Source organism: Diadema setosum, chromosome 4 (assembly GCF_964275005.1).
Source record: "Diadema setosum chromosome 4, eeDiaSeto1, whole genome shotgun sequence".
Classification (NCBI taxonomy): domain Eukaryota; kingdom Metazoa; phylum Echinodermata; class Echinoidea; order Diadematoida; family Diadematidae; genus Diadema; species Diadema setosum.
Genome location: NC_092688.1, coordinates 17919348 through 18063526, shown reverse-complemented (window position 1 = coordinate 18063526; position 144179 = coordinate 17919348). Strand labels below are relative to the sequence as shown.

The 144179-nt window shown below is 38.7% G+C and overlaps 2 protein-coding genes across 2 annotated transcripts in view; both read left to right on the top strand.

Moving 5' to 3' along the window:
• Positions 1–27092: 27092 nt before the first annotated feature.
• Positions 27093–84797, top strand: LOC140227661 (uncharacterized). The gene is made up of 20 exons (XM_072308077.1): positions 27093–32206; positions 40829–41084; positions 43266–43343; positions 44269–44381; positions 46361–46520; positions 52126–52296; positions 52768–52893; positions 53507–53821; positions 55113–55208; positions 55678–55779; positions 56508–56690; positions 57380–57511; positions 67037–67266; positions 67805–68003; positions 74849–74911; positions 75458–75654; positions 76811–76886; positions 77375–77548; positions 78466–78630; positions 84659–84797. Exons 1-20 carry the CDS (start codon positions 27093–27095, stop codon positions 84725–84727), a joined length of 8019 nt encoding a protein of 2672 aa, XP_072164178.1. The 3' UTR covers positions 84728–84797.
• Positions 84798–99814: 15017 nt separating this feature from the next.
• The window catches only part of LOC140227660 (uncharacterized), a 332196-nt gene continuing 287831 nt past the window's right edge, over positions 99815–144179 (top strand). The window contains exon 1 of the mRNA XM_072308076.1: positions 99815–100252. Within this exon, the coding sequence (XP_072164177.1) occupies positions 99983–100252 (270 nt within the window). The 5' untranslated portion in view covers positions 99815–99982. The remainder of the gene's footprint in view (positions 100253–144179) is intronic.

Genomic DNA, 144179 nt, shown 5'->3' with positions numbered 1-144179 from the left:
GCTCTATGTATGCATACTGGCAATGACTTGCTATTAGAATCCTGTTAGAATAAAATGTCCTTGTTTGTTTGTTTGTTTATTTGTGTGATTGATTGATTGTTGGTTGGTTTGCATGTTTGTTTGTTTGTTTGTTTTAGGTGTACATCTTATCTTTGCTGGTTAGCAAGAATGATTAGAGTGGCCCCAAACTGACACAAGAAAAAAAAAAAAATCTGCTCCAAACCCCCACCACTTTCTTCACCTTCCATCTTTGGGAATTAATCACAATCAAACGGTCTACCTGCCTAGAAATATCCTAGGTGTAAAAGTTAGCTGAATGTTTTTAAAGTCTTACACTTGGTTGATAACTAAAAAAAAATTTACAGCAATTTTTGTGATGGGCGTTTAACCCGTTCACTATTGTCAGTGACATATATCTGTGTGATGTCAATTGCATAATGAGGGCATGATTTGCTGAGAGTTAAACTTACTTTGGTGTTGTCTTTGTTTTGTTTTTTTTTTCCACTTGGTATGAAGTTTGCATCTAATGAATACTATTTTGAATAGTAGTGCCCTGTAGATAGACAAATAACCTTACCCATGGGATTTTAATTAAGGACTTATGCAAGCCATATAAATTAAAATCTTAAGGATATGACATGAAAAATCTTCTGAATTTTTAGTATCCAAATCTTTTCTCTTGAAGATACAGGGATTATTTTTCTTCAAGTGGTCTAAGAAGGGCAAGCACTGTATGTGTGCATGTCTTGGTAGCTAGTGTAAGAAGCACTTTCATTGGGGAAAGAAAAATACTTATTTCCTGTATAGCCATTCTTGATGCATTGCAGACATTCTTTTCACAACGCAATATGTCATTACTGGAAGATGTTATGAGGGAGTCGTTACTATGGTTACATTTGAATTTTTTTTCCCCCTATTTTTCTTAACCTTTTCTTTGGTTACCGAGAGAAGAAATGTCTGAGTGATGTGTGAAGTGAATTGGAAGATATCATTTAGCGTTTCTTGTACCGTTAGTAACTCTTATTCTGTGCCTCAGATGTGGTTACTAATACTTCAGTGCGTAGAGGTTTCTTACAATGTCAAGCCGTACCAACACTGACTGGTGAAGTAAAATTTAACCTAATTCTTGTTGGAGATGACATGGGAGAAAAGGTTGATGCAAGGTGATACAAACCAGGCAAAAGATATACGCACACAATCACACACATTTACTCACATACACACACATGCACTCCCACACACACATGCACACACGTATAGACATGCAGTCACGCAATGTTTAAATGCTGAAAGTTTCAACCTGGTACGTGTTTTGATGTCAGTTCCCGTGTAATTATTAATTATCACTTTATCAAAGCATATCAAACCACAAGGGAAACAGTAATAGATCTAAGAGCATATCAGAAATAAGAACAATTACAAACTGGTGCTTAAACGACATTGATATAGAGGTGTGAATTTTCTTCTCCCTCTACAAATGAAATTTGTAAGATCGGAACTGATCTATAATTTAACAAACATGTTGGAAAAAAGGAACCATAGAATTTGAACCTGTCATCTACTGCTTTCTGGGCAGCGACACTACCACCAGGCTATCCATGGTTGCCGGCAGTGACACGATGAACTTGGAACAAGCTCCAAGCTTGTTCAAGCTCCAAAATTCCAATATTGTTATGTTACGTAGTCCAAGATGGACAAGGCATCAATGAAAACAAGAGATTATCAGGCGGTGGGGTGAAGATTAAGATGTGAATTTTCTTAGGTTTGTCTCCCTCTACAAATGAAATGTGTAAGATCGCAACTGCTGATCTATACATTGAGGAAAATCCACACCTTCACTTTCACCACTCTGCTTAACTGACATTGATGTTGTTGTGATTACCTTTGCTTCATACCCTGAGCCAATTGCTAATTTCGGCATCCTGTCGATAGAAGCAATCATGATAATTATGATTGCCTGAAACAGCACCAATAGAAATTTGCTAAACAACAAGTCATACTTTACATTCCTAGTTGTGATCTGTTTCCAATCCCCAAAATCAATTACAAGTCTTGCAATTGATCGATTCTGTGGTAAGAAAGTTAGAGTCAATAATTGCAAATCCTCCCTCCCCAAATCAGTTGCAACTTTTAAATGGGGTACCATAGGTATGTGCAACTTTGCAGTCAGTATTTACAGTTGATATTTGAAATCAAATGCAACTTGGCGTACAGTACTTGCAGTGCCCCCTCCCCCCCCCCCAAGTCAGAACCTTCCACCCCCCTCTCTCTGGTGTTTGTTGCTGACCTATTGGAGACTGAAATCAAACATCTATAGACATCAAAAACATATTAAAAATTCTGTTGCCAGTTAAAAACGTAAAAAAAAAAGAATTGTATGGCCTGTGATGAAGTAGACTAAAAACAACAACAGCAACAATAACACCAACAACAGCAACAATAACAACAACAACAGCAACAGGGGCAGTGGCATGAAATAACGCTGTTTCTGATGGATGGGAACACGAAGATACTTTGTAATGACTTTGGTATGAATGTTCTGTGTTCCAGGCAGTACTTAAGATAATACTTCAGAAATCGTACAATGATTGTACATCCCAGCCTGACGATCTATACCACAGGGAGACTGGCTTATAGTGCTGTCTCGGCCGTAGGATACTAATTATGATGAACTCATTACGTAGGATTTGCCTAGAGGAAAACTGGGGAGATTTCAGTACTCTGTGCTAACCTAAGTCTTTCAAGTACTGATTAAACCCAAAGGCAGTGAAAAAAAAAGCAACAAGACATGTTCATTTTTCTTGGCACTGATGCCTGATCCACAACCCTGTTGGATGCTCAAAATGTCAAAGGCTCAATAGAAACATTCATTTAGTGTGATACTATTACGAGGCAGACTGAACTGTGGCAGTCAAGTATAATGACGGTTGTTGTGTGTTGATGTCTGGAAGTAAATGCAATATTTACAATATATTAGAATTGACATACCAATCCACACAGCACACACTGTAAATGTCAACTCATGAATGCATCCGCTCTTGGCTGGCCATACGTACACATGTGTCACCGCAGAGCCCGTGGCTAAAGATAATCACTACAGATTATTTTGAGCCTGATTATTTTTCCCTCGAGAGTCCCCGAGGCAACATAAGAGACATAAAATACTGTGATGACATTACGCTGCAACTCATTCTGGTTTATCTTTCCTCTCTGAAATCATACACTCCACATAAACAGGACATTTATGCTAATTTTTTAATCCATAGCAACGGTCAACACATTAAAGCCCCTTTGCTAACTTTTGCAGATGAAAAGAAAAAATGCTTAAGCGCTTCAAAATAGTTTCAAAATGTGAGTTGAGAATAAAAATAACCAATATGAAAATGTTAATCAGTATAATCAATTAGTGGAAAAGTGAGCAAAGAAAATGGGATTCCATCAATGTTAAATATTGTTGAATACGTAAAATGTGAACAATAGTTTTATTGAAAACTAGAATTTCTAGAATTAACCATCACTGTGGCACATTATTGAGAAAATTTGTGATATCTCCTTTGATTTGTGGCTTTATTGTGATATCTTTGTGTAATAGGGTGTTTTCTTATAAACTGAATTATACATATGCCTTATGTGATAATTTGAACAATTTTTTTTTAATTACTGCTCCAATTTTTTTAAATTACTGCTCCAATTATGTTGAATAGTTGCTTTAATGTGAAATTTGTTGTACATGTTTCTCACTGTGTGATGAGAATAGTTTATGCTTTTGCAATGCATCTATTTACAAAGGTGCCACTTTTTCCTTCTTAAGTTCATAGTTCAGCCACAGACTTACATATCTTCAGTAGATGTCACACAACGGATCTTCACAACACTAACTTTCATATGAGCACATGGCAGAAATGACAACCAATGACTTTATAACAGGGTGTTACGGCTTCTACCGACCTGTAGCTACTTTGTGGCTGAGCTTTCATCCACTCCTGTGGACAATCTCAAGCCAAGTGATAACACTGTTTTTATTTGCTGACTGCTTGTCTGCTCACCCCCCCCCCCACGTTTTCTTTGAATAATACATCAAGAATGCAGAGGGTCTAGCCACTTAGGGACCCAACTTTTTTTTTTACCTCGGAAGTAGCGCCAGAAAAAAAAAAATTGCTTGTCAGCCGAAAAAAAAAATAAAACAAAAACAAAAACAAAAAACAGGAAGTGGCACCAGAAATATAAACTGGCCCCCTCCACTTTTAAAAATGTGGCACCAGTCATGAAGATTGGAGACAAAAATTTTGCCTGAATTCGTGTTGAATGTTGGTTGCATTCTTTTTATCCAAACATACTCTGTCACCTAATGACATTTTTTTCCTCAACAGTCTGCAGTCTGTAGAGTATATGTCTCGATAATAATGCACAGCATATATTTCTCTCTTGCCTCAGTCATTACCATGTTATGGTGCATGCTGTCATAAAGCTTCATTTAATTTTCAAAGTAACAAAGCTAGTTTTGATAGTCGATTTCCTCATCTGCTTGTGCCATTTCTTGTTCTTTTTGCTCCACTATACTTGATACAAGTTTCTTTGTGTTTTCATTGCAACAGAGGTAATGGAAACCATTCATTTTACTTTTTTTTTTTTTGGGGGGGGGAGGGGGTTAGGGAGTTCTTAAAGTTTATAATCACAAGTATGTGGGCATTGGGTCTTGTTTTATTTGTTCTGGAAATTCCTCATAAATTTCTGTCCATCAACATTTTGCTTCCTATTCATCGCTTTGTTTCAAAGTCAAGGATAACATCATGATAACTTATTTTATGCCTGCCTTTGACTGGTAGTGCATTGTATGTTACTGCTGTCTGTGTGTAGTGTTTGATGAGTGCTCATGTTATGATGGCTGCTTTACTGCAGAGCTTGTTGCTGCAACAAAATTCTCATCCATAAAGCATTCAGAACTACTGTTGCGTATTTTTTGGTAACCCAGAGCACAATGTTAAAAAAAAAGAAGATAATTCAACAACATGGTGGATTTCTACTCTGTATCCCAGGGTACCAAAAACCGCATCATATATCACGAACAATTTTAAGAGTTCCAGATTAATTGTCTTTAACCTGTTTAGGATGAGCTAATTTTCCTACAACATGCATTTCCCATCGACATCTGTGTGAGTATACTTGGGACTCGTCTTCAACAGGTTAACTTTAAGGGAGATCTGTTCCAGCTGTGTTTGCATGTGCACATATTCACATGATGGTATAAGTGTTAATGACTCCTCTTTGATGGGGCAGAGGGCATCTATTTCTCTCCTCCTACCCTGTTGCTAGGCAACTGCTCTTTCAGGCTCAATTGATGCACTCCAATTTGCATCCACAGCGAAAAAGACAAACAAACATGTTCCAGTAACCTGTGATGTAATGCCTCTTTCTAGAATGAGACAAGTGAGCTGGCATCTTTACAGAATTAGATTGAATTCACTTGTACTCTGTATTTCAGCCGTTAATCCAGGCTTTAGATGAAACAGGTCCTTGAATAAAATTTTGAATTCCCATGCCGTAGTAGGAGAGCATTACAAATCCTCCCTTACCTTCCCTGCTACATTATTCAAATGCTTGAAAGTAACCATTGTATGTGAAAATGAAATTATCATGAGTTAATCTAAAAATAAATAAAGTGGTGTCTTGGTTCAATGGCTTCTATAAAATTGAAATCGTCAAGTATGTGTAAAGATTGAACATTGCTGAATTGATGCATGGCATTATTGTCATAATCATGTCTGTATGACCTTGTGCAACATGAAGTGTTGTAGCCCTTAGCAGGCAAATCATCACAATGTCAGATGTGAATTACAGCATTCTTGCTGTGAAACTGTCAGCATACACAAATCATGATTTAGGATAGCTGACAGTTCTTCAGTTTCATTTTTTTTTATAGCACAGTTCAATTACCATGTAAGCACTGTGATAAAGTAAAACAGAAAACCTGTACTTTTGATACCATGACCCTCTTTGGTATTTGTTTGTTTAAGAATGTATATTCATGTTTTTGGGATATTTGTTTTTTACCTTTCTTGGTATGAAATTGAATCTAATTATAAAAATGAAGGCTGATAACAAAGCATACAACATTTAACACATTAATTTATGGAAGAGAAACAAATCCTCAGATATCTCTTCTAAAGATATTCCCAAGGTCCACCGCACAAGCCACGCTTTATTTTTTGGCATTTAAAAAACAAACAAACAAACAAAGGAACAGATAAACAAAAAAAAACCCACTAATCTTTAATGCTGCCAGTCATAGCGTATGCGACTGCATTCACAGCAAAGCCTTTGGCAGGTTGATTGCATTGCTGATCAAGTTATAAGTGATGCGCTCACAACAGCTCATGAATGTGTGATTTGTTTTGAAGGGGATTGTGGCTCTAGATGCGGCTTTAGATGGCGATCTCGGCAGTAAAAACATCTCAAATGATGTGGGACTGAAGTGAAGATGGTGGTGGTGGTGGTGAGGGGGGGGGGGTGGTGATAAGGAAGAATCTGCAGAATGCATTCTCTTAGGTTCTTGGTAAGTGTGAGTTGGAAATGTGCAAATTTCATTATGTGTGAAAACAGGCATAGGGCATGGAAGACTAGATATGGAGAAAAAGCTCAATACAGGTGATCACCATTTTAGCAAATGCTTTATGGTTATTAGAGCCAAACATCATTCGAGCTGCATTACGGCACCAAAAAAAAAAAAAAAAGTTGCTAAGACTTTTTATGCAATTATAAAATGTATCAGTAAAATACACTCAGAAACAAGTTAGACCAGATATTAATCTAAATCATTCTCCAGTTCAAATAATCAGAGTCTAATTGTGTGTTGCTCCCTCTCATCAATTATTCATAATTAAATATGACTAGCAGCACCCGTGGAAATCCACGGGTCTGAGGGCCTCATATTTTTTTGAATTTATTCATATTATTCGCCGCATTTTTAGTAGTCAAAAAGAAAGAACTTTACTATTTTCTCTTCTATATACCCATGGCCATCCCCTCCTAACACCTGAGCTGAGGAGCCGGTCCATGGAATGGGACTTTAAAATAACCCCGCTTGCTGTTATCACAGATCAACTTAGCAGCACCCGTAGATTCTTCCCGTCGAAGCACGGGGGGGGGGGGGGGGAGGGGAGGGGAGGGGGTGCCATTGACATTTTGCCCTGCATATCTCCCCCTTCCCCATGCCATTCGCCCTCAGTCTCAAAAAAAAAAAAAAAAAAAAACAATACATGAGCCCTTTCTGGCCCCAACGCACGTACACATCTTTTCTCTTCATGACCCACATTCTTCTTCACAACCCACACAACGACAATATGTTTACATATCCTCGCCCGTTTATCTGCTTCAGACTGTACATTATCATTATTATCATTATTTTATGAATACTATTATTGTATCATCATTTAATAAATATTATTTTGGGAGGGGAGATGATATAGTCATTATAGGTTTAATTAGTAGGCATCCTAGGGTATTTATTCATATTATTTTTTGCCGCGTTTTTAGTAGTCAGAAAGAAAGGACTTTATTTATATTTTCTCCTTCCTTCTTTTGCACCCTCTTCTACCCATGGCCATCCCCTCCTAACACATGAGCTGAGGAGCCGGTCCATGGAATGGGACTTTAAAATAACCCCGCTTGCTGTTATCACATATCAACTTAGCAGCACCCGTGGAAATTCGAGGGTTGTCTTCTTTGCCCGAAGATTCTTCCCGTCGAAGCACGGGGGGAGGGGGTGCCATTGACATTTTGCCCTGCATATCTCCCCTCCTCCATGCCATTTACCCTCAGTCTCGACGCCCGTTGGAAAAAAAAATACATGAGCCCTTTCTGGCCCCAACGCACGTACACATCTTTTCTCTTCATGAAAAAGCTAAAAAATGGCATATGTCATGAATAATATTCATTTTACCACGTACGTCATTAAAAAAAATACAACCCACACAACGACAATATGTTTACATATCCTCGCCCGTTTATCTGGTTCAGACTGTACATTATCATTATTTTATGAATACTATTATTGTATCATCATTTAATAAATATTATTTTGGGAGGGGAGATGATATAGTCATTATAGGTTTAATAAGTAGGCATCCGTGGGTATTTATTCATATTATTTTTCGCCGCGTTTTTAGAAGTCAGAAAGAAAGGACTTTATTTATATTTTCTCCTTCCTTCTTTTGCACCCTCTTCTACCCATGGCCATCCCCTCCTAACACATGAGCTGAGGAGCCGGTCCATGGAATGGGACTTTAAAATAACCCCGCTTGCTGTTATCACATATCAACTTAGCAGCACCCGTGGAAATTCGAGGGTTGTCTTCTTTGCCCGAAGATTCTTCCCGTCGAAGCACGGGGGAAGGGGGTGCCATTGACATTTTGCCCTGCATATCTCCCCTCCTCCATGCCATTTACCCTCAGTCTCGACGCCCGTTGGAAAAAAAAAATACATGAACCCTTTCTGGCCCCAACGCACGTACACATCTTTTCTCTTCATGAAAAAGCTAAAAAATGGCGTATGTCATGAATAATATTTATTTTTTAACACATCATTTAAAAAAAAAAATCCCACACAACGACAATTTGTTTACATAATCCTCACCCGTTTATCTGCTTCAGACTGTACATTATCATTATTGTTATTATTATGAATACTATTATTACATCATCATTTAATAAAATTATTTTGGGAGGGGAGATGATAGTCATTATAGCTTTAATAAGTAGGCATTTGAGCACGCCAATGGCGAACTGTACGTAAATGCCCTTGTATGATCATATATTATGAGAGCCCGCACGGAGATAGTGTTTCGTGTAACCATCGTCAATACATACACAGGCGCAGGCCTGTAGTCTGATATGGAAGGGCACGATCGGCAAGGACAAAACTTAAGTGGCTATTTAGCCGTCGAGATCACTGCTAAACAGTCTGAGTACAATGATACCTGACTTGAGAGTAAACTAAATGACGTAGCTGAGCTGCAGAGGATCCTGCAGTTTCGTGAAATAAAATACGGCATTCGTAGCTTCCCGTGTACCGAGAACACATCATGATATGCAATGCAACACAGCGACAGGTTCAATGCATACACACCATGTCACTCTCCGCGATATTACCCGTACTCATAGTGTGTGTATTATGTCTTCGCGAACGATCAGATGGCTGGGCGAGCGAGAATGTCCACTGTGCTACCACAGATTGTATAGAGTTCTGTGTGTGCGACCCGAGCCTGCGAGCTGTATATAACCCGTATACGTCATGTGCGTGTGTGTGTGTCCAAGAACGATGATAGAGCTTTCGCCACGCACTGACGCGGGATACCAGCGCGCAAACGCTGCATGTCGGTGTTTGTCTTTTGTTTTTCTTTGTTTTTTGTACCGCTCTCGACGTCGACACGGAGGAGGAGCGCGGATGAAACCCGAACGGGAAATAGAAGAGACCCTCCCGCTGCCAACGGCACTGGTCTCGGGGGCCCGGAGTCGGCGGCCTCGGAGGAGATAGCCGCACAAAATAAAGCATGGGAAGGCACGGGGCCAATCCTTACACGATTATAATATAGATGAGGATATCTCTTTGAGAATCTACAAGGTTATGGACGAGGCTGTTGACACAGAAAATGATCTACCACATGACTAACTAACTTCCTAGAACCTGTAAATGCTAATTTTCCCTTCCAATTGAATCCCACTGAAGTAGAATCAGAAGCAAATGACTGGTACTTGAGACATCAAAGGTACTCACTTGTCCATTTTAGAAGCTTAGTCATCTCTTCTCTGTTAGAGCAAAATATCCGAAAATTATGCTTGAAATCATGTACGTGCATGTAGATTTATTTTCATCTATAATGTTCAATGTCCAGCAAGGTTATGGGTAGATCGAGTGCAAAGGTGCTCAGTTCATTATGAAAAGTGTAAACATTTTTATCATGCATCTTCTTCTTATTATCATCTTTCTTTTTCTTCTTTTTTTTTTCTTCTTCTACTGCTACTTCATCTTCTTCTTCTTCTTCTTCTTAATTTTTGGAACCGATGGTGTGGTCAGTCTGTAGTGGTGATCTTTAGCCACCTTCTTGCCCCACCCATGATAGACTCAGAAACAAGTTAGACCAGATATGAATCTAAATCATCATTCTCCAGTCATCAAATAATCAGAGTCCATTGTGTGTCGCCTCTTGCCCTTGAGGAGAGAGCAAATGAAGTAAAAACCTGAACCCTCCAGCAGCTGTCCAGATTAAGAGGGGGGGGGGGGACACTCTCCGACGAGGTAATCAGTCTTCCGTACTTTGCCTCAGTAACAATTCAGCCAGTTTCTGTAATTAGCCTGTAATTGGTATTCTCATTATCGAAGCAAGTAACCATGAGAACAGAGTTGTGATGATATCATTTTCCAAAACAAACTGATTTCCTTGTCTGAGACCAGGATTGACAAAAGATTGCCATCAATACTCACATTTTTTTTCAAAGTTAGTAAAATCAAGGAGGTTCAAGAGTTGGAGTAACCATGGTGTTATTCCCTTTGATCCCATGTTTGATGCCACCACTAAGAAATATTTGAAGTATGTGCTAAACTGGAGCTGCCTCATGGATAGGAAGACAATAGATTCATGTGGCATTGCATCATGACTCGTCACTCTCAATGGAAGATATGTCTTTATGATGGTAATCACTTTTCGCTGTCCCGTCTCATGAAACATGAGTGGTACATAAAGGTACAGGCACAGGGATGTGCGAATAAAAATTCCACAAAAATTGATGAAATAAGAATTTAAATTACCTGACTTTACATGTTTTTACACTGATCTAGCATATAAATCAATAAAGAACTACACTTGAAGTGTTTCATTTGTCGGAAGTGATTGCAAAGATGATAAAATCGACTTTCCAGTAAGGGTGCAGTTCAAATATTTTCACAACGTATGGCTCAGATTTACACTTTTTGACATAATCCTACACAGGAGTTACTTTCTTTTTCATGTGCCTTATCATTAGCTGAAATTTAATTTCCTTTAATACAAAAACAAACAATATATAGCTGACATTATGTTAGCGTTCCGAATGAGTCAACTCTGCTCGGAAAGACGGCGGCATCGAACCCTGATCGTCAAAGTCACAAATGCACCTGTGGAATTCTTTTATACGTCAAAAGAAAACTGACAGCTGTGTGAATGTTTACAGCCAGTTGGAACTCCATTGTTTAAACCTCCTTGGTAAAATATACAAAATTCATACCAAATGTGACCACGATAGAGAAAGCCCAGTTGACCAATAATATCCCATATGATGTTTTGCTTCTAGAATTCCCTCTTCCGTCCATCCATGAATCAAAGGAAACACTTTACTGAAATACCAATACAATTGTGACCCGCTACAACAAAAGGATCCTAAAGTCGCTGACGGCTGAGCCGAGAGAATCGAGTTTGAAGTCACATCATCAAAATTGGTCAAAACAATCGGATTTCTGTTTTTGGCATAATTTTGTAGTCTAGTGTTTTGTCTGTCATCTGCCGAAATTTCGGAGCTTAATAATCAAAGGAAAGGCAAGAAATCAGCGTTTTTCCGACTTTCAATGTAACAGAAACGCGTCTGAAGATTTGGATTTAGCGCTGCAGCTAGACTCCGCCCCTAGCAATGAGGGAGTGAACTTATTGGTCAGTGCGTGGCATCCTAATTACTGATTGGTCGTGCGTAGACCGCTGGCGCTAAGCTTGAATGAACATTGCGTAGGTCGCTAGGAGCACACCTTCTATTGTCAAGCGGTGAAAACTGTCTCGCCTCCCCTTGATCATGATAGTGTCGGAAGGAAAACTTTGAAGGCGTTTTTCTCGAAACTCTGATTTCCTCAACCACTTGACATGCGCTAATAAAATCATCGATATCTCTGCAACCAAGTACTTTTATGAGTTGTGTTATATATGAAATTATAGTAGCAGAGCAAGGGAATAATGTCATGCCATTTTCAGAAAATTGTCCTCCCCCGATTTTCGGATCCTTTTGTTGTAGCGGGTCACAATTTCTTCCATGTCTGCTTCCTGATTAGATTTTACTGAATAGCTGGAGAGTTCAAGAGTTAAAAGAGAGCGAGATGAGTTTGAATCAGGGCGCTGTTCTGAATAATATGCATTTTGCAGGCAGAATTCATCAATTCCCATGGTTACCACCCTAGGGAATACTTGCAGCCTGCAAAGTCGGAGTTTGCATTATACACGACATATTTAGTTCTCTCTCATAGACCGGAATTAACCCATTGACGACGAGCTGATTTTGCTTCAACAAGCTTTTCCCATGGACACCTGCCCGAGTATACTCGGGACCAGTCTTCAACAGGTTGATTGGAATAGAATCCTGGGCTGAGTCAGTGGTGCAAACTGTCATTTGAATATTATACAAATATGGCAGGCCTGAGAGGTTCTAGTTGAAACTATGTGCATGAGGTGACTTCAATAGCGCTGTTTTCTGAGGGGCACAGTCCCGAAGAAAATTGTGCTATTGAAGTCACCGAAGGCATGTAGTTTAACCAGAACCTTGAACAAATGGCCTGGTATATTTGTTTTATATCCCTCCCAATAAAGTTTAAGAGTGACAGCAAAGTAAAGTCAGTTGACTGATCTAAAGTTATCCCTTTTTTTAATGCAGAAAATAACATGTAAAAGCATATGCATCATTTAACTCCCAAAGACTAGACACTGCACGTTTGGTGGAAAACCGGACTAAGACATGATATCACATGCAGTAAAATGAGCGCTTGTGACAAGTGTGGTGCATGTGCGCTTAGCAATTGAAGGGGTCGATGCAATATAGGCCCTAGTGCTAACCCACATAATAGTCATTTTGAGATAATCGCTGTTGAATGTTTGGAAAGTCCATACATTGTACATTAATAAAACACGAATGCATGCATTTTTTACTATCTTATTTGTTGAATTCAAATATGATATCCTCACGGAGATTAGAGTGAAGGGTAAGGATTATGAAAATGCATGTAACTCAATTTTGACAGAAGTGTGGGTTAGCACTATATTGCACCGACCCCTTCAATTATTACCATGGCAGCGTGATATAGTTTTGTTGTTGTTGTTGTTGTTGGATTTTTTTTTTACTATTTCCCTAGAGAAATTGTTTAGAGTTTAGAGAAATAGTCTAGAGAATATGTTTTGTCACTTTCGATGCCCTTGACTAATCAGATGGCAAGAAATGAATTTGTGATGGATATAGTGAGCTTTATTTAGCTTTTTGTTAGGCCGTAAGGGATGTTGTCTACTTTTCCTCTGAAATAAATGTTTTGCCATAGAGAAAGAATGCTGTCATTGTGTTAGACCAATGCTCTGCAGGAAACTGGTGTGTTGTGCATAAACTCTGTGGGTTTTACTCTGAATACAATAAGTCAATTACAGTAAGAAATTGCATTTTCCATCATCTTGTCATGAACATGTAGAGTTTAAGCCTATTGCAAATCATTCTGGTATAGCATAGGGGTAAAGGGGAAAATTAGCATGTTTTGATGTGAAACATTTTCCATAAAACAGTGTGCTGTCTATTGATAATGATAATAATGATAACTAGAAAAGCACTCTGAGAGCGCAGACCTCCGCCAAGCATGCAGCTCATTTCCACCACTGGCGTTATCTTGTTCTTCTATAGAGATATCTGTGATTTCCACCCATACGTACTTATAGCAATGTGTGCTGAAAGTCGCCCGATTTCCCAATATAGAAGCCTTTGTTAGGTCATAAACCCTCAGCTACACGGCGCGCCTCACCCTAGCAGAAACTAGACTACTCACTATAGTGCGCGCACGCAAACCTCAAATACGCGCAGCCTGAACTCCCAAGTTCATTGACCCTACCTGCCAAAATATCAAAATTCCTTCATAAATTCCCCCCAAAATTCTTGGATCACTACCAAAAGTTAATCATTTGTTACTTGTGTCATTCTCAACCTTTCCTGCAAGTTTCATCCCAATCTATTAACTACCGGTACTTTTTTTGCACATTTGCACATGGACAAACAGATGAACGAACAAACAAACCAATGGTAACGAAAACATAACCTCCTCCCTTGGCGGAGGTAATAATAAGATAATAATAGTAATAATAATAATAATAATAATGATGATAATAATAATAATGATAATAATAATGATAGTAATAATAATGGTAATAATAGTAATAATTATAATTATAATAATAGTGATAATAATAATGATAATAATAATAGTAATAGTAATAAAAATAATAATAATAATAATAATAATTATAGTGATAATAATAATGATGATAATAATAGTAATAATAATAATGATGATAATGGTAATAATAATGATGATAATAATAATAACAATAATAATAATAATGATAATAATAATAATAACAATAATAATAATAATGATAATAATAATGATAACAACAATAATAATAATGATAATAATTATAATAGTGGACTCTTACAAAGCACTCATTCTACCTAAAAAGATACTCATGGCACTTCCCAAGCATTGAATATCCCTACCAAATGCCGCAACCATATATTGGGCATAAAAGGAATCCTGATTAAAAAAAACAAAAAAGAGAAAAAATGTCTTCAGATGGAGAGAAAGGCATAAAGAAAAAATTGCCACAAAAAAAAATAATGAAATCCACAGATTCAAGGGCATTTGCTCCTGTTTGAAGCTCTGCCAAAAAAAAAAAAAAAAAAAAAAAAAAAGAAGAATGTGTAGCTCTAGAGGTAGATACAGTCGAGAGGGATTATTTTGCAGTTTAAGACTAAGGTAATGAAAGGTTGTGCCAGCAAGATTGATAGCCGCAACGCAAAAAGGGCATTGCTTTCCATCTCGCATTGCAGAGATTTGCAATGCGTTATGGTCTGCACTTTTGACTCTATTACCCTCCCTTCATCAGCGCTGACAAATGCCTCCCGGCCTTTTCGCATATTAAGTATCATCTCCATGACGATCCACAGATCTGAGCACGCATTCGATCTTGGAGTGAATGATAGAATGACCAAACACGTCGCACGCTCAGATTTTTCATTCTTTTCATTTTTTTTTTTTGTATGTTCTACAGAGAGTCACGATATCATTCTTGATCGATATTTTGGTCTTTCTACTGTCAAGTTACGGCTCTGTGTACAAGTTCTGCAAGTGTTCAGGATGCATTTTGTGTGATTAGATGTAATGATAGCTGTCACACAGTATTGAGTTCTCATTAGAGATAAAACTGCACAGTCTCCAGAATGGTCTAGGAAGATCAGTGGGTGAAAAATCTTGGTCACAAAAGAAAACAAAACAACAACAACAGTGCCTGCCAATGTGAGTACACCATTATCATTGTTCTTACCATTAAAACCACTCATGATTGCTGCATGGTGAGCAGATGTTATCAGGGTTTGAATACTTACACAGGCTGCTACTAGGAGATAAAGTACGACGTAGTACAAGTATGCATGAAAACATTAATTTGCTGCCTATATTTTCTGGCTGGACCACCAGATTAACATCAATGAATTTGGTGGTATGTCTGATGACTTTATTGTGTTTGCTTACTGGCTGAATGTAGGCCTACTGTCTTTCACAGATGGTTTGCATTCTGGTGTAAGGACCACAAACTAAATGTTAGCTTCTGTCAGTTTATGCATGACTGTAAAAGAGACTGTATGTGTGACTGTTAGAACAAGAGGCATTTTGGAGGTGTAGCTATACTATCTCTCTCTTAATTCAGTTTAGAAAAGGTTATGAATTACCTGACATTCTATTTTCATCTGTACAAAAATATCGATTGGTTATAGCAGAAACTGTCTGCTTGTACAGAATATCTGTCACTTCTACCTGAATTCAAAGAATGATATCTTGACTTACTTTTTACCCGTTTATGCCATTTTTATAATATATAATGTATGTATGTCTGTATATGGATATATGTATGCATATATACAGTTGATGCTTACGCTTAAATTTGCTTTTTTGGCTGCCTGTCTGCAAAAACCACCTACATATAAAAGACAGCTTAATCCATCTCTCTTGGATGGTCCTTGTTAACAGGTTTTATTGAAGGTGCATGTGTGTAATGACAGCACCTACCTCTAAAACTGTCATTGATTAACAGGTGGTAATGTTCCACAGTAATTGCCCACTAATTAAAGGAGGGAGCGACAGCATAAGCTGTAATGACGCACATTGCAAAACTGGGTATATTGCCCCCTCCCAAGAATTGCTCGTTAGGACCACATGTGATCACATGTGACATTGTTGATCATCTGCAAACCAGCAAATAGTTACTGTCAATGCCTAGAGTGAGCTGGTACATTGCTGCCGGTGTGAATAGTCTTGTAACAACTCAAACCTATCTCAAAATCCCTCAGTGTAACTTTGTAAAGCTCCACACGTGATTATGTTTTAATTCTGCATACATAACCAGCAATTTACAGTTCTGCTTTGAGGATAGTAGCTTTTGCAACTAGAAAAACAAAAGCAAGAACAAAGGCACCAATGTAATGAAACAGTCTTGCCACACTATTCCCTGTATTTTTTTTTTTATTCAAAATTCTGACACCGCATCTATTTTCCATTAAGCAAGATCACATCATGAAAGTCTTGCAGGCGATCTGGCATTTCAAGGGCTAAATTAAGTTTAACCTGTTGAGGACGAGTCCTGAGTATACTCGGGCAGGTGTCTATGGGAAATGCATGTCATAGCAAAATCAGTCCGTCCTCAACAGGTTAAAGGTTTTGATGTACGTATATATGCAAAGATATATATATGGGTTTGACATCGGCATGCAAGTTTCTTGTTAAGGTTTGATACTTTCCCTTTTCCTTGTTTTTTTTTTTTTCATTTTGAAATCCATTAAAAAAATCCAACATATAACATCATATTATTTTTCTGGGGATAAACAAACATTTATTTCTGTGTTTTTTTTTTTCCAAGGTGAATGATTGACTGTTCATCAAGGATACTGGAATACAAAGATGGAAAACATTATGACTAAATTATTAACTGCTGGCAATACTTGACTTATGTTCTATGATAGACAGCATACACGGGATGAAAACAAATGTGCAATCATTAGGGATCACTTTTTCATTTTTCTCCATTCTATACAAGCATTCTGTGTGCTTGCCAGGGCCAACTTGCAAATATAGTGTGATAGTATCCATATCTATATTTGTCTACACAAGGTCTCCCCACCTCCCAAAAGTGTTGTTGTTTTTGTTGTAGTTGAAGGAAACTATACTTTAGTCCATTTCAATCTAATCTAATGCAGCCTAATTCAATTTAATTTAATTTGATTTAATTTAATTTAATTCAATTTAATTCAATTCAATTTAATTAGATTAAATTAAATTAAATTAAATTTAATTTAATTTGATTTAATTTAATTTAATTTAATTCAATTCAATTTAATTCAGTTCAATTCTATTCAATTCAATTCTATTCAATTCAATTCAATCCAATCCAATCCAGTCCAATCCAATCCAATCCAATCCAATCCAATCCAATCTAATCTAATCTAATCTAATCTAATCTAATCTAATCTAATCTAATCTAATCTAATCTAATCCAATCTAATCCAATCCATTCCAATCCAATCTAGTCTAATCTAATCCAACATTATTCTAACATCACAGAAGATACACTAGCTCTCAATCACAAAGCAAGCGAACAGACCTATATTTGAATTAACAAACTGATGGAGTTTGGGACACTCATTTTGTCTTGAATTTCCTCTTCACTGGGACATTTTCCATTCAAGCAAGTTAATGAAATCTTGCTTAAATGCAGTTATGTCTGGTAATGGTCGATAATGACATTTTTTTTTAAAGCAAATGGTGTGATGATGTTTACAAGATGATCACAGATGGCTAAAATGATGGCTGACGAGTAATTTTCTTTTAAAGCAGTGTAGGAATTAAATGGGAAAAGACTTACAATGTGTGAAAAATATCTTGCTTATATCACATGGTATACATAAATACTGATCGTTGTTTGGTTATAATCCAGTCATGTGACTGATGCAGTGAGGATCATTACGTTATGAGTAGTGACGTTACTTTAGGTCAAATTATTCAAGAATTTGACTGGCTGCCGATGGGGTGAGAGTTACATGATGTGTATTTATGTAGACCATACATTATAGAAAGTATTATTGCCTTGTCTATCATTGTAATAAAACACTAGACAGTCCTTTGGAAGTTATATTTGCCCCAAGAAATTATATCTTCCCCAAAGCGTGCATTGTAACTCCTTCCAATATCTGTTTATATTGCTATTAGGTTAATTAAATTTACTTGTGATGTCATATGTCCACAAAGTAACATGTAACAATATCCAGCATGACTTATAGCATGAATAGGATTTCATGAAAAGAGTACTGGACTTTTCAAAAGGACAAACAAGCAATGTATCCATAAGTTGGCTGATAATTATCAATTGTATTAGTAAATGGGATTTCTTGTTAGATGTACTTTTTTTTGTAGTCAGTACACCCTCAACACACAGGTAGGCCTACATACGCATATGCACATACTTGCGCACGTACACACACACACACACACACACACACACACACATGGTGCACAAAACATACATGCACACACACTATATACTATTGTTCTTGAAACAAAAGTAGTACTGATGTGTAAGGAACCCAGACAAATAATTAATAAGCACAGCTTTAGGTGTAATAGTGACAGCTAACTTTAGATCATACCTGTAAATAAGTGCAGATATTCTGTACAATTGGCGGTTGAAATAAGGAGAAAATAGCCTATTCCGCTAGTTCGCCAGAGAGCGGAAATGTACTTTCTCCCGTCAAAGCTGTTTACAAAATGCCTCTGGTGCTGTGACGTTTGTTGTAGGTGAGACAGAAAAAAAAAAAGGGGGAGACTGATGTACCTATTTGGAGAAGTACTAGATATTTTTAGCACCAAAAAGCATCTGGCAACAGCTTACCCTTGTCTTTTTCCCTGCCGTGATTGAAGCCCGATTTCTTGAGGGTATTTGAATTTACATTTTGTTATCGTTAAGTTTGAACTTAATCTCATTTAGAGGGACCTTAAGGGTATTTCTGCCTGTAAGAACTGAATCATTTCCCCTCAAAATATCATATCCACTGAATTGTGAATTGTGTAAAGTACATTACCTTACTACAGCTTTATACATCTCCACTGTGAATATCATGTGTTTTAACTGTGTTCAGTCCAAGAACAATTTGCCTTACTACTATCCTTGAGATATTTAAAAAGAACGCATTACAGTGTGCCATATACCATTATCAAAATAGTACTATAGCGTAGTGGAAGAACTCTCTCTTTTCTGAATTAGATATGACACACAGGGTTTCTAAATTATGCATTTAGAAATCTTTAGTCTCTGAGCAATATGAAGGATGCATGACTTCCTCTCATAGGTCGGAATAATTAAAAAAAAAACCTGAAATGAAATATTTGGGATGTCTTTTGTGGTCAGGGCTGCCACATTACATGTCCTACAAAACACTTTCTGGTTACAATCTCCTTCAAATTGGCAGGGACATCATTAAAATGTGAGCATGTCCAGCATCTGAAGAGAAGAAGATATATGAGTATGGCCAGTGAGTAAAGGATGCCTAATACACAATTAAGGTGCATACAAACTTTGCTACTAAGTTCTTTTTGTTAGTTTATGTGGGTTATATTTTCTTTGTGAGTCATCATAGAAAAGAAAAGAATAGCATAATGACATTTTCAGCAGCATTTGTAATGTGGTGTAATATTTTCTTCAGATCAAAATGAAATAAAATAAAAAGGGAACCATGGGAAAAGGAAGAGAAAAATGAAAAACAGTGGAAGAAACTATGCTGTCATATTTCAGATAACAAACTTTTGGAATAACAAACTCTTTTATTTTTTGATATCATGAACCTTTGGACATAACAAACCTTTTTTGATTTTGGGATTAACAAACCTTCAAAATAGTGAACCTCATTTCATTTGCAGAATTACGACCCTTTAGAGCAGCAAACCATACCTCCATAACCTGGAAAGTTAGAAGTTAGTTAGAAAGTTCAATTTCACATAAAGTGCTTTGCTTCAATTTCTCAATTTGCTCCATGCCAAAAATAATAGTGCATAGAGTCAAAGTGATAAGAGGCAAAGTGATATGTATGTATTTTGTGTTCTAAAACCATTCAATAATTTTTTAAAAAATAAAAGCATTGTGGTAAGGAATTCTCATAGTGTTTGACCATTTCAGTTGATTTAGACATAAACATACACAAAAAAAAAATGTGATGTGATATGTCAGGCAAGAGATGACATTTTTGTGCAGCAAAAATTTGTAAAGCATTAGCAAGGATCATTAAGCATTTTTTCCTTTTCCATTTTCCCTGTATGTTTGCTTTCTTGTATGAGGTACTGTGTTCTATTCTCCCTGAACCAGCAGTAATTTCAGATCAATAAGATGGTTACCCCTATTGTCCTCCAAGGTGGAATGATACAAAATATCGTGGAGGCAAATATCGTATCAAATTTCTTCTTTAATAATTCATTACCATGTAATCAGTGTATTAGATCTCTGGAACTACATGTGCAGAGGGCCATGTGACCTTCTGATGTTGGTTGCCTCACCACTGTCCATGCATCTTTCTTCTTCTTTTCTTGATTGCCTTTGGGCGAAAACAAAAAGACAAAGCTAGCACAAAAAGTGAATTCATTTATCTTCCCATCTCAAAGCACATACTACTTAGTAAATGTAAGAAATGTTACAATATGACTTCCCAAGAAGGGTTTGGCGAGCCAATTTTCAAAGGTTAGAAGCTAAGATGATGTCAATAAAACAAATTGAAAATTGGAAGATCTTGTTTCAAATTAGAAAAAAAAAAGGTGAAATCTTGTCTAACATTTTATCAGATTTCTTCTGTTATTCCTCCATTACCGTGTTATCGGCATAGTGGATCTCTTGAACTACATGCATGGCTGGGCCACTTGACCTTTTGCAGTCGGTCGCCTTATTTGCCACCCATGCATCTTTCTTCTTTGTTTTTCAATTTTTTGAATTAGGTTTCTGTCAAAAGAAGAAAGACAAAGCTAGAATACAAAGTAGATTGATATATCTTCCTAGAAGTTAAATATGTCATTTTTTAAAGGACATAAACCATGATGTTGGTAAAAAAAAAAACCCAAAAGTGTAAGTTTAAAGTTATCATTTCAAAGCAAGAAAATTAAAAATCAGGGTACATGAAATGCACAAAGTTACAGAGTACAGGTTACTCTGAGGGATATGCAGTTAGCTCATATCATTGATGATCAGTTCTGTAAATGCGCTACTAAATGTCAGCAGAGTGTTAGTCATAGCAACTTTGACACTTGTTGCCAAATTGGCAGCTTTACTCAGGGAAAAGGACACCTAACCGAAGAATGAAATGAGTGACAAACTTTGCATTGTGTGAAAAGCCACATTCATTACGTCTCATCAGCATTTCAATAAACTTGATCTGATCAAGGCTGCAGAAATAATTGTCATTCAATCTGAGATTTTTTTCTTCTTCTTTTTGATCTGGCATTCATTAATGGTTGTAGTTTTCATGAGCCACTTGGTATACAACAAAATGTGAAATTTTACATTTATATTAACAATGCTGTGAATGTGTTGTCTGTAGTAATCTAATGGAATATGCCAACTAATAGAACACTGTTTCCATGCATGCTAGATTACTCTCTACATTTTGTGGAACCAACATGTTAATTTGTTTTTCTCTTTCTCTTTCACACACAAAGCTTTTTTTTTAGCTTATTGTCATGTGTTGTTTTTTTTTTTTGATAACCAGTCATAGGAGGTGTTCTTTGATTGGTCAGCTGAGATGAATAAACGATGCAATTAAAGGCATTATTTACCATTTGCAGATGAAACAAAAACCTAGCTTTATCGCTTCAAAATAGTTCTAAAATATAAGGGATAGAAATAACCAGTGTAAAAATGTTAATCAGTACAATCAATGTTATGTCTTGTTAAAATTACAAAATGTGAACCATAGTTATGATAAAATTGCTCATGGACTAAACCGTCTATTGTCATGGTTTAGTGAGAAAATTAGTGATATGTTCTTATGTTTGTGGCTTTATTGCAAACTTTTTATATGGTATGATGTTTTGTGCTACAACTGACCTACACATATGCATCAAATGTGATAACTTGAACATTTTTTTTAAATCACTGCTCCCAATGGTAAACAGTACCTTTAAGCATGAATGTTAAATGTAGATTTATGTTAAGTGCACGAAACCTATAATCCAAAACCTGCCCATTTGAATACAAAACTATACTGTCATAATTCAGTTTGTATAGATTGTGATTTGTTTTGTTTTAGTCAGTTTGAAATGCTATTCTACATAGATTAGCATGTTTGATGTAGATATAGTGTTATAGTGTTGAAAGCATGGATAATTTTATCCAAATTTAATCCATATCATATAAACAGTACCTTTAAGCATGAATGTTAAATGTAGATTTATGTTAAGTGCACGAAACCTATAATCCAAAACCTGCCCATTTGAATACAAAACTATACTGTCATAATTCAGTTTGTATAGATTGTGATTTGTTTTGTTTTAGTCAGTTTGAAATGCTATTCTACATAGATTAGCATGTTTGATGTAGATATAGTGTTATAGTGTTGAAAGCATGGATAATTTTATCCAAATTTAATCCATATCATATAAGATAACTCCCTTTATCAGACTAATCAATGATGTGGATGTGATGGATGTTAGCTGACATTGACTCTACAAATACCATTGACAGCTTTACCACATGCATTTTGTATGTGTAGTTGATAGCAGTGACATTGAGTGGGTTAACACAGATGCATAAGATGATTGGCCAGATTTCTTGCTGAAGTCTAAAGCCTGAAGTTTCTATGAAGCATATTTTCCTCTGCCAGATCTTTTGTTTTATGTTTATGATAAAATGGCCATGTATAACATTATTAGCTATAGGAGTCTACCATCAAGAGGAAGCATTTTCTGAGGATGATGTTGTTTCATCTTTTTCAATATCAATACCACTTGAATTTGTTGATTTATTCTGTAAAGTATCCATGAAATATCACTCAATTACACTCTGCTTTTTTTTTTCATTTTTTGCTTGCATTGAACTTGAACCATGAATATATTTGTGTTTGGAAATTGAAGACATCAAAGTAAGTAAAGTATAATTATATTACTCAGAAGTAGAAAGAGAAAAGCAGTAACAACAATGCCCCCTCATTGAACAAAGCCTGTAAAATGAAAAGCTGTAAGATCTTGAGAGGGAATTTCCTCATATCTTCCTTCGTCACTGAGTGCCACGAGGCTTGGCTAATTGCTCTGGAGTGCTGGGAGTCACGTTCCTTAGAGCCATCAAACTGGTAATGACCCAACAGGTGGTTGCTAACATGCATGCCTACCGTTATTCCCATGCACAGCATAGGCAGCATCTCTTCTGAAATCGGATAGCAACCAATTGATCATGTCTCTTTTAAGTAATTTTCTTTCCTTTTTTTTTTTTTTGGCATTACATCATGTCAAGTATCAGAAAAGCATGATATGTTCCCATTGATGTAAACCAGCTTATAAAATTCTTCTACACAATGCCAGTGGCAGTTTAATTTGTAATGCCTTTTAACGAACAGGAATAAAAAGGTTTACATCACAGGTAATGAAACAAGAGTGTGTGTATATATTTTTAGATTGATCACATGTTTGTATATTATACTTACTGGAAGTAGCATGTCATTAAATGTAAGGCATTGAACACATATTTTTTATATGCTTCCACAGAGGGCATGAAATCTGAGTCTGAAGTCTTGAAATGCCACCATTTTATTTCCACTTTGTTTCCACTTAGGCCTGAATTCACGAAGGTGGTACAAATGAAACCATGGTTTAAACCATGGACAAAAACCATGGAGCACCAAGTGTCGCACGGAATATTTCGTTACGAAATTTGTCATTTCATCAACAAAATGACCGTTTCACTATCATTTCGTGGACGAAATGTTCATTTAGTTACAAAATAATAATTTCATAGATGGAAATGACTGATTTCGTAACTAAATATTCCATGCGACAATTGGCGCTCCATGGTTTTTGTCCATGGTTTAAACCATGGTTTCATTTGTACCACCTTCGTGAATTTGGGCCTTTGAGTTTAACTCTGGTGTCTGTTGGATGGATGTGCATGGTGTCTATGATGGTCTGTAATATATGACATGTCAAGTCTCCAATCTAAATTTGAGATAAGAAATAGGCCTACATTTAATCAACTGGTCCACATTTTGCCAGCTTTTACAAGTGTATGTGTATGTGTGTGTGTGTGTGCGTGTGTGTGTGTGTGTGTTTGTTCTTACCCATGTTCATCTGTTGTCTGAAAAGGGGATTGACGCAGTGGATGTAATCTTAATAGAGGCTGGAGGGGGAATCTCTGTTGATTTCAAAATGCACTCTTCAATATCATGCATGTAATGTTGGAACATTTTACTCCCGCCACGTAGGATATAAGCTCTCTGTGACAAGTTACATGTATTATTAGAATGATTTCCATTAGCCAGACTTTCTCACCTGGGAGTAGTAATTTCGTAGCACTATTATCACTGAGCGTCGAATTGTTGTGACATTTACGGATCCCCTATCATCTTATCCACCACAATTTTCACAGCTCAATTTCTCGCTTTACATTATATCATGCTGTCCAGTGATATTTTTCTGATGGTGATCACTGAGCAATGTTTGTTTGTTTGTTTGTTTTGTTTGCTTTTTTAAGGGAATATTGGATAGTATGAATGTCTAAATACCTGCTCTTTTTTAAGGGAATATTGGATAGTATGAATTTCTAAATACCTGCTCCTTTTAAGGGAATATTGGATAGTATGAATTTCTAAATACCTGCTCTTTTTGTGGAAAGGTCAATTGACATCTTGAAACTATATCCTCCATGGAGCTTTATATCTTATTATCTTAAAGAAAATGAAAAACTCTACACTACACCAGGCATATCTTGCTATTTGAATTTGTCATGTGATGTCCATCATGATGAAAATGTACATGATTAAATAAACATAAATAAATATAACATAATTGACATTTTTTCCTTATTAATTAGGACTATGTATGTTTTCCTGGTGGGAAAGAAAGGTATGGAATGAATAAGGATGAATAAAGTGTGCGGATGGTCCTGTGGAGACACATGAAAGGCAATATAGAATTGAGTTTTTTGTTTGTTTTTTTTTTTTTTTTGCTTTGAAAAGCAAAAAATGAGGAGAAGTCAGGAATTTTGAAAAAGGCTAGAAAAAATGAAATGCAGAGAGGCTTTGCACCACACTACAGACAGAATGTACAGCAGATGTATGCATGCATTACAAGCACACATAAACTACTTGTACTTTGGGTAATGTTTATTCCATTGAGGATGAGTCCCGAGTATACACGGACAAGGGTCTATGGGAAATGTGTGTTGTAGCAAAATCAGCCTGTCCTCAACGGGTTAACACACTGCAGAATCTCTTGCATTCTTGATGCAGAGTTCTGCTGTGCTAATGGAATCACATGGTTTGATTGACTGAAGTCATGTTTTGATTGATTAATTGGTCAGTTTCACATAGGAAAAAAAAGTACATTTGCTGGGTGTTTGCAGTCAACCAGAAAGCTGAGCACTCTAAGTGACAATAGTTTCAAGAAAATACCCTTCTCCCTCCATTATTGCACACCATATAGCTGTGTATGTCTACCATGCTTCCTCCATCATTCTTTCCCTAGCTTTTACTCTCTCTACTCTGTCACTCTCTTTCTTTCTGATGTTTAGAATGTGATTACAGCATCCAGTGTTCTCCCCTTCTGTCAATCTCTCTTTCTGTCTTTCATTGATCCCAAGGGACAAGCTGTCAATTTTTACATTTTTCTTTGGACATTACTGGTTGTTCGTTGTTGTTTTTTTGCCACCATATATTTCTGTCATTAAAGTCTTGTCTAATCAGCGTGAAATAATTTGAATTATTTCCGGAACATTTCAGATGAATCAAGTTTTACCATCTGCAATGTAATTTTCCACTTCTGTTCGAGCAAGCGACAAAGTCTACCCGTGGTGAATACAGTGGGCTCAAAATGCTCATGGAATATGTTGTATGTATTTCAAAGACTGAAGAGAGAACATTGTATATTATCCCCTAAAATAAATGCCATAATTTCTTATGTCATCTGGGTTTTTCAAAGTGCTTGAGATAAATGCATGTGTGTGTGTGTATGTGTGTGCATCTGTGTGTGTGTGTGTGTGTGTGCGCGCGCATCTGTGTGTGTCTCGTAATATAAGGCAACTAACATATTATGGCAATGTATATGAACATTATGTGTTATGAACAGTGTAGTATAGAAAGGCATGCACCAAGATAGAAATCAAGGATACCACTGTGAATTATCAATGTCTTAGTCAAGGTTTGTGTGTCTCATATTATTGTATTGTCCATCATCATACCAATGCATCACAGTTTTTTTCCCTTAGTCTCATTTGGCCTATTCAGCATAGTTGCTGCCTATTTCACTTTAAAAATAAGTGATATTTTACTAAATGCATACGCATAGTGCTGTTTTTGGCACTTCTGCCTAATAAATACAATCCGAGGCCATTTCACTGCCAATATATGTCTCATCTCTATATGGTGTTGATTATATTGTGTGCATTTAGTAGATATTGCAATTCACAGAAGAACACATTTGTTTCCTTCATGCAACATGTTTTCAAGACATGGAATATTGCAGTTGATTATAGACAATATGTAATGTCTTTAAAATATACCTGTATGTTTGGATTTTTGACCAGACCAAACAAATTCATAGATTTATGACATTACCAGTGTTATCTTGATTATGCATCTTCGCCTTCTAGAATTTGAGGTTAGTTTGACCCGCCAGACCCATTAAGGGAGTTGCACTGTGTTGTCACTATCTTCCTCTTTGATCTCTCCACCTGCTGCAGGGAAAGGGGGTGCAGTGAGTGAAATCTGGTCTTGGGGGATCTGAGAACCTGTTAGCCCTACTGTTACTCCCCCGCCGATCCCTCCATCATGTGGGCGATGCGCAGGCAAGAGTCTGTCTCCACTTACGAGGAGGTAGAGAGCCTGAACAGCCACCAGGTCTCCACCTTCACGTCTCTGGAGGGAAGCAGCTGCCCCAGTCGGCTTGAAAGCTTCGGCGGGAGCTCCACGGGGAGCCTAGACCATGGGCTCACCGTTCAGTATGCCAATAACAACCCACCAGCATTCTCAGCCTACCAGTCACATCCACATCCTCTTGATCCACGGGCCCTGCACCCCGAGCTCCAGTCTCCAGGGTCCACAGATTCTTCATCGAGAGCCACTTCCTACAGCTACCCGCATAGTCCTGGAGATCTTGAGTCACCTGGTCCCCTTGTAGTGGAACATGATGAAAGTGGTCAGGAAGGAGACAAGCCTGGTGGTGTCAATGCCAGTGTGGCAAAGTGGGTCAACCAGTCGTATGTCCAGCCCCCAAACCAAAATACTGAGAAGGATGGAAAGCTGAGACTCTCCCCCAAAACAGAGGGCAGCTCAAAGGCAGACACAGCATCCGTAAGAATGGATAGCATGGATCGTTTGGATGCTGAAACATCCCCAATGACATATCGCAGCATGTCGCCACTCCAGACATTCACACGAACAGCCAGTCTTGATAGTGGATTCCCTCAGTTTCCCGGAGCCGGAGGGTTTGGAATGCCGTGGACTCCTGCAGAGAACATGCTCATGACCCTAGGCTTTGGTGCAGTGGATTTTGGGATTCCAGAACGCTTCATGCAGTCCTGGAGGGACAACATCATCAAACGCAGAATTGGGGAGCTGAATCACATGCTCTCTGGGGGGCAGCGCACCCAAAGAGGTCCAAGCAATGCCTCCCTCAGCCGACAACCTTCAGAAACTGACAGCATGGAGGACTTCAAGATTACCCCCAAGCCGAGGGTGTCACCTCCCTCACCTATCCAGGAGCAGAAGGAACAAGAGTATCAAGCAAATCAAGCAAAACCAAAGCTTGTCGCAGAACCAAAAAGGGATGCAGGCAAAGTGGCCCCTGTTCCTCAGCCTAGTGAGAAGCAGAAACAGTTGGAAAAGTTGAACATGATGAGGAGGAGATTCAAGAAGGCGGCAACTGTTGGCAGCTTCAGCTCTCATCTCTTGAGACAGCATACCTCACAACAGAGTAGTTCAAACTCAAGTCCCTGCAGTACTCCTGAACTTCAGCGGCGCCAGAGTTTGCCCTCTGGGAGAAAGTTCAACCAACTCAGACCAAGCGAGCGTGGCAGCGCCAGGGAACGCCGACGCAAATTCATCAATCGCCAAAGCTCCTTGCCAATCTCCCTGGAAACTTTGCCAGAAGAAGATGAGGGTCAAAGGTCAAAGCCCCAGAGTATTAATGATTCATTCATGACCCAAATGTCGATGAGCATTGATGTTGGAAAAGACTGTCCATCGGTACCACCTCTCAAGATAGTCACTGAACAAGCCAGTCTGGAACTGGCCGAGGCAAAGTCCTACAACATGCACAAGCAGCAGTCAAAGGATGATGCTATAGCTGACCTGCAAGAGGCAAAGAAAAATCTGCTCAATATGGAACAGTATTTGAATGTAATTAAAACTATGATAGACTCCAAGGACTCAGGGATCGGAAATGAGCCCTCCAATGAAGGGAGCCCTCAGATCTCACCACGTGCCAGTGCAAGCGGAGACGACAGTATAGGAATGATATGCAATGCACTGAGAAATAATGACAAGCAATCTGGAAGTATGAGAAAATCAGACGAGCAAAATGGTGGCACTAAAATACAAAGGGATAATGAAAAGCAAATGGGTGAAACAAGGAGCACGTCTCACATAGATATGAACATAGGGAAATCGGGTACAGATTTATCAGCCATTGATCATCCAGAGCAAAGATGTGGAAAGCAGACGGTATGTGACGTGCATGTTGCTCTGAATACCAGGAATAACAGGGGCATGGGCAAGGATAGACCTTTTCCTCAGAAGGGTAGGAAGTCAGGTCCCCCTGGCAGGTCAGGAATTAGACCTTCATTGACCTCCATGCAGGAGGCATTCTGTCAGACTGTTATTGAGGTGGATGAAAGGGACAATGAGGATGATAATGATGATGTTTTCATATCGGGTGAAAAGAGGAAAGTGGATGCTGCGACAGTCATCGATGTCAATGCAGCCGTGCAGACCAGTCCCAGCCTCATGTCTCCACTTCTATCTCCACTTTGTGCAGGACCAGGGTCCAAGCTTCGCTCCCTGGAGAGTTCCTTTGGCAGCGATAAGTCCAAGGCAGCTTCTGATCATGACACCAGGCCCATGATAATATTAGCTCCAGACAGCATGCAGGTAGAAGTCAGAAGTAATGCCCTGAGCACAGAAGATGAAACTTCATCTACTGGGACAGTTAACACGCAGTACTCTGAACTGTCCACTAGCTCAAATATTGAGAATATGAGGCCACACCCTCCGCCCATCGGCAAGAAATCAAGTGGTAATAATAGTGATGAGTGTGGAAGTCGAGACTTTGACCAACACATGAGGACCTCGGAAGTGCAAACAAGTGATGAAAATGATTTGTGTCACAACAAGAGTGAGACAGATGCTCATCTTGATAGTGACTGCAGTATGAGCACTGAGAAAAATACACATAAGAGAGGCAAAATGACAAACAGAACACAGTACAATCAGGCAACAGTATCAGATTCTTATAATGAAGACAGCAGCAGAAAGTATCCAATGGAAGGTGCATCACAGTGTGTTGATAATGTGAATGCTGTTACATCCCACAAGTTTGAAAACATCATCGATATTAAGGGTAAAGTTTCAAAAAGATGCAGCAAAAAAAATTCAGATGATACCCCTGACTCGAAGGAACTACAAATGATACATCAAAACCGCAGCACAGGGTCACAAGATGACAATGGCTCCGGGGGACAATCAGGGAGCAATAATTCACACAGTTCCCAGGAGAGCAAGATGGATGGTGCTAGACGACGAAGATACAAAATCCTACTTTCAAATGACAGTCACACAGGCACTGCTGGTGCACAGCTAAGTTCCACCAAGCTGCAGCCAAAAGTGTATCAGTCTGATCAGGAAGACACAGTCGACGACCCAGGCTTTGATTCATCTCAGACGGGATCTGCCTACTCAAATCAATCCCGCGATTATACAGTGCAACAGGTTTCCACTGCAAGCAGTGGCATCTTTCAGCTCAAGAAATCAGAGCCTGACTTTCCTGACGTGCCCAAAATCAGGGCAAGTGTTGTCAGCTCTGAAATAGGACGGCAGTATGAGGCCCTCTTAAGAAGTGCTCTTGAAAAGGAGAGAGCAAGGAAACATCTCACAGTAGCTGAGACATTACACCTTGCAGTGGTAAAATTAGAAAAGATGGTCAAAGAACGACATCTGTGCAGGGACACTCAAATGTCTGACAAAGATGGAGTGAAGGGGTCCTGTAAATTTTGTGATGTGGAGAGACATTCCTCCGGCAGGAGATATACTCAGGAATTGCAAAAGAGATACTCCCTAAAGCCAGAGGTGTCACGTGTGAGTAGACAGGTGAGTGCAGGTAGTGGAAAACAGCTGATCCACCGCAATGTGGAGAGGACGCGTTCTGCACCAAATGAACTCTTGTTGCGGAAGCAGAGCCATGACAATGTCCGTGAAGGAATAGAGGCAAGAATGAATTCCATCTCGTCGGACTTCAATGATGCCGTCATGAGTGTGACTGGTGACAACCTCCTTGTTGATTTGGGCAAAGTCTCGGAAGAGCTTACATCTGATATGTCTTTCTCAGACATGACTGTGGCTGACGTCAAGTCTATTCAAGCTTTCCATGTGCTTAACGACAGTGAAAGTTTATCCTTAGCAGATGATGAGGAAAAAAACAAGAAGGAAGATAGACGCATGCCCCTCCAGCGACGCAGGAGCCTCTTTGCCAGATCTAGCAGGAGTGGATCCAGGCTGCTGATTGGTCAGAGTACACTGCACAAGAGGAACACCCAGTCAACCATTGAAACAAAACCTTCAAACGAGTTCTCCTCCTTTGAGCGCACATTGAGTAATGACAGTGATGTCCATGTTCATTCTGCTTCGCAAAACCAGACCAAGGGAAAAGAAACGGTTGATGACAGTGACTCCTTGCCAAAGTGGAGGCAGCCAAATAGGTCAAAATATGCCTTGGTAAAACAGCCAACTTCACTTTCTGTGACATCTCAAGTTTGTGCAGACAGTGTGGAAGGAGATAACAGTCCGGCCATTGTCCCTGTGGAAGATAACGCAGAAACCTCAAAGTGCTTAGATAGAAGAAACAGCTGCTTTATAGTGGTTAATCGGTGCCAGACTGAAGAGGAAGTTGATGCCGAAGTGCATGATCTCAGTAAACCTGATCAATTAGCTGCATTTAGGCCTGAGTCTATGGAGTTCATGAGTCAAAATACACTTCACAGGAGCACTTCATCAGAGAGGTCATCAGAACCCTTGGCAGTACCTCCTGGGTCACCCTACCAGAAACTTACCCCACAGCTTTCACACAATTCGAAGCGGTCCCCTCCTCTTTCTCCCTTCTCGTTCGTCTCGACATCCCCTTCACTTGGTGCCTTCCTCTCTTCACCCCTGTCCCCCACTACAAAGAGTCCACCCTTATCCCCAACCATCAGGATAGGGGATTCACCTGTACCCTCACAAAGCAAGAGAATCAGTGTGTCACCCACCATCCACCTTGCCCCATCAACTCCACCAGCCAAGGTGACTGTGGAGTTGAGCAGTTTGTCCCTCCAGACCTCACCCATCCACGAGAAGGAGCAGAGTGATGTGTTTCCAGCACCAAACTCGCCTCGATCCAAGTACCGCTCCGAGATATTCCTCCAGTTGCCTGAGCAACCAGATGTAGACAGCCTGTCAGGGTCCAGCATCAGCCCGTCTTCAGTCGGTCGCAGTCCCATGTCTCCAGCTCGGCTTGAGTACATGCCGTCTTTTGACGAACTCTGCGACAAGGCTGAAACGATCATCACAAATCTTCAGGGCATGGGAGTACCTGACGGTCAATCTTTTCAGCTTGTGCAAACTGTGCTCGCTTCAGAGAAAGATGGCAATGGCTGCACTTCAAGTGATGGATCAAAAAGTCTTCAGAAATTGAGGTATTTGGTCTTTTCTGTTTCTTGTTGTCACCATAATGGTAAACAGGCTAAACTAAACCATTGCACAGCCCTAAGTAGTATATGGATAGGATGTGTGTGGTAAAAGATGTGTCCCTGAGAAATTAATGAGCACTGTTCCATTAGCATGCAGGGAAGATGTATATTTCAAAGCAGTAAAACAGAGTTTGGTAATGTTGTTGTTTTTTAAACCATAATGTTGTTGTTTTTAAAGGAACAGAACAAACCTTTGTAATACACTGAAAAAGACAACATGTAAGAGACAACAATGCAGAACAGAAAAAAAAAATGTGTTGAGTGGCTTATATATTGAAAACGGTCCAAGGCCACAAAATTGAAATCCTATTCTGGCATGAACATATTTTTTTGGTGCCGCCTTAAAATCACTACCATCTGCCAGTCCTGTATACCAATTTTCCCTTTCCAAACATGAATACAGTCAGACCTCAATTGTCCGGCCATCTCTTATCCATACTTCTCTATCATCAGAATGTGTTCATGCAGTGGAGATGAAAAAAAAAATGTAACTCAATTAATTTTTTCCTACAGACCTCACTTGATTTACTGGTAATACTACCAACAGAAACTGGTTATGAATTTTACATTAAAAGATCGTTCAATTTTAAGGGGGAAAAAATATTTACAAGCCACTGTAGAGTACACCACTGTTGCGGCACACACTACCTGCCAAGCAACCACTGGGCTGGCAGCTACATGTACATATATATAAACATTGTTTCTCCAATATTCCTCCAAACATGATCAGATAAGAAAGTCACACTGTACATGTCATATGAATGTGTGTATGCAAGCACAATTTCTTTTTCTCCTTTGAGATTTGGTTATGTATTGTGTAACTGTTTTCAGCAATGTAATTACCTCAGCCAAAAAGGTTATGTTTTTGCTGGCATTGGTTTGTATGTTGGTCTGTCTGTCTGTTTACAAAATGACTCAGAAATAGGTAAATAGATTTGGATTAAACTTACAGGAAAAGTTAATGATGACACACACACACACATAAAAAAACAACACCCAGATGAGTATATTTTGATAGTGATCGAGACAACTGTGTGGATCCAGGATACTCTTAAAAAAAAAAAAAAATTGGAAGGATTATCATTGGCAAATAAGACAGCAAATGAAGTCATTCAAGTGTATATTGGAGGTGTGCATATGTGTGTGTATATGTAAATATACACACATATACATGTATATATATATATATGTATATATACATATATAATTATATATATATACACATATATCTTCTCTGTGCATGTATTAAGTGAATGTCAAGGAGTGAGAGGAAATGACCTTTAAGCAAGAAGGTAGAGCTATAGAGGTAGTGCCTTTTATATTGTCACGTTGTTAAATACCCATATACTTGCAACCTTGATACCTTTCACTGTTCTTTTGTCGTGGAGAATATCATGATAAAGTGATGAACAAGTGAACTCTCTTTAGTGAAAAAGAGTGCCGTCTTCTCTTTTTCAAATCTGCTTTCATATTAATTTTTTAATTCCAAATCAAGGATGCTGGGAGAATAAAGCCCAAACTGCAGTAGTTTGTGACACAACTGTGGAAGGTGTGTTTACCAGGAGTTGTTTTGACAAGCTTTTGGTTGGCCGAGTCTTCGCCAACATGTGATGTATTCCCTATAAAGAAGGACAGTACAGAATCCTTTTGCCGCACATTTTGATAGTAACTGTGAATTGTGATCTGCATTAACTCGAAGTTGGAGAAATTTTGGGTGTGTTTGTGTGTGTGTTTGTTGTCATTTATCATTGTGTGTACTTCTTAGATTCACCTTTGCATCAATGTATGTATATATACTCTCTGTTTTTGTTTTTAAAATCATCAGTGTATCAATTTTCCCTCTGCTCTTGTAATGGTATTTGTACTTTCCTACAGTAATACATATGTGCAATGTCATAATTCCTGTTTCAAACAGAATTGAGGTTTAGGAATTATTACAAAGCAAGATAAATACAGGTCGACCTCGATTATCCGGCCATGTCGGGACCGGCGCTCATCCGGATAAGCGAATTGGCCGGATATGGGAGACACAATGTTAATGAATATAGCTGCCGTCCAAGCTGCCGTCCCAGTGCACTGGCAGCTGTAGGCAGGTATAGCGTACCCCGCAACGGTGGTGTTATGCTAGCCTGCGCAAAATTGTAGTCCCTTCTTCACAAAACTGCTTACTTTCACGATGATAATGTGGTGTGAATTTACGTTAGTTGTGTTGGGAATATTGTAGGTAAATCGTGTGAGTTTTGTAGAAATTTTAATTGAGTTTAAAGTCATTGTTTTTTTCTCAATTTTTGGATGAAAAAAAGTCCTTCACTGCGTGAACGCGTCCGGATAATAGAGATTTCCGCATAAAAGGAGGCCGGATAATCGAGGTCGAACTGTAGTGCAATTCGTACAAAGATCCTTTGCTTTGATTATGTGTATATTGAGTACAGTTGAGTGTGTCTATCATAACATTTCTGACAATTATGTATATTGAATATGTACTATAAGCATTATTATATCAAACTGAAAAACAAAATACTAATTGATGTACAGTTTATGTATTGCAATTCCAGTTTCAATATCTGAAGAATGAGATTACTTGAATATATATACGTCATTGATGTGATAAATTGTGCTTCCTCTGTTTGATGCAGTTAGAGACTAACCAGTGTGCCATGATATCCAGTTGAATATCAAAAACACTGCTCCATAAACTTAAGTATAAGTTGTATCACCCATCTTCACACTCTACATGTAAGAAGAATTTGGATACACTGTGCCTACTATTCACTCTGTCCTTTCTGGAGTTTTTACATCATTGTGATCAGTTAGATAGTGATTCATATCATTGGAGACCTGAGTGTTGGTATTAGGTTCACAGTTTATGACATTGACAGCTATTCCCTGCCCTGTGTATTCTGCTAATTATGATGGAAATATAATTTCAAATATCATTGTAAAGTAAATATATGAATCTAATGAATATAAAACCGGAACAAGAAGGAAAGATGGAGGTGATACAACACAGAAGACTTTTTTTTTTTAAACCACTGGTTGATTTCAGAAATGGTAAACCCTCAACCTGCCATAGTGTGTAACATCAAGATTACGCTGTAACTCAGATGTTATTTCAAAATGAATACACCGACATCGCCATGGCGATTCCTTCAACTCCCTGGTGCTCGCTCGACAACTCAATTTGCAGAGACTTGATGGGCGTCTCCGCATTCCACCAATTGCTGTCGTCCTCGGAGGAGCGAGAAAGCATCTCTCTTCTAGCCTCTTGCAGAAGATTGAAAATGCCAAGCCGCGAGTGTTTTTCTCCTCGTGTATGAATGATGCAAGACTCATTGTACAAGCCACCAGCAGAGTCAATACAAATTTGTTTGAGATAGGGTCAGAGTGGGAATTTGGAATTGGCAGAAGGCATGATATTTTCAAGGTCTCTCCAATATGTGGAAGACTGTATAAAAAAGAATATACTTTTAATGTGTCAGCTTGATGCAAGACCTTCAAAAGATATGGTTGAAATTGAAAGGAGTGCTTTTCTGACTCTCCCATTCCCCAGTGGCTGGTGAAAGGGTACAGAGTGAAACTATTCATACTGAAGCCTGCAAGTTTTTGTGATGCATGGAGAAAAACTTGACAGATTAGCAGGTTTTCAGTGTTTGAATACATATATAGACTACTGAGAACCATAAGGACTTTATTGCATTTTTTTTTTTTTTTTTTGGGGGGGGGGGGGCTAATTGAGTTATTGGTATCATGTTGTAGAGCTTCATCTCCTCTACATTGCGGTGCCAATTTTGTTTTATTATTTTTCATTTTCAGTAGAATATTGAAAATTAAAACCACAAGGATGCTTTTTTACCCTATATTTGGAACAGAGCACATAATTATATAAATCAAATCTTAGAATGCGATAGCCCCCTTATGTTTCTCAGCTGACAATATTTGCATATTAATTTGTTGTTTTTGTTGCTCTGTTCTCTTGCAGAGAGTTCTTTTCAGGAGTGAATTAACAACCAATAGCCTGTAAAACACTTCACTGAAATGGAAAGTTATTGAGTAATGAATAGTGTACACCACTGCCACTATATGCTCAGAAGGTTTAGCATGACAAAGAGCAATGTACAATGCACTTGCAATGCTGCTGCCCATAAAATTCAGCGTTTAGCATATTCACACTGTATCAGAGACTCCAGTAGCATACAGAACAATGCTGCTGGTCTGATTCTGACAGATTTCATAATATTATTAAATGAACCCCCCCCCCCCGCCAAAAAAAAAAAAAAAAAAAAGAAAAGAAAATCCATGTCTGAACCAGCAGTCATAATCTTCAGCAGCAGACATCAAGGAGAATTAAGCATTAAAGCTTGAAAGGATTAAAGGAATGGTATGTTTTTGGCTGAGAAGGGGCTGCAGGTTTCCATTTTTCTTTTGTGAGATAATGAGAAACATCTTATAAATATGAAAGAGCATACAATTATAAGAGCAATCCTAAGTTTATTTTGTGAAAATTGGTTTTGAAATGGCCAAGATAACTGAAAACAAAGTTGTCCTATAAAAAAGGTGGTACCCACCTTTTATTATGACCACCTTGTTTTACTTTGCTTTTGGAAATTTCAAAAGCAATTTTCATCAAGTAAACTTTGAATTCCTCTAAGAATGGTACTCTCTATTATATTTCATTTGAAGTTTTTACTTATCTTGCAAAAAGTTTAATTTTGAATTCCCCATCTCAACCAAAACTTTACCATCCCTTTAATCCTTTCCCAGCCAGAAACAAGAGATCCATGTATATATATATATATATATATATATATAAATTATACTCCTAGATGGGTCATTTGGAAGACATTTCCATTTGTTTTATATGCAAATTTATTATTACATGTTCAATGGCAGTTTACGCAATGGAGACATGAAAATTGTCTCCTTAATGACCAGTTGTCTCCCTAATGAAGACACTTCCCCCCAATATGTCTCTCTAAGGTGCCAACTAGGGATATATATATATATATATATATATATATATATATATATACATATATATATATATATGCAATTGTTAAACATTGCTTCAGAGGTGATTAATGGTCAGGTAATAATGTTAGTGTTTCAATTCTCAATTACTTCATGGTATCTGGAAGTAATCCAGAACAAAAACAGCAATCTATTTTCAGGAGGGAAACATACCATTTAGCGCTCAGAACTGCTTGTCTTGAGCCAAATTTGGCTTTGCATGGCAGATGATAAAAATAAAATCAACAACAACAACAACATTAGGTTAAATACTTTACGGGGTTTTCTCAACAAACACAATGCATCAGAATTAATTTTCTTGTTTGGTTATGATCGTGAATTGATGTGTAAGGTGACACGACATTTACACCTGCGACAATCGCTCCGGTCTTATTTTATCCAAGGTTAGGGTTAGGGTTGTGATAGGGTTTTTGGTGTAGTTTGATGTGCAAATTAGAATTAGGGTTAGGGGTATGTTTGTGGATAAGTTTTGTGTTTGGCTTAATGTTAGGATATTTCATGGGAGCAATTGTCGCCAGGAGAAAATGTCATGGAACTTAAGTCTAAAGAATTTGCCAACCACTCCTATCCTGTCCCAACCCCACCCCCAAAATACACTGTGCATTTTTATTATTTTTGTCATACTTTTTACATTGTTGTGAAAGAAGGAGGCTGTGTTATATTCATCTCTACACTCTGTTGTAAGATTGAGTAACCTGGGTACAGTGCAGAAATCTAGATATAATTTTAGCTGAGTGACTGTGCTGTAAAATCCATGATCTTTGGTAGATGTGGACATATTACAGGAGGAATATTGGACACAGGAAGGCAAGTGAGCCACATTCATGCTTTTCTGCCATAAGCATAGACCATCAATAGGTATCAAAGGCCAGTAAAGGTCTGTCTGAGGTGAAAATATTTGCACTGAGAAAAATTGTATTTGAATGTTAATGCTGTTGTCAGTGGGGGTGTCTGTAAATGTTTGTGGCCATGTTCCTGTTTTGTTTATAAACTTAATGTACCATCTCTTGTATTATTTAACTGTGTGTGCAAACAAAAAAAAAAATAAAAAAAAAACATGTCTGATTTGAGACATGTATAAAGAGCACTGTATGTTTCTTAGGTTGAATACTTTGTCCATGTAATTGTAAGCCCTATCTAATTTGACACCTTTTTTCTGTCCAAAATGTTGTCATTATACATGTTTCATCATGCCTTTGAGATGAACATGTAAATGTCAAATGTTTAGGCAGTGTTTAGCTATCTGCCATCAAATATAAACATATGTCATATGTAGACATGTATGTATGTATGTGAATACATATGTTTATTCACACACACACATACACATATATTATATGTTGTGTTTACAGCTTTCAAATATTCAACTAGCCTGTAAAGCACAATAGGAATAATATTTGTACATATTCACGATGTTGGAGAATCCGGGCATGCTGAGAAGATAAAAATCAGGGGTGTACCAACCAGACCTACTTCAGGTAAAATAAAGTATAGACTGGCTAAGACTTCAGACGTCAGCAAGCAAAAGCTTGAACTTTGTAGCTCTGCCCTGGATTGCCACAAGTTCACTCATTATCGCAGGGTATCTGAATATCCCAATTAAAGGGCATAGTCAAAAGAAATGAAAGGAATGCAACACAAAGAATTTCACTAAAATTTGCCCCCCCCCCAAAAAAAAAAAAAAAGAAAAAGAAAAAGAAAAAGAAAGGAGATATGTTCTGGAAGAACAAATTTCACCAGTTTTCTGTAATAAGTGATAATAGTTTTAAGAGTGATGACTACAAATCAAATGAGGTTATAATATGGAATCAAAAGTCTCCTTTTGCTTGCGCATAACATTCCTTCACGAAATACAGGTATCTTTATTTGAGTGTTTTGAACATGGGTTTTAGAAATAAAAAAAAAAACAAATCTATCATTTGCATCAGTTATTTGTATGATTGTAATAACAAGTAATGTTGAGTTTTAGAGTGGAATGTTGGTGGTATTATTCTTGAATTTTCAAAAAAAAGGAAGATAATTTCTCTTATGGAAGGTATAGTAGGTGAGGATTGACTTTTGATTTTCAAGCATTATTGCCATCACTGCTTTGTCAAAAACATGTTATAGGCTTCATATTTGCAAAACATGACACACAAGCATTTACAAATAGAAGCATTGAAAGCTGCAATATCTATTTCTTTGGTGTATTTCAAATATCTTGATATCAGTCCAACATCCTTTAAATGATTCATTTCTTTTTATTTTCACTCTTCTTTTCCCATTTCCATTCCCAACCTAATCATGAAAATTACTTGTGAAAATGAACATGAATTTGAATGGTATGTCCATTGTGCACTCCCAGTTCTAGTATCTGATTGCTTTTCTCTTTCCATATAGTCTCTGATTTTACCTCAGCGTTTCGGTCCAGATGTCAGTGAACGTGGATTAATGGAGAATAGGACCAATATACCAATCTTGCGGCATGTACAATGTGCAATTACACTCAGTATTGCTTTTATTATCATCATCTTCAGATTGGTAATCATATCTATAGGCAGCTACTTGCTTTTATTGTCAATTTATTGATTATGTTGACAGTGTGTACTGTAAATATTACTATTGATGTTATATTCATATTCATGATTATTCCTCATTTAACCTCATACTTTGCTATAACAATTTTCAGTTTCAGAGACATCATGATCAGCAATAAAGACTTAAAAGAATAAAAGTATTTTCTGCCTACAGGCAATCAGACATCTCAAAAGGAAAGGCGTAAACTGGATCTAGCCATCAAGCATCTAGCATCAAGCCAGCTGGAAGAACTGTGGGCCAGAGAACATAATGAGGACTAACTCTTTGTCCTTCATACTAATATGAGCAACTTTGAGTATACAAAATATACCAGTGTGTCTTGATACAGACAAATTAATATGTCTTCTCAGCATTGTCTGTTTGTTTGCTTGTTTCTTTCCATCTGAAAAGATGGCTGGATAGCCAATATTCAGCTGCAATAGCTAGTCTTCCATGGGGTCCAGTTGGATGTGAGGTGGACCACTTCATCGGGTTAAACACCCTGCTCTTTGCGATGAATGAATGAAACGGAATCTTTTACACATAACATTGCTCAATGGGACCCGGGAATTGAACCGGGGTCCTTAGGATCGTGAGGCAGACACGCTACCGACTGAGCTAACGCAACGCCCTGTCTTCTCAACATAAGAAACTTGACACATAGATAGTGCATGTAAAATGGTATCTCAAGTTACTGTTGAAGTGGACATATTTTCATGATGTGGAAATTTTTGCACATTTACTGTGTAACCAGAAACTAGCACGAATACAAAAACAAGCAAATGTTTTAGCTTGTTATATGTATCACCATGTAATGTCTTGATTCCACAGAATTAAAAATATGCAAAATTCATCCTACTCAGCAGATCGCAAAAAAAAAAGAAGAAAAAAATACTCACCCAAAAATATCCACTTATGCAGTAGTTTTTTTTGAGGTCACCTCATTCTGATCCATTTGTGTTTCATTTTTTTTTTTATTAACAGTATGAAGCAGGTGATGACTGATGGTGCCCAAGGCAGGGCGGAAGCGGCCGCAATCCAGCCAGAAAGCTATGCCGAGGTCCGGCATATACCCCCACACGGACACTTACACGGACCCCTTCACGGTCAGCACCAAAAGATGCACACCGCACCCCAGCCCCAGCTCACCTCCACACCCCATGCTGGTCATAGTGGGGTGGCAATCAGGGACCCTGCTGGGGATGAGAGGGGTAACCAGATGGCAGCTTATCAACACATGGTGAGTTAGGATGGCCTTCCAACCCTAGCGTCTATCATAATCCTCATGTTCATGGTAGTTGAAGCATATCTGTCTAATTTCAAAGAGGAATTAACACACTGTCAATAGAAAATCTTCAAGAAATGTTTGGTAACAAAAATATTGTTCTGACAATTAAGGCAGTTGATATAACCAGGCCATGAATGATTAGAAACATGTATTGTACATATAAATGAATGAAATGAATGTTTGAATGTATATGTATATTAGGGATAGATACACAGGTAGATGAATAGATAGGTAATTGTATTCATGTTTTGTTGAAAATTACATAATTGAAAGTTTCTTTTGATGTTATATACTCGTGTAAGCGTTATGTATATTAATTTATATTACTTTATATGGAAATAAAATCATTTGAATTGAATAGATAGATCAATAGATAGATAGATCAATAAATACACATGTATAAACAAGTGTAAATCATTAGAGACAAAAGAAGATACATCTTTATTTATATTATTTTACAGCATATCACATATTTTTTCATTTTTCAATGTAACATTTACCCTGACTAGATAATGTTCAGTGTGATTTCAAGTTCAGTGCTAGCACCAGTGCTAGTGCTATCTCATCTCTGGCACTGGAGATAAAACCAAACTTGAAATCAGTGTTGGGAGGTTGACCGCAAAATTAAGACATATTTCTGGTAACTGGCATTGGGTAAAAGTGTTGAATGTCGTCTGCTGAACCGAGCTCCACCATTTGTGTTGGCGATTTCCATGCTTTTTTTCCCCATTGGCCAACACTAGTCTTTAGGGATTATCATCTTTGTCATTTAACGTCTGTAATAGATGCACGTTGTACATGCAGAGTCTATGCTATTGCAATGGTCGCCCACTCAACGCACATGAAAACTCTAGAAATGGCTTCATAAATCTGAGCCTGCGAGCAAAATTTAAGATCGTTGTGCTTTGTAAAAGGAATGAACTTTGTGTCAGTTTAATCCATCTTCCTCATTATTTGTTTTAAACTAAGCAGTCATCACTACGTCTTTTGATATATCACTTTAACCATGTGCCATCACCTCCTTCACTACTCAACTCCCTCAGACTTTGCGTTGGTTTGATGACGCGTAGTGTTGGGAATCAATAATTGTGATTGGTTACATTGCGTTAATCTGACCGTCAGTGTTAGAGCTCCATTTGAGGCAGTTTGGGAGATTGCACTAGTACTAGCACTAGCACAGAGCTTGAAATCACCCTGTACAAATATTAGCGGTGAGAAAAGGATTCAGGGGGTGTGATGCCAGCTTCAGACTGGGGCCTTTTTTGTGGTGAAAGAAAACATCCTTGTTTCGTTTTCCGTCAGCTCCATTTTATGCTCAAGAGTGATGCTTGCAATCTCTTTTGCATCCCTTCCCTTCCCTTGCAATTCCATTGATGGCCATAAAATTATCATCTGCCTGTAGGCTGTAGTCCATTGCAAAAGCCCAGAACAGCAAGGTTAACCACATCGTGACTGGGCATGAATCGTTGTCCTGATAAATGCATGTTCACACGGCAAAGCCAGTACACTTTAAACAGCATTTGTCATTGTACATGTTATTTAATCTGACCCAATTTGTGAAGGTCTTCTTTCCAATGTGCATATAAAAAAGCAAAAACAGACAGTCTGGTGCTGTTAATAAAAAAAAAAGAAGAAATAAAACTTATATGCATCAACCTCACCATTCCAATGTGTATGTGGCATATTCATATATTCCTATATATCAACATGTGTTCGACATATGAGTGATATATACCTATATCTTTGTAAATGTGGAACGTGTCATAGATATATGATATATATCATTACTTCTTTTCTGATGCATTAGCAAGTGCAGCACATGTGTCCCTAGGTAGTTGCACGGAACTTGACCTGATTTGAAAGTGTGATTAACAGGCTCATTTGTAATGCAGTCGTTGCTTATGTGTGGTCTCGTATTACAGGCTTTCACACGTAGCCAGCAGCCTGGGTGGGATAAAGATCCAGTTATATTTGTCACCTGTGCTCATTGGTATTCCTCGCGAAAATTCCCGCTAACATACGCATTGAGGGGGAAGCTTCAGATCTTGTGGGTGTTTGCGGGTACAGGCTCAAGCAAAACTTAGATGATGTTGTGATTGGGTTGTTTTTTTTCATCTTCTTTGGTTGCCATAGTTACAGTCTGAGGCCAGTCTTCGTGCAAGCGTAGAAGCCATGGAAGCAAGCCTGAATGACCTGAAGAACAAAAAAGAGGTGTGTGCAGTCCTAGTGTGCGCTTGAGTTGATAACAAGAAGAATCGATCTATTTTCCTCCTAGATGTCTTGTACTGACCTGTGTTAGTGGTGATATTATTCCCCCTGACTTCTGAAAGAGGCACGTCAAATGCTCTCATAGTATGCTTAGAAAATTGAAAATATGTTGAATTATCTTCATGGTTTCTTTATATCATTTTATACATGTAACATCATAAGCTGTAGTAGTCTTCTCATCCAGCAGTGACTGAGCAGAAACATCAAAAATTCATGACTTTTGAACGGGTTGTCCAATTTTCCTCAAACTCTTACTGATGTGTTCTACTAATATTGTTGCATTCACTCAAACCACACATATCTGTGGCAGGCACCGGGCATGTGCCTCCTGTACTTTTTGTTAAGATAAAAGAAATAAAAAGAATAAAAATGAAAGGGGGCACATGGACCCCCTTTTCTTTTTATTTCGTTCCCTCCCCCTCTTTCCGGAAGTCCTGGATCTGCCCCTGCATATATTTAGGTGAACTTGTCCTTTAACTTGAACACTGTTGATAGTCTTGAGGTTGGGGATATTTGCTGAAGTCTTGACGACCAAAAGATCCAAGGGTAGGTTAAACATTAGCAATAAATATTTATATCTTTGTGGTGGTTCTCTATAGGACAGACAAACAAACACACTGTTGAATTATGACATCGTGAATGTGAGTTGTATTGATGACTCAATTCATTTGAATACCAGATTTGGAGGAGTGAAGAGGGGGATGGGAGTGGGGACGGAAAGGGGGTAAGAAATGCATCCAAGTCAAACATTTATATTTTGATGGGGTAAATTCAGCCGTACACATAACAGCTTGACCACTCCTTGTTGTGTAATGCCACTGTACTCTGTGATTTTGACCATCGAGCGGGATGATGTTTGTTTGGACAGGGAGCAATGGAGGAGCTGAAGATGCTCCAGGAGGCGGTCAAACGGAACAAAGGCGACATCCAGCGGGCGGAGGAGATGGCGAGGATGAGCGTGGAGAAATCGGACGGCTTGAGGTGAGGTTACGAAGAAAAATTCCCTAGCCAGCTAATTATATGATGTAATGGACTGAATGACAAGGGAAAACAGTAACAATTTCATTTGAAACCCCGAGGCAGTATTCTTTTCTTTTCCTGTGATGCTGAGTCAGAAATTGAATACTTTAAAATGAGGAATGTTCGCATGCATTTTAATTTCGCAAATTTCGCGAGCGCCAAGATTCGCAAAATTAAAATGCACATGAAAATTCTTATCAACACTAAGTACATTGAAATTTCATGCCGCGAAAAAGGCTGTCGGCTCCAATTCGCGAAAATTTCATGCCGCGAATATATCATGTTTTACAGTAGATTGACCACATACTACTCAACCTTTTTTCTTGTTGTTGTCTGTGCCACCTTTTGTTGTGGCTACTGGTAAAAACATCAATGGCAAAGTGTCAGTTTATACATAGCATTCTATGGCATCTCTTTGGAGTCCACAAAGTTTCCCTGATTGGTAAGGAGCTTATCCAAATTGTCCTACATCAACATACGATGTAAATAAGCACTGAATTGACCAGTGTTTTAAAAAAAAAAATCTTGATGAAAGAATTTCATGAATTTGAAGGAGCTTACTCTTTTCACACTCCTTCTTTGTTATAACCTTTTTATTTGTGCTTAGAGTGCTGATTTACACAGGAAACCCCATGATGTTACATACATTGTCAATAGTCCTTGGCATGGAAAGGGTGAAGTCAGTCCTTGATCTCAAGATTTTCTAATCCCAATCTCCTTGGATGAAAAATTGAATCTTGTTCCTTCACATCGTTTTCTCTCAAGTGATTGATTCATCCTGACACATAATGTAATATTGAGCTGTTGCGGCTGACTGGATAAGGGCATGGACATATACACTTTGTGGCCATCTTCCTAGTCAAGCTCTGCTTATGAAGATGGTCTCCTGCATTTCTAATTTCAATTGCATATTCTTTACTCCCAATTTGAATTGTTCCTTATCATTCAATTTATATTCAATTTGACATTGTTGTATACTTGTGCCTAAACATTTTCTTTATACAATGGTATCCCACAATATGTATTAATGGAACAATTCATATGATTTATGACATATTGGTCAAATCTTGTTGTTGTAATGAAAATGGAATGCAGAAATAAACTGGCCTGAATTGAACCAAACTATCAATCACAAGGTCCCTGGTTCAAGTCCCCTTGTAGCAGTACCTGTGCCCCTAGGCAAGGCATTTCATCCTCATTACCCATTTCTGTAGGGGGGACTTCAAACCGCCAGTCCGATGGTTGCCTGCATGCAAACATTTGACGCTTCTTCAGTGGCCACATGTAAAAGAAACCATACTGCAATGTCAATTATCAATAACTCAGAAAATATATTAGGCCTGCCGCACACTACACGGCCTTCTGACTGTCGATTTGGCGTCACCAAACACCGAAGTGTCAGGTCGTGGGACTATGTTGCATGACCTGATCGGAAGGTTTTGGTATGTTGAATTTTTTTCAAGTGGTCATGCATTTGTAGTTAGCTAGTTAGCAGCTAGCTGCACGCGCTGTGTGCTAAAGCATGTGGGAGGCAGGTTGAAGGTCCTAAGGTCAGGTTGCATAGTGTGTGTTGCCAGGTCACATGACCTGGTCTCATGGTTGAAAGGCCGTATGATCTTAGGTCGTGCAGTGTGTAGGCTTTAGAAGGTATCAATTAAGGTTGGCTGTGTTTAGCTGTCCTCCATTGACTGTTCTCTGGTCTTTGATGCATAGCTCATTTTTATGGAGGTTATTACTGTTACCTGATAGCTCATACATTTGTCAGAGTTTTCATCATCATTATTGTATTATTTCATGTTACTGCACAATTATGTTCTTTGTTTTGAAATATAGAGGAATAGATGTGATACAGATCTGAGTTTTATGAGTATTATCTGTTAGTATTATTTGATAAATCTATATGCCATTTTTTAAACATTTCTTTGGCACAATCTGCACAGGTCAGAGTTGATGGTTCTGGAATACCAGCGAGACCAAGCCAGGATGGCACTCAAAGACCTAGAGGAGGGCATCGCAGCCAGGAGGAGTACCCACCGAGGGGAAGAGGCACAGGGTGGAGCTGGTGACCCGCTGGCCCAGCTGGGCCTGACTCCAGAAGAGGTATGTGTGGGCCCTGATTAAACGTTACTGGACCAAATACTGTAAAAGTGGAGATTTTTGAGGTGTTCAAATTTTTCGTGCATTTCACGCAACCAGAATTTAACACGAAAATAAAAGCATGGAAATATTTTTGCTTGCTTTATGTTCCAGTAGTTCATGTCTTGATTCTATGGAATTAGAAACATGCGAAATTCATCTCACCCGACTGAGTGCAAAAAATTCCTCACACGAAAATATCCACATTTACAGTAGCAAAGTTTTCATGTGCAGTAGCGATGACATGCTGTGAGAATGGGTTTGAATATAATGTTAGATCATTATCCTTACCAGATAGATATGCAAAAAAGAAAAAAAAATGTTAAAAAAAATGGGGTGCACTGTGGATCTAGTTTGCTATCCTAGAGTAAATTGCTCAATCCTTAAAGACCTAATAAAATGATTTAGGCATTTTTTTCTCGATGATGTAATAATATTAAATGTTAAATTCTAAGTAATTCTATGGTTGTGCGGGGTTTTTTACTGTTCTGAATTTTGTTCTATATTTGTTAACATAATGGATGCAATTTCCTCGGTTTTGGAAAACTTTCTATACTTTCGCCGCATGCGGCGCACTATCACTTCTAAATTGTGATGACGTCTAAGAACGGAGTCGTTCACGACCAGTCTAGCTAGCTAGCCGTAGCCAGCGAGCTGGCAAGGCTATGCTAAGATAGCGCAGCGCGCAGCAGCGACAGCCGGCCGGCGGCTGCATGCACTGGCTAGCGCTGGCGGGGGAGCGAGCTAGCGAGCGCATAGCAGGTGCTGCGCTGCACTGTTGTCATTTGCTAAGCCTGTACTATTTTAGACAAAAGAATATTTAATGAACTGTATCGGATTTAATACTGCCAATAATACAGATTACAACTGTGGTACGCTTGGATATCCATTATTTTCGGCAAACTCGTGAAATAGGCCCCACCACTGCGTGTCTGTACTAATGTTAGTAATTACGGCGACTCGCCTGTTTAAATACTCATGAATTCAGCCCCACCGTGTGGCGTTCATCTCGGTAGGTACGCACGGCGGTGGGGCTGCCTTCCACAGTCAATACTCGTGATCGTGAATGCGGCGAAAATGACTTCATAATATGGCCCTCGACTAATTTAACGGCCAATTTAACCATAAATACAACCCTACCTAACCCTAAACCCTAGGAGGACCTACCCTTGCTTGCTATAAACGCACGGGTACGGTGCACGCGCACTGCAGTGGGGCCTATTTCACGATAGCAATACCACCACTGCGTGTCTGTACAATACTACGGCGACTCGCCTGCTTTATAGGCCTAGACCTACTCGTGAATCCAGCCCCACTCTGGCATTCATCGGTAGACCAAGCACGGCGTTTGGGCTTCCTTCCACAGTATGATTTTTAGCATAAAACAAAAACTACTCCACCAAAATTGACGATCATTCTTGGTATCGTTTTTCTTAGAAAATGGCGCATCTAAATTACTGATAACAAATACTGCAGAAACGGACTATGGGAAACTGGTTAGGCCACGACCCACCCTGTAACAACATATCCCCCTAACCGTAATAGAGTGTAGCCTCTGTACCACTACCAAAGATTCTGCTATAATACTACTTACTAGTCTACTAGACCTAGTGCCGTAGTGGTAATAGTACTACTACTAGTAGTAGTACTATAGTAGACTACTACTACTAGTGGGCTACTAAAACTACAGTGTACTAGTAGACTGCTACTAGTCTAGATCTAGACTACTACTACACGTTAGTAGTTTAACTTGTAAGTGCCGGCCGACGGGCCAGGCCACGGCCGGGATGCTCCCGCTTGCTTGCTGCAGCCGGAGTAGCCGCTCACTTTGTGAGCGAGCTGGGTCTGTTCTTCTAATCTACTTACTAGACAAACAGTTACAACTTACAATATCAATCATGTAGAATACAGTACACGTTTATCCTTTCTGACGTTAAACTATATGGGGACATACCAGACATACCACTCTGTATTTCCCAGGCGATCGTTTCCGTGAGGTCTATTCTCGGGCTTGGTGCCATCTTCTTTATACGCTCTTGCACTGGCAGCGGGGGAGATGCAGCTGGTTCATATCGGTTATAAGGTGCAGCCCCACGATAACGTTCTCTGGTTCATCGGCTGCCTCTCCCTCCCCATCTTCCCCTTCAACTCCATGTGCCTCCTCTTCTTCTCCGCTATCGTTAGAGCTGCAGTCTTCATCATCATCATCACTGTCGAAGTTTACCCATATAGGGGAAGACATTATGCTCGAGGTACCAGGTATCTGTGCAAGCTAACTTAGTGATAATGTACGTGGTAATGCGTACATCATGTCGACAGTCAGTGGGTCGACCGGGAGCGCACATCCCGCGGCGCCCGGGCCTGGCCGGGCTAGCTATCGTGTACGCGCGTGTACCAAGCTAGTAATCTGAGTGCTTGTGCTGAGCGGCGTCTGCTACTAGTAACTGAGCATAACTCCGTGCTTATACGTCATCAATCGGTTCAGGGGTGTTGGTCACGTGACTATCTTTTTCGCAAAAGCTGCAACGGGGTCCTCCAAAAATGTGATATTTGGGGGAGTTTCTAGAAGCGATAAAAACCGGAACGACACTGACAACATATTTACATTGATAATCATGACATATATTTTACATTTCTTTTGCATATTAAAACATTTTGCAAGCATTTTATTAGGTCTTTAATGCATCTGATAATTACCTGTATCAATTACAGGAAGCACTGAACAAAAATATTGTCCTGCTCAATATTCAGTTCTCATCTAGAAAAAAGTGCCAAACAAAGCACACTGTCTTATAAAAAGAAAATCCTGAGAGCTTTGGTCGGTTATTTAGTTCAACTTCATTCTAACCTGTTTCATGGCACTGGTACTTTTAATTGTTAACATGGCCACTTGAATGGGCGATCTGATTTTTAAATAAGTATTTTGCCTTGCAATCACATTTTTTTTTTAATGATGCAAGAGTTCTTATCAGCAGTGCACTCCCTTACTGCAAGTTACACGCCTGCTCCCATTTCATTGTCACTTGTTATCATCTTTGATCAAGACTCCCACACTCTTACACCACACATTTTGTTTGATGCAAATGCATTGCACCCTAAAGCTGTTTCTCAGAAGTAATTTGGATTGGCTGAGTGATGACAACGAAGATTGCCTCCATGTTTCTTATTCCACTCATGTTTTCATTTATAACTGTAAAAGCTCCAATGTGCACTTGTCCCCCTGTATTCATGCAGTGGCCAGTCTGAAAGGTTGAATATTTTACCTCCAATTCTGTCTGCCAACAAGCCCCTTTACATTCCTGTCTGTCTGTCTCGCTCACTTTCACTCTCTCTATCTCTCTCCTTTATCTCTCACTCTATACATTCCCTCTCTGTATATATCTATCTTTGTCTGTGTGTTTTTTTTATCTCCCTTCTCTCACTTGATATGTTTTCCTGTTTCTCTTCTTTCTCTTCCATTGCTCCCTTTCTCTCTCTGCACTTATCTTTCATTGCATATTTCCCTCTCTGCGTATATATCTTTGTCTGGTTTTTCAATCTTTTCTCTCTTGATATGTTTTCTTCTTTCCCATCTTTCTCTTCAATCACTCTCTCTCTCCGTCTCCCTTATCTTTCACTCTGCACATTTCCCTCACAGTGTATATATCTCTTTTTTTATTATCTTTTCTCTCTTGATATGTTTTCTTATTTCCCATCTTTCACTTCCACCACTCTCTCTTTTCCTCTCTTTCTGTTATTGACACATACACATACACAAACAAACAAAACACACATTCCATCTTTCTCTCACAATCTCTCTCTTTTTCTGTTACTGACACACACAAACACCTTTTTTCCTCTCTCTCTTTCTTTCCTATAGTAATTTTCTTTTCTCTGTTGTGCATTCTTTCATCTATCTCTTCCCTGCCAGTTGCTTCCAGATATGTGAGCATCTTTCTCTATCTCGGAGTCTCTTTTTCTCTTTCTTTGTGTTACTAACACACACACACACACACACCTACACTCACAAACACACACACACTCACATTCTTTCTTCTTCTCTCTCTCTCTTTTTCGTATTATTCATTTCTCTGTAGTACATTATATCATCTATCTCTTCCATGCCCGCCGTTTCCAGGTATGTGAATATCATTCTCTATCACTGAGTCCCTCTTTTTCTTTGTGTTACTGACACACACACACACACACACACACACACACACACATACATACACACAAACACACACAGAGACACAAACACACACACACTCCTTGTCTCTCTCTCTCTCTCTCTCCTATCACTGTACATGCCATACATTTAGCGAGTCAAAATTTTCGTGAATCGGGACTTCCCGATGATTTCGCGAGTGGTCAAATTCGCGATCATGGAGTACTTACTGAATGGAGAATGTATATGTGTGTATCACATTCATACCACAATCAGAGTCATAATTTTTGTGTGTCTTTAATTTTGTGAATAGCACCTGACTCGTGAAATTCTCGAAAATAATAACCTCACGAAATATTTGGTGTATGCAGTATTCATTTCTCTGTATTACATAATATCATCTATATATCTCTTCCCAGCTTTTTTCTGCATAAGGATCTCCCTCTTTGTCCCCACATCTCTCTCTCCCTATAGCTACAATATATCTCACTCTCTCCCTCTCTCTCTATTCCTCTCTATATATCTCTAATCTCCATCTCACACTTTCTCAGTTTCTCCCTTTTTACTTCATTATGGTATTTTGATTTCCCTCTGGATTGTGCTGACATTTTCTCTTTCTCTGTTCCTGCAGCAACTTGCCATTCCCTTCTGAGATTTTCTCTTTCTGTCTGTCTGTCTGTCTGTCTGTCTGTCTGTCTGTCCCTCTCTCAGTCTTTTTGTCTGTTTGTTTCTCCCTCTCTCACTCCTTCAAACAATCACTCTTCGTTCTATCTACTTAACTCTCTCTTAGCCGTTAAATCATTAACTACTGCCCATTCACAGTCTCTTGGTCGGGATGAAAAATCTGGACACATTTTTCGTGATAGATTGAGCATTCACAAGTGGTCTACTGAAAATAGCTCAAATGTGCAATGGTGAACCAGCTACCTGCAAAAACATGCCCCGCAGTTGATGACTAGTACTGACATGCTGAGAATGGCATCGCCATGGAGATACATCATCAATACATTTGAAGAGAGGAGCTGCAATAAAAAAAGTGACCTCTGCGATTTAATTTTATTTGCTGGACGAATGTTGGGTTTGCTCTTGGCTAGAATCCTGTAGCTTAGATACATGATTACTGTAAAACCAGAAATTGTGTATGAATCTTTTGTGAATTTCGCAAGGAGCCAAGATTTGTAAAAGTAGAATGCAGTTTTAGTGCTTAGAGACATTTATAAATGTGATAATGCACTATACAAGTATTGTAAATTAATGCATGCAAAAGTTCTTGTCTACACGATGCATTTATTGCAAGATGCAACTTGCGAAAATTTCATGCTGGGTAAAGGGCCATCAGCTCCAATTCGCAAAAGTTTCATACCACAAATTTTTCTGGTTTTACAGTATGCCATAATGACAATTATTCAATTTTTGGTTTAGATTGTTGCCGTTGTTAATGAGAGAGACCAACTCAGGACTCAGCTGGAGGAGATGGGTAGCCGTGTCTCCCGGGCAGAGCACACCGAGCTGGAGAGGCAGCTGGAGCAGACCAAGCAGGAGCTGTTTGAGAGCCAGAAGGCCAGCAGGATCAAAGTGGAGAAGATGGAGGAGGTACGATGGAGTGGGGGAACTTGGTTTCTTTGAGGGTTTGGGGTGCTGGCATCTTTCTTGAAGTTTAATGATGAATCTGTAATTTTCTTCAAATACATTCTTATTTACATTCTTTGCTTAGATGTCAATGCAATGTAATATTTTGGCTTATTCATACTGAAAAGAATGTATTAATGATAATCTTTAATATTAATCTGTAATAAGATTGTAATATTTGTTGCTAAAGGAAAGGGGGCTTGCACCTCCCTATGATTTGTAATGATGATTCTTACATTTTTTTTTTAATTTCAATTTTCTTTTCATTCTGTGCCTGGCATTAATGCATCGTAATGTTTTGGCTAATTCATTTTTTTTTTGTTCAAGTGTGCTTGTGATAATCTGTAAAAAATAATTTGCAATGACATGCTGAAATTCCCTTTGAACCTTTTCTCTGTGTTTTTGTTTGTTTGGTTTTTTTTTTCCCAATGCCAGGACTTGGAAGAGAACAGGGGCAAGATTGAAAGTCTAAAGCTGATGGAATGTGATCTCAAAAAGCAGCTCCAAGAACTGCAGGAAGCCATGACAAAAGCAGAGAAAGAGCACCAAAATCAAATTCAGGTTTGACTTGAATGTCTTTCTGATCTTCATCCATTTTAAACTCAGATTTCGAATTAATGCGTGAAGGGATTTTTACTGGGTCCTATATTGCCACTTGCATGATATTATGGTACATTATATGAACACTGATATGAACCTTGTAGGCATCTAGTGAGTGGTACTGGTTAATGCATTTTGGATATTTCAATGTGAAATCATTGACATAATGTGAAGTCCATTAACTGGAATTGAAGCATTAAAAGTGGCCGCAATATGAGAAATGAATTGTAATGGCTGACTAACCAATACAATGGATGTTATTTGGTGAATGAACATAACAAAACAGAATATCAACCATCACATGATTTAGTTCTTCCTCAAGTTCAAACATAATGGTTAGATAATTCCTATTTTAGATTTTTTTTTTGCATTTAGTTTTAATAGTGCATCACATCAGAGACTCTACATAAGTAATGATTAAATGTAATGTTAAAAGATGCACTGCTTCTCATTAAAAATGTGACACTTAAAAGCTTGAATGCAAATTTCTGAATGAGTTTGTGACTTACAGCTGTGCCTGAGGTCTCACTTTTCTTATATCTGTATGTCTCTGGCTACTATTAATTGTTTTCAGGAGAAACACTCGGCCCTGGAGGAGCTCCGGACGAAGACCGCCATGGAATCTGCAGAGAACCAGCTAAAGCTGGAGGAATCCACCAAGCGGGTGGCCACCCTGGAGAAAGCCCTGCTGGACAAGGACGTGGTGACCACGCGGCTCCAGGAGCGCATCCGGGGCCAGGGCCAGGAGGTCCTGGAGCTGACCAACAAGGCCGAGGCGCTGGAGAGGCAGAAGGACGCAACGGCCCGCAAGGCGGAGATGACCACCAGGGTGGCCGTGGTGGAGCTGAGGGACAAACTCCTGAAGGAGAAGGAGGAAGAGCTGGATCAGGTGAGGCATCAATCCAATGGAACCATAATGGAGACATAGAGTGTTTGATTTGATGTGTCATCCTCTTTTCAAAACTTTCCATCAAACAACTAGGAAACCATATGCATTATTTTTAGTCAAGATTGTCTAGAGAAATAACAGAACAAATAAACTACCTATACTTATATACCTATATTTTGTGTGATAAATCGTAGACTTTAGAGTTATTTATTATATAGAGAAGTTGTAGATTTCTAGCTTTAATCAGGATGTTAAGTGGCTGATTACATATTTCCTTCTAATATGATGGAAAAAACAATATCTTGAAATATATGAATGAACATTTCATCCTTATTCCAAATACAATAAAGCAGAATTGTAAATTTCCATTATCAATTCAATTAGTGAATTTGGACAATGAACTAAAGTAAGCACTAACATTTGGTGTTGTCATTTGCATATAATGAACTATGTTTTTTGTTTGTTTGTTTTTTTGTTTGTTTTTTTGTAGCTAAGCATTGATGTACATAGCTTTTCTTTGCAGTTTTTTTAATGTGTAATATCCATCAATGTATATAGCTATTCTTTGCAAATTGTGTGGGGGTTTTTTTGAGTGTGTAATATCCGTGAGTGCCAAAAGGCATTGTTATGCATTTGTGATGTAATTATATTTCAGGAGAATCTGAATATAATAATAGTTTCCATGATTATTGAAGTGCAATGTTTTGAACATTATTATGTTATACATATCTGGCATTGAAAACCTCATCATTTGATTATACATGACCTAATTGCCAACAACTGTCATGGGAAGACTATAGATTCATTCATTCATTTTTTTATTTTCATTTCTAAACAATTTACATGTATAAATGAGTTGATTGCATTATTGACCTTTATTGAACTGTCAAATAATGTTCATTAAAAATTCACCACTGTAATAGCTAAAACTATTGATTAACTATATGGCATGTGATTATAGTTAGTATTTGCTTTTGATACCCTTGAAATAAGGAAACTGGTATCTGACTGAAAAAAAAAATGGCAAAAATTCTAGACATGAATAGCATGGTGTCTAAATGTATATATCACTGACTAGTTCACCAAGTGATTAATCTGCTCACAGTTGTATTCTAGCTAACAAAATCTTTTGACACACACAAAAAGAGTTTTGATTACAATTTATTCTCACCCAAAATCAAGGCTGATGATGCACCTTCTTGAAAGATTGTATGTCAAGGGTTAAAAACAGTAGAAAAATACAGACAATCTCAAATCAAATGCAACACTATCTCTCTCTCTCCCCTCACAGCAAAAGAAAATGTTGGAGAAAGCACACACCAACATCCTCACCAACCAACAGACTCAGGCTGCAGAGAGGCAGGCACAGCTGGAGAAGGAAGTGCAGGTGGGAATAGCTTTGTTTGAATCACAATTTTTTTTTTTCTTTTTGAATCTTCATGTTGGAAAAGTAGTTATTTCTATGGTTTGTATTTCTATGGTTGTGCGAGTTGTCGCAGTAACCTCAATGCATAGAGACTAAAACAGATTGAGTGAGAGGAGTTACTCAAATGGTTTCTCTTGTGACGAACTTTAATAATTTAATATCATTGAAGGGGCTTTTGAAATCATCATCTGGTTTATCAATTCAGGTTTTAGAGGATAAAAGCTCATATGGCAACTATCAATGTGTCAGGAATATGAAGTTAAAATTCTTACCTATCTTACAGTAAGTTACACTCAATTCATTTTGCAGCATTGGTTACTTGATACTCTTTTAACATACTGAAGGTTTGGAAACTGTTTCATTGTCTGGTTCATAAAGCTCTTGATTATTATTCAAAGTTCATTAGTTTTCCATCCTCGCTGTCAAACAGGAGAAAGATGCTGAGCTGAAGGAGCTCAGGGAGAACCTGAGTCAGCAGGAGGTGTCTTCCAGGAACCTTGGAGAGCAGCTTAGGAAGGAGGCAGAGGAGCAGGTGGGGGTCATGGAAAAATAATCCTTTTAGATCCTTTCTGTACTTTATCTAGTAACATTTATTTGATTTGATTTTTTGTTTGTTTTAATCGGTTCCACCAGTTATAGTATGGTCTAAAAAATATCTGTATTTCATAGTTCTCCTAATCTGATTTATCATGGGACCTGCAGCTGTACAAGCTTGCTTTTACACAGGCCCCATCATATTTCTCGCATGATGACCATAGCTCACCTCTCATATATACAGACCTTGTGTTTATGCCAAGACAAACTTTTGTACATTCTGGTGAAGTTTGATCTAATTTATGTTTTGTATCATTTTCGTATTTATATACTTTTTTTGTGCTGTATGTGAGAAATATGAAAATAGATTGAAATGAAATGAGATTAGTAGATCCATTAATCCTCACTGTGCCTTCTTTGCTGATAGATACTGGCATTTGGAAATTATCAATAAACATAGATTACCTAATCCTCCTTATCTCTTCTGTGTCACCATGGCCTTCTTGCACTTTGCTACACCTGAGTTAAAATCTGCAGAGTCGTGATTTCAATCTGAGAAAAAAGAAATCATTATCTCATTTTTCTCAGTGTCAAACTGGAAGCCTTGCATCACAACAATGGATTTTCGTATTTTGATCAGGTAGTGATGTAATTAAAGTTTGCCAGTTACATCACCGACACTCTTGTAATCTTTTACTGCTTCACCTCCTTGTCCCTCCACACCAGATCAAAAAGGCTCTTCAGGAGCAGAAAGCAGTCTGGGAGGAGGAGGCAGAGAAAGAGAGACAGAAGGAGGCACTGGCCAAGGAGGATGCGGTTGCCATAGAGACCAAGTATCTGAAAGAGGATCTGAAGAGGGAGCAGCAGCTGCGCGACACGCTCAAGACGAGCGTCAACAACCTGAAGGAGGTGATGATAAGACCTTCGGGTCAGCATGCGGTGTTTTCAGTCATGTCAAGATTATGTATGAATGTGTTTAGGAAGACAAAAAGATATGAGCATGAGTCTCACATTACTGCTGTAATCAATAATACCTACTGTGTTTATGTGTAATTATAAAATGATACCAGCTTTTCATGATGTACTTTCATTTTCTGTCACTATATCTAGGAATGTTTCTTTATTTTGTCTTATTTTCATGTAATATGTCATCTTCCTGTATGGTCCAAAGCATTTTCTTCTTGCTCATTTGATTACACTATTTTTCATAGAGCCTAGCATATAATGAAATAACTTTACTTTTTCTTCATTTTCAAAAGCAACCCCAAATAGCATATTGGAATGTATATACAGAACAATAAAACAGTAGATTACTCAATTAGTTTAAGAAATTCAATCTGATTAGTCAGACCTATGAAACATTTTTACAGGTTTTGAATTTTGCATGTTTGTTTGTGTTTTTTTTTTGCAATCCTTGTACATAGAAAGAAAAATGAGGAAGTTTAATGTAGTTTAATCTTGCTCTACATCTGTAATCCTAAACTCTTGTGTCACAAAGACCACATGGTGAATAAGAGTCTGTAATAATATATTGTCCAAACATTTTTCGTAGTCTGCTGAGTAATGATGTTCTTGTGCTACTTGTGTTTTCTGGCCAGGAAGTGGAAAAACTTCGGGATGAAAACATGGCTGCTGGTCGGGAGAAAGTTGAGGCTGTGTCCAAAGCCAGAGAAGAAGCCAGGCAAGAAATTCAGGTCCAGCTTAGTCAGATCAGAGAACAAATGGCGCAGGTGAGTGCTTTCATTTCTAGGCATGTGTGTGTGCATGTGTGTGTGTGTGTGTGCGTCTATGGTGGAAACAGAGGACCTGTTTTACCCATAAGAGTTTAACCACATAACCAAGGACCTGTGTGTCAGTAGGACTCTTGTCAACCGAGGACTCATTCATATATTACCATCCAACTGATGACTTGTTAAAATAATGCTTATCGAGGACCTACAAACATGTACCCTACATGCAAAAGCATGCAAAAGCAGACCATTTGGAATGATCTGCATACCGAGGACGTCCTCGGTTCTCTGTGTGTCCTCGGTTTAAATGTAAAGTTCATATGTGTGTGTGTGTGTGTGTGTGTGTGTTTATTGTGTCTGTTGAGGTCTTTTGTGAGTGTTTTTTTTTCCTACGTGCATGTGTATTTGGCTGTTGTGTGTGTCTTTGTGGAGGTTTTTTTCCATACATATGTGTGTAATTATATCCCTTTCCCTGCTATTCCATATACATGTATATACCCATGGCATGTAAATAGAAACACATACTATCATGTGCAGCAAAGGAATGTGGGATTTGTACATGTGTACATATGTATATATATATATATATATATATATATATATATATATATATATTTCCCCACATTCCTTCTCTCTGCATGCTGTTTATGTGTAATTGGGCTTGTATTTTATTTTGTGTGTGAGGTTGTTTGACATATATATTTTTTTGTTCAAATAGAGTGTGATCGAGATAATGAATTGGAATGTTGTTCAAATATTTACAAATAGATGTCAATACATGTAGACATGCATATATATTTGTTTAACCTTGGTGGGTTGAGGAAATTCCACTAAGGTAAGTTCATACATGCAGTTTGTGGGTGCCATGTTAAGCATTCTGCGCAGTTTAGTGTGGGTGAGCAAAAATCAACACATTTGACATTGTTGTACCTCAAATCATTGACAGTCTGATTCTATGAGAATGTTACAAAATCTTTGGATGCTCTCAGTTTGGACTTCAATGTTTTAAAATGACTGCAAATCAGTTTTTTTTTTCTTATTCAAGCATTCTTCTAATTTTGTATGTTATAAGGGTATTAGGGTAACTTTTCATGATTATCATGATTAGATAAAGATGAACAGTTTGCTAAACTTTTATTCTGTAAAAAAAAAGAGACCACAGAAAAAAAGGACTTATCTTGTTAGGGCATCTTTTGTAATCCTAGATTAGGCAAATGATGCAGAGAGCAAGTACACATGAAGAGTTTGGTTGCAAAAATGAGTTAACTCCATTCTTGTAAAGCTGAGATATTTACAATCAAAGCTGCTAAAAACAAAACAAAACAAAACAAAAGAAGACGAGAAATATGGTATATTTTAATCATAATTTCAAGAATATTCCTTTTTATGTTACCAGGATTTATTTTGCTCTATCTGATGATGGACTTACTTTGTTAACGTTTGTGTTTAGAAATGGCACTTAACCCATTTTGTGATGAAACTCTTCATATATAATCAAGAAGTGAGAACGCAACCAAGAATTCAGATTGCTTTAGGGTTGAGTGAAAAATAGGGCGAAGAAAATCAGACAAGATGGAGGCTAATGTGTAATGACTGTATGTATGTATGTATTTCTGTTAAAAACATAAAAATTACAGTTTAAAATGGCTGGAATATCCCATATTCAGTGGTGCCACCATGACACCACTGGTCTTTCATGGGGTCCAGTTACATAATGATTAAACAAGCATTTACAATATGCAAAGAAATAGAATGATACATACAGATAAAATTGAAAAAAGGATGAAAAAACAAACAAACTAGAGATTAAGGTTACAACAAAACATACATGACATCACTTAATCAAACATTACATAACAGAACAGAACATAATAAACCCGGCTATCCTGTCACAACAGGCAATACATTGCAATTGGGATTCATAAATTTGTACATATCCTTAGAAAGACATTCAAATTTAAGGCTGATCGAGCAGCCAGCAGTAGGTTATAATAAATAATTGCCGCTCGATATGTAAATGATCTTTTAAGAAATTCAGTATAGGGTTTGGGTAAACTAAGTTTGTTTCCGAAACGCAAAAAGTAAGGGTGAGAGAGATAATCGAAAGATTCAGACAAGAATTCTGGGGTCATACCATGGAGTGTTCTAAACATACATGTCATCAGGTCATGCCGTCAATCTCTCGTTTGAGGCGAGACCCCAGCCGAATTTTTCCAAAGTGGGGTGCGTTTATTTGTCGTTTGAGAGTTGGGAGTCGAAGTACTTGTCCATTGCAAATAAACTTTCTGCTCGGCGTGACAAACCTGGAGGCCAAGCCAGGGTTTGATGACTCCAGCAGCTGTCGTATTACGTAAGAGCATGATAAGGATATCTGCCTGTGGCAGACCATTCAAAGTGAACTCAATTTTCTCTATCCTTTCTAAAGTTTTCAATTTTATATTCTATTGAGAAATTCTATGGTCATCCATTTTACATTTCGAACGAAAAAAATTGACCCGTAAATAACGAAAATACAGGAATAAGAAGGAGAGCATTGCCAGTTTGCCGGTGCTATTTGGCAGTGAGTTACAACGGGGAGGTGAGACTACTCCCTGGTTACAATCAGCCTGCTGACTGGATCGCTGAGAAAGCAGCTGTCGTATTACGTAAGAGCATGATAAGGATATCTGCCTGTGGCAGACCATTCAAAGTGAACTCAATTTTCTCTATCCTTTCTAAAGTTTTCAATTTTATATTCTACTGAGAAATTCTATGGTCATCCATTTTACATTTCGAACGAAAAAAATTGACCCGTAAATAACGAAAATACAGGAATAAGAAGGAGAGCATTGCCAGTTTGCCGGTGCTGACAATGTGCTATTTGGCAGTGAGTTACAACGGGGAGGTGAGACTACCTCCCTGGTTACAATCAGCCTGCTGACTGGATCATTGAGAAAGAGAGAGAGAGGGAGAGAGAGAGAGAGAGAGAGAGAGAGGGAGAGCGAGGGGGAGAGAGGGAGGGAGAGGGGGGAGAGATGGGGGAGGGAGAAGGGGAGAGCAAAATGGAATGACAATAGTTCCGGTCACTACAGTACAGGCATGCTCTGTCTGCATACGCTGAATGTCTACACTCACACACACACACGCACACACACACGCACCATGGAGCTACATGGCCCATGCCAAAACCAAAACAATCTCCTCCTCTCGCGGTGCCCCCCCCCCCCCCCTCCTGTGGCGCTGTGGCGATGACTGATGCTTAGATTATGCCAGGGTCAAGAAACAGGTGTTTTATATCTTTGACTTTAAGTCATTGATTGCCAAGATATGCACTGGCATTATTTACTGGGGTGTAGCCTCTTCAAACGAGAGATTTGCGTCATGGTTTGTTTCTTCTTTTTACCAAAGTGTCCCATTTCAGAGCATCGTGAATCTCCAGGTTAGAAACATGAGATTCCCGTTTTATCTGGATTATTAACTGGCCAGCCCTATTTTGTAGTTTCTGTAATCTATCAATATGCAGTTTACAAGCAGAGCCATAAACAACATCACCATAATCAAAGTGTGGTAAAATAAGAGCATTATAAATTAGCTTTTATTCATGATTATATTAGAATCTTGCTATAGGATTGGTCAAGAGCTGATCACGTGATAAAGCGTAGTTTTGCCCATCACATCACCTGAGAAGAAAAGTTTGTTACACTCTATGTTGATAGTCCCTTTTGTTTCGCTGATCTCTTCAGTCCATACAGTCCTAACGCGAGATGAGTACGCGTGAAATAAAAGTGCGTTGTACTGTGGACTTTCATTTAACCAGGTCACTTGATAGTCCACAGTGCAACTCACTTTCACTTCAGTGCCGCGCGGTGCGCGCAGCAAATTCATTGTTTTGTCATAAAGTACACGCACTCGTCTAAAGTAAACTACGTAGCCTAAGACCTAAGGATACCTAAAGACAGCTAAAACGGTTTCAGATGTGGAATAAAATGGGAATTAGATGTGGAATATAAAGCAAATACAGTTCGACCTCGATTATCCAGCTTCCTTTTATCCGGAAATTTCTATTATCCGGACTCAGTGAAGGACTTCTTTTTTTCATCCTAAAATTGAGAAAAAACCAGTGACTTTCATGAATCTATTTCATTAATTTCATAAGATGTGCATGATAGGTTTCTCAATATATAATGAGGTAAAACATGTATGATTTTCACATACAGACATACTTTATTTTTGTGAAGAAGGGACTACAATTTTGCGCAGGCTAGCATAGATTACACCACCGTTGCGGGATACGCTACCTGCCTAGCTGCCAATGCACTGGGACGGCAACTTGGACGGCAACTATATACATTAACATTGTGTCTCCCATATCCGGCCAATTCGCTTATCCGGATGAGCGCTGGTCCCGACATGGCCGGATAATCGAGGTCGAACTGTAATCAACTTTTAGTTTCAGGCAACTATCACTTCCTCGGCGATCTGAATGTGTACGCTATCTTTCCTCAGCTGCGCTTCGGAAAGATAGCTACATCCAGATCGCCTCGGAAGTGATAGTTTGTCCCATCACCTTCACCAACGTTGATTATTTGCTTACTATAATCATATAGACACCAATTATTCATTATCTTGACTGCGCTATTTCAGAAATCTGAATAACATTTTATTTGTTAAAATACATTATGATTTCAATGATTTCTTAGAACTGCAAGGTCTAGACTCTTTTGGAAGCTACATGAAGAGTCCTTTCTAAGTGGGGGGGGGGGTGGGAGTGGGGGGTTGGGATTGATGAATTGTACATCTATGAAATGAGAAACCTAAACTCACATAAAACTGTTACACATGTCATGCTCAATTAGATATAAGTTGCTCAACTGATGCTACTTGAGCTATAGGCTGTGACAAGCGACCGAAGTGTGACAAATGTGAGACAGAGAGGAAGAAATGAAGCATTGCTTCTGAGAGTTTGTGAGGAATGGAGTAGCTGTAATTCTGTCTCTCCACTAGTTGGTTGCCGGGAGAAAGAGGAGAAGATGTTTATGGTCATAGGACCATCACCATAGCATCAAGCAGTGGACTTTCAAGCCAATATAAACTCATTACTACGGCCGGTAATGGTGCACGAACTCTGGAGGGCCATAAGTTCTACCTCAAGTGCTTGGAACGTCATATTCTGTAATAGATTGCCTACACTGGAAGCTTGATAAGCAACACCTTCTCACTTTATAGGCAGCCAAGACTACAGACATCGTGTAAAGTATTCACCATTTTTTTATTTGGATAAAGGCAATAGTAAACCTGACCCAAAGAAACTCCATTGTTTGGTCTGAACAAATCTTACAACAAAAAAAAAAAAAAAAAAAGGAGAAAAAAGTAGAGAATGCTTGGGATTATTCTTGACAGTATACAGATGTGATACATAGGTATATACATGCATATGTTTATTATTCATATTTATACACAAACATAATGAGATGTCTATGCAGGAGCATGTTTTCCTGTTGAATATTTTCTGAGCTGAAAAAAAGACATGTCCCTTTTTATTTTCCTACCTTCTTTGTGTTATTGTTAAACCATTTAAACCTTTGATACCATTTGAAATATTACACAATTAGCAATTAAACATTGTTATATGTATTTATGTGGCAACATGTCCTCATGTATTTAATTTCATTCATCTTTTTCATGTTGGCCTTCTTTGAATGGTAGGGCCTACATAGCTCTTACACCTTTCATTCTCCTTTTCAGCTCTACTTCTCCCCCCCCCCCCCTCCTCAATTCTCTTCAAGTGAATTAACACCTATCATGCCTCATTCCAATGCTTTCTACTTCAGGCTCTTTTAATTGTTGTAATTTTGTTAATATGTAGCACTGCAAACCACCCAAAGGATCATCATTGTAGATAGCTAGCAGTCAAATAATGTTACAGTGATACCAAATGTTTTGCTTGTTTGTATTCATACCACCAGATATTAGGCATTGTGGAAAGTCATATATTTTGTTCAAGTGAACCATTACTTGTGGGAATTGGGCATACTTTGTATTAACTGTGTACAAAAACATCATAAAATGGAAGCAGCATAAAAGTATAGACTTGGAGGTGTGCAGTGAGTCCTCTATTGGCTGGTCATCATTTTTTTTTAAACATCTGCTGGCAGACTTTGAGTGTTTACAAAGCAGCTCTTTAACAGATGTTGGGCAAACATCAGGGTTTTTTGTTGGTGGGGGGGGGGGAGGTCAGGGGTATGGAAAGGGCTAAACAAACAGGAAGGGTTATCGTTCAAGTGGATTGCAGGCTTACCCTGCTCATTCAATAGAGATTAGGCGCGCTCCAAATGGATTGAGCAAAAACCCAGCGATTTGGTTCTCCAGTGATTGCGAGTAGAGATCTGATTGTGTTGTGTGTTTGTCGTTCATGGTAGTGTGTGATGTTCCAATGTTGTGTTTGTCTCTCATGAGCTGTATGCAGTCACATCGTTTTTGCGAGACATATCGCTGAATGTTTTGATGTCTTCACTCCCTGTGGAGGAGATATGGATAGAATTACAGCGGAACTATGTAGGGATGTCGTCAGCCTTATTGGCAGTGTTTGTTTTCATGTCTGGAGTTTCGAGACCATGTGTTTCATTCGCATTGACTGGTGACTGAGGACTCAGTCAATACTCTTGCCTTGAATTCAAGCAGAGTGAACATTGTTTGTGTCTCATGCATTTGCGGTGCAACATATGATGTGGACGTGTCACCATCTGAGGGATTAAAACATATGTGCATACAAAAAGCGTTAGTTTTCCAAATCTGTGTCGGTCTTTTTCTGATAATATGGAGAAAGTAAGATTTTGACCATGGGGACCAAGGAAGATTTTCTCCATATTATTGTTGTTGCTGTGCAAGCTTTGAAGGTACATTATCAATTTGTTTACTTTGGTTTGTCAAAATGATTTTGTATATGTTTCACATTTTGTAAAATTCCCATGCGTTTTGACTTGTGGATGTAGATCTGGAAAATGTCAATTATTGTGCACTTATCAGGCATAAAACATATTTTGCCTAGCTGTGTTTTATATGCAGCTCTTAATGAGTTTGTTTTGCTGCTCTCACATGATATACTCTGGTATAAAGACTGTAATTGCATAGTTATGTAATAAAGGTATTTATTGATAAGTGACAAAAAGTACAGTATTTTCATATATCAACAGAATGCTTTTAATATATCACATATGAGTGTTAAAGTTGACCTTCTAATAAGCTGGTAAAAATACTAGATAACAATTGATTAAAAAAAAAGTGAGTTCCTTTATATGCATTCATGTAAATTGATCTTTTCAATATTTCAGGTTCTAATCTTCCTCTTTGTTTTAATATTTCCCTATGATTATATAAACATTAATATATTACAGCTCGCCCTAATGCACCTGTATGATATTTCTTTGAAAATTTATTTGTCAATCCTCTTTCAAATAGTATGAACTCCAAACTAATTCTAAACTCTCCCGTGCAGAGTCATTCTGCAAATGGATGCTTTCATCATGATGGTGTATTGTAATGTAATCTTGATTTGGGAACAAAATATATTAAAAAACTACATTGTGACAAGATTGTTTCCAGACTTTTTCTGTAACCCTCAAATTTCAATTTCTACAAAACCAGAACTCTCATTAATAGAACCATTTCCTTTTGCTGAAGAACGATATGTGACCCGCTACAACAAAAGGATCCTAAAGTCACTGACGGCTGAGCCGAGAAAATCGAGTTTGAAGTCACATCATCAAAATTGGTCGAAACAACCAGATTTCTGTTTTTGGCATAATTTTGTAGTCTAATGTTTTGTCTATCATCTGCCGAAATTTCGAAGCTAAATGATCACAGAAAAGGCAAGAAATCAGCACTTTTTCTGGGCCATGGTTTTCTGACTGTCAACATAACAGAAACGTGTCCATGATTTGGATTTAGCGCCGCAGCGAGACTCCGCCCCTAGCAATGAGGGAGTGATCTTATTGGTCAGTGCGTGGCATCTTGATAACTGATTGGTCGTGCGTAGACCGCTGGCGCTAAGCTTGAATGAACATCGCGGAGGTCGCTAAGAGCTTACCTTCTATTGTCAAGTGGTGAAACTGTCTCGCCTCTCCCTGATCATGATAGCGTCGGAAGGAAAACTTTGAAGGCGGTTTTCTCTGAATTCTGATTTCCTCAACCACTTGACATGCGCTAATAAAATCATTGATATCTTTGCAGCTGAGTACATTTATGAGTTGTGCTATGTATCAAATTAAAGTAGAAGAGTAAGGGAATAATATCATGCCATTTTCAGAAAATTGTCCTCCCCGACTTTCAGATTCTTTTGTTGTAGCGGGTCACATAATTTATGTCAACATCAGTAGGTTTAGGGAGGTGAGAGGAAAGTTTCCTCTCCCCTCCCTGGTAGGTTCATCTAAGTATCTTTTAACAGCAGTTGTTATAAGTTTGTTATTACAGAAAAGCTTATTAGGAAAAAAGTTTGCATGCCAAACAATATGATTTCTTGCCACCATTGTGGACCTAACATGCAAATCAGACTCAGCAAAATGTCAGACATTACCAGTAGCCTTTAGTTGTTCATGTTCAAAGATTAAAAACTGTGTGTGGTTATAACCTGGATAATATGTTGATATAGTGCCTGTTCTCCAAACACATTATTGAGGAATCAAGATTATTGATATAATGACTCATATGCTGCAAATCTACAGATTGGTTGTGTGTGTGTGTGTGTGTGTGTGTGTGTGTGTGTGTGTGGGTGGGTGGGTGTGTGTATGTTTTTCATGTGAAAACCTTCCAGTACTTTGGCCTCATTTAATGCTGAACAATTATCAGTCAAAGTAACAAGAGTGATGATAGTGGGTTCATAGGGCATTTCCTGTTTCGTGGCAAAAGTTCTTAACTTAAAAATGTGTAGATCAAACAGATAAATTGATTATTTGATGTTCTGTGTCTGTGCTATCAATGAACCTATTATTCAGATGTTCATCTCTGAATCAGTGCATGAATGTGACAAGGTGTCATGAAAAAAAAAAAAACTTTCTTTTTTTACAAAGATTGTTCCATTATTCAATTGCCATGAATTAAGCAATCCCGTAGGTTGAAGCAACCAAACTTATTGATCTGTGCTGTATTATTCAGTAGATCCATGTGTCAGTTAGGTTTTCTCCAGCATAAGAATAATAATAACATCTGTGAATATCCAAAGGCTCTTGTACTAATGTGCTTGACGTCAGCTGTTTGACTAGTTTAACTTGAGAGTTTCAGCCAATACCTATAGCCCTGTTCACAAAAGCATGATATCAAAGGTTTCTGAAAATTGATTTTTGCAACATAACTTGTGTGTGGAGATATACACACACACACACATGAGTCATTAACTATTGCAATAACTATCACGATGCAAAAATTGGTCAGTGGCAATTTGTGAAAAATGCATGTCGCAGAAAATTCTGTCGCCTGCAATTTGCGAAATTTTCATGCCATTAATGTTTTTTTGTTTTACAGTAATTAGCCTAACCTTCTCATCTCCTGCAGGAGAAGGCCAAAGAGACGGAGAGACTCCAGCAGAAACTACGGCAACAGGATGAGGAGCTGACCCAGCTCCGGGCGGAGACCAAGCGTCAGAGGCAGAAGGAGCGGGAGTCCAGCTCTGCGCAGAGCGGCATGGACCACAGCTACCGCAGCATCGTCATGGAGCTCAATGAAGAGTGCCGCAAGACGTCCAACCTGGTGGGATCAACCCCTAGAAAAGTTCCTCTCTTCAGGTGTGTAAGAGAACTTAAAAGGGGAACTCTGCATGGTCCATGTTGATATTAGATATGTAGATAAACCTTTGCAAAAACAAGCATCGATCTTTATATCAAATATGATGAAACAGAGCAAAAACAACCATCCATATTTGTATAAAATGTGAATAAACAGAGCAAAAACAAACATTCACAAATTTAAGTTTCCCCACGACACATACAAAAGTGATTGAATACTGAATTTTCCACATTTTTTACACAAAATAGTGAAATCTGTCATAACGACATGATAACTGGAGAAATTATGATGTCATAACCTCATGTCTTCTAGTGACCTTGCATATTAATATCATAAGAATTTTTTTAATTGCAAGGAATCCCCTGCCCCTCAAAAACAAGGAATTCTTTGCACAAAATTATTCTGAAGTTCTTGAGTATGATGATATTTTACTGGACTACTTTAAATTCTCAAATGACAATTCCAGATACTGGTATATTGTCATAACTAGTATACAGTGATAATATTATGTCATACAAATGTGCTTTCTGTGTAAAGTTCCAGGAACCTGAAGTCAGACTCGCCAAGCCAGAATGGGTCGCCGAAGCAGACCTTCCACAGTCCTGGCCGGACCCAGGTGATGGCTGCCCTGTCCAATCTCAAGGCCACCAATGATGACCTCAGGAACTACATTAAGACACTACGGGATGACCTAGAGAAGCAACGAAGGGCAACAGCGAGAGCCAATAGGGAGAAGGTAAAAATGAATTGCCATGGAGCTCAAAAGCCTCTCGCTCAATCTTAGTAAGGTTCACACAACATTGCTAATATCTAAAATTGATTTGAAGTATTGAGCTTCGAAGATTAGCTTGGTTTTCTTTTAGCCCTATATAGATGGACTCAAAAGTTAGCAATCTTTAAGAGTAGTCAAAGATTAAAGTCAATTAACTACAAGATTTGCTATGGCTTATCTAGCATTCTTGAGCCCAGAGGGGTCCCCATTTGACGTGCTGAGTTGTGTAAACATGAGAATCAAGAAACTTGAAAGTTTAAAGGGACTGCACAGTACTGGTTGAGGTGGGGATTCATGTTTTGAACATTCCTAAGTGAGATAATGAAAAGCCTCTTATGAAATATGAAAGAGCCTGTAATTTTAAGAAGGATTCAACATTTATTTGATGAAAATTGGTTTTCGAATGGCTGAGATATCAAAAAAGTGCTAATAATAAAAGGCGAAATGCCACAACTTTATTAGGATCTCTTTGTTTCACCTTGTTTTTGGATATCTCAGTCATTTCAAAACCGATTTTCATCGAATAAACTTTTGATACCCCTTAGAACTGCATGCTCTTTGACATCTCATACAGTGGTTTCTGAATATCTCGCAAACGTTAACCCGTTGAGGACGGTATGATTTTGCTACAACACGCATTTCCCATAGACACCTGCCCGAGTATACTCGGGACTCGTCCTCAACGGGTTAAAAGCTAAATCCTCACCTCGACCAGAACTGTACACACCCTTCAATAGTGTGACCACTTTCTGATCCCCATTCCCCCTTAGTACAGGCCAACCACCAGAACATAAAAATTGTACAAATGCATGCAGTACATGTACTACGGTATTGCTGCTCACTATTGGTTTTATTGTTACCATTGCATGCTCTTTGACATCTCATAGAGTGGTTTCTGAATATCTCGCAAAACGTTAAATGCTAAATCCTCACCTCGACCAGAACTGTACACACCCTTCAATAGTGTGACCACTTTCTGATCCCCATTCCCCCTTAGTACAGGCCAACCACCAAAACATAAAAATTGTACAAATGCGTGCAGTACATGTACTACGGTATTGCTGCTCACTATTGGTTTTATTGTTACCATTGTATGCGCGAATTTTTCTGGGTCTATGGTTTTATCATCATACAGGACTCTTTTTTGAAAGTTTAGTTTTGAAAATTTTATGTGTTGCATGAATGATCGTCTTAGTTTAAAGGTACTAGCCCACATTTGTAAACCTGCAGCAATTGGTCTCATAGTTAGCATGGAGTTTGGGTATGATTGCAGTAACACCTTACTTGGGTACCTAAGGGGGGGTCACCGTGCATCCCCCCCAGGACTCCTCGAAACTTACATTTTCAGGATCCTCATGACATACTAAAACATAATCAAGATGTTAACAGGAACGAAAAGTGGCTGTTCTAGGTGAAAGTTAATGTATTCTATTGTTTTTCATAATTTCTTATGTATTTCTTTGTTTTTCAACTTTTTCAACTTTTGTTTTTTCTTTGTTTTTCTATTGGAAATTGTCACTGACCACTTTTCTACCATAATGAGCACAAAACTAATCAATGAAAGTGATTAATTGTAAAAATAATCAGGTTTTCATGACTTTCATGACAGAGCACTGTTTTCCATAGGAAATGTACACAAAAGCACAAAATTGTGCCCGTTTTGGGACGACATTCCGTTACAAAAATGGGCATGACTTTGCAAAAGTATACGCGGATGTTGCAAATTTGGTCTCAAAAGTTGTGCGAGACATGACCAAACAAAGTCAAGAAGCCTCGCGACAGATTTATAGCGCGAAACTTCGAGGGGGGGGGGCGGATCCCCCCACCCCCCCGTCCTTATGTATGTATGTAATATATAATATGTACTTACATGTAGGGCCTACATAGTAGGGTACCTAAGGGGGGGAGGGGGTCACCGTGCACCCCCCAGGACTCCTCAAAACTTACTTGACTTTGTTTTGTTCAAGTCTCACGCAACTTTTGAGACCATATTTGCAACTTCCCCGCATACTTTTGCGAAGTCACGCCCATTTTTGTAACGGAATGTCGTCCCAAAACGGGCACAATTTTGTGCTTTTGTGTACATTTCCTATGGAAAACAGTGCTCTGTCATGAAAGTCATGAAAACCTGATTATTTTTACAATTAATCACTTTCATTGATTAGTTTTGTGCTAATAATGGTAGAAAAGTGGTCAGTGACAATTTCCAATAGAAAAACAAAGAAAAAACAAAAGTTGAAAAAGTTGAAAAACAAAGAAATACATAAGAAATTATGAAAAACAATAGAATACATTAAATTTCACCTAGAACAGCCACTTTTCGTTCCTGTTAACATCTTGATTATGTTTTGGTATGTCATGAGGATCCTGAAAATGTAAGTTTCGAGGAGTCCTGGGGGGGATGCACGGTGACCCCCCCTTAGGTACCCGACTACCTGTGCAAAATTTCGTTCCAATTAGTCCATTACTTTCATAAAAATAAATGAAAATGCACCGTATGCATGCGCATAACGCTCGCTAGCTCCGGTCCACGTACGTACTACTTGCATGCGATACTTGTGTAAGTTACATGTACGTACTAGTAGCTAGCCCCGGAGACCGCGCCGCAAGGCACGGTCCTGGCGGCTACCTCGCAGCTGAGCGGGAGCAAAAATCACTGCCACATTCACGGCGACTTCACAAATAAAGCACGGCTAAATATCTATCATAAACACAGTGACAATTAATACATTACCTTTTCGACTTGGTTTTTCTCACCCATTTATCTAGAAACTGCAAAATTTTCTACATTTTTTAGGAGTAATAAGCGGCCTGCCCTAGTGCAACAGTGGAGAGACTTGCTGCTATATCCATTAGTACGCATTACGCATGCTCTCAATGCACCACACTGCATGCATGCTGTGCGCCTGTGCAAGTGATTGTGAGTTTCAGTGAGCATCGGTGAGCTGAAGATATTCGCGTTATAAGACAACATTTTCTGCATCATAAGCAATGAAATGCATCAAACAGTCGCCGAAATTAATCATTTAGGTTTAATCGACCCATGTAAGTATTCCTAGTAGTTTTTGTCGAAAAATTAAGGAAATATAGCGCCGAAACGGCACCCGTTTTGTACAACTCCTCGATCTGAATGCGAAAACGGCACAGCCCCAACGCTGCACGTTGGGGCTGGTCGCAGTTAGTACGTAGCTAGCCCGCGCTCGTAATTCGATTTTGGGTCGGGTTGACCCGGTTTGAAAATTGATTTTAAAACAATGATTTTCTCTCTTTAATCGAATGGTATAGACAAAGAGCAACAGGTGAGGTATGTTACTGTTATAACTTGTACTTGAAGTCATATTGGACCTGTTTTATGCAGTTTTGATTTTCGTGGGTTTGCAAATGTGGGCTAGTACCTTTAAGGGGTATTCTTATCATGATGATTAGCCTCAGTAGAGCATACCTATTGATCTATGTGCTTGTTTTCTCTTCATTCTGTATCAGTTACATTGGTCTATTGTTTACATCAGACTGTTCATACATATTCGTGATAGTTAGATATTGTTGCCAGGTGTACAGTTATTTTTAGAATAGTAAACACCTTCATGGCTATACAACAGCAACAATTATAGCCGGGTTCACACGTACAAAATAGCGGGATGACGATCGCGATGCACATCCCGAGTTTTTTTGCGAGCGTCCACACGTACCAAATTAGCGGGATAGCGATCGCGATCGGTATCCCGCTAATTTGGCGAGCGTCCACACGTACAGAATTATCCCGCTAATTGCCGATAGAGATAACAGCAAAGCCTGCAAACTGGGTCACACAGTGCCCTTCTCTATCACTGCCTGCGCGCACTTCCCTTTGTCCTTCGCAGAGGCCTCGCTGTTGTGATGTGCGCATTGCATGATGGGATATAAAAACTCGAGATTCTAATCCCGACCGTTCACACGTGCCAGCGCGGGGCCAATTATCCCGCTAATTGACGAACCAGCGCAAGATTTCTTGGGATTAGCATCGCGATGCTTATCCCGCTAATTTTCGGGTTTTTTCTGTCCACACGTGCAAAAAACTCGGGATGACGATCGCGATGCAAATCTCGAGATTTGTATCCCGCTAATTGGTGTACGTGTGAACCCGGCTAATATGTCTGTAATGTTTGGTTCATGTTGTGGACAGAGAAAAGGAATTCATTGTTTATTTCAACTCCTGAAATGTTAAACACCTGCTGGTGTTTCAACTCCTGAAATGTTAAACACCTGTTGGGCTTGACTTACCTTTTGAAAATGATACAATTGAAGAAAAGACACAGCTGGCTTTATAATTCCAATAGAGTAGATTACTGCCAATCATGTAACCCTGGCTAAGTCTGGCCACAAGAGGGCCTACTGAGGCAATGAATACTAGAGTTCCTATATAGAGAGAGTTGCGACAACCATAGATTTGAACGCCGCCATGTTTCCAGAAATTCCACTATTACGTAACTTTTCTATTCACCCGCGGTGAGAATCTGTTTCTTTTGAAAAGAAAGAATTTGAACCTCCATTTTGTTTCCAAAATGTGTTCAATTGCGGACCTCCCATGTCGCAACTCTCTCTATTTAGGGACTCTAATGAATACTTGACAGGGTAAGCACTATTTGGGCACCCGTCCCCGTTCATCATGAATATTCATCAGGCAGTAAGATACTGTACTAGTAAATGGCAGAACGCTGGATACGTGCCTTAGAATGTAAAGACGTATCGCTTGGAAATATAAAAATCTCGAAAAATTGCATCAACGGGGAATGTTAAAACGTCTCGCCGGGAGATGGAAAAATGTTCAGTTTTGCCGGGAAATGTAAAAACGCTGCCGGGAAATGTAAAAATCATGTATTTCCACGGTATTACGGATACACGTAGATGATGAATATTCATGATGAAGCGGGACGGGTGCCCAGATAGTGCTTACCACTTGACAGCATTCAAAAGTTTTCCTCTCCCTAGACTCGGGCATCAATTTTATTGGTCAGTTCACACTGGAGGAAAAAAAAAAAGGAACAAGCAAACTAACAATCTGAATGCAAGACTACAATCTTCATAACACACAAATCACTGCAGGAATACTAGATACAGCCATGCAATAGGAAGGATCATAAACATGGTATTAATTAGAAGTGTAAGTAAATACAGATATTTATGATGTAATTCCAAACTTATTATGTGTTATGTTTTGTTGGAAAAAAGAAGAATGAAAAATAAATGAATTGAATTGAATTGAATTCAAATATAGATGTTGCAAACAGACTTGGGTTTCTCTCTTCGGTAGAGCTACAAATCTTTACTAACTTTTCAGGAGACTTATGTGGACAGTTAAGAAGCTTTTTGTGTCCACTCTGATTACCTAGTGCCCAAGATTAAAATCATGTGCATTTCCTGGTATTTGAGTCCTTCATATTTATTCATTTAAAAAAAGATATAGAGATTTATCTGTAAATGAATGATAGTGATTATTCTTGCTTATTGCACTGATTCAACTTCCAATATCTATCTATCCCTCGATAAAGCCACTCAAAACTTCTCAAGATGCAAGACTGAGTTCATGTTTTTGTGGTACCATACCAGTGCTCTCCATACCCATTCACTACAGAACTAATGCTCGGACTGATTGTCAAAAGTTTGTTTCAGGTCTATGACCTCCCTGTGTCCTATAGAGTTGCCCAGAGCAAGTTGAGTGATGGAAATCCACCCAGAAAAATCTTGATCTTTTGTGACACCAAAATCTTGTATTCAATAGGTTTATAATTAGCCCTCACAGATGTTCAAAATCACCTGCTGTCTAGGAGTTGAAATCAACACTTTAATTCATTCTTTCTGTAAGTCAGATGAAATCTACCTGGAGGGCATGCCTTTTAACAGGTGTCAAACATTCCTTAACATTTCTCACCCCATTGTTACATTCAGTATCAGTTTGCCACATGGTAAACAAGTTAGTGTTTCTATTGTAACCTTTTTTTCTTTCTTCTTGTGCAACCAAAAAAGATATAGCAAAATAAAAAGAAAAGAAGTGGTTAGTGTCCTTTGCAAACTGTTTTGTCATGTTTTTTCCACTTTATGTCTCCTTGGTAACATAAAAGCTCTGCCTAGCACTAAATAGACTAACAATATACCAATAGGTGAACAACTTCCAAATGGTGAATAGACCAGTTTAGTTTGATTTCTATAGCTGCATTTGCCATTAGCAGCTCAAGCAAATTGCACACAAACTTCAGACATTTTTCTTTGTTAAAAGGAATAATTAGTTTGGAAGGAGAAAATCCCAAATCTTAATGTTTATCAAATTTGACTATTAGAACTCTTCATCTTATCCTGTGACTATAAAGTGTCATACTCCTCATATGCTTTGCTCACAACATATTGAATTGTTTTCCATATCTGTTTGGAGGGATATTTCTCTTCTATCTCAGATGATATGCTTGTTGTATTGAGCATAGAGTAGTCTATATTTCAACAAAAGCTTGTGATTTTGTCATATTTCATTTGCGAAACATTCATGAGACAATTGATAGGATTAATAAAAGAAAGAATGAATGAATGAATAATGACTGAATTAATTAATCATTGAAAAACATGAATATAGGAAGAATGAAGGAATAAATGAATGAGTAAATATATTAATGAATGAAAAGATGATTGTATGAATGAATATGATTTGTTTTGCAGTACATCACAAGTCACTATTACTTATGCTGGTATTAGGTTTACATGATATGGGTTATTTACCCAAATAGTGACCATACATTTGTAAATTCTTCTTGTGTCCTGTCTTGTCCTGTCTTGTATTCCAGGAAAATGAAGTCAAGAAATTGGTTGAAGCCATGGGAAGGGAAAAGGCCCAGGTCTTTGATGGTGTAAGTAAACTACAGCTTCTGACTGACATTTCATGCATTGCCCGACTTGTGATATAATGTGTGTTAGAGTTTGTTTGTATTATGAACCTCTGGACCTATGCAATGCAATTATTCTTTTATAGTATCAGGTTACTCTCAACAGTGTTTCACTCTTGACCTACTTTCCATAATTCAAAGAAGAAAAAAAAAAGCAATAGAAGATAGCGACAAAATTCAGTGGTGCCAACTCAATTATGGCAAGAAGACAATGTCTGTAGCAAAATTCCCTCCAGGATTTTATGGGTTTACAGTGGAAACAGCAAATTTTAATACTGTTTACTAAACTTTGTATTGTGAAAATTATCTTTGTTAGATTTTGTCAAGTTGATCTTGGCAGTGCTATTCTGTTACATATTTTATATTTTGTTTTATTTTTGAACTCACATAACCCATGGCATGACTGAGTTAATGAACTTAAGCTTTTAGCTTCCAAGCATCTGTTATCTGTTATGTTACAGAATCTGTTATCATGTTTTTGTGGTTTCTGTCCATTTTTTGTCCCTCCAGGAGAGGGAGGTGGAGGTAGACTGCCTCCAGAGACTGGTGGGGGTCCTGCAGGACTCAGAGACCAGCCTCCAGCAACAGGTGGCCAGTAAGGACGAGGAGCTGAGACAGATCCAGGCCAACATGGCCGCCTGGAAGGAGGAGACCGCCCTCAAGATGGCCAGAAAGTTTGAGGACGAGCTCAACAAGGAGCTAGAAGTGTAAGTACATTGTACAGGGACGGAGCCAGGAAATGTTTGGGGGGGGGGCACAAAAATATTTCCGGTGCCTCTTCCAGGTTTCTTCGGCAGTCACTTTCTTTTTATTTCTTTTGTTTTAACAAAAAAAGGGTGCTCGTGCCCGGCGCACCCCCTATGGATCTGCCACTGTTTATACCTGTCATGTATAACTGAAATGTTCAAATTAGTGTGCATATTTTTCTTAAATATCAATAGAGTTAATGTTCTGTGGAAAAAGATGCATAGCTTTGATTGACTCCCCTACACAAAATTGTTTGAGGTGGATTCTATGAATGATAGTTTCAAATACAAAAGGTTCAAATTCATTTTTTTAAAAGAATTTTCTCCACTGAGCATATCACGAATGAAACATGGTGGTTTTCCCGAAACAGTAAGCTATATGATAAATACATTCTAACGTAACTGAAATTATGTGTACAATAGACTGATAAAAAGTGAAAAAGATACTATGTTGATTCAGAGCTATTCAGGTAGAGGAATAAACAGTTCTCTGACTGAATTAGTGTAAAAATTACTGTTGCTCTAATTGGAATGTTAATTTCTGGGTTAGAGGAAAAATACATCAAATATAGGAATGAAGAGATTATGTGAACTTGTTGTCAAATGAACAAGAGTACACATATGTTTAATGAGTTATATTTCTCTTTGTCTGGTAACTTTAGGCCTATTTTGTGGGTTTTGTCTTATGCATCTGTGTATGAACATTGTATTAACCCGTTGAGGACGAGTCCCGAGTATTCTCGGGCAAGTGTCTATGGACAAAGTGTGTTGTAGCAAAATCAGCCCATCCTCAACGGGTTAATACAACTAAGTGGACTCACAAAGGATAAAAGAGGCTCAGATATGATACAATCTAACTGATAGATTCCTTGATAAAGTTACAAATAAGCAAAAGTATTCCCATGAAGCTGTTCAGTTGATTTTCCAATTCAGGACAGTGACTTCATGTATCAATTATTCAGCAATTTTCTAACTGTGTAGAGGTAAGTTATGAATTGTGAAATATGATTGCAATGAAAAATCTGAGAGCTTTCACCCACTCTCCAAATTTTGAATCACCACCATGTTTAAAAGTCTCTGTTGTTAAGAAAAATATTTTTCTCTTTCTCTACATCAGACGTCTTGAAGAGTCTCACAGTGGGAGTGGCTCCTACAGGAGCAGCCAATCAGATCAGAGAATGAGGAGCTCAGCTGTAAGTAGTCTTTCTATCAGTTGTTTTGTGAATATCTACACTAGGTGCCAGGTGCCACATAGATAAATTCTGTAAGGTGATGAATACATTCCTTCATCAAGAAGTTGATGGTGAGATTCAACCTGAATTGTTGAATGTTTAAAGGATGACACCATCATATTTTGATGATGATAAAGAAAGAGAGAAGAGACCAAGATTTGAACAAGAAGAAAGATATTGTTATCATGACTGTTGGCTCAATATGAAAATGTTCTGTGAAGAATTAAGTGCTAGCTTCATTTCTATAGTTTAGATGAATTATGTGCAAAATTTATGCCTGCAATGAGCATATCTGGGGCCGCTCTTATTCCCCCCCCCCCCCCCCCCCCGTAAGCCCCTCACCTTACAAAACATTCTGTGGTGCATATAGGGCCTACATATTACATACATTGACTGACATTGCTTGTTGAATGGTAACAATGGACCCTTGAACATGTTGTGTCTCTCAGCTGGGTACATCAACTACCTCCTCCCTGGGATCGGGGGACAGCAGCACCACCAAGCTCCTCCGCCACCTGCAGGACCGGGTCAAGCACCTCCGCATGGAGAACATGACCCTGAAGCAGGCAGGGCGGGGCGACAACAGCCTGGACACGGAGACTAGCTTTCAGAGAAGCCTGCAGGTAACTATGTCCCACAGACTAGGTGTATACTGATGATATTGCAACTGATTGAAAAATTGCCCTACATCGACGTAAAAAAAGCACTGAATTGATCAGTGTTCATAGTAGTAGCCTATTATACCACATGACATGCTCATGATGGGTTACAATGACAACTCCGGCATGTCCAAGGTTTGCCAGGGGATAGAACAGAACTAGCAATAATACTGATGCAAGTCAATGACAATTCTAGTAATGGAAAGCCATATAAAGGGGTTAATTGAATGAATATCTTGTTACAGACCTGGGAAAAAGAGATAGGATCAATTTTGGCCTGGGAGTAGAGTGTATTTCTTCACCTTGTCTAAGTTGGATTCACTAATCAAAAGTGTAATCAGATGATCAGAATGATAGAGATTTCGTCAAAATAGAGAAGTTATAAAATTTTCAAGTTTCACGTTTTCAGAAAAACTGTAATCTTAGAATGGATGCCTAAGTAAGCTACAGGAGGTTATTATGTAATCACATCATGTGCCTCCCACCGAACTGTCTACAAATCTTCAGCAAGTGTCTGGGTTTGTCGAGGTGAAATTTAAAAGAAGAACAGTATCCTTCACAAAAAAAAAAATTGTTTCATTTGTGTAATAACCCATCAATGATAACTCTTGTGGTGAAAATATTTGTGGGTACACATTTCGAGAAGGACATTTTGGGTGTACAACATGTCATTGTAAAATGTTTTGCACTGGACTAAATTAAACTTGGAAAGAGTGACTCCCATTCAAGAATCAAGATCATTGTCCACCACACCATGGTCATACCAGTGGCACCAGGAACAAAGGAAAAGTGAAAGTGTTTTTCTTTCGTTTTTATTTTTGTAGCCATCTGGAAGAATGATTGATGGAGTCTCATTGTTATTTTTTGTTTGCCCTTCCCAGCTGGAAGAAAGAGATCAGCAGGTGTACCGTCTAGAGCAGAAGGTCAAACTCCTCGAGCGGCAGCTGTGGGTCGCCGAGGAGCGTTGCAGGGAGAATGCTGCCCTCTTGAGTCAGAAGACGGCAGAGAACTCTCGCCTAGAGGGAGCCCTCACACAGCAGACCAAAGTAAGCCCTGCCAGCTGCACTGCAAAAAGTCTTAACTCTAGAAACATCGCACAGTGTGGACAATCCTCTACTTCTTTCCTGACTCATGGAATTTTACACAACATCCATTGTGCTAAGGATTCAAAGGGGGTGAAAAGGATATCTCTCCGTTGACTGTATGGTAGTAAAATGAGTTACTATCAATGCACATTTTGCAGTGAGTGTTAGCATAATTTTAAGCATCATTTCATTTGTTTAGTCTCATTTTCAACAACCGATAATTGTTTTTACCCTATATTATCAAAACATTTGCAGTAACATTTCTGACAGCAAGATAAGATAGGGAAATACTCTTGACCACTGAGTGTTGGAAAGGTTTGGAAACCTTGAGTGCCTGCATAATCGCATATTCTGCTGATCTTTCTTCAGTGACCAACTGAATTACAAGCACCAAAAAATAAAGATTAAACTTCAGTACACAGCACAAATTTGTCATCCACATAGATATGAGAGCATTGTTGAGACAAATGTTTTCAAATTGACTCGCGTATTGAATGCATTAGAGACAAGTCAAAGTAGGTGTATGATAAGAGATGTTCTTGTTGCAGTAGAGAATTTGATTGTTATGGGAGTCAACAAAACGCAACACTTTGTGGTTTACATAGAATGTGATGGAAACACTCCCGACTTACTTGATAATTGATGGAGTTTGGAATGTCTTTTTTTTTTCTATTTTTTTTTTTTTTGCTAATGAAAAAAATGGTGATTCAACATTGAGTAGATATGATGACTCATTATATCACTCCAAACTTCATCATGGCAAGTTCATGTTCCACATGGTAATCCATCACTTGGTCAACTCCCACTTCGTCCAATAGCCATTTAGTCTCAACCCACATGGTCTAATCCCGTTTCGTCAACACCCAGTTCATCTAATGACCATTTAGTCCACTTGCCACTCAGCCTCATTACCAGTTGGCCTACTTCCAGATGGGCTATGCCCATTTTGTCTAGTACCCACAGTTTATAAGACCAAATGGGAAAAATCCCATGGAGACAAAATTGCGATTAGACCATCTGGTTATTAGACAAAATGACAATTAGCCAAACTGGCTGGGCATAAGACCAAGTGAGGATTAGACCAAATGGGCATTAGACGAAATTGACAGTAGACCAAATGAGTTTAGCTGTAGTGGTGTTAGATGAACTGGGAAATAGACCATCTGACAGTAGACCAAGTGGCAATAAACCGTTCTACATCACAAAGACAAAATATTGACTCAGGAAGGATAATGCTGACACAGAATTATATTCACATTACTGAAGAGTACAAATAGTGTTATCAATCATTGACCCCTGCAAAAGGAAAATATTCCTTCTATCTCACAGCAATAAATTTTGAATACACAGCCATACATAACAATGTGAGGCCTATGGTGCACATTTTTGTTTTGAGGATTTGTTGCTGGCGTATTTCTTCTTAAAGGTCTAGGTTACCTCTGGGAGCAGTGATTTTAAAGATGTTCAAGATATCACATTTGATACATATGTGTGGGTCAATTGTATTACAAAACATCCTACCATGGAAGAATTTTGCTATGAAACCTAAAATATAAGGAGATAACATTATTTTTCTCAATAAACCGTAACTGTAAATGGTTTAGTATGGAAACATTTTTTATTATAACCATTGTTCACATTTTGTATATTTAACAATATTTAACATTGATTATATACTAATTCAGATTTTTTACATTGGTTGTTTCTATCCCTAACTCACATTTTAGAACTATTTTGAAACATAAGTAGTGGGTTTGGATTTGATTTGCATATGGAAAATTACTTTAAAAGTCATACTTTGCCTGGCTATAAATCTCTGTACAAATGAAGAGTTTGTTTGCAAAAACCGATAAGTCCATATTTGCCAAATGGAGATATTTGCGATTAAAGGTCAAGAAAAATAAAGAGAATAATAAGAAAAAATTGGCTTCTTTTGACCATAACTTCAAAAATATACCATTATATGTAGTGACCAATATATCATTTAAAAGGTATTATTTTGAACTTTATGACAGAGATCGTACTTCAAAATCTTCAAAAATGGACTTATCGGTTTTTGCAAACAAACCCTTCAAATGAAAATCAACCCATCCAGTCTCTTATGTATCATTTCCTCATCTTGTTCACCCTGTCACCTCAATATTTTATTTCTTTTTTCAGATCAAGTTGTAAGTTCAAGTTTATTTTTCCCCTATCTCCATCATAACAAATAGCACAAATATACAAAAAAAGGAAAATATATTAACATAAGTAATCCAAAAAGCAGGGTACATTATACTTACGATGAGATTACTAACCTGTTGAGGACGGTTTTATTTTGCTACAACACGCATTTCCCATAGACACCTGCCCAGGTATACTCGGGACTCGTCCTCAACGAGTTAAAGAAGTGAAACATTTGTGTAATGAATAATTTAGGGGATGGACATGGGGAACCCACTAAAAAGCAAAACTTGTAGATTATGGGTACAACCAGTTACTGTAAAAGTGGAAATTTTCGCGCATTTCACGCAACGAGAAAACTAGCGCGAAAATAAAAGCACGTGAATATTTTAGCATGCCATATGTTCCAGTAGTTAACGTCTTGATCCCGCGGAATTAAAAACATGCGAAACTCTTCTTATCCGGCCGAGCATGAAAAATTAGTCATGCAAAAATGTTGACTTTTACAGTACAGTTCATATACATACAAGAAGTTAAAAAGAAAAATGTGTGGTCACCAAATCCAGTACTAATAGACCAAATTGAATGTATGTTTATAAATGTGTCATCATTATGTTCAGAAGTATATCATGATACATTCATGAATATGATACAAGAATATTGAAGAAGAAAGGTTTTACGAAACAACTCTTTCTAGGACAACGTAAGTGCACATGCAGTGTTCCACAAACCTTTCTTCCTCGTTTATACTAACTTTGCAAACAAGACAAGACATGACAAACAAGACATAGAAACATATCATTTTCCTGAATATTTATATCATTTCTGTGTAAACTCTGCACATCCGATATGTGCGTCCAAAACAATGTCACTGTTTTTGTTCTGCAGTGTGATTTATGCCACTTACAATCCATGGGATGTTATCATATGTTTGTGACCCCTCATGGCGTCTTGTCACAACGTTTGGAAATCAATTGCATTTGACCCTTGACCCAGGTATTATGGCTTCAAGTGGTACGTATACGAGTGTCTAGAATGTTCAGGGAAGGTGCAAGTAAAAGGAAATGTTGCACGAACTATAATAGAGGGATATTGAGGGGAGCTATCAATGCCTTCTGCGTATTTCAATAGTTGCTGTCAGTTTTAGCTTTTCATAAATCAATTTCTGTTTTTCTTGCTTCACGCAAACTTTTGTATTTTCGAGTTTGTGTCTGGGAATAATGAAATAGGAATACTAACAGATGTCACATATGTTATGTTTCCAGTTCAGTGGTTAATGTCAAGTTTTTCATAAATCATTTGTTTTTTCCCTTTTTTCCAGAGAACTTCAATGTTCATCTATCTAGGAACTAAATGAAATAGATGTGTCAAATGCATTTTACAAAATGAGGTATCATATTTATCTGTTTCTTTGTGTCTGGATAGCTGCCTCTATATTTAACCCATTGAAGTTGGACTGATTTTTGTATAACACACATTTTCTACAGACACCTGCCCAAGTATACTGGGACTAGTCTTAAATGGATTAATCATCTGAGTGGAATGTTTGCCTGCATACTTCTTATCCTTGTAAAGTCCCTTTATGTCAGCTTTCCTCCAGGTGACTTTGATTTTAGTTCTCATGGGAGATAAACAGAATTACTGGCAAAATTACCTTTCTGAAACCAACAATTGCCAAAGGCATACCAAACATACTTTTGCCTGCGTCAGTGAAGGGACAAATTTTTATCACGATAGAAACCACCATACATCATACAGGGAACCAGATATCATTCTGTTATGAGTGGGTACCAGTATCAGCAATTCTAACGCCATTTGCTTTGGAAAAGTTTTTGTCACTTTCTGTCAGCAGAAATCTCAGACTATGATTTTGAATTTTCATTTTTTTTTGGTCTTCTTTGTTGGGGCTAAGGGAGGGGGAGAGAGAGGACAGAAGGAACATAATGAGTGGAACTTTGGCATAAAACTTTGCTGACTAGAAAAATGAAGAAAGTAAATTAAAAACATGCCCTCACAATAACAGTCTTAAAATGAGGCATTTAGCTACTTTGTAAAGAAAAAGAATCTTACGTTTGAAAACTACCCTTTAATTGCTGATGAGTAGAGATTACCTAATACCCTTAATCCCTATTGTGTCACTATAGGACCTTCCTGTAGACTGAGGTTGCTGACGTTGTTATGCCTGAATGGGTTGGCTTACAACTGGGTAAAGTTTGGATGGATTATTTTATGCCAACAAAAATGCTTGGCTAGTTATATTTGAGTGCTTGGACACATAAAAGGTTAAAAAGGGGATGGCTAGTATCTGATCAGTGGGAATCAGTGGGAATGCTGGGGGATGATTGTTCCAATCCTTGTGGGATTCATTTAAGAGTACATTATATATTTATTCTTTTGTGAACATTATTTGCTTCAGAGTGATCTCATATTCAAGTAATGTGCAGTTTAATGTTTCCAGGTTAGCATGCCTGTACAGTGACGGGCGATTAAACTGCACATTACTTGAATATGAGACCACTCTGAAGCCAATAATTTTCACGAAAGAATAGATAATGTACTCTCAAATGAATCCCTCAAGGATTGGAACAATCATCCCCCAGCATTCCCACTGATCAGATACTAGCCATCCCCTTTAAAGGTTCGAATCCAAGTGCTGACTGGGAGTAATACTAAACAGACATTTTGTATCCCACGTCATGTAAAATGCACCATCTATTCACATACATATATTATGGCATTGGGCCATCTTACAGCATGTGTAAATACAAGCAATACAAGTTACATTACAAAACTCAGTGCGTTCAAAACTACAACAGCTGCATTCAAAGCATCAGCCAATTGTGCAGGTGATGTTAATCCGCCCATTATCGAATGGTCAATGCTACATCACCATGGCAACTCGCACGATAAGGAAAAACCCCAAACCGCAGTGAAAGTAGACCATCGTAATCCAAGTTCATCATAGGTAGTACTAGTAATCCTCGACCACAATCAAAGGGCACAACTGGTGTCGATATAATCAAGCAGAGACCAGGGAAGCAGTTCTCTTTGTACAGCATGCACCTTACATCATCATACTTTATAGCCTACACCATATATTCAGAGAGTTTATTTTTTTTTTAATGAATCAGGACTTCTAGACAAGATTGAGAGTGATAAAATTCATGATCAGGGAGTACAGTAATGAACAGAGAAATGAAGAGTTTGTTTGCAAAAACCGATAAGTCCATATTTGTGAAATAGAGATATTTGCCATTGAAGGTCAGGAAAAATAAAGAGAATAATAAGAAAATTTGTGCTTCTTTTGACCATAACTTCAAAAATATACCTTTATATGTAGTGACCAATATATCGTTAAAAGGTATTATTTTGTACTTTATGACAGAGATGGTACTTCAAAATCTTCAAAAATGGACTTATCGGTTTTTGCAAACAAACTCTTCAAATATACTCAAGCACTTTGCGTTCATGGTGAGATCAGAGTTGATAATTCATTTTATGTGTTGTTCCACTGAATGAAAACATCGTGAAATATATGCCGTATACAGTATATGGAAGAGGAATATGATCACAAGTTAGAAGAAGAGTTTTTCTCTCTCTCTCTCTCTCTCTCTCTCTCTTCAGGAATGACATTTTACTAAAAAAAAACATATGTGTCAGCAGATGATCCGTGAATAAGAGAGTATGCAGATGAATAATGCCGGGGAATCCAAGTGTTTTTTGCAGAGAACTATGTGGAATTATCATGGACTATGGTGGACTAAATCTACTTTTGCCAAGCTAACAATTTTCATATTGTGTTTGTCTTTATTTCCTTTCACTGTAGGAATTGATGAAAGTGGAGCGTGCCTACAGCAAGCTGTCTCAGTCAGCATCAACTTCACCAGTGCCTTAATCCTGCAGTTTGTCCCGCAGCGCCTGAAGCCGGATTCATCCCTTTTTTCTTCTTCTTCTTTTTTTTTAAGATTCTGACAAATTGAAAAATTGCACACTCAATATTATCTTAGATTTTACGAGATGTGCTAGGCCGATTCCATCCATTGAAAAAAAAAAAAGAGAGATTATCTCTTTCTTCTGACAAGGTTCGAGAATTGATCGGACTAATCAAAAAGTGAGATACCCAGCTGAGCGAAGATAAATGGGGAGATGAACATTGTACCTCGTAAGATGTCATTTGCAAGTTTGATAAGCTTCAGAGTCTTTTATTCATATGTGGCAGGTGGTATGACAGCGAGTCTCTTGCAAAAAATGCCCGAGTTCTAGCTGACTATAAATACTGCTCTTTCGCTAGTTTGTTTGTTCAGAAGAAGTTATTTGTGTTCAGGTTCAGACTGATATTAGAGAGGATGAAATTAATTCAAATATCTGGAATAGGAATTCTTGTGAAGATGGAAATAAATGTCAGTGGTTTGCGGTGTTGAATGGACGTGGGCGATTTCTACTAGCCACAATCAGCGTGCCTATACTCAATGGCATTTTTATGATGGTATGCAGAATGGAAGTCTATGCAAGTAAGGGAAAATGAAACAGTTTTATGACATCAGTAGAGGAATTGTGTGTCAGATAATCCACAGCAAGTGTGAAAGCATTTGATATAATTCCTTTTCCAAAGATGATAGGGCAGGATGGTTGCAAGATTATCTAATAGTAGTCTTTCTTTTTCAGTAAAAGATGTTTCTTGTGTAAGAAACATGACTCATGTTTTTTTGTTTTGTTTTGTTTTATTTCATTATTATTATATTATTATTTTTGCATGTACACATGAATACAGCATGTTGCTCTTGGCTGTGTTGCAAAATGTAATATGCCTTTGTACCAGAGGAAGAAACTACTCTGGCTTCAGCAATATACAAAGGCAGTAATACTCAAGGGTATTACCATTCCACAAACAAACTTAGCAGTTGTGTCCACAGAGCAGGAAAATTCCATTTGTTTAATCCTTTCTTCAACTACTTTCTTTGCCGATTAGCAGAGATGTCTAAAGACTAATTTTCAATGAATAGAGATTAGCTAATCCCTTAGTCTCCATATCATCACCACAGCCTCCTCATTGGACTGAAGCACTTTGCTCGTACACTTGAGTGGGCTCACTAATTTCACACCTAGTTGGAGTTTGCATGGATGTCAGAATGCTACATGAAAATTAATGACACATTGATTAAAAACTATGGAAATTTAAAAAGAAAAAGTAATGGCAAATGCTGCTTGAAAATTGCAGTCTTCTTTTTTATCAATGGTTAGCCTTTGTTAGCATTTCCCCCCACTAAGATTATTGAATGATGACTCCACTGTTCTATGATGGGGGGAGGGGGGATTGACATATTATTCTAGAGATGTACCTCCTAGCATGTGTCTCATTTGCAACATTTCATATCGTATTGAAGGTCAAAGGGTGCGTTCGAGCGCTCTAAAGCGAACCAAAGCGAACTGAACTAAAGCGTACCGTACCGTACCATGCCAATTTTGGAGCGTTCGAGCGCTCTGTGGAGAAAGCGTACTCACGAGTTATTTTTAGAAAGGTCACGCTTGTTTGTAGCAAGAATGTCATTCACCCCTGGCGCTTGAACTACTTACAGCTGTCCAGAACAAAGAGAATGATGGTTTTGCATTGTGACGTATGCGCATGATACGCGCATGCTTTACAGCAAACTTTTGGTACGCTTTGGTACGCTTTTGGAGCACATCGGGAAGTGGTCCACTTTTGGCTCGGTACAGTACGGTACGGTACACTTTAGGAGCGTTCGAATGCTCCTCTGGCGCGGGTACGGTACGGTACAGTTCGCTTTAGGAGAGCGCTCGAACGCACCCAAAGACTGTTGGTTTGAGTCACTTTTCTATGGCAAGAGAAATGTGTCTTGGCTGTACACAGTCCAAATATATTACATGGTGTATTATGTACAATAAAGCATTCCTCTTCCCTGTCAATTTCTTTGCAAGTCTGATCTGCACGTGCCACACTGATTTTTTTTTTTTTTATTGCCATAGAATTATTGAGCGCATTGCTTTTTATGTATCCTTGAAGTGTTCCCTGTATCTTTTGTGCAATGGGGCCTCTAGCTGAGATACATGTACCAGTGCATTGTTATATGCACAGCATATGATTTTGTTCAGGACCAAAGCTCAAATCAAATCACAACTTTTTTGACATAATGATCCTTTTATGAGCATATTAATCAATTCTGTCTGTGGAAGACAGAAGAAATTAATGTTCTACATGCAGTCATATAGATTTTTTTATTTGTGTGATGTTGTAAACAAAATGCAAATAATGTGGTCATTATCTCAACACAAGTCACAGAGCACAATGACAGTGGGATAACCATGCAGCATTTTTATATAGTTGTGGTATTCCTGTAGTATTGCAATCGGTAGAGTATTATGTTAATGTCCTTATTAACAAAGTCTATTAGAATGGAAATGTATTTTTAGAGAACCAGTCTATATTTTGTTCTGTATCTGAGATTGGATTGTTGACCTGACCAAGGAGTATCATACCTCCTTGACCTGACCAGTTGTAAACAGCATGTTAAACCTGCCAAAGATCACATAGCTAACACAGATGTATGTATTTGGGACAATGTTATATAGATTGTCAGAGTTCTTGTGTGATAGTAATGAAAATAAGGGGAATAATACTTTGGTTATTTGATCACTAATATTTTCAGGACAACATTTTAAAACCTGACCTTCAACAAGTGAAGTGATACACAATGTCTTTTGTATAAATATTGTCAAGCAGAAAGTGCAATAGTGTTCCAGAGACCTCCCCCCCTCCTTAAAGTAGATACAGTATTTCAATATCTTACCCTCTTCCTTCAAAATTGGGACGCAATAACAAAACAGCTGATACTATCACACACGCTGCGATAACAACAGCGGAGACATGACCGTTTTCTCATCAGAATCCATTTTCTCACTCTACCAGAGACCCTGTACTTTACTCCTGTCAAAGACATGTCCCGTTTATCAAGGAAGATCAGTTTTCGTCAAACAAATTTCCCACTTATCAAACATCCATTCGATGCCATTGCCCTGTTTCACAAAGGAAAGGAGACAATCATGGCCAACAAGAATGACAAAATAAAATTGCACAAGCTTGGTATCGCAATCAATCAGTAGACTTCTGATTGTTGCATGCTACTGTAATTGCAGTTGCTATTATATGTTATATTCATTGTTATTTTTGCATGCAATGCTGTTCTAATGCCCTCCCTCCTCACATGCTGTATTCAGGAGTATATTTCAAAGTGTTTTCATTTCCGGAAATCTTTGAAGCAGCTAATATTTGCAGAATTCACATCTCATAAAAATATTGCCTTCCATAACAAAAATACAATTTACTTTAATTGTCTCCAAAATATCACTAACTTTTTTATTGAAAATTTGTAATACAGATACTTATTTTTCATTCTGTCACTGTGGTTCTCAATTGTGAACTCAACCACTCATGAAATTCTTTTGCATATCCCAATTTGTGAAACATATGCCATATAATATATACTTTATGTTATATAATACAGTATATCTTGGTAGTGGTGATGTAATCACAACATTGACATGCAATGCCATCAGAACAATATAATTTACACAATATTTGCACTAGTCTTCTCTCTCTCTCTCAATAAATGGAATGTCTTGAATAGACACAGAAATAATCTCAAACTGATTGAAGGCATGTCTCACAATTCTTGGGGTCAGATATGACAATAAAATATTGACAAGTGGTATTATGTTTTTAACTTTTTAATGGCAAGTTGTCAAAAATCTATCTTGTTTAAATCAACACCTCATCATTGATTCTCCTAATAAGACAATACTTCTTGTTATAGAGACAAAGTATGGTGAATTTTTTTCTTTTTTGATTTTGGTGTGTTTTTCATTGAATGCAATGCGATGACTGCTTTAGATATGACAACACTTGTCTTGAAGAAGTCACAGGTTGCAAACATCATTTGCAAAGCATTATGGGTCATGTCAGGAAGAAAGTCATAGTGGTCTGTCTGGCATGCAGATGTGTCATGTCATGTGTTACTGACATAATGTCTTATCTTACCTTCAAAATTGCATGAAGAATGTACATGTTCAGGTGACTGGACAAGCCAAGAGCACTTGGTGAAAGATGAAGTGCTTGTGAGGACTATTAAATTTCTTCCAGCTGAAAGAGAGGGATGCAGTATGATCTTAGCTGTGGAGCAGCTTCTTTGACACAAATTGCTACTGGCATGTGACATTTTCATCAAAATGGAGGGAGGAGGGAAACATGCAAACAGAGGTTGATCACCTTCAAAAATGCTATGTCCTTTTTTTTCTCCTTTTTTTTTGGGGGGGGGGGGCAGAGGATATAAAGTGACATGTGTAGAAGAAAATGGCAAATTCTGAAATGGAGTAAACCTTGTCCTTGTTTAATTAGAGCCTGAGAAATCATGCATTATAATAGGAGCTTTCTTTCTTTCTTTCTTTCTTTTCGCACGTTTAGTCAAAAGTTGCAATCACCAACAATGTCTGTTATGCATGCATGCAGTTGTACCTAATTCTCACAGAAACACCATCTATTTTTTATCTATGTATTCATCGATACCATCACTGTGTAACCTGTGATGACTTTGTATGACATCGTTTTTGGTAAGAATGGAGCGCGATGAGTCTTTTCAAGAAGAAACAAACTTGTACACACACTAGAACAGTCATGCATGCAGAAGACTGAGGGCACATGCAAATGAGAACTATAGTAGCATTTGTCATGCTCTTTCGATTTTACCTTCAATGTGCATAATAAGGCCACGTGAACCATTTAATGAGTTTATAATAATGACCATATCATAATTGGTAGCAGCAGGTTTAGTCTCCAGTTAACCAATCACTGGCAGAAACTACACAACATGCAGGGAGACATAATAACTGTTCTGTTCACATTATTTTGAACTTATTGCCATTGAATAAGTATCTGTGCTCTGGACATGTAAAAGTCCATCTATCATTTCACACAGAAGGAATTAATGATGTTTCTCATCTAGGTATATGGATAAATGAATCACACACATGTCAAAACCCTGCCAAAGAGAGACATCTTTCCACTCAAAACTAAAGTTTATCACTTGTTTGTTATTGGAAGCACCTATGTTGATTATAAAAGCAAGAAGTGTCTTTAACTTGAGGTGACAATTTGTGATTATAACAGTTAATTGTGTGCACTCAATCCTAGAGCGCCTCATGACAGTGTACAATAAAAACATGATTCTTTTCAACGAATCAAATTCGAAGCCATAAACAACCCTTTAAAGACGGTTTTCAAATTGTTGCCTAAGGTTTCTTGCTGCAATTTTTTGTCAGAGATAGGAATGGAGCAGCTAGTCACACAAACATGCCAGGCTGCTGGGACCCAGTCAACCATGGGAGACAAGAATAGAGTTGTTCATCCCAATCTATCCGGTGTATAACAGACTCCTTTATTCTCCATTGATCCCTGAGGTCTTCAGTATGAGAGACCTTTGTAAAGCTCATTCATTAACCATTTGTAAGCCGCCCCATTATCCCATCTCCTTTTCTTTCATGCCGTTTTATTGGCTGGCTGGCTGGTTGTGATCCACATGGACATGCAGGTTCATGGGCATCCAGTCTGTCTTTAAGGTGTGCTTAACTGAGTAGGGGCCACAAGACAAAGGAGTAACAAGCTGCTGAGATTAGAGCTAATGGGTTTCACAACACCGCATTCAGAGACCGACTTAGCTTTGATAGGGACAGGATAGAAAGGATGTTACAACTCTGGCCTTACAAGGGAAGCTGTAAAACTGATTCCAGCAAGGTTATCGGTATAGTGGTATCCCTGCCTATAAAGGTCTGCAGATTTTTTTATTTATTTATTTATTTATTTATTTATTATTATTATTATTTATTTATTTATATTTTTTTGAAGGGGGGATTGTTTTGTTTTTATTGTTTTGCTTTGCTCTGTTTTGAAGAGTCCTGCTATAGTGTATGGGGGGGGGGGGGGAGGTGGAGTCTTTCCGTTGCCCGATGTCACTGTATTACATATTATGTGATACACTTTACCATTCAAAGCATAATCAAACTTTCCAGTAAAGTAGCATTGTGTTACTTTACAGTGTATCAGTGAGCATTTCTTACTGGTGCTAATTCATCCCTGATTACATAGAAGGCCAATCAGGTAAGTTTTTATGGTCAGTCTTATTATATTCCATACAAACAAAATATGTGGACTAAACAGAATCCAATCACGAAGTGTTCTTTGCATGCATTACATTAGTATATAATTTACACTCTCTATCACCTCTTGATGTCTTGTATCATTGCAATCAAGGTATGGTATGGCTAAAAAGGAAATGTACTTGATGCTAGTATTAATCGTCTTAGTCAGCTGTTTCATTTATTTATTAATACTTTACATTAATAACTAGCTTTGGTCAGAATTATACAGAGACATCATAAATGTCTGTGTTTCTATACTTTGTTTTTCTCAAAAAGTGTCATTGCTTTCTCCAAATAAGAAAATGGATGGACATTCTTTATATTGTAATTTTGTGCCATGTTTTGATGTTGATGTGCCTTTCTGTCACTATGCTTGTTATATCACTTGAATGAAGTGGTCTTTATGTTATATTCATTGTGCTATGTACATACAGGTAACTTCTTTATATAGCTACATGCCTTCATACTGATAGGATTTGTTGTCATAATTCCATTCTGTTCACTCTCTATTTTTTGTTTGTTTTACTTTGTTAAAAAAAGAAGAAAGTTTGTTTTGATAAACCCCCAATTCATGGCACAAAACACATTGCCCAAGCAGTTCATTTCTACATCAACACGTACATCTGTAGTCACACTCCACACCCTAACCCTAACACATGATCATTTACAACATGGAAAATGGGGGAAAGATGAGAACTTCTCATGGTTTGCCTGAGATGACTAACAACAGTCGGCAAAGCATAAAAGCCTCTGCCAAAAAAAAAAAAGAAGAAAGAAGACATAAGTGACGCATCCTAGTCATCTACGGTACCTGTTGTCATAGCCAACACATTTTTAATATAGCATGCCCATAATCAGGTGTTCAAGGGTTACTCCAGCAATTTCTCGTGGCGATTCCTTTTCTTTGTGAATGGGTGCAAATGCTGCTAGCCTCTGAATATTTACAGCGAATTCTTAAATACTGTCGTATGGAGTTTTACATTTAGGTCCTATATCACAACTCCGCACATGTCATGTTGTTAATAATTGGACAGAAAGACCAGCAAGTGAAGTTGAATACTTAAACAAATGTGCAAAACTTCAAAGGTAACAAAGTTACACCATTCTGCTTGTCAACAGAAAATAAATAGATGTAGTATCTACAACTCCTGAATTACGACACACCAAAACGTTACAGAAGATACTTACTGTCATTGTAGCTGAGTACCTTCTTATTCTTATCCCATCATTTGCCTTTTGTGTGTCAGGAAACAGTGGAGGTGTTTAAAGCTGTTCAGTTTATTGTAGACCTTTTTTTTTTCAGTACCATTTATATGGGATTGATTATCATTTTACTTTCTTTTTTTTATTTGCAAATATATATCATTAAGATGATATCCACATGACAGTGTGATTACACTCTTTTATGATAATTACAGAGTTAAGGTTTTGGATATATAGTATTTCAATGTAACAAACCATTGCATCGATTCGTATAGTCTTGAGAGAGAGAGGGACAGAGATACAGATTTTATTTGTAAGTGTAGTCCAAGTGCTAATGTGGTAATAGGACTTCAAATTGCATCTTCTATTACTGCCACACTGTTGTTGATTCTGTTATATTGTCAACAATATGTCTCGAGATTTTTTTTTAATAGCTAAGTACTCTACATACATTAGCTGTGTCTGATGTATGAATAAAGGCGGTAATTAATTCAATGTCCCATAATCATTTGATGCAGATAATAAATGTCATTAATTTTCACTATGTCATCATTATGTGTTTTATATATTTTGAGTAGGCAAATCAGATGACTATTGAACAGTCATGCAGCAATGGTATTTGATAGCATTTAGATGTAACCAAGCAGACCAGATATTGTAATACATAATAATCATGCATACATACACTTTCTGTGTTAAATCGCAGCTCACCATAGTTAAAAGGACATGGTGATGTCACAATAAGTTTTGTGCCAATATTTTTAAACATTAGACATATATAGAGGACTTGTCATGTGAGTAAGGTTATTCTACATAAGGCCTGTTCACACTGACGGTGAAATAACACAGTATTTGAAATGCCAGGATATTTTGCGATGTGAACGCCAATACACCACAAAATACCTTGGTAAGTGTTATAAATAAGACTTTGGAGTCAAAAGGGGCCTGAGCTTTTGCTCACATTTTTGAGACTTTGCTCGAAATGTGAGCTTAGAGTGTGAATCATGTCACAAAATAGCATCCATCACAGGGATGGTGTATTTCTAATGTGATCTGACACATTTCCTATCTTTAACCCTAAGGAGATACGTGCATATGCAGTGCTTACCGCAGAGAGGTGTGCTTTCGGGCCGAAATACCACAGTTATTTGTGCATGAGAATGATATCAACGGAAGTACTGTGGCTGTGTTTATCTAACTTAAGAGAGACAATCATTTTTCAAAATACGTTTGGAATGGTGTTTGCAAAGGTGATATGTAACGCGATTCTCTAGTGCTGCTTTTATCTAACCATCATACAATCATGGTTTGAGTGTTGTCAGTGCACAGCGGTTTTGTGCCGTTTGACCCGGGAAGTAAAGGACAACTGCGTACCACCAAACATGCCTCATCATGCACATGCAAATAATGGCAGAGAACACAACCAGAAACAGCTGGGATTTGACCTTGAGATATAAATGCATTTCAAAACGGCATTGCATTTATCTGTTCACAGAAGGGTTATCATGGTCTCAAATGCATTTAAAAGTTCCCTTTGAATGGCATTTCTAAACACGTTTGAAAACATGGTTGCATATATCTAACCCCCGAAAATGCCTCAAAGGCATTTAGGATCACAATTCTGCCTCAGAAATTTTTAGATAAACACACCCAGAGATATCTATTTCTGTAGTATTTTGGTCATGTAAACAGTGAAAACTAATTATCATGGTGTTTAAGACAAGGGTAATTTCAGTGTGAATGCACCTTTTGATGATTATGATGGTATGTTAGTGGTGCTCACTTAAGGTGTGAGTAACACTTAGATAGTGTGTTTTTGTTCTTTTCTATGTGTGTGCATGAAGTACTAGTATATGAAAATTATATGTGATACACATTTGTTTGCTGTGATGAACAAAGAGTTGACCAGGAATTTAAATTAATCAATTTCATCTGCTTCATCCAATCAGGAGACTTATTTCACATGCTTCATCCAAGCAGAAGACTTATTTCATATGCCTTGATTTCTGTACATAGCACATTTGGAGTGCCTTTTTTTATTTATTGTCATGGATTAAAGCAATTTTTCATACGCATATATTTTGTCAGAAAGAGAAAATAACAAACACCCACACACCTGACCAAAATGTTGCGAGTGAGTCAAGTTGCTATTATCGATTTATGAAGATATATATGGAACATGTGCTATGTTGTGTGCATATAGATATTTGACAGTATATTTTTGTGATTTAAAAAAATGTTGATTTGTGTGATTTTTGTACAGGTAGGGGATGAAATAAATTATGTGTATATAATTTTGTGAATGAGCAGAAGATCAAATTTTAATAAGAATATCATCCAGTGTGAATAGATATAGAGAGACAGACGTTTGTATGTGTACACAGTCTGGCCGCAACTCAGTATAGCCATGGTGATTTGTGCGAGTGTGTCAAACTGTTATGGGAGACATTCCCATGTGGCAACAGTAATAAACTGCCGGTGATCCACACAAGTATTCTCATATTAATCATTGGTGTATGAGTGCTTTAATTCACTGTGTGTGTAAAAAGATTATATAGGACTGGAGAAGAATTTGAATGTGCTGAATACATGCATACACATGTATGCATGCATGTATGTATGTATGCATGTTTGTATGTGTATTTGTATGTGTGTACAGTGTATATGTATGTATGTATGCATACCTGTGTATAGGACCTATGTATCGTATTGTGTGTATATGAGCATGTGTATGTATGTATGTATGTATATATATATATATATATATATATATATATATATATATATATATATATATATATATATATATATATATATATATATGTTTTTGTATGTATGTTTGTGTGTGTATGTCAATATAAAGGGGATTAGTTTGTTTTCATTTCCAATAAAAAAAGCAATTAATAACAAATAGTACTCTTCATTTCATACCCGAGAGCAGTTAAGAGTTTTCTGTTTCCACTTTGGTGATCATCATCTCTCTTATGCGCTTAATTTGATTGATAACTTTAAAGAACTCATGCACATATGATTACATATTTTTTCATGGTACCACTTGTAAGAGCTTTTAGATAGATGAACATATAAATACATATATATATATATATATCGTCTGTTGAGAATGAGAAGGGCGTTAAGTGGTCTCGAACACTATGGGTTTAGTGGCAACTTAACGCCCTTATCATTCTCAACCGACGATATATATATATATCTATATATATATATATATATATATTTGTATGTATACATGATTGATTTTTTTGTTTTGTTTCATTTACATCATAAAGCGCAAGTGAGTTAACTCATGTATGAGTCAGGTTTGATGGAAACTTTTTATTGCCATCTTGCCAACATGACTCATTTCAAGTGCATGAGCAGCTGTATTCAATATCCTTGAGGCACAATCCATCCATATACAGAAGAGAATATACAGAAACCATTTTCAGACATATATATATATATATATATATATATATATATAATGTCCTCATGAATGTATTATTATTTTAGATATTATAATTGATATTATTGTTATCATTATCATTATTATTAGTAGTAGTAGTAGTAATAGTATCATTATTATTACAATATACATATAAACAGGTTCACATACCAGGTAAGATCTTTATGTGCAGATATTTTTGTGAATTAGAAGTCAGACATTTTTGTGTGTTGTTAATGTCCTAAATGCGAGGGTCTAATAACCGTCACTTCACCTTTCACAAAATAGATTAGAATGAGCAACAAGTTAAAATACTGGTAGGTCAGCTGAATATTTTTACTCCGTAATCTGTAAACAAGTAGTGTGTTCTGCATTTGAAATACTGTACTAGCGTGTTGTTGTGTATCAACTATCACTACATCTGCATCTTAAAAATCAATGAAAAATATTACATTAAAAAAAAAAGAAAGTGATAAGCTACATTATGGTCTATCCAAAGGAAGTGTGCTAGACTGGTAACAGTTCGTTATTCCAAAGGTTTGTTCGTTGTGCCCAAGGTTTGTTATTCTGAAAGTCTATCATTCCGAAGGTAGGTTAATTCAAAAAATGAAATATGGCTTATTATTCCTAAAGTTCAAAATTTGAAAATGCAATAGGGTTTGCAATTCAGAAAGTTTGGTATTACACATCATCTGTTCATTTTCTGATTAACAAATTTTCAGAATAACAAACCTTTGGAATAACTCCACAAATTATGTTTTTCTGCTAAAGACCTTTTTTTTTTTTTTTTTTTTGGCTTGTCAGCTGAAGAAACCCGGAAATGGAAGGGGAGAGATGAGTTGACGACCTTTTTTTAACATTTTTAATTTTTTTTTTTTTTTCTGCTTGTTATCTCATAAAGCCCGGAAGTGGAACAGGAGAGATGAGCTGATGATGACCACAATGACTATGAGGAAAATGACGATAATTATGATGATGTCTGTGATGATAATGAAAATGATGAAGACCATGATGATGACCACGATGCCTATGATGATGATGACGATATAGCGATGGTGTCTGTGATGAAGATGGTGTTGACAATGATGCTGACCACGATGACTACTTATTTATTTATTACCTCCGCCAAGGGAGGAAGTTATGATTTCATTACCGTTGGTTTGTTGGTTTGTCCGTGTGCAAAATAACTCAAAAAGTAGTGAACAGATTTGAATGAAACTTGGAGGAAAGGTTTAGAATGATACAAGTAACAGATGATTAAATTTTGGTAGTGATCTGAGAATTTTGGGGGAATTTATGAAGGATTTTTGATATTTTGGCAGGAAGGGCCAATGACAATGACAATGACAATGGTTTGGGAGTTCAGGATGCGCGTATTTGAGGTTTGCATGCTCGCACTAAAGTACGTGCTCTAGTTTCTGCCAAGGTAAGGCGCGCTGCGCAGCTGAGGGTTTCTGACGTAACAAAAGGTTTCTATATTGGAAAATCGGGCGTCTTTCAGCACACAATGCTATAAGTATATGGGTGGAAATCACTGATGTCTCTATGGAAGAACAAGATCAGTGGTGGAAATGAGCTGCATACTTGGCGGAGGTCTGCGCTCTCAGAGTGCTTTTCTAGTTTATTGATTGATTGATTGATTTATTAATTCATTCATTTATTCATTTATTTCTAATCTTTTGTCAGGGTAACCCGCCCATTCACCAATAAGTAGTGGTCTTCCGTGGAGCCCTGAATAATTTTGATGAACATAATTATGTAGGCCTACATTAAATAGGAAAATTTATATACAGAAGATTACATAGAAATATACTTTGAAAAGATACAGGGGCAGATCCAGGAATTCCGTAAATTAAAGGGGGACACACGCACCCCATCCCCATTTTTTCTTGTTATTTCTTTCGTTTCAACAAAAAATAAAGGGGGTCGTGTGCCCGGTGTGGTCCTCCCTGGATCCGCCACTGTGCATTGCAAAGTAACATTAAAAATATGGGTGCTGCTCGTTATTCCAAAGGTTCGCTATTCCGAAGGTTCGTTATTCCGAAGGGTCGTTAATCCAAAACACACAAATTCCCTATACCTAGAGGTTTGTTAATCCGAAAATGAAAAAGGGTTCGTTAATCCGAACATTTGTGGAGTTATTCCGAAGGTTCGTTATTCCGAAGATTCGTTAATCTGAAAATGAAATTCGGAGCAATGAACCTGCGCAATAACGAATCTTCGGACTAAAGAGCCTTCGGAATAACGAACCTTCAGAATAACGAGATGTAACCAATAATACAGCATACATGTATATTGATTATGCCACAACAAGAGTTCACCAGAATGCCAAGTTATCATTCAAATCGCTAATGTGCAGGAATGATTATAGCTAGCACAGAGTAAATCTAGTGCATGGCCGGCGGAACCGTGGGGACCATGGGGGCTCGGGCCCCCACACTTTTTGTGCACCATGCAGATACATATGATTACCGTTTGTTTTGGGGGGTTTTTTTTGTGTGTTTTTTTGCTTGTCAGCTGAAAAAACGGATGAGCTGAGGACCTTTTTTTTTCTTCTTCTTTTTCTTTTTTTGATTGTTAGCTCATGAAACCCGGAAGTGGGCCCCCACACTTTTGAAAATGCTCCGCCGGCCCTGTGGTGTGTTACTTACAAATAACAACTTTGTTTTAAACAATCTCACAAATGAATAATAAATACAGAGTGGAAGAAGCTGATCTGATTGAATAAATTGAATCTAGCTTGTTCCATTCAAGTAAAGAAGATATGATTGGGCTACACTTGTGACAATCAGAGTGAAATCTTGGCACACGTAGACTTCCACTGTCTATTAGCCTTGTGTGATGTTCATGTACATCATGTGCTATGAGGATGATGATGATGATGACAATGATGATGACCGTGGAGATGATCATGATGACTATGATGATGATGACAATGATTATTATGATGATGGTGATGGTGTCTGTTATGTTGATGGCGTTGTTGATAATGATGACCATGATGATGATCATGATGACTATGAAGATGTTGGTGAAAATGATGGGGATGATGATGGGGATGATGATGGGGATGATGTGTATTTTGATGGTGTTGTTGATACTTGATGATGAAAACTTTTGAAAACTTTGAAAATGATGTTTATCTCTTTTCACATTCAAACTCTTCATTTATATTTATGGTAGCTTTAAACCTTTGAATATGGCCATCTCTGCCTACATTAAATGCCGGGAAATCCTCCTGAAATACAAATGGTATCATTAGCCAAACAAAGACAAAGCAAAGGGACATGGATGGCCACTTATAAAACAAGTTAAACTTGAATATTTCTCTTGTGTGTTTGTGTGGAGGGGGGGGGGGTATTAAGTTATCTAGTATCAAGTTGTAGAGCTTGATCTCCTCTACATTATGGTGCCAATTTTAAATTATTTTGATTGTCAGTAAAATGTTGAAAAAATTACAAGGGCGCTATTTTACTCGACATTTGGAACAATGCTTATATATCTACTCACTTTTGATAAAGGAAAACTGTTTATTTTATGAAAATGATTTTCTATTTATGCTCAAATTTTAGAATGCGACAGCACCTCTTCTTTAATTGTTCCTCAAAAGCATATCTCACTTAGAGTTTTATGACTAATATTTCTTTGCAAAATGAATGTCAAATACAGTAAAATTTGGATATTCTGTTTTGTTTTGTTTTATTCTACTAATCAGAGCCAATTTGACCATTGAAAGCACTATTACTCTAAGATTGTAAGCCAATTATGTTAAACTATGAATTTTATGTGGAATTACAGATTACAATAATATAATGAAAGTTATTCACATCATTGGGTATCATGCACTAATATACTAATGTTAGGTGCATGGAATTTGACAGATTTATGCTATAAAACATCAACTGAACTGTGATGTTTGCAGTGTTACAATCACAAATGAATGATTTCTACCCAGACTTTTCTTCGGTAACGTGGCATTGGATGAGAAATTAAAAGACAAACAAACAACCAAACAAACAAATCAAGGGTGGTGCTCGTGGGAAAGCAACAAGAAAACACGGCGAACGAGGAGGGAAAAAAAGAAAAGAAAATAAAAGCGCCCTCTTTTGGTTAATTACCGACACACTCTCTTCCGTGTCGTTTTCCGCTAATGTAGTACGGTAGTGGGTGTCTTTTTCTGTTGGAAATTTTCGGAAAATACGCGTATTTCTGGAACATTTTGTCACCAATTGGATTCTTATTATCGTTGTGTTGACTCTTGGGTAAGCATAGGTGAGTATCCACCTCTTCCTCGTCGCCATGGAAGGCGAATCTAAGCAGCGATCGCAGCGCAATCGGCGGCGTGAACGAGCACAAGAAATGAAGCAGCAACAACAGCGGCAGAGTCAACAACAGAACAACGCGGGCAGCGGCGAAGACGATGAAGACAATCCCCCTCCCCCTAGGGGACGTGAGCGCACAAGACACAGGCCCAAAAGGCGAAAATCGTCTCGCTCGAGCTCTGGGAATGATGAGGACATTATCGATGGGTTTGCAATTTCAAGTTATTCGTCTTTAGATGCCTTAGAGGTGAGTCCTATCACATTCTGTTGTTTATTGGAAATCGTGGTGACCAACCCGACATTAGAGCCCAGACCCTCGAACGCAAGAGAGAAAGACTTGACAAAGGCTGACTGGCTGGGAGTGAGTCTGTCTGCACTGTAATTACCTAAACATTGCAGCTGATAATCACTGAGTGTAGGCCTATATATAATTTCCTATAGATCTAGACACTTGCGACACAACATGGCAGTGAACGGATGATCATGATAATAAAATTTTAAGTATATCTATGGTCCATGGAGTTGTAGCGAGAAGTTAGAATGAAACTATTATTGAAAGATTGTGTCGGTTGAGGTTCATTGTATTTGTGACAGGAGATGTGTGTACTGTGTGTGTGTGTGTTTGTGCAATGTGTGACAGAGACCGTCTAGAGAATCTGGGTCTATCTCTATGAAAAACAAGCAGTACTGTCAGGAGTGCCGAGTGTTGCTGTCGTGCCACCAAGTGAGCTGTAGACGTTCTAAGTGTAAGTTTAGATTTAAACTAAACGTTTGCATCTATTCTGTATTCACCTACGTGTTAACGTTACTACACTATCTACATTTCATTTGTTCAGTGTTGTGTCTGTATTTTCATTGCTACCAATGCAAGATATGTTGCTACCTATATCTGGTTGGTGCTGATGTAGATCTACTTTTGTATCCACGTAAATATCTTGAATTTCACTGAACTAAATTGCACCAAAATCACAGGATATTACAAAATGTAATAGCGTATTTCCAGTCACTCACTTGTGTTAATATGAACCAAATTGGTTACTGGGAAGTACCGGCATCTACGTTGACTTTCATGTCGTAGCTCAAAATGACTAGCTTTTCACGAGCAAGTCCTGTTTATGCTGCATGCACAATCTGAAACTGAGGTTAGCCGTGTAATATTATGCAACAACTATTTCAAGTACCGGTAACCAGGAGCAATAGAAAAAAAAAAATCAGTGTGCACACATTTTGTTGGATGAAGTGGGATGAGAAATACCTGGGTTTCCTAGATCGTCACAAGACCACAGACAGACAGACAGACAAACACACATGCCTTTCTCTACAACTTCTTTCAACTTTCTACGATTATTGGACTTTAATTTTTTTAGCTCCCACATTGAATCCCTATTACATAATATCAAACAGCTAACTTTAGTTCTAGATTGTGCAGGCAGCGTACGCCGCAATTTCTCATGAAGAATGAGTTTGTTTTGAGTGACACTTGAAAGTTGACATCAATATTGACACTTTCTGACAACAGATTTTGTTCAAATTAACATGAGTAATTGGAAAGAAGCTATAGAAGTAAGAAGTAAGTACAATTTAAGTGTAAAAGTGGATATTTTTGTGTGAGTACAATGTAATTTTTCGCACTCTGCCGAGTAAGATGAATTTCGCATGTTGTTAATTCCGCGGAATTGAAACATTACTGTACCTAGCGGCTGTAACAAGCAAATAATTGTCCGCTTCTATTTCCGTGCTAGATTCTGGTTGTGCAAAAGTTTCCACACTGCAAAAATTCACATTTTTACAGTACATCCTGTGATTTTGATGCAATTTGGTTCCGTGAAATTCAAGATACAGTTGTATAAATACTACATGGATACGGAAATTACCCAATGTTTTTTATCATTGGGTAAATCCTTTCACAATCTTTGTGACCTCCTGTGAGATATTTTCCTGTGTAGATGCACTTTGATATGTGCCTTTGTGTGTGTGTGTGTGTGTGTGTGTGTGTGTGTGTGTGTGTGTGTTCCTTTGTGTGTGTGTGGGGAGGGAGTGGAATTTGGGTCAGGGGAAAAGAGAAAGTAAGCTGTCTAATTTACATAACTCACCTATGATATTTATGATCATAATTTTTGCTTTTAATAGAGAATTCATCATTGCATGTCTTTGCTGTCATATTTTGCTTGAAGCCTTGCTCCTACAGTAGGCCCTTTTAAATTGCTAGTCAGAATCATAAAAAAATGCACATAATGTACAATTGTAAGATTGTACATTCAGATGTAATTCAGTTGTAATCTAAACCACTAATACAGTATATAACCACATGTTTGTACATGCTTTGAATACAGTTTATTTGCTTTAAAAAAAAAGCCCATAAAAACTTGTATAACAGCTGCACAAAGTTATTTGATATCATTGTAAAGAGCAACATGGCTGATTCTACTATAATTAATATTTTATAATGTACGGTAACACTTTTTTTTGGGGGGGGGGGTTGTCTTGCACTTTACTAAGACTACAAGAGGTTGTAATCATATATATAGTAGGTTGTCCTAAATAGACTAGTATAGTGGTATACTATTACCCTATTATTACTGCATGAACGCATTGTTCAGAGTATTATAAAGTCATCTCACTTTGTTAGCATTTTATGATATTGTGCAATTAAATGATACACGACACTGATGCACATATATGAGACTTACAGTATACATGTAGCTACCATACTCTGCATAATGAAAAGTATTAATTCTATTTATTTCTTTATAAAAAAGAAAATCAGAAAAAGAAATCAGCAATTGATACTACAATGTATGCACTTTGGTTTTTAGCAATAAAAATGGAGGGGGTGGGGGTGGGGGTGGGGGGAGGGGTATTACAGCAAGGACATTTCATATGCCAGGAATGCATAATTCACGCTGTAGCAATTTTTGAGGAAGAAAATGGCATTGGTGAGAAACATGGTGCTAATAAGCAATACTTATTATTGTAAATACAAAGTCCATATAGCCATAATGATCCTTGTGTACCACATGTGTTCTTTTCTGTATGTTCAGCTACATGTAGCTACATTGTAACTGGACTTGGTTATCTTGCCTGTATAAAATCCTTCAACTAGCATGCTTTGTTACACAATGTAGATTTTGCATGCTTTTTAATTGATATTAAAGACAATAAAACAATAACAAAAACATCAGGAACAGACAGCTGAAATGCAATCCAAACATGATCACTATAACCCATGTTTCCATTACTTGTGCATTGCAAAATGTGTCAGAATAATTAATATCCCACGCAGTGTACAATGTAAACAAGTATTATAAAATTTAGCATGAATTTGCATACATATAATTGGTAAGATTGAGGCATGAAGCATGAATTTTCTCATAAGTTCAATATAATTGGTCAGTTTTTACACACATTGTACATACAATATTGTAGGTACTGCCCTAGCTGCTCAGTCATGCACAAAGCACCAATCTTTCCACTACAGCTAATGTTGCATATCCATGTACATGGTGTACATGCAATGTACAAACTAAGTACACCAAATGTAACTTGAAGGCATGTGATATGCATACGATAGAGTTGGGAGGCCATAGCAAAAATATTCATGTTCTTGAAATATTGGAATGTATGGCCTATATTATGATTTTTTTTTTTTCAAGACAGTCATAATCCATTTTTTTTTACCTAGTGCACTGTTGATGAGATGCTTTGACCATGTCTCAGAGAGAATAACATTATGTGAGATACATGTAAGTTGTATTTTGAAGTTTGTTACGATAGAAGATAAGCTGTGTTCATCAACATGTCAATACAATATGTTCTTTACAATAAGTCAACAATTCATCTGTTTTATGCAGCAAGATGGAAACCCCTGAGCTACCACACTGTCTCATATCTTAACCATACCACATGTGGACTTGATGTATGTGTACTCACTTGACTAAATCAGATAACATGTGGATGTGCATGCATATTATGATGGCCACTGTATCAGAAGACATGATTTGAACTCATGTGCCAAACGGAATGTCATATTAATGTGGCATGAATCACTTCAAGTACTGTTTGTGGAGTCAGCACTGTTTTTACTGGTATTTGCTATGAGGTTCATGAGAGTACATGTGTAAATATCTTCCTGTGAGCAAAGCATATTACAGATATTGTACAGTGTACATGTACATTGCTCTACAAACTGTGTAAAAGAAGGTCTACAGTAGCACAAGCATTTCTGACAATATTCAAAGGAAATGTTGGTCAAAAATAGATGTGGTGCTATAAAGCTCAGACCAGCCAACTGAATATATCACTAATATTTTGTCTATATATCGTCCAAAGTGGTACCTTTCATTTAGGTTGCATGATGACTGCACAAGCATTCAGAAAAATCACATGAAAAACAGACAATGTGTTGACTGTCCATTCATTTAAATATGCTTCCAGTTTTTGTGCTACCTGCCCACCTGTAGATAAAAGTTTGTGAGTGACACATGTACAGTACGTACATGTTTGTGTATTGACGTACACATCTGTAGGCATCATGTCAGATATATGAGATACCAGTAACATTCAAATGTTGCTATCACAGGTCAGATATCAGTAAAAACTTAAAAAAGTTTGTTGCCATCATCTCATTGCTTGTACTCAAAACAGCATTCCCTTTTGGGTTCCTGTAACACATGATGCACCCCTGATACTACTGACAGCCAACATTTGTTTGTCTCGTTAAATGATGAAATAAATATTGTGACCTTCTGTATAGGAACATATATTTATGTCTGGTGTGGACTTACGAATATATGTTTGGAAGGAAGGTGAAGGGATTTACTTGTATACACTGTAAAGAGTTATTTTGCTTCATGTTGGGCAATTAGTACACTGGATCTTCATGTGTTGTATACACCTTGAACTTTCCCAAATGAGCCGACTATAATGTGTCAATTTGCAGTTCACTCTTACCACGTGCTTCGATAGAGCACATGATTCATGGTGCCTGAGAAGATTGCCTTTAAGCACATGTATGCAAATAACACAATAGTTTTTGCCTTGATTTGTGCACTGAAGCGTAGGGCCAACAGGAAGAAAGGCTGTAAGGCAATATCAGAAAGGGAACTGGGAACTGTGTCAATAGCCCTTCTTGATAAAAGCATTTGAATTAAAGTGAAAGAATGTAGATGTTTATTGACTTGTCCAGTAGTATACTTCTCTCCCCTTCTTATCTGATACTGTATGCCTCAAAAGCCATATTTACCAATGATCATGTATTTGCAAAATAATGAGAAGCATTATCTTATGTGTATGCAAGGTCATGTACCATCAGTCATATGTGTATGTCCCATTTCTTCAAACAGAAATGTATATTTATGACTATTTCAACATATAATTATTGTATCTTCTGATATGAATGGAGATTCCTGCATCCAATCAGCTGATAGTATTTACATGTAGATTGTTTTCTGTGGGACTGTGTTCAATGTAACTTACAAAAATTGTATCTCACAGTAGAATACAGATCCCTGATGCCTCTTCTGTTCACAACTCCCAAAAGAGAACTCACATGAGCATTCAATGCTAGTACAATAACATGTACAGTTGTCTGTATCTAAAGTTTGAAATATTGTGCTTTTATTCATTGACTTTGCCATGATGCATGCTGTTAGTTCATCCTTGATTGCTTTGCTTTCCCATATACTTGCAGTATCTTATTCATAACTTTATACACATTGATCACGGTGCTGAAGGACATTGTACATGTACATACATGTACACTGTATGTAGAGCTCTGCACAGGAAATATTCTGGTATGTTAAAACCAGCTGTGAGAGAAGTTAAAACCCTTGCTCTAATCATAGGACATTTGTCATATTTCATGTTGTTATTTATGGTGCATTTATGTATCTAAGAATTTCCTGAGGCAGAATCAAGGTCCTACAGTGTACATGCGTTTTAGGGATTTTTAGGCAATACATTGTAGATATAAATTCAACCTGTTTTCAAACGCGCTGAGAAACACTGATTTGAAATACCATTTAAAGGGTGTTTTGAAACGTGTTTGTATATCTCCAAGTTACCATGGTCAACTTCCATGAGTACCCGTATATAAACTGCAGGTTACAACAGGGGCCTCAGTTGACCTCTGCTTCCTGGGTTGAACTGCGCAAAGCAGCTGCACAGTATCAACACTCGAATTGCAATACGGTGATGGTTAGATAAATGCGGCACCCCAAGAATCTCCTTTCAAACCATGTTCACAAACGCCATTCCAAACGCATTTGAAATGTGATTCTCTCTCTTGTGTTAGATAAACGCAGTCTAAAATTGTGCTTATGAATACTATTGATTTTATCATGACCTTATGCTTCTTACAGTTGAGGTACAAGTAGGAGTGATTATTGTCATGACATATTGTGCAATTTTGATAGGTTTTACTGGATTAAAAAAAAAAATCAATCCCTGAGAAACTAAGCGAGCTCATTTCCCTCCACAGTAACACAGATTATGTGTATTTTTCATGAAAAATGTGCAGAGATTCTCAGCATCTTAGCAGCACATCTTTTAAATTCTTCTCTGACATGAGATCCCTCAAAACCAGAAATGACAACACAGGATGTTTTTGAACTCTTCAAAACTGTTTGTCTATACTGATATCACATTAACAGACTCTTCAACATGTTTTCACTTGGGCTGTGAAGTGGATAGTAAGACAAGCATCATTTGTACAGACATCTGCCTCATATCAATCATCTTAGTCTGTGGTCTTTGGGAATGAGCCATCTTTTGGGAGTTTCTTCAAGAAATAATTAGTCGTGTACAGTACATGTATGTAATGTAAATTCTGTTGGCATTTTTCATAAGGATTGGATGGAAACAATAATTGCCAAGATATCTGCATAGATAGAGAACACTTTTGTGAGTTATGCAAATTCACACATTGTTGATACATTTTGTATATATGCTGGCATAACATGTAGTGGTAGTGCATTGAATGTTCTGTGGCCTGTACACATTGCCTAAATAGGAATATGATATTGGTGTGATCTTCCTTTGTTGGCATTTGTCCATCTGTACAGCTGAGTTTGGGAAGCTCGAGATAAAGTCAACTGTCTTCCTAATTCAAACATACTTCTGTCTGTAAGTTCTTCCAGGAGCAAACATTAAATTTAAGGATTCATGTGAAAGGTGTAGCTAGAAAAGAAAGAAAGAAAGAAAAAAAGGACCCTGTAGATACAGGGAGATCACTCTTCTCTGGACCTGATCTTCCCACAGAAGTTGATGGGCCCTCACTAAGCCCCTTGGTGTTTCGCCTGCAGACACACAGAGCTCTCTCAGAGCACCGATTCCTGTTGAATTGACTAAATGGCGTGAAAAGTGGGCAGCGATTGCCGCTTATTATTCAAATGAGCCGCTTGTACCTCCCTAGCTCTCATCAGTCAAGCACCACCCACCCATCCCTCTGCCACCTCTCCCTCCCCCCCCCCTTCTGCAGTGGAAGGGGACATAGTTTGGATGCAGTGTGTGTGTGTGTGTGTGTGTGTGTGTGTATGTGTGTGTGTGTGTGTGTGTATGTGTGTATGTGATTGTGTTCAAGATATATTCAGAGATTTTGTTGTGTCTAGGTATCCCCCCTCCCCTCCCCTCCCCCTTCTTACCGTCCCATGTAGCTCCCCCGATCTGATTTTCTGCACAAGTAGCGGCATGCGTTTCTGCCAGTGCCTGGCTATTGTTCGTATTGTCTACCCCTCTGGTTTCTCTCCCCTCACTCTTGCCTCTTTTCTCTTTCGCTGAATTCAGCGACTGCCGGATCTATAGAGAATAATGCTTGCCGAGAAAGGGCGTAATTGATTAATTGATTCCAGTTTCTGCCAGAGTGCTCGCTGCACACACACCCCCAAACTTGAGACAGCCCTCTTCTCAGCTCAGCGCACAGTTTGGTGGTGTTTGGTTTAATGATATCTCATTCCATTCGTTGTACTGGCCTCTCCAGTTTCACACACCCTCGGTCTTCTGTTGTTTTCCCTAGTTCATTTTTCCTTCGTCAAGTGCCAGTAGCACCAAGAGGTTTTTAGGCCTTTGGTTTTAATCTTTGAGGATTCACATTGTGTGTGTGTGTGTGCGTACGACCCAGAACTGTAAGGTGGTGCATTCTCACTGTGCCCAACTGACTTTATTGACACTAGGCAGTTTGATGTTGTGTGTGTAAACCAATTGTTTGCACAGTGTAGCTTTGTTACTCTGCTATTGATTCATTGATTGGCTTGTCTATAGCTGATAAATGAAGCTTTTCTTCTGCCATTTATTGCTCCTCTATCCACTGTTAAATGCGTAGATGTGTTTATCTCAAGTAGCTGAACTCAGTCTAGCCTTCAGCTCCACGTTGGCTTTTGGAAGGGAAGGAGGAGTCCATTCTAAAGGTTGCTGTCACATTGTGCATTAAGAGCTGAAGTGGAAATGTCAGCACCTTGACTGCCATGTTCTCTGACACGATGCAAATAACTTCCCAATGCAACATAAAACAAGTATTCTACTAGGCTGCTGTGAATGAACAGTAGGCCTAACTCTTACTGTATGTTAACAGCTGTCTTTGCTATTGGTATTTATTCCTACATGTATGGTAATGGTTTAGTGTACTCTGACACGTATAGAAGGAAATCAAATTTCATAGGATTTCCCATCCTACAATGTATTTTCAAGGACTTTCTTTTGGCATTTGTAAAAGTGGACAGAAGATGATTGTAATGAACAAGGTAGACTAACAAAGAGTTTGTTTTCGAAGGAGCATAGGGTTAAAATGCAGACTGTATGATGAATTACCACAAAGGCCTATACATTGTTACATGTACAATGTACATGTATAATGTCAAGATGAGCAGAGTACTGCATGTACTGTGTAGGCCAGACTCAGAAACATGGTCCGTTGGTTGAGAATAAGGGCATTAAGTTGCCACTAAACCCATAGTGTTGGAGACAACTTAACGCCCTTCTCATTCTCAACAGACGTATTGTCATTTGTGAGTGTAATATTATGCGAATTGGGACGTGTTAGACAATTTCCGAAGTGAATTCACAATCAAGAATATGACAGAATGATAAAAAAGAAATAGAAATACTATCTCTTCTCAGGAGAAAACGTGCGGTAGTGATTTCCTGCCCTTGATTAACTTTTAGCACATTTACGTTATGGGAGGTGATGTAATTTCGTAGAGATGAATAGCAGGTATAGCGTCTATTTCAGCTTCCACATTGGGGTGCTATGACTTGCTGTTGTAACTGCAGTAGATTCCTTTACAATATATCTGTGTCTTGTTTTGCATTTAAATATTTTCTTTCACTGATCTGTCACCATGACAAATATTATGGATCAAAATACTGTACCCTTTCCATTGCCAGAAACCTTTGACATGGTGTGTGATTGAGCTTCAGAAAAGAGCACTATATGTGCTTTGAGATTTTATTGTCGTTGGCATGTTAGTACACACACTCTCTCTACACACACTGGAATTTCTGTGGTGTCAGTTTTGGCTTGTGTTGTTGTCGATGTGCATTCCTGCAACATAGCAAGCAGCCAGGTTATTACCACAGTGGCGATGTGACTCTGTATTGTATGTAGCTGCTGTATGTGCACGCGAGTTCTGCATTTTTCACTACTCCTTGCATACAGTGTTTGGGCTATTGAGAGATGTCGTAAATAGTGACGGGTATATGTGCATAAACTGCATCTCTCTTTCGGCTTGCTTGTGCATGAGTTGGCCATCCGTCTGTGCTTATTCCCTCCCTATGGCTTTGCAAGAAGGAGGAGGGTTGTTGGCTTGTTGGCTGGCTGGCTGGCTGGCTGGCTGGCTCTGCCCGGAAGGCCTGTGCTGCTTTAATTTGAATGCGGGCTGTGGGGTTAGTGATTATCTCTTCCAACCTGTCTTGTCATTAATACGGTGCTGAATCATAGCCTGTGACGGGAGGGGTAGGGGGAGGAATGGTGATGGGGGCAGAGGGAAGGACGCTGACAAGCGACCCCTTGGCATGGGGAGAGAGAGCCACTCGTGTTTGGCAGGGCGGTACTTACAACATGCCTCGACTGCAGTGCAGTGTGGCAGTTGTCGGGGGTGATGTGTGTAGTAATACGTGTGTGCTAAGTTCCACATGGAAGTGTGATCTGCATAATAAACTGAGAGCAGTGATAATGGCAAATTTGCTCTCACTTTTTTTTTTTTGTCTGCACTCTTGCATGCATTTTGTTTAAGAGCCTTTAAATAAGTCGGAATATCTAATCTGGGAATCCGACCGGCAGCATAATTAGCTCAAAAAAACTCACTGCTGATAATCTTTTAACAACATCGCCTGCTATGGTAATTGATATTAGTCTTTCTCATAGATTGGCCTAATGAGGCTTCGGGTAATGTTGGTGGTTCATAGAGAATATCCCTTTCAACCACATACTAACAACATTTTGAAGCAATAGAGGCAATTACATGCAATGTACAATGTAGTAGCAACTGCTTTAAAGGAATCACTTGACTAAATTAAGCGTTAATTTGCATGATCGCTATCCCTACCTTTGACTAATCTTTATTTGCATGCTTGTTGGAGCCCCAGTAAAACAAAGAAAAATTATGCCGCTAAGCTCATTTTGCAACTGAGTTTGTAGGCCTACGAAGCATGTGAAAGAAATGTTGTGGAAACAAACTGAAAAAACAAAACCCCAAGAACAACCGGAAGATCATTATATTCATTGTTTTATTCTTTAAATTCCAGCTGTCTCAAATAAGAAATAGAAGGTGTCTAGAAATTTTGTGCAAATATTATTTGATTTAAGGGGATCATGTTATATGCATTGTATATGAGTCAGTGCAAGATGTTTGTCTGTTTTTCTATGTCAGGTATCAAGAATATTTTTGTTGACCAGATACTCCAAAGGGCTTTTTACACTTGTGTTTCTTAACCCCGGACTTTCTCTGACCCAGGACTATCGTTAGTCCCGTACCAATTTTTTCAGCTTTTTACACTCGCCAATTAGTCCCGTACTATCTCTTGTCCGGGGCTAAGGAGAAAACTGACCTTTTTACACTCGTATTTCTTAGCCCCGGACTTTCCAAACCACATGAATATTCATAATTACGCTGTGTACTGTACACGTACACGCACGCACTGGCAGCACTTGATTACCTCGTTTCTGATTGGTCATGGAGGGTCGGCTTCGTCTCCGTCGCTTAGCCCAGGATTATTTTTTCGTTCTGTTTACACTCACTTGCTTGGCACCGCAATTGCGGTGCTAACCCCTGCTATTTTGCAGGGCCAGATAGTACCGTACTATCGGTGGGGCTAGCCCACTTTGGCAAAAACGAGTGTAAACAGAAAGTGGGCTAAGGATAGTCCCGTACCAACGGTGGGGCTAAGGCCCCCCCCCCCCCCCCCCCCCTTAGCCCCACCGTTGGTCCGGGGCTAAGCAAAATTTTACAAGTGTAAAAAGCCCTTATCAGACATTCCAGATTCCCAGTAATTACTGGTCAAAGTTCGGGCCATATTTCCTGTAGATCAGATACAAAATATGTTCTCAATGCCAGAACTGTTACTGAGATTCATGCAGTCATCTCTTGGAACCAGGTGTGTAGGCCAATATATCCAGCAATCTCAACCGCCATAATCGCTATATGTTCACGGCATGTGTTCCCTGGTCCTAGTGGCAGCCGATACTTCTATCACCCAGTTGTCAGTGCCTATCAAAATTCAAGATTTTTATTTACTCTGACGATAACCTCATCTGCACATGTACATGTGTGAGACACGTACACCCGCTGAAATCAAATCCAGCCTGGAGCTGATTGAATAGTATCGCACATGTTAAGCTTGGTTCAAGGCTGGTAGACTTTTATTTCTTGTACATGACCTAGTGATGATCATATCAAATGTTCGTATGCATACAGTACTTGGCTACTTGTACATACTGCAGGGCATAGATTTAGTCTCTGGAAATGTTCTTTGGTGCTTCTCCAAACTGTAGATTTTCCATGACAACCAGCAATTGACACCAGTGTAGATCTGGGAATAATGCATTATGTGTTTCTTCTTCATGATTGTGTACCCTTTTTTATCGTGGAAATCTGCAGGTTTTGATTTCTGCAGCAATCTATTAAGGCTATCTTCCTTTGTGTTGAAGAGTCCGGCAGGATGTTTATATTGCACCTCAATGAAAACACAAATTCACAGTTTATACTGTATCTCATTTTGTTGGGGGGGGGGGGGGGCATGCTATGTACAAGTTTGCATTTAAGGAATTAGTAGTTGCGGTGGGGGAGGGTAAGTTCTTTTTTAGGATGTCATAGTTTAATACTAGTAGTCTCTTGTTCCCTCTTTGCTGTGAGCATATCAGAGAGAACAGATCTCCTGGTATCACATTGCAATTTGCTATGCACTTTTTACAACAAACTGTCTTTTGTATAGCAGTTTTCTTTCATAGAAGTTTACAGGATACTATGTGGAATGTTTACATTTGCTGAAATTGAAATCAAATTTTAGTTTGAAAAATTACTCCCTACTTTATGAGGACTTGTAAGTGAGGGAAAATGGTCAACCAGATATTGCTGACTCTTATCACTAAACCCTTTCTGTACCAGGGACTTTGTACAGTGTGTACAATGCTATGAGGTTTTCTGTGTCAATCAGTACTCAAAGCATACAAAAGGTTAAACAAAGAGAAGTGCTGTGCTGCGTACATGTGCATCATGTAACACCACTGTGTTTGTCCCTTTGTTTGAGTCATGTTAAAGGTGGGGTTAAAAAAAACCCAAAACAACAGCAACAAAGAATCCATGCACTGCTGTTTTTCTCACCCCTTCTCTGGCTGTGTTTGAATGGTTTTGTGCCGGGTACTCTTCTTCATGGAGGGCCATTGAGGACTAGTTGTGCCAAACCAAACCCTTGTTGTGTGGTGGGTGCTTCTGTGAAGCCCATGTGTTGACAGTCGTGTTTGCTCTCTGTTTGGCGAGTAAAGGAATCAATTAGAGCTACATCCCAATAAACCTAACAGAAACTTTGAGAATAAAAAGTGACATGTTAACATGTGAGCATAATGCTCTGAATTGAATTAGGTCTATGCTTAGGACAGTCACCTTTGCTTTATAATCGAGATAACTCTGGAGTTAGATCTTTGTTCAGAATATAACAGGCAGCTGTCTCGACTGAAAGAGTTCAGAAATCTTCACTGTTACAAGTGGCTGGCCTTAACTGGAGTAAGGCTGGGCCCAGCATGCTCATCGACTACGTGTTGTGTGGCAAGAAAAATTTGATACTGTTGAATGTACTTTCTTGGGTGTCAATTGCCATTTTATTGCTTACCCAAAATGAAAGGCTACTCTACATATATTGTAAATTGAATTTTCTTTCTTCACTTTTGTAATATAAAACGTTAAATTGTCAATATGTGTCGTGTCCTAATATTTGTTGGGGTAAAAAAAGTTTCCGATCGAATTTATAAGCAGACGATCTGTCATGTTTCAGTAAGAATGATGCGCTTTGGAAATGTTACCGAGATATTGTCCCATCGAAGCGTTCCAGTTGAGTGGAATGGGGTGGCTGTACTCTGCTATGTAGAGCAACATGTTCACAATCTCAAAGTCAACGTCATCCATTCTCATCTATGGGCATTGATGCTGTGATGCAGGTACAGGCTGCATTTACAGTGCAGATCGAGCAAGCTTCTGTCCATTCAACACATCTCATGGATACATTATTTGTCAAAGGGGGATAAAGTAAGTCAGAAAGTTTATAATGGAAAGAGAATTGAGTGGTCTGATGTGATACAGGTTTGGAGTTTATTCTACTCTGAAAAGTTTTTTTTTTTGTTCATTTCTTCAAAATTTTCATTTTATTCATCAGACATAACTTTGATCAGCATCTTCTGAGAAGTGTGCAAGTTCTTTTTGCAAGGCCATATAAGGTTTGGAAAGACAACTAACTAGCTTTAGAGCATTGAGGTTGTAGCTTGACCTGGGGGAGAGAGAGGTCGTAGCTCATTAATGATGTGATTGGCTCAATCTCTTCACATTCTCAATGTGCTAACATTCTGGCCTGTAGACATATAGAAGGAAGGCACTTGGGACCTGTAAACTTCTAAAGAGCACTTCCTGTCACTGGTAAACATTTCTCCTCCTGCAGATTACCCACTGTAATGCTGGTTAAAGCTAGGAAGCCTACAGGGGTATGATTCCGTGTGTGATGAAGCTTAGTACTTTCAGTCCTGTTTGGTGAAAAAACAAAACAAAAAAAAAACCAAACCTCATAGCATTGTGCACACTGTCAAAAGTTCGAACACAAAAAGGGTGAAGAATCATATTGTGTACACTATTACCTTAGTTACACTGGAATGTCATTAGGATAGACAATCATTATCAATGAATTAAATCGTATGTGAATCAGTGTCATGGTTCTTTAGATGGAAAAAAGTACAGACATATCTGTAGACATTCATTACTTCTAGGCATTCATTACTGTGTGTAGGACATACAAGCTACTGTTATGACAACTGACACCATGGTACAGTATAACATTTCATAATCTTTGAACATTCTTTCATTTGAGAGAAATGCATTGCATGTATGGATTGAAAATGTACACGGTTATGCTTCAAAAGGGGACTTATCTGTGATTGGCTGACGTTTTCTGTGCTTGAAGCCGACTTTGAGTCGTCGGACGGGGCAGCCAGCAACAACAAAGCATCAGGACAGTTACTGCATGAGTAATCCTGTGCAAAGGAACAGTCGGTGTACTCATTTAGTCAGTGCCCGGAAAGCTGCGCTCTTAATGACTTACTCCAGGAAATGCCTGTGTCGAGAGTGGTGGTGGAAGGGTGCTGGTTAAGTGACAGGAAAGGTTGCTCAAGTGTAGGAGAGAAATAAATTACGAGCACTTCAAATAGATTTTCTCTTGTCCAAGCAAGCTTTACTCACGCCTTCAGTCTCTTTCTCTTAATACTATGAGTGATAATACATTTATAAGTTTGTCCTGCCCTGAGTTTCTGTGAAAGTGGTCCGTAAATACCAGTGATGATCAGTAATAGTACTTAGTGATCTGTTGCTGTGACACTTATATGTTATTTCATAGTAGAAAAAACAACCCACGTGTTCTAAGCTAACAAATGTTTGAGAAGTGTATGAATACCATCTTGTGTTTTAGTCTTTCGTATTGTTGTTGTTATTGTTTTTTTAAAACAATTTTGCCTATCCATGTACTGGCTATCCCTTAGTGGGTGTAGTGGTTTTGATACTAAACTACCAGTGCAAACTAGATATTTCATATAGATCTACAATAATTGTACAAGTGTATTACCTGTAAGCGTCCCATGAATGCTTAATCAAGAGTCAAACAATGAAGCTCTGATGTGGCTTGTCTGCATAGAACATCTGCGTTTAACCCTTTCTGTGCTGGGAAATTTTGATTGATGTGTACAATGCTACTGACTTTTCTATAGCAATCTGCACTCAAGGCACACAGAGTGTTACATGAATACGTGATGCACATGATCCAGTGTGTGTTTATGTGTGTATGTGTGTATGTGTGTGTGTGTATGTTTAGTTTATATACAAATGTATGTACGTTTGCATGTGTGCGTGTAGTGTGTGGTGTGTGGGAGAAGCTTCAGATTTTTTTTAAAAGTATCTAAACATATCTCCTTCATCAGTGCCTCATAAGAATATTTTTAGCCCGCAAGGCATGAAACGCACAAAGAATGTACCAATGTGCAGATAATGGTAATTTTTGAAAACAGAACCATCTGCCACCTTTGCCCCATTCCCCTGTGGGCAGGGTGAAGCCAAGTCCTTTGCCGTGCTCATAATTTCCAATTCCTCTTTTGTTTCCTGGTGGTCCTATAATGGCTACGTCATCTGTGCGTCACTAACCGGGCATCTCTAATGTTAAGTGCCAATCAAAGGAAACAGTTCTTGATATAAGTGGAGAGGGATGCAAATGATAGCTTTTATTAAGGGGAAAAATCTTAAGGATAGAGAAAAATAATCTGAATGGCTCAGTGGATAGGCTTGACAGAGTTGCCAATTAAGGACGTTCCTCAGTTAAAGTGAAATCCATGTCATTTTCTTGAAACTTTCCATACCGTAACTTTGACCCATCCGAAGCACAAATATGTAAATAAAACCATAGGTTCATGTGCTTGCTTTTCTTCTACGGGACTTTGAAGAATATGACTAACCTGCCGTCCTGTACCAAAATGATAGCGTTACATGATCAAGACCATGATTGGCAACAAAATCTGCAATGACAAACGTAAATCCCCATAATTCTTTCAAAATCCACGTTATTTTCTCCAAATTTGCAAGAATTGCAGAAAAGGGTACCCAAAACGAGGAAAAGGTTTTAAAGTTAGGGTTTACACTCTCATTCTTCAGCAAGCAGCGCCCTCACGCGGCAGAAAACACCGAAATCTCTCAAATCCTTCTCATCGACGTTTTCTGTTAGGGGTGAGCAAAAGGACAACGTTCATAAAACTTATGCTGTACATTCAAAACCCATGTCAATTTCACGAAACTCTACCAAATTGTAGACAGAGGCTTACTTATTCCAGAAAAAGAATCAAAAGTGGGGGTTCATGTGCTCGTTTTTGTGCTAGCAGCGCCCCTATGCGACATATCATCGTAAGTCCCCAAAATCTGGTCAGGAACCTATGCAGGGATGCCCTGACAGGGTGGGTTCATAAAACTTATGCTGTACATTCAAAACCCATGTCAAATTCATGAAAATTGACCAAATTGTAGAAAAAGGCTCACTAATACCAGAAAAACAATCAAAAGTGGGGGTTCATGTGCTCGTTTTTGTGCTAGCAGCGCCCTCATGCGACATATACTATAGTACGACCCCAAAATCTGGTTAGGAACCTATCCAAAGTCGCCCTAACAGGGTGGGTTCATAAATCTCATGTTGTACATTCAAAACCCATGTCATTTTCACGAAACTTAGCCAAATCATAGAATAAGGCTTACTTATTCCAGAAAAATAATCAAAAGTGGGGGTTCATGTGCTCGTTTTTGTGCTAGCAGCGCCCTCATGCGACATATATCATCGTAAGTCCGCAAAATCTGGCCAGGAACCTATGCAGGGATGCCCTGACAAGATGAGTTCATTAGGCTTATGCTGTTCATTCAAAACCCATGTCAATTTCACCAAACTTGACCAAATTGTAGACGAAGGCTTATACTAATTCCAGAAAAATAATTGAAAGTTGGGGTTCATGTGCTCGTTTTTGTGCTAGAAGCGCCCCCAAGCGACATATATCATCGTAAGTCCCCAAAATCTGGTCAAGAACCTATGCAGGGATACCCTGACAAGTGGGTTCATAAAACTTATGCTAGCTGTTCATTCAAAACCCATGTCATTTTCACGAAACTTTGCCAAATTATAGAAGAAGGCTTACTAATTCCAGAAAAACAATAAAAAGTGGGGGTTCATGTCCTAATTTTTGTGTTGGCAGCATCCCCAGATGATAGAAATCACCTCACCGGACCCCAAAATCTGGTTATAAACCTCTCGTGGGTGTCCTGATTATAGGTGGGGTTCGTGAATGTCATGCTGTACATTCAAAACCCATGTCAATTTTACGAAACTTTATCAAATTGTAGAAGAAGGGTTACTTAATGCAGAAGAATTGTAAAAATGGGGGGTTCATGTGCTCGTTTTAGTGCTAGCAGAGCCTTCTTGCGACGGAAATCATCGTAAGACCCCCAAATCTGGTCAGGAACCAATGCAGGGATATACCCTGCTAGGATGCATGAATCTCATGCGGTTCACTCGAAACCCCATTTTCTTTAAAAAGAAAAAAAAAACACACACAAACAAACAAAAAAAACATGTCACAATTGCAGTGATATGGTGACAAATATTCAGAAAGAAAGTTCCATGTGCGTTTTTGTCATCATTTCCCTTCCACAGCCATAATGATATTATGTGGATGCAAGCGTGGAAAACTCCATATTATTGATATGCACGCTTGTTTGTTTGTTTTACCCACTTGCTGTAACCATGTACAAAAAGTGATAATGGAGGAAAAAGAATGAATATAAGGAAATGGGAGTTTTGGCATTAGTCTGACGGTCCTCCAAATGAAAAACAAATCTTAATACAATGACGTTGATTGTAGAATGCATGTGTTGGTTGTTGCAGTGGTTGGTAAAGTGCGTATTGTAAGCTATTATATGGAGAAGTACCTTCTCCTTTTGTTACACCAGATTTGGTAATAAAAAATATAATATATGAATGGTGAAAGTGATGAATAGTCTTGTTTGATAACACTTTCGTGACCTTGTATTTTGTAACCAAAAATAAAAAACCCAATATTTTGTATTACTATAGTAATGACAAGTTTAGATCTAATTTAGATTTTAACAGAGACACTCAGATTGTTTTAGCTGCTAGACCTAAAGATGAATTGTGTGTCATATGCTTGTATTTGTTGTTGTTGTTGTTATTGTTGTTGTTGTTGGTGTTGTTGTTTTAACACCTAGTCCAATAGACTAGTGAGCCTTAGACCCCGACTAGGGCCTATAGGCCCTTGGTACCTTAGCACTCGACTTTACCATGTTGATGACCGGATAATGAACTTCATGTAACAAAACAGATCTATGGATTGAAAATGGAAACAGCTCAGTTCCACTTGGCAAGCTTCGCGATTCCGTCAATCAGTGTTGTGCTACAATGACCATGTATATGCGGCTCGGACCGCTGAACTTTGCGTGGTATGTACAGATTGTAACGCGTACAGTCGGCACGCGAGCCGAGCGAGGCCGCCCAGCGCCGCTGCCCGGCGCGGCCGCGGTGGGGAGCTGTCGGGTATCCGTACGTACACATACCACACTCTAGTTCGATCTACTAGCAGCTGCTCAGCTCAGCTAGCTCAGCTCATCACTCGTGCGTGCGCTTCTACGCTCTTTGTTACGTCACTGACACCTGCGCAGCTAGGATGCGCACAGACTCAACTGAGGAACGTCCTTAAGTGCCTTTGGTTGACTACCATAGCTTTGAACTTGGACATCCCAGCACTGGCATGCATGCTGGTATTAGATACTGTATACGCCATACTGTATAAGCTGTTATTTTCGCGAGGGTTTAATTTTTACGAATTTCGCGAATCACAGTTGGATCGCGAATTTAACAACACGTGAAAATGTCTCCATGCGCCCTGTTAATATTGCATTAACTTAAGCGTCAGCGTCAATTCGCGAAAACAACATCTCGCAAAAATGTCTATGGCCTTGGCATTCGCGAAATATCTGTACGCGAAAATAACAGCGTATACAGTATATTTAGCGAGTCTAAATTTTCGCGAATTGGGACTTCTCGACGATTTTGCGAGTGGTTAAATTCGTGATCATGGAGTACTGTACTGAACAGATTAATGTATACGTGTGCGTCACGTTCGTATCGGGATCAGAGTCATTATTTTCACGTGTCTTTGATTTCGCGAATAGCACCTGACTCGCGAAATTTGAGAAAATAAAAACCTCGCGAAATATTTGGTGTATACAGTATTTCTTTACACCGGCTACCAATGCAGAGTGCTAAAACGTTTTCCCCCTTGAATGTGAACCTAAGACTTAAATCATGTGACATCGTCAGGTTTATGAGTTATTCAGTTAGTGTAAATGAGCAAACGTGATATTAGGGTGTCTGCATGGTATTATCTTCCTTCCCAAGTGTTTCTTTTGTGCCTTTGTGTTCTGCTTTGTATTCTGTGTGTCTCTGTTTCTTTCCAATTTTCCAAGGATACAATGTCCATTGGCAGCCATTGAGGAGATGAGAGTAATGGTTAATTGACACCGTATCAAGATAAAAAAACAAAAAATGGCCTACATATTGTCCAAAATAACCCTCAGCTCTGATTGTATCGAAGCCATTATCCCATCTCAAGGAGGGTTGAAGAGGATTTTCGTAAGTGGCCTTTTTAGAGCAGTTTCGATGGTGAGTTTAGAAGTGTAGAAGCCCCCATCTGCTTCACTGCGAGTTCTTGGCAGGCCTGTCGTGGGGACAGAAAGTGTGAGTGGGTAGAAAGTGCTTTCATTATCTTCACTTTCTTCTACTTCTGTGCAAACACTTGAGCCTCAAAAACACTGAAAGACATCAAGAGTGGTTGGCTTGTTTCTGCTTTCTATTAGTCAGATATGATTTTGATAGTTGGAGCCACTTGTGGCGCGACAATAGAAGGGAAACTGCAGCATCGCAACACATGAGGGGCAGAACACTATGAGATGGCTGGGGTGCTCGGTTGGTAGTGTGCTCTTTTACCTCGTCCAAACGGCAAGCCTGAGCCGCTGTAATTCGCTTGCTGGCAACCTGAGCTTCCAACACGATTGAATCATTTCCTGTCTAGCTGACACAATTCCATGGGCTTCTGCCTTCTTTTGCACACTCCCTCTCAAGTCTCCCCCTCCATCCCCCCCCCCCCCAAGCCCAATATGTAGTAGCTTGGTGGTGGATTTCTATGGGGAAAGTGCATGGGTAAAGTTGTCACCAGGGTTCCTCCTCAAGCAGTGCTTGTAATCAACTTTGGCTTGAATGCTCTTAACCCGTTGAGGATGAGTCCCGAGTATACTTGGGCAAGCGTCTATGGGAAATGCGTGTTGTAGCAAAATCAAACCGTCCTCAACGGGGTAATTGTGCCTTTGGCTTGTCCCAGGGAGCATAGCATTTTTATATTCTGCATTTTGTTGATACATTTTTTTTTTTTTTTTTTTTGGAGTATGTGAAAAGACCTGGATTGTAATGCTCGAGTACACTTTATGGGCATGTGTAGTTCTCTACGTGAATCTATAGAAGTATGCAAGTATGTGTGTATGTATAATGTACAGTATGTACACACACATTCAAATGGTAGTATTATTTTGATCATTCCAACATGTACGTGTATGCACATACATGTATGTTTCCTACTTGCTCTTGCTGAAGTGTTTACATGTGATTTTACATTGTTTTGAGAAGATATCATCTCTACCCGAAGTCATAAGAGAAGTACATTGTATGTGTGTGCAGTTATAAGCATATATATCTAGACCGGGTTATGACCACAACAGTAGCTATTCCTCTGATCTAAGATTTGTTTGTTGTGATTATATAATAGTCTGCAGTTACACAGTCATACTGCACTCAGAATTAATGGACAGTGTTGTGGTTGATAGTTGATATGACAACTAGGCCTAATGGCTCTGCGGTCATTCTCTGACCAGTCACTGAAAATGAAATACCACTGTGGTAGCAATGGCTTTATTTGCTGTGGAGTTTCAATCTCAGTATTCTCACTGAGAGCACGCATTGGAATGAAAATAGATTTTTTTTTTCTCTACCTAAACTTTGTCTTCTGCACCGAATGTTGGTGATTGATCGTTGACGCTCTCACACTTCAAACACATGAGCAACAGTAAGGGGGAAAAAAAAATCCACACATACCAAAAAATCCAACTGACAGATAAAGAAAGAAAATGAATGGGGGGGGGGGGGAGGGATAAAGAAATCCTGAAAGAGAGGTGATTTGCGGTGTGATTGTGTGTGGCAACAGGCAATATCCACATGTTTGTCAAGTTCAGCTCCAGAAGACGAGGGCTGTCACGTTGATCTATGGGGTGGTGATCCAGCAGAGAAAGAACCAAATCCATCGGCACACTTGGGGTCCCCCCCCCCCAAAAAAAAAAACAAAAACAAAACAAGGTTTCTCCCTTTGGCGTGAATGGAAAGAGAGAATTCTCATGTATTCATATTATTCAGATACAATGTGTTATGCTTGTTTATGAGCGATCAGAGACTTTGTAAGGTGTAAAATCCTGATAGTTCATCAAAAATATAGTATTTTTATTCATTCCATTTTTTTGGGGGGAGGGGAGGGGTGAGGGGGATAGGGTTGGCTATTGTATTAGTAGAACAATAATACCACATATTCATGTATGTTTGCATATAATATTTCATAAGCAAGTTGTTTGGCTATCAGTATTGTAGTCAAGTCAAGCTTAGTCTTGGATTTCTGAATTATAGGTATAAAACTACATTGTGTGATTATGGAGGTTTCTCTGTGTGAGAGTGAGATATATTCCCCTGCCGCCTTCTGTGAATTAAAGGTCATATATCCCTTTTGCAAACGTCATAAAATTCTGCCTGATAATAGAATAATGTCTCCAAGCATGAAATCTTACATATGAAATCTTACGGTAATACAGCACAGGGAAGAATTTCCCTGTGCTGTGTGAAAGGAGTGTACAATGTCTAAATAACATGAAAATTTTGACAAGGAAAAAAAAAGGGACAGAGGGTTCATGAATCATAATATGGAGCCACTATGAATTCTCTTCCGCTTTGTCTGCCTGTTGTACAGTGTAGTCTACCCAAACACCACACTAATTTGGCCTGTCACCTTAAAATTCATGTAAGAATGTAAAGTTCACTGCCAACATTACTCCCAATTCATGTGGCAGGGATTTATTAAAAACTTCAAAGTGAAGGAATAGTGCAGCCAGTCTTGGTAGCCGCGGCTGCGCGGTGCGACGCTGTCACGGATTGGCCAAATTAAGTTGATTCTAATGGGCTGAGGGGACATTTCCATAAGCCCCTTAGAGCGCGGATTTGGAGGTGGGAGCAACCGGGGCTGTTGTGGGCTTCGAGACATAGGGTGTGTTCACATCGCTCATTTCTAGAAGGGGGGGATTTATGATCAGGGTTCGGGGATCATTCGAGATGGATCAGACGTAAAGCCTCTGATGTCGTCAACAGGGCCCGGGAGTGAATGAAAGTGTCATCCTAGCATCATGCCGTTCTGTGCCAACAACTTTACCGGGAGATGCGGGAGCTTCTGGGGTGCGTGGGTGTGACCTTTTGTGATGGAATGTTGATCCAAATGGAGTGTGTCATCTTGGCAGTTACGATAATCAAATGAGTAACACATTTTTGACGTGCAGAGACTAGAGGTGGTATACAGGGGGAGATGATATTGCATGAATTTTTGTAGAAACCTTGAAGTGCGTACTCCTAGTTGTTTGAATGCAGCTACCAATTTTCTCAAGTTGCACCATTGGATATAGATGTTCATATATAAATTAGAAATGATAATGTCTGTTGACAAGAATAAAATGAAGTCAGAATATTTTGTCTGTTGATGTGATCACATTGTAATGCCATTTCAATACCAGCAACTTCGGAACGTGCCTTCCGTGTGGAGGTAGCAATGTGTAGGAGGTCATGATTGTTAGAAGAGTGGAGTGAAAAAGATGGCCGAGGCATGGACTCCTTTCCATTCTGGCACGAGAAAGCGCGACAAAAAACAGAATCAAAACAAGAGGAAAGACACTTTATCTTGTAATGATTCTCCCACCTGGTTGCTGTAGATCTTCCTGACATATGTACATTGAAGGCAGCAGCAGCCTGATATGAAACAAAACATGCACCGTTTTTTGTCTGGCAGAGTAAGGCATTCTACCGTGCAGGAAATTAGGCAACCATGTGAAAGCAACCGCTTGTGGAGAGATGTTCAGGATTGATCACATCCTATTTGTTTGCCTGGATAGCTCCATTCAGGTTGACTACCCGCCAACAATGCTACAATGCAACAATGGGGGCTTGATGCTATGTGCTAACAGTGGCAACCAAACAATGAAATACTCGGCATTTCGCTGTTTTTGCAACTCCTCTTCTGGATTATTTTTGTGTAGATGTTAGAGGAGTATTAAAGGCTAGACTTGCCATGCCTTTTAGACTTTCATTTCACATGTTCTGATTTTATTTCCACCGTCAGCCCAAAGACTTTAGTCATTCGACATATTGTGCAGGTTCACTCTGTGATGACCAGATTAACACTACACTACAGTAGCATTCCTACGTATGATTCACAGGTCAGACATGTACTGTAGTGTTGGGGTAACGTCAGTTTTGTCAATGTGATCTTTATGAAAACTGCTAAGAATCAATGATCCCTTTACACATGTGTGTAGTGTATGACAAGGGGAATCTAAAGAACCAGTTTGTTTGAAGAATTTTCAGCCAGCAGGTGGAAGGAAGACTGCAGCCTTGCTGTCACGCCTCTGGACAAGATGACGAAAGGGAGTGGTATCAACCTTAAAGGCTTGCGACTGAAACTTGCGCAGATGCATGATATCGTCGGCTGAGAACCAGAAAGGTGTTATCACAATATGGGGGGGGGGGGGGGCGGTGGAGGTTGGGTATTGAGTTATTGGTATCATGTTGTAGAGCTTGATCTCCTCTACAGTATGGTGACAATTTTAAATTATTTTAATTTTCAGTGAAATGTTACAAATCAAAATTTAGGCCGCCTTGTTTCTCTTTAATCCAAATTTAGACAAATGCTTATAAATCTACCCACTTTTGATGAAATAAAGTCCTTATTTCATGAAAACTGATTGGTTGTATTTACACTCAAATTGTAAAATGCGATAGCGTCCTTCTGGTTCTCAGCCGATTTGTATTATATATCATACAAATAGTACTATAGAATTAAACTCTCTCATATTGCACATTTTTTTTTTCAATTTTATTATGGGTCTTGAATAATAGGCCTACATCATACATTGTAAATGTTGGCATATGGCATGTAAGCTGTGCAAGTACAGTTGTAGGATTTCATGAAAAGTCACTGAGTCTTGCTGAAATTACCAGCATGATACTTCTCACAGAGGAAGGCACCCCCCCCCCCCCCACAAAAATCAAGTCAAATTCACCCAACCTCACTGTGTCATCCCATGCACTCATATTGGTGTTGGTATCTTTATTGTACACAATCCATTAAAAGTTTGTGTTATTTGTTATCATAAATGCCTCAAGTCTACAGTTTACATACCGTATCCTATATAGCACCGAATGAGGATTTGTATTAATACAGCATAATAGGACAAACAGCTAGAGTAATAGAGGGCAGTGCCTTGTGGAGGTCCTTTGTCATCAGAACATTCGTTATAGGAGCCAAGGAATAGACTCGTTTGATAACATTCAGATTGTATGTGTACCTCTACAGCAAAGATTGCCCATAAAGCTTGCCCGAGACTTGCCCATCATAGCATCAACTGATGCATGCAAACTACCTTTGTAGACTCCCAAGTAGTTAAGCGCATTGGCTAGTACAGCTATTGACTATAGATTTTAAGATGGTAGAATAATAATTTGAATTGGGCCTGGTATGTGGAAGGGACAACACAAAACCCTGCATTACTTCATAACCGCCATCAAAACGACATACAAACAGACAGACAGATTTAAAGGAACTGCATAAAGGAGTGCAAAAATGGGTTAAATAACCTATAACCAGCTCTAGGTTTCACAGAAGAAGAGGGAGTGCTGTGACTGAGGATGTGTTCTGCTTTCCCCAGCTAGCACAGAAGACACCCCAATGTTCTCCTGCATGAGCAATGATTTCGGAATCAGCTCTTTTTTCCCCCTCTATCTTCAGTCCATACACATGTGCATCAAACACAGGAGCAAATTGTTTAGGGCAGCTGCAATAATGATTGCAATAAATCAGCTGAAATGCATAGTGACATGCACACATTCTATGTGAGCGACTTCCGCAGCCTCACTATCTCCTCCAACCCCCCTCCCCTCCGGTTTCTTGTGTTGTCTCATTCGGCACTCTACTACTGTCTTGCTCCCTCTGGGTCCCGTCTTTTGCCTGGTGGTGAGGCAGTTGCTTGTTGTCTGAGCGTATGCGCGCGCTTAATTGCATTTTGTCTGTATGGATTGATCGGGATACGTGACCGTGAGGCGGTGAGGGTCAAGCGGTATGATGCCGGGAAATGGGGAGGTGATCTCGAATTGGATACATTGCACAGGCCCGTGTGGGTGGGGTTGGGCCTTGTTATTGCAGTACGTTGTCATTGAGTCCAAGTGAGAAAACAGGTCAAGTGAGAATTGTGTTTAATGGGAAGCGATGGGCGTGATAGATAGGTATTAAAGAGGGTATGAAAAAAATGAACAAATAAAGAAACATTTCAATCTAACAGATTGAATTTTGATATATTTACCAAGAGAAACATGAGCAATTTGCAAATGATCCTGCAATTCCTTTTTCTGACCCTTTCAAAGAAAACGATCCCTGGAAAATATATGATTATGCTGTATATTGTAAAGACGTAAAAGAGAAGCAGAAATTGTAGTCTAGATATATGTATACTTATTCAAATTGAAAGCAAGCAAGTGTGTTGTACTGTCATGATATATATGTATGTCATGTTGTTATATGAGTTGTACGTGTGTCTAATACTGGGTTTCGGTGATTCGCTACATGTACGCACACTGTGACTGGCCATTAGTAGTTGATCGTAGAATTTCTGTTTATGTCTGTCACAGTCTGTGCCGCTGTTGACATTAGATAGAGTAATTGTGGTGATTGTATCAGATCTTGAGGTCAGTCGTTGCAATCATGATGGTTGTAGAAAAGTTGTGGACAGGTAAAAAATTGTCTGCGATCAGCTTGATTGCCAGGACTGACCTCTAGCTCTGATAAGATCTGATACAGTCACTACAATTACTGCACGATTCAGACCATGACTTCAATCGTGGTGCAAATTGTGCTAGACATTAACAATATTTCATAGTCGACTACTGATGGCCAATCATCGCGTGCAAAGTGAATCATATGACAGTGGGAACCCTGTATTACAAAATTTGTTATACTGTAAACATTAATATTTCTGTATTATTTTTCACGCTGAGTGGCTCAAAAGCCTATTCGCTGGTTGTTGAATTTGTGCAGCGCAATTGTTGTCCCATTCACAATGTGCAGAGAAAATTGTGAAGATATTTTCACAGGTTTAAGAATTCGTTCTATTAGCCAGAAGTAGCGCGAAATATGCGAAAATAAATGTGCTGCAAAAATTTATACGTTTACAGTAGCTACAATGTAGTGCAGAGGAGAATGGCAGTGCGTTGAATGACATGGATGTACCATGAACAGATGGAGGAAGATGCTTCATTTGTCAGAGATGACACAATGATACCACTCTGTTGTAACCTGCACCCTTACTCCTCAGCTGATATCATCGGAAGAGGGCGGGGGGGGGGGGGGGCACTTTCCCCCTCCCTTCCCATCCCCCTTTAATCTCCTCAGCTCCTTGAAACCCTCTCTCCTCCCAGTCCTCCCCTTGGTGTTGGACCCTCCTCTTCTTGTAAGAGACATGTGTGTTGAAGGATGTGCTGTGGCACACATTGTCGCCTGCAAGCAAACTTGTATTCAGCCAAATCGACACACACGTCAAGAATCATTGGGTGTGTGCTGCAGTTTAGGGGAATGGGGGAATTTTCAGCATGGCAGGCCTGTGCATGAATTGCAGACAGGTATTATTGGTATATAGTTGTGGGTGTGTGTGTGTGTGTGTGTGTGTGTGTGAGTGAGTGATAGAGGGAAAGAAAAAGAGAGACATTGCATTGTGTGTTTGTGTATTTGTGTATGTGTGTGTGTGTGTGTTGGCTTTTGTCATTGTGTACAGGCATGTTTTGTGTTTAATGCCTATGCATATTTTATACAGAAGAGATGAGCAATCGTAAATAGACGATAGGGACAATTTCATAAAAATAGACTCAGTGCTGCTTAGTTGTGGATCATGAAATATGGACTGTTAGTCATTTTGATATTGATGTCAGTGCACTTTGCTGTGTGTAGGAGTGTGTGTATGTGGTGCAAGTGTTTCCAGTAGTAATGAACCAGTGCAGAAAATTGCCCACTGTGAATACACTGGACATTATTTTGTTATATAAAAAGCCAGTGTCTCTGTGGATGTAGGCATAAGATGACCAGAATGAACTAGACTCAACTCTGCACAAGTCCAATATTTTGAACAGAAAATGATCTTTTACCCACTTGATTTTAAGATTGAAATTGAATATTGATTACATCATGTAAATTTATTATTGATTTAATTTCCATTTTGTACTCAATATGTTCTTATCATATTTGTCTATTTCTATTTCTATGAGTTGACTCATTTCAACTGCAAATGCATGCAGTTTTGTTTGGCCTGTTGTCTTGATTTCTTGTCATATATAGCCTACAATAATACGTGGAATAAAAGCATCCAGTGTGGACAGATCCACAGCAAAGGGCCTTCTCAAGGATGTTGGTGTCAGCATGCGCATGCACATGTGGACATGCAGAGTCGTACTCAACTATGTTGTGATAATGTTCATAATATGCTCATCTTGCCTGTTAGGGCTAAGATAAGGAGAGAGAGAGAGAGTAAGTGATAGGGAGAGAGATAGAGCGACCGATGTATTCATGAATGCCAAGGTGACGGTTGAGGGTCGAGCGGTTGACCTGTGACGAACTCCAGTTGCATCACTGCGGAAGCGGGGAGCTGTGCTGCAAATGAGGTGTGAATTACGGTTATGGATGAGACTTGAAGGGTAGCGGTGGGAGACATTCCCATCCTGGAGTGTTATCGCATCTCTAGCCCATTTTCAAATCACCTCCTCCCATCCTCCTCCTCCTCTTTTTCCTCCAACTACCTTGATGTAATGAACATCCACTAGGAGAACAGGGCATTGGGTTTCATCCCCACTCTTTATCTCTCAAATTTGTGTCCATGTGATTTGTCGTTACCGTAACGTCCCTCATTATAGATGGATCACTCCCCGTGGTGAATTGAATCTGTGGATCTTCCTCTGACCAGGGTGACCAGAATTTATTTTGCCGTCTGTTGCTTGCCTCTATGAAGTTGTTTGCCTTAATTTGAGTTTATTTGAGTTCAATGCTTGTAGCTTTAGTTAGGTTCATGCAATGTTTAAAGGTTAATGTGAAGTTTTAAACTTTAATGATAAGCTTGTAATTCTTAACTAAGACACATTCACATTACAACTAATCTTCAATATTAAACTTTTGAGCAAGAATTTTTAAGTTTTTACTCATTTTTTCCTAAGGTGGAAAAAAGGATGGATTAGGATTTGAGAGCGTTTCATCTTTGCATTACATTTGTTTTTGTATTGGTATGGTATGGTTGGTATGGTATGGTTTATTAGATCAAATGTTCTCACAGCCATTGTTTTTGTTTTGTGTTGTTTTTGAGTGGGGGATCATGGTTCTACAGGCCTGCTGTTGCAACTTGACTATAGCCAAGACCAAAACCACAGCCAAACCTCACCCTAGACATTAGAGAAGGTGGCAGCTGTTTACTCGAGTGACTGACTGAAGCTTAGATGGGATCGGAGGCATTGGCTGATAAAATAGCACATGAGCTTCAAACTGCAAACATGTTTGCCACATGAGTATATCTTTCTGCCACATCTATAAGAAATGACACACCAGTTCAACTTCTTAGGTACAGAATTTTGAAAAAAAAAATGCACTTGTGCTATTTATTACTTACAATGTTTTTTGTATGTTTTCTCCATGACTTGCTACTCATGTCATTAGAAACAAGTGTGTACATTGTCCCCCTTTGGTAGTTCTGTATGCTTATTAATCAACCATGCCATAGAAGTACAATAATGCACAGTTACTCTACCTTTAGAAATAAAAAGAAAAGAAGAAAGAATAGGTTGGTCTGACTTGTGAATACCTGCAGCAGTGCAAGTCAGGATGTTCAAAGGGAACAAGTTCTGTTTGCCATAGGCAGTGGTAGACCTGCATCTGTAAGAGGGGATGAGGAGATATTTTAGAGAAGAGCTGGACTCTATCAAATCTCAAGCACCCACCTTTCTGGTAGTGCCATAAAACCTCAGGGAGAAGTAATAGGAATCCATTATCTCATTGATTCCTCGATGCTTCACTGCCTTTTCCTATAGGCTTTACATAGAACCATGGGCTGTAAGTGGATTTTGTGACTCGCCCACCCAAGCGTGACTTTGATTCCTGTGGATGGGCGGTGCTGGTGGGACTGGAGGGGAGTGGGTCTGGTGCTCCGAAATAAGAAAATGGGCATGACGGGGAAGAAACAAAAGCACCGAAAGATGGCGGGGGTACAAAAGCTTTACGGATGTGGCAGAGTGGCCTTTTCTTACCTTCAAACAATGTTAATCACATTTTGCAAAGTGTTTCTGCGGTGTAGTGGGGGCTTGATTCGATTACAAAGCAAATTGGACTCCGGTTGGATCCATGCTGGGGCTCTATTCTCCAGAAACGGTGTTTTTCACACATTTGAAATACTAAAAGGCAATGTTCTACCCAGTACTGTATAACCAGATTAATCGTGACTTTGTGTGTGTGTGTGTGTGTGTGTGTGCATATGCTGGAGAGGCAGAGAAAGAGAGACAGAGAGACAGACAAACAGACAGACATGAATGGATGAAGAGAAAGGAGGAAGGAGAGAGCTCAAAAAAAAAAAAAAGAAGAGAAAATGGAGGCCGATAATCAATTAATAGCCAGATGAGTCGCAATTGCCTGCCTCTCTCTCGCCAAACAGGATGGTTTTCAATTTGGCGATGAGAGAGTAACACCTGCCTAGTGCCCTGGTGATACGGCGAGCTCTGTAACTCGATGCGTGAGCAGGTGTATAAGACGCATCACTCTCGTGGTTTACTCAGATAAGGTTGCTATGTTTGCTATGTCCTATCCCTTGGCTAAAGTTAACATGGTATCAGTCACTATCATGTGTGCGAAGTCTTTTTTTAATCTTGTGAATTTCCTTCCACACAGCGCATATCGAATCCCCATACCCACTTTCTCTCTTGACACATTTTTTCTCATGCTCAATATATGCCGTCTTTCTTCTTTCATAATCTACTTGCAATACAGTTTAACTGTTTCTTTCCTGAAATATCCAGTAAAATTGATTGCAATCATAATTGTTGTTACAATTCCATAAAGTACTCTCCCTGCCCCCCTTTTTTGTTTTTCTCTGAGGGATATGATATTTAGTTGGTATAATACCCAATTTATACTGGGGGGTGAGGTGGTTCAGATACCCCGTTTATACAAAGCAGAAAATGGGGTTCTGAAACCTCCTATGGCAGTTTTGAGCAGCCTGTCAGCTAAGTATAAACGAACAGAATTTAAAAAAGGGAGATCCTATCAGGTGCGATCAGAGATCCGTTTCATGAAGTCATCACATGAATAGCAGCCTCGAAGAGCCTTGGCTGCAGTATAAACACTCGGTGGGTTTGAGAAGCTGCTTTTTTACCAACCCGGAAATTATCACGAAAGGTCATCACCAGCTTACCAAACAAACCAGCATCATGACCAACTGCTGCTGATAGACGCCGCACAACTTCCACACTGTCGCGCTCAATCATGTTTGTGGTTATGTAAGAAATTCAAAAGCCTGTGCCCTGGAGGGGAATTTGGTTACTATGGGAACATAGCTAGTCATGCTTGTTTGGGCGAAACCATCCCAAGCAGTACAAACAGACAAGAGACCGTTTTTCAAACCTCGAGGAGACTCTGAAACCTGCCCGCAGTATGAACGGGGTATGAGCCTCCTCGAGAGGGTTTGCAAGCGGAGACAAAATGATAATCATAAAAAGTAGATACTCTTCAATATGTAGACTACAGACATGTCAATATAACATCCACTATCTCCCAGTAGCTAGGGACGCAGAACAGTGAGAGCAAAAGGGGCATTTTGGGTGTCCGCAGCATTGAGTCAATCAGGTATGGAAGGATTTCAATGGAGTGAGCAAACACAAAAGGAATGGCAAAGTGAGAGCAGTGATGATCCCTAAGCTCAAGGGTGGCCAACCTGTGAAGGATAAAGATTGAATGGGTAGGCAACATCAAACAAGATCAGGTACAACACAATGATAATGGCTATTGAAAGAGGTGAAAGAATAACAATGGCATTAGTGAAGAGGGGGTCAAGTAAGAGACATAGAAATGCCCATTGGTTGGTGGACAATTGTGTGTCACCCACCCCTCCCCCCACCCAAAAAAAAAAAAAAATAAATAAATAAAGTGGGAGCCAACTAACAAGTGTACTGTACATAATGTAGAATATGATACATACTATATCAGTCATTCAACATTGTCATTGTGTCAATATTAAATGATAGATAAATAACTATTTATGTATGTATGTATGTATGTATATTTTATAACCTACATTGCAAAATGTTTGAGTGAAATAAGGGAGCGATGTGTGTAAGATTATGTAAAACATAGGACCGACTTGCGAGGTCTTACCTACATTGAGGTCATTGTGAGGTCTTACATTACATTACAAGAGACATACATTGTGAAATATAGAATGTAAGGATAATATCGGTACTAAGCCTGTATAGATGTTACGAGAAAATAACTTGAGATCATGCAAAAAAAGAAGAGATATCAGATTGAATGTACGGATGAAAGGAAAAATATGAAAGATTGGATCAAAAAGCAGTGGAATTGAAGAGAGAAGCATGAGAGATGGAGAAAGCGTGTGTTTTGAGCGACTTACAGACTCTTTTGTGGTCATGCTTCGTCTCCAATATGTCAGGGCGACTAAAAATAGGAGAATCCCATTCATGGCTGGAGGAGCAATTGAATTCTCTCTCCCCCACACGATAGAGCCAAACTGGCCATCTAAACGCCATAAAATGTCACAAGTAGAATGGGGCATTTTGAGACTGGAGTTTAATAGGAGTTTAATGAGGCTAAGCTGTAATAATGATTTACCCATATCCCTCGCATTATGGCACTGTGGGGGCAGCAGATTGGGGGTAAAGGAGATTGATGTAATTTCAAGGGAATATTAAATGAGGGGGAGAACAAGAAAAAGATGATCAGAAATTGTATCTGTGCTGTAAAGGAATGTAGAGTTGTTGGGGGCCAAAAGTGAATATTTCAGGAAAGATGTGGTTATTAATAGAAGAGAGATATTATATTTCATTATGCCTCATGTCATTTTGAAATGTACAGATAAGAATGGTGATATCAGGTGCTTTGCAGCCATGTGCAATTTTATGCGATGTGTAAAAAAGTAACGAAAGCCTCACTTTGTCATTCTCTGTCACAAAGGTCATTGCTGGTTCACAGAAAATAAACATGTAGGCCTATACCTCCTAATATAGTGTTATGACAAAAGGAATTGGATATTTTGAGATATGTTCTTGATTTTTTTTTTACAAAAGCCTACAAGTTCAACGTATTTTTACTTTTGCCAATAATATATTAATATATTTATATTCATGTATACAGATTTTGGCAAAAATACCATGTAGAAGTGTAAATGTGTATCACCTGAAAATAAGTCAGCTGAACATTGCAAAAGAAACAGAAGACATAGGTTGAAATACGAAGTGTGAAGGTTCAAACAAACAGTGCAGAAATGGATACGGTATCCAATCAAGGGCAACAAAAGCCCTCTCTCCTCTGCCGCTCGACCCCTTCCTTCTACCCACCCTCGCTTTATTCTCAGTCGTCTTTTACACCGGGGCTGCTCCGACTCCCTTGTTGGCATTGCCAATGAGCCACAGGAATTATCGTCATACTCTTTTGGCCCTTGCCCCCGGGCTGCCTGCAGTAACTCCGCTGCTGCCATTGTTGGCAAGCAGAGAGGGAGGAAACTCCGCTTGACTGATATGCGTCTCCGGCGAGCTTTGCCCCGCCACTCTGCGTGATCCAGACCAGGTTCCAAAGGAGATAGGGGGATATGATAATTTTCCTCTTTTGTCTGATTGCCATTTTATCTACCGGTGACTTGGATGTTAAGCTGTGTATCCACCTGTTATCATCGTCTCCTCTCCAGAATCACATTTGCTGAGTAGCTGCGATAAGGAAGACAAATCCTCATTTATCTTTATCTCTGCATGCCATTCAAGGTAATGCGTGCCCCCATTTCCAGCACAGAATAGGTCTGGAGAATGAGACTAATTGTAACATTGGTCTCTACAACTCGTATCGCCGATGTAAAGTGAAGTATTTCTAGAGCTGTTGCATTTATTTTAGTCACACCTGAAAGACATTACAGCACATATTGATGTGATGCAAAGTGATGCGTGAGCAATTTGAGAATGAAAGTGGGAATGACAAGGGAATGGAATGAGGGAGGGGGATATGTATTGTTTTGTCTGACAATAGTCCGTACATCTTCAGGTTCTCATGATTTCTTCCTGATTAAAACAATGTGCTAATATGACATCTATGGTTTACGTACAGAGAATGGGAAATCGGAGCATTGGAGTTTCGTCCTGTAGTGTGCATAACATGGCTCTCAAAACATGGACAGTGAAAAGTGGTTAATGGAAGTGCCCATATGTGTATGTATGTATGTATGTATGTGTGTGCGTGTGTGCGTGTGTGTGTATGTGTGTATGTGTGTATGTGTGCCTCCATCAGATAAACCAAGGAGGCGTGTGATACCCCCTTGGATAAATGCATCCTGCTTACAGATGTAGAATGCAAATTCCACGAGCAGTTGGACTGGTTTGGTGACCACCTCTGCCTTGTTGTGTTAGTGCTCGGCTGACTGCGTCCTCTTGAGATGAATGATTCATGATAAAAAGTGATCGCAGCGTGGGATGTGACTCGTGTTGAGGACTCCGAGGCAACCGGAGGGCGATTGCCAAACCTGTGCTCGCTTTCGGATGTTGTGGTTTGCGAGGGACTTTCACTGCTGTCTTGAATTTTTGGTCACTTGGATAGTAGAAATATCAAGAGAAGTTGAGTCCTTGTATGCAACCTGCTGCTTCGTGCCCGGTAAACGTGGGGATGCACATTGCAAAAGTAGGGCCCATTTATACATGGTTTATATAGTCATTATATTTCTTCCACTCCATCATTGGATTTATTACCAATTTGACTAACTTAATTATTTCCTTGGCTAACAAGCCAACAAACAAATAAATAGATAAACAACAACGAAAACCAAAGCCAAAGTTGATGCTTACATGCATGCTTCACAAAACTAGTGTTATGAAATCTGTAGATCTATTAATGGGTACTAGTATTATGCAACATGCTTCAAACCCACAACATGCCCATTTGCCTTGGACAGCTAAAGTTTACTGTTGGGCAAGTAAAGTATGTGGGTGCCTGCCTCCTGCCCATTGTTTGGAGAAAAATACTTGACATGATATAATGCTCTGAAATGCATCACAATAGTGTGTAGATAGCTTGCCTTCTGAACAGCCAGTTTGCTAATGCTAGGATATGGGATATTGGGGGGGGGGGGTGCTTCGGGCTTCCCCATCATAGATTTCACCTGCAATGTTGTTGCTATGTGAAGATAGGGGGTGGGAGGATAGTTGTGAGAGCCCCCCCCCCCACTTTTTTTAGGGGGATTTTGTTTTAAAGAGAGTATTTCCCCCCAAGTGGCCTGCTTGCTCACTCAATGTACATGTATGAAGGACAAGGACACTCTGGCATGTTTCTGGCATGCATGATGAAGGTCTTTTCCTCCTGGTTTCTATGCGTACATGCTTTGCTGCCGCAGTGCTGACGATTCATTGAGTTTAACGCACCACGCTCTCCACACACCTAGGGCAGGTGTGCATATAGTGGTCTCCCCCCCCCCCCCCACCCTTTAAAGTGATGTAATCATTCCAGAATACAAGAAGAGGGGCCATTTCATGTTATACGTTTTGTCCTCTGTAAAGTGTCAGGATTCTGTATTATGCATGAATGGTATAAAGAAACATAGGAAGATATTTTTGTATCTTGCAGGTACTCTGTAGGTTTGAAATGCCCATTCATTCACACTTTCATGTTTCCAATACATTTTGCATACCTGTGGAAGTACTTTTGTAACATATAATTCACTATGCAGTTACCCAAGTGATATTTCTTACACTTATAGAATGACAAAAAATTGAGCCAGATTTTATTTTGATATTTCATTTTAAGTACCTTTGAAAGATATTTCTTATAAGTAGTATCGCCTGCGCGTGTCTTGCCAGTAAAAGTGGTGCATTTCAGGCACACGCCACACCATCAGAATTTCGTATGTGGGATCCCCATCTCATTTGACCTGCTAATGTTTATCCAAATCATGGGCTAACGTTTCAGAGCAGTGAGACTAATTATGTAGTGAATACTGCATGCTCCCCACACCTACTGACAGAGGGGGGAATAGTCACAAGGGGCTGGGCTAGTCTCTGTCACAGACACACTTACCCTGTTTTGCTTGAGTTGTGCCCTGAATTCGGAAGTGAGCACACACACACACACACACACACACACACACACACACACACACACACACACACACACACACACACACACACATGCTAATCCTCTCAGGGCCGGCATGTCAAGATGCCACTGACACTGCACACAAGCAGGTCACTGATGGTGTTAAGAGAGTTAATGTGATGAGTGAATGCACCGTAAACTCAGCAACTAGACTCCAGTCCAGCCACTAAGTGCCATCTTTGTATTGGCACAGAAAGGAAATGGCAACAGTGGAGCGTGTGCCATCAACATCCTAACCTGATCAATTTCACCCACAATCTACGGTAGAGGTATCAATCTTTTGGTAAGGCTATAAACGATATGAAGGCCGTTTTTCATTTCGTGTGGGTGCCTCATGCAGTCCATAAATAGAATGGAATGTGGAAACACAGATACATACAGGGTAGAAAGAGCCTGAATTCACCTGTTCTCTTTCCAGGGACAAAAGAAGGTAATGAGATAATTCAAAGCCAGAATCAAAGAAAGAGGTACTACTCTCTGAATCTGTATGCAACTAATACCCCTTTCATAAACTCAATAATGCGGATAATATCCGCAACATTTGGTCGTAAAATCGCAGCGGGGATAGAATAATGCGCATTATTTCGACCCTTCTATTATCCGCATAATAGCAGCGTCGGGACCAGATTTTGAGTTTATGAACGCAAACCCAAATAATGCGGATAATTGCCGGGGTGCGGTCAAACGTCACCTGTCCTTCCCGCAGGAGGGACGTGTGCAGTCACCATGACGATTATCCGCCTTTTTCAGGACGGGCGCTCGTAAAAATAATGCGGATTGTTTTCAGAGTTTGTGAACGCATTTTTTATTGAACTGTCCGCATTATTCTTATGCAGATAATAGGAGGATGAGTTTATGAAAGGGGTATTATTGGGGAACAAGTTCCATACGTGTGCAGTCATGTGATCTGTATCAAGCATAACATGTACGAATCCATCAGTACAGTGTCTGCACTCCACCATGCATTATTCACATCCATTTCATGTTGGATTGCATCCAAGGATGTCTGTTTCAAGACATCCTTGGCTAATTACTGCTGATAGCTCTACTTAGCAGCAGCATTGGTTGGGTGAAATCAAGAGCTGGAGTGAATCAAACACACAAGTTTTCCACAGTGGTACTGGCTATGACATGACATGCTTCAAACAATTAACCAACCAGGGCAGCAGTATTTTGGCACAAATGAAAAAAAAAAAAAGAATTCTCGCACAAGAGCCAGAAGTGACCAGTGCAGTGTTTCCACATGACAGTATTATAATAAATAATTGAATATATGATGACGATATTTATATGATAGAATAAAATGTAATATGGTATGATCTGATTTGATACAATGTAGCCATAATATGATATGATATAATAGAAGATAAGATGATATGTAATATTTTAGCGTTATAGAGGATGGTAATATTTTTACATAAACTTTTGTTTAATTAAAAAAACACACAAAGAAACAAAGAAGGGAGTAAAGCACTAGATAAAAGCGACGCCAGGATGGAGTGTATTACTATGCTCACCTGTGATATGTCACTCTCTACCTGCATATATGTGACATAATTCATTTGTAGCAGGGAATGGCAGTCATCATTGATAACCACCTGTCAGGGAAGAGGGTTCTATTACATGAGCAAGTACTCAGGAGCAATTGATGTACTCTAAATGAGGAGACTTCTAGAATTTAAAAAAAAAAGAAAAAATCCGGAGTGTAACCTGCTGGGATTGAACTGACAGATCTGTGGGAATTGGCGCAAAATGTGAGATATGTGAGTGCAGAGTAGGGAGGATGCGTAACTGTTGGCAAATCAAGCTAGCTAGCATGATGTCCCTTGAGTAGCTTTATTGATGTGACTGTTTTATGATGTGACCTACAGAGAAGTTTACATCATCTTTAGAACACAGAGACACTACATTGTTGTTGCTTCATCTCACATACATTGTTTGTGTGAAGGAATCATCTTGTTCTTGCCTGGATGATGTGTGATGCGACAACATTGCCTGTGTTTGGAGCAAAACGCATACACACTCACAAAAAAAAATAATCTTTCAAGAATTTTGTTGAAATGGTGGCGCAACGCACATACACATACACACACACACACACACAAACATGCATAAGAGTCATGAAAATGTCTTTCAAGAATCTTGTTCAATGGGTGGCATTTCCATACATGTACAAAGTGAATGAGAAATACATTCGCATGCAACCAACACGACAGTTATGAAACCAAAACATCCGTTTCAAGTTACCCATTAAATGATTTGTTAGAGGACTTATGAATGCTGAAGTGGTTATATTAAAGAAAACATTATTCACATCTCGCCCAAATTAGAGCACTGTTCTGTTCTTGCCCACACTACAACACTTGTATTCATGCAGTATTCTTTTCCCCTGTATGCTGTAAGATGTTTAGCTTCCTCTCATGTTCAACGTTTTATGTAAGGCAATGGGTTTTTAGGTGTTTAATGACCTCTAACATTGTACATTATGATTCTTACGGAACATTTGCCATGTGCAGTGCGGAGCAGGTTTTTGAATACCGTATAGGCTCTTCATGAGGAAGTACAAACAGAGAAAGGGGGAGGGGTGGAGGCGCTGAAACTTGATACGAGCACAAGTAGACATTGGCGGTCCATCCTCACATTTCTCACAGCAGAATAAAGAGTTTATCAGAGTATCTTCGAGCCGTGGATTTTACCAGCTGACAGAGATTATGCGTGGGGTTGTATGCGTACGTGTGCCATCCAGTGTAAGTGCGAGGTTCTGCTTTGATGAGGCCTCTGCCAGCAAAGTGGTCTGAACAGATAGACTAGACCTGAAGTGGCAGCGATCGAGTGGTTGAGCCAAGTGCTTCTTGCTCATGAGTGATGAGTCTATATTGATGGTTCCCCACTACTGCATGTTTTAAAGGTGTTGCATCTCTCCGTTTTTGTTTTGGTTTTGTTCTTTCTTTTTTCAGTGCTGGGCTGACTCTGTAGTTGTTCTTAAATATGTCTGTTCAGCAGTTGCAGGTTTGCATTTGCTTTTCAAAACGCTGTAAAGATTCAAACCGTCAAAAAGGTTCCGCTGATTGATTGGAGGGTAGACTGAATCATGTACACAATGCTGACAGTCTGAATGTAGAGCGGATACTGCACAGCTGCTCTCGGTTGCCGTGCCCCTTCCCCCCCCCCCCCCCTTCATCCCTAAGAAACATTGGCACTGGACGAAATGTTCACTGCAAAGCATTTGGAGTGTTGTGTCACAGTGAGTGGAATATACCTATAATATACAAATTTGCGGTTACTTAAAAATCTCAGACATCTGTGGTATGAGTGAATTACGATGGCACTAGAGTGATCACTGCTCAATTACAGCAACGATGCATATTTTACTAAAGGCGTATCACAGTTCCTCCCTCCCTTGTAATTAAAGTAATTTGTTTCCACATTAACTCATCTCGCTGCAATTTCCACCCTTGAGGTACCAGAACAATCTAATTTGGACCGTGATAGAGATGGATCGTATTCATCAAGTTTCTTTTAAGGCTCGAGATATGATTACAATGGTATTTCTTTCTTCTTTTTTTACATTCCCTCAACTCATGGGAAAGCCAGTTGTTTCATGCTGAGGGATGATTCTCACATAATTCAAATCATTGATTTCATAACTGTCTCCAGGGAACGTATGCATGTTTTGTATAGGTTTGCATGAAAAGACACCCCCCCCCCCCCCCCCCCCCCCCCCCCCCCGCGATGAAAACCATGCATTGAAAACTATCAGTGAGCTTTGGGTTCTATGATGTTTTGAACAGTTGGCTCACCAGAGCTTGAGAATTGCCTCTGAATGTACCTTGAAATGTAGTGTACATGAGTCTCACTTTTGAACACATGTGCAGCAGTGTGCAGCCAATGCCTCAATAGTCTTTCTCAATGGGAAGGGGATCCCACCTGTTTTCTGTGTACATTGAAGAAAAAAGGCTAAATTTCCACATACGTGTGAGCCACTTTGTAGTTCCACTTTGTGCATGAGCACAAAAGGTCATTTGTTCCAGCAGGCATGTTGGTTTTAAATCCACTGAGATAACATCTGTGATAAATGCATGTGGTCCTCATAACTGGTGCTTGTCAGCACATCCACCTGACCTGAAGTGTCCAGTAAGCCTATGTAGCATTTGGCCATATTAATAGAAAAAGTATGTTGATACATTAGATGCAAAAACAATGAAAGGGATGCTTTTCCAAATGTTCATTGAAGGACCATTCTAGTCACGTGGTGTACACAAGCTCATTCTTTGTTTCGACACAAATTCCATAAATCAGTTCTTTGGGCAATCTTGTGCATTATTTTACTTTGAAAATGAGTGAAATGCCTTACCAATTAAGAAAATTAAAGGTCAGTTGTACCAATATGCACATTCGAGCTAACTACAAACTGGCTTCTTCAGAAACTCCAAAGGGGTTCTTTGAAATTAATATTCCCCCCTTCTCTTCGCCAAATGAAGAGCATGTCTTTAATTTTAATGGCTCGTTACGGCAATTTTAGAAGATGGAGGCATGCATCTCATCTTACTCTGTATGGTCAACCCTCTATAAGTGATTGAAAGTGAGCATTTGTCGTTCTTGTCTGCCCAAGGGATATGTGTAAAAAAAAAAAGAAGCAAACTAAGACAAAATATGACCTATATCAGTATATGTACAGTCGCAGCTACTTTGGGTTATCTATTAAGTACGTTATCATTGTAAAATTTTTCGAAATTTGGGTTGCGATCAGGTGTTGAGTTTTTTTTATATATCGTTTTCACTTTAAAAAAGTTTTGAAACTTGGGTCGCAGTTATTTGCAAAGAGCTGACCTGCACATACACATGAATTATGGTATGCTTTCTATGCCACAGTGCCATTTCAAAATGCCATGGGGTACCACAGCTGGTAAAAGTAGTAATAAGGCATTCTGGGATAAGTTTGAAATTTGTTGCAAGCATCATTCACATTGTACACCTTCATGTATTTTAGCAAAAAATCACAAATTTTTGCGATTTTGATCACAACCTGAATCTCGCTAAAGGACACAATGCTATCTTTTCACACTATAAAAATTTCACAATTATGTGTTGTTTTGAGTGCAATGAGAATGGCACTATTGACACGAAATGCGTCACGGTTGATGAGCTAACAACAAATTCTCTTGTAGACAGACAAACATTTTCACACTGGCGACTATCTTGTCCTTGCATCTCCATGGGAGGCACATTAGATGATTTATCAAGAATGGATATAGAATATTCTCTTTTGCAAGAAACGAAAGAACAACAATGAAGCGAAACCACAAGTTAATCAGAGAGCTTGTTACACACCATTTGGTACAAATTACATGTGCAACCACTATGACTCCAAGAGCGAACCATGCTCACCGCAATATTTTGTCCCTGGATGTTGTATGATATTTCTGTGTGGTCGTAATTGCTGCACAGCATTGAAGAACAAAAGATACCAAAGTTTAACTAAATTCCTTCCAGCATCTACACATTCAGAGCTGCTTAGTCTTCATTATTCTGCAGGAGGCTTCCTAAAAACTGAAGTACAATCTCTTCATGCATTGACAAAAGAAAATAAAGGCCCTCCTGACTATACTAGGGAATTAATTTTTTATCCCCATTGAGATAAGTGTAACATATAAGTATCTCCTTGATTATGCTGTGGAATCTCCTGGATCTTTTTGAATGAATGTTTGTAGCCCTGTACATTGCAACATGGTGATGAGACTCCATTGAATACAAAGAATTCTAAGCATCTTTAAGTATAGGTATTTAGTAAAACATGCAGATAGATGTGTTGTCAACCCATTGACTACTTTGCACAAAATGTTTAGAATTTGTCATTCACTACACGCACTGGACAAACATGTACACAACCCCAAAGGAAGTAATGTCAATTTGAATTAGATACTTGATATATCCTTGAATGAACTCAGGAAGCAAATAACATGTTGGAGGACATCTGTGGTCAGTTATTGGCAATAGTGTTAATCAAAAGATATTTGAAGAAAATGACTGTATCCTTCCTGATCCTTTGCTCTGAGATGCACTTTTCAGTCTGTATTTTTGGCATTCAGTATTGACAAGGAAGGGCAGTGTTTTCATACCTGAGATGAAGACTGCTACAGGGGTTTGCATTTCACCCTGACATAACTATGTTGTATTACCCCCAAATGTCGTGAGGACATTAGTATGGGCATAGTAGTAAGAATTTACCCACACAAGGTATCTTTGGAACAGTCTAAAATGCCCGACAGGTGATAACCGAGTATGTTTGGACTGTTTCGAAGATACTGAGTGTGGATGATTATTCTCACACCTGAATAAAAAGATGTGTATTATTTGTTTTATAAAATGATGAAGCAGATCCTTATTGTCCAAAGAATTTCAAGTGTAGGCATTTCATATTCCAGCCATTTTCCCAAGTAAATAAAACAGTCAAATATCACCCAGTCGCCATCACCGTGTAAAAGAGCTAATGACTGGTCGTTATGCTTTACTTATGACCGGTCATAAGCAAAATAATGTGTTGGGTAAAATAAATGTCAGGTCACATGCTTGCTCTCATCCAATTATTGGATTTAGGGTCTACTTCATCATTTCATGTTATTGTACACAGACGAGGTGCTCATGGTAATGACAGCATTTTGCCATTTTAGAAAATGGAAGACTTGTGATCATGATATGACATTGGTCAGCGTTGTTAGAGATAATATCAGCCTGATTCTTTAGTTCTCTGTATACACCCCTATACTGGGACAATAGACAGTGGTAACTTGACGACATGCATCACGCATTGATTGCGAAGAGCTGCTCTGATTTTCTAGGTCAGTAGTCCAAATGACTTTCCTGCACTTAGCAGTTGATTGAACAAACTGCGTCCTTGCTCGATGCCTTCTGCAACATCATACGGGTGGCATTTTGAGAGCGGAATTCAGTTTGCTCCAGAAAACGCTGCTTTGTTTCGTCCATTGGCCGCAAACGGAATTGCGGGACACGACCTACATACATGCAGCGCACTCTGCTTGTGCCTTTAGAAGGCCAGCAACCAGTAGTCGATGTCGATAAGACACCCGTGTACAAGATGGTAAAGCAATTAGTTCCATGTGGTAACGCTTTGTCCATCGCTTTTTGATTGCAGTCATTTATCATAGCTGCCATTTTTGACCCTATAATAATGACGATAAATGTCCCCGAAAAAAAAAGAAGAAGAAATTATGTACATCGGATTTGACTATTCCTCTGGACATGTTTTCCAACTTGAGAGTTGAAATTGTTTCTTTCTGTATCATGGGCAGTACTCAAGTAGTGCATATTCTAAAGGTATAGGCATTGTTAAACAGTGTTTTCAGTTTGGAAAAACAACAACAAAGAATCAACCTAGGCTGGGTGGTCCTACATGATACTCATGCCACAATCTCTGGTCTTGTATAGATATTGAGCTATGTGAAAAATACTGTTTAAAAAAAATAAGCAGTGTAAAAAAATACCTGTCTGTGATCAGATTTACCATACTGAATATTTCCTATGGAAGTAAAATTGGAACAAATTATCCAGTGAATAATTTGTTATCTGTTCACAGTTCTCTCAATTGTGACAACATAATTATCAAATTTTTGTTTGGTGGAATATTTTTCTCTCCTTTTGAGTATCACTGTATAAATCAAGTCAGCAAAGTTTGACAATTTCTGAATTTGACCACCACAATTTCAATTTGTTGTCTTTAAGTCACGGGGATGTATCAACTCCGAAGACTATACAGCAGGATTGTTCTTTTTTTCTTTTTTCTTTTTTTAAAAATCAGTTTGCCAGTATCAAGTGTGTATACCAGACTATGGTAATGAATATTCTCTCATCATGGTGAGATCCGACTTGCAAGGACAGTTTTGTCAGAAAGGATTTAAGTACCTGTGATTGCCCCTCCATAATGTACCGAGTGTGCTTAATGTCGGTCACTTGGCATTCACAAGGCATGTGAACAGAAATTTGTAAACAACTTGATGCAGACAAGCAGGTAATGACTTCGCAAATCCTGTTTGCAAGAAGGATGTCGTGATCAGGGAAAAGGTTGTTGCAAATCGAAAGGCTTTTTTTT

What these genes read in the sequence shown, in the direction of transcription:
- LOC140227661 (XM_072308077.1), top strand. Translation starts at nt 27,093, where the DNA reads ATGTGGGCGATGCGCAGGCAAGAGTCTGTCTCCACTTACGAGGAGGTA. An exon ending in GCGTCAACAACCTGAAGGAG is followed by an intron (nt 56,691 to 57,379) that starts GTGATGATAAGA and finishes TTTTCTGGCCAG; the next exon opens with GAAGTGGAAAAACTTCGGGA. An exon ending in GCTTTCAGAGAAGCCTGCAG is followed by an intron (nt 77,549 to 78,465) that starts GTAACTATGTCC and finishes TGCCCTTCCCAG; the next exon opens with CTGGAAGAAAGAGATCAGCA.